The sequence below is a fragment of the Amblyomma mixtum genome, chromosome 10 (genome assembly GCF_055824585.1).
Source record: "Amblyomma mixtum isolate Tamu chromosome 10, ASM5582458v1, whole genome shotgun sequence".
NCBI classification, from domain to species: domain Eukaryota; kingdom Metazoa; phylum Arthropoda; class Arachnida; order Ixodida; family Ixodidae; genus Amblyomma; species Amblyomma mixtum.
The window spans coordinates 135,837,891-135,980,387 of NC_143021.1; the positions used below are offsets into that span (position 1 = coordinate 135,837,891).

At 47.6% G+C, this 142,497-nt stretch overlaps 1 protein-coding gene, 1 non-coding gene and 1 pseudogene across 3 annotated transcripts; 1 reads left to right on the plus strand and 2 right to left on the minus strand.

Moving 5' to 3' along the window:
* Window positions 1–42,989: 42,989 nt before the first annotated feature.
* Window positions 42,990–54,504, minus strand: LOC149327030 (uncharacterized). 2 transcript variants are annotated; one of them, XM_089562429.1, is made up of 3 exons: window positions 54,386–54,495; window positions 46,136–46,233; window positions 42,990–44,357 (listed from the first exon to the last, which is right to left on the minus strand). In XM_089562429.1, the coding sequence occupies exon 3, from the start codon at window positions 44,299–44,301 to the stop codon at window positions 43,348–43,350; it is 954 nt and encodes a 317-aa protein (XP_089418555.1). In that variant the 5' UTR covers window positions 44,302–44,357; window positions 46,136–46,233; window positions 54,386–54,495; the 3' UTR covers window positions 42,990–43,347. The 2 variants fall into 2 exon arrangements, with proteins under 2 accessions (XP_089418555.1, XP_089418554.1); XM_089562428.1 differs by lacking the exon at window positions 46,136–46,233 and having other exon boundaries at window positions 54,386–54,504.
* Window positions 47,155–105,509, minus strand: LOC149327031 (uncharacterized; annotated as a pseudogene).
* On the plus strand, window positions 67,622–67,697 carry TRNAG-UCC (transfer RNA glycine (anticodon UCC)). Its single transcript has one exon. It is a non-coding gene; the product is annotated as a tRNA-Gly (tRNA).
* Window positions 105,510–142,497: the final 36,988 nt, after the last annotated feature.

Consider the following 142,497-nt stretch of genomic DNA (forward strand, 5'->3'; position numbering starts at 1 on the left):
CAGTTTATTAATGCACCAACAGAATGTGAAGTGAACAATCGCGTAGCAGAATGCAGCACTCAGGCTTTCGCCTTTCACCACTTTAGCGCTAAAGTTCTTCGTAATTTTGTACTCCAGAATAGCTTCTGGGCAGGGCATTTCAACCCTATCCTTCGATGCGTCACTCCAACTGCTGGCGACACAAACGGAACCATGCCCTACTTGCGTAGAGGCGATGTTTACCACCCTATTGTCATGCCGCCTTCTTCTTCTTCTTCTTCATCCTCTTTAAGATAACATATCCAACTTCATCTTCATGTGAGTTGCTCCTCTCCATGGTCTCTGGTGCAGAAGCGTTGCTTGCACCTCCAAAGTCAATGTCCTACGATAAAAAAATACAACGCAATCATTTAGGGCCCCGCTCTGTCATCAACTACGAAATACTTTTGCTAAGTATACATACCATATCCACAACATCGTCGGACACTTCGGTCTCGTCGTCCGAGAGGTAAGCGTCCGTCGTCCGCAATAGCCGAAAAAAATTTCCTCAGCTGCAGAGATATTGGCCTTGCCGGAGTCTTTAGATGATTCTCGATGGCTGAGAGGAGATGAATGCAAGCAAAAATCAACATACAGCAAATGGCAAAGCAAAGTGACCTTCCCCGGCGATGCTAAAACAAGTATGGGTTAGGTCACCATGTGTCCATTTGTACACGCGGTTCTGATCAGCGGTAAAACTATTAGGTAAAATCGTCCGATATGAAACATTGACTGTTTTTCGTTCGAATAGAGGTTTCTGTACACGAAACAGGTGTTGTTTACCCTTAATATATAATGTACGTCACCGCAGAAAGGAACTTCGAACAGTACTCACCAGAGCTCTCGTAAAACGTTGCGGCCTCCATCTTGAAGCGTTGTTTCGGAGTAGCGTTCGCTGCTTCACATCAGATGGCGCTACATATCAGGTAGCGCGAATCATACCCATTTTGATGAGAAAAAGGGAGAAGAAAGTCGCGTCTCCATATGGAGACGACACCGTGACTGAAAGGGGTAGAGAGCAGGAAAAACGCTAAAATAGCGGTTGAAAGCGACGCCACGCACGAACAGCGCGGCATTGGTCGGTAGGGATCAAACTGCCAATGCAAGTCGCGTTTTCTTCCACTGAGTTGCCCGATCAGGTGCCCTTTAAGCAACCATGTTCACTTAAAACCAGTAAAGTACCAAGCAAACAAAAACAAAGAGGTATGAACTGATAATCATCATCAGTCTGACTATTACCATTGCAGGGCAAAGGCCTCTCCCATGTCTCTCCAATTAACCCTGTCCATTGCCAGTTGCGGCCATCGTATCCCCGTAAACTTCTTAATCTCATCCGCCCACCTCAGTGGATATGAATCCGCACAGATGAACTAGAAGGTTTTGTCTATTATTTTATTGGTGTTTAACGTCCCAAAGCTACTCAGGCTAAGAGGGACTCCGTAGTGAAGGTCTCCGGAAATTTCGACCACCTGGGGTTCTTTAACGTGCACTGACAACGCACAGTACACGGGCCTCTAGAATTTCGCCTCCATTGAAATTCAGCCGCCGCGGCCGGGATTGAACCCGCGTCTTCGCGTCAGCAGCCGAGCGGCGTAACCAATGAGCCACCGTGGCGGGTTGTAATAGAAGCACAAATTTTGAGACTGTTCATCAATCGGTTCTATTTTTCACCGCTAAATGGCGTCACAAGTCAAAACCACTCTTCTTAACCTTACCAGCACAACAATTTGCTTTATAAAACTTGCTCGCCGCACTCCCGCTACGCTTATGTTGAGCGGGCCAGCATAAGCGGAGGGGACCGTAAAACCGGCCAGCTAAAACTATCTTATCGCATCCTTCAAAGCGAACCACAGTGATAGGGGCTAGAATTTTGCGCGACCTTATAAAATTATGTGAACGATATATTGGTGACATTCTGCTGCCCATGTTTTAAGAAAGAACGCTTTATTCTTTTAGTTTCGCATCCTTATCATGGCGCAACCTTACCGTGCATCTGTGCTGATTACAGTTGACATAAGGCGCCTGGCCAATCGGATTGTGAGCAATAAACTACCTGTCCGGCTTTGCCAGAATAAAAGAAAAACGTGAGTAGCGGGTAACCAAAAATTGCGCTTCCACTTCTTGTATGGAGAGCCCGAATGGTTGAATAACTGCGCATGTTTCTTGAAAACTGGCGCCATGTCTCTCGATCGCTGCGCTTTTCATAGAGCTGCTAGTGAAAAAAAAAACTTATGATTGCAAGCTTTTCCTCTCCCGTGAAGCTCGCGCAATTCTTTAGCAGCTGCTTTGAACAGTAGGGCATATTTGCTTTTCTAATACCGCTCACCTGGCAAACGTACGCTGGAGACAGGCTATCAGCTTCTATGCTTGGTATAACACCCGTGCGCACCAAATGAAATTCATTCACGCAGGGAGAGCACGCTGAAAAGAAAAAGGTAAAAAGACTAGGTTTTCTGTGACTTCATAAGCTACGGTGCTGACAGTAATTCGTATGTCAACATCGCAAAAGTTTTTCGAGATGTGCGTGCGAGGGCTTTCACGTACATCAATCCTCAAGCACGCGGTAACTTCCAGCCTTACTAGGGAATCCACCAGAGCGTCATGAAGCCGCTTTCTTTTCAAAGACGTGTGCTTTATAGAACCGGCGTTACCACCCCCTCCTCCTGCACAACAACTGCTGCAGCACCACGTGTAGAACAGGGAAGGACCGAACAACGTGCAATGCTGGGACGATAAGCACTGGGTTCGCCTGCACTCCGCGCATATAGCACCTGTTTCGGGAGGTACACCTGAAAAAACTTGCCATGACATGATAAGAAATGCTAGTCGTTCGATTTATTAGGATCAGGGCCACTGTAGTGCGGTAGCACCTATAGTATTCGCCGTCTTTATCCGATGTGTTTTTTTTTTCCTCTTTCGTCAGATCATGGAAAGCAGTGGACCACGATCCCGCGAGAGAAAAGTTTGTAGCAGCTGTTTCTTACCGGCATTAACCCACGAGGCAAAAGCGTGCTGGATACCAAACAGGCTTCAAATTTAATTGAGGACAAGAGAGCTAGCAACCGGAAGAGGGCAGAGTGGGTCATAAAACAAACCGCGGTGAATGATAATCTAGCCAAAGTGAAGAAGAAGAAATGGGCTTGGTCAGGGCATGCAATGGGACGGCGAGATAACCCGTGGTCATTAGGGAACGGCGTGGATAGCAAGAGAAGGCAGGCGTAGCAGGGGACGGCAAAAAGTTACGAAGGCGAGTGAAATAAAGAAGTTTAAGGAGATACTGCGGCACCAGCTGCCAAAGGACAGGGTTAAATGCACAGGTATTGGAGAGGCCTTTGTCCTGCAGTGAACGTAGTCTAGTTGACAGTGATGATTTGTTTTTTGGCTTGTCTGTTTTTCAGGAGTCTGTCTTGTGTCAAGCTGCTAACCGTCCTTCCGAGTTATGGACCTCCCGCTAGGCGTGTATATGGCGGGTGTTTCAGCGCAGGCTTTAAAAAATTCAAAAATAGGCTTTTTGGTGTAAAAATATGGATTTGCGGCATATTATTATCAGATTTGGCGGACGCTACAAAACCGATGACTATTCTGACGTAGTAAGCTGGTTAACTAAGGATTAATAATTAACCTTATTAACTAGTAAAACTGGGCACCTAGTCGCAACTGTAGCCGGCCGTTTTGCAGACGGTCGTTGGTAATAGCCCTATCACAGTTTAGAATTTCGAAAACGCACGTACTTACTCTTGGCGCTGTCGCCCGTGAAAATTTGGCCTTTTTACCTGCACTGGAGGGGTTTCTTTGCATCCATGCTTTCGAAAGCGCGTGTATTTTTGCTCTGTGCAGCTAAATTGGCTCTCTTTCTCATTCAAAAACACCAGTGGAGTGCTGACACAATTGTCCTCTCTCTCAGCAATTTCAGAAGCGTCCGCCATCTCCCTCGCCACTTTGTTCACGTATTTGTGAACTATTGTGGTTCTTCCGAAGAAGAGCGGTAATATTTAAGAATGTAAGCTGTACTGAGTTACGAATGTGGGGGTTTAATCCTGGGCCTCTTGTGTTCTTGGATGATAGTTTTTTAGCTTGCGTTTTGCTTACATGTTCGTGGGAGAGTGGGCCCTGGTGCAACGTGATGCCGGTGCCAGAAAAAGCGTAACACTTCCTTTCTTCTTTCATTGCTGCACATGCGCGCAATAGGGTATTTATTTACTCTGCGCGCAGCATTAAAGTTTTGGCGAAGTCAGCGCTTTGTGGTGTTTCCATACTTGTCCCGGTTTGTCTTTGCGCTGTAGAGTTGTAAGCATAATTTTCCAACACGCCCAGTAAGTGGTGTTAAACTCGTTAGAGTATGCTGCAAAATACATATATTTACCCTAAAAACCGTTTTTAGGAAATTTTAATTAGTCCCTGAAACACCTTGGAATATATTCTAAAAAAATCAGCTGAGGATTAGCTCTAGTTAAACGAGCAAGTTGCGTAAGCAGCGTCGCGAGCGTGCGACTAGACGCTCGCAGCATTGTCTCTTGAGACAGGTCCAATCCCTGAAAAAATCGAAGTCCGGGTACTGGGGCTCTTTATACATCAAGACAGACGGTCAGAAACAACATTGGCCAAACTCCGTCAGGTGGGGGACCAGGTGGGCCGCTTATCCCGCCGGGTTTCTAACAAGCGCGGGGGGTTACGATGTAAGGACGCCTTGCGGCTGGCGCATGCATTTGTAACCAGTCGAATTCTATATTCGACTCCATACCTCCACCTGCGGAAGCAAGACGAGGATTCACTCGAAGTCATCCTCCGCAAAATTATTAAGCGGGCTCTGGACCTCCCCGTGACCACCTCCAACAAGCGCCTCCTGGGGCTGGGCATGGTGAACACATTTCGGGAGCTCCGGGAAGCTCACTTTACCAACCAATACAGACGTCTCTCGAAGACATCGTCGGGTCACCGCCTTCTTGCCCGACTACACATCCAACACACCACTCTCATGGAAGAGCGCGTACGTATTCCATCCCAGTGGAGATGCGCCCTCCACGTGCGCCCTCTTCCCGCGAACATGAACCGTGAGGACCATAATGGCCGGCGCCTGGCGCGGGCGGAAGCCCTGGCCCGCCACTATGGATCGAAACCCGGCGTATTCTACGTGGATGCCTCCGGCCCCCACCATGGGGGATGGTTCACGGCCGCAGTCGTCCACGAATCCAAAACAGTGAACGGCCTTACTTTCCGAGCCCGTGACATAACACACGCGGAGGAGGTCGCCATTGCTTTGGCTGCATCTCATTCCAATTCAAAAACAATTATTTCCGACTCGCGAGGGGCATGTCGGAACGTCGAGCAGGGCTGGGTACCGTATCTAGCCTACCGCATTCTCCAAAACAGCGTCTATACCGGGGACCCCGCTCACCGGCGTATCGTTTGGGCTCCTGCTCACATGGGCCTTGTGGGAAATGAGGCAGCTGACGCCGCCGCCCGCGCGCTCTCTCACCGGACATTCCCCTCCGACCCCGACGATCAGGAACTCGAATTCACTCCAGCTTATTCGTTTAAAGACATTTTTTTACTTTATCAATCTGGCCATAGTCTTTATCCCCGCCCGTGTAAAGGTCTCTCAAAGGCGGAGGAGCGGCTTCTGCTTCGCCTATATACAAATACTTTGCTGTGCCCGGCAGCTCTAAAACACTTTGACCCTTCTTTCTCTGGCAGCTGTCCGCACTGTGCGGAGAAGTCTTCGGACATCTACCACATGGTGTGGGCCTGCCCCTCCAACCCTGCTATCCCCCCTCACCCCAACCCAACCCGGGAGGACTGGGAGGCGACCCTGCTCGGCTGCTCTGACCTGCAGGCCCAACGGGCCTTGGTCGCGCGAGCCCGGGCAGCGGCCGACGCCACTGGGGTCCCGAACTAGGGACCTCCACCTAGTACTTGTGAGGGCTGGCCCCCTTTGGGTCAGCTCATACCTCACCTCCCGAAGTTTATCTGTAAATAAATGTTTTCCACCACCACCACCGGTCCTACCGCCCGGTGGAGCGCGGCATAAACGGTTGCTATGGCAACGTCTCGCGACGCTGCTTACGATGGCAGCACCGCCGCCGCCGCGTGCCTATTCACGCGCTCTTGACACTGCTCACGCAACTTGCCTGGTTTAACCATAGATAAACCTCAGCTAATTTTTCGTTTCTGTTCTTATTTTTATTCTTTTATATTTTTTATTTTATTTATGAAACCCATGCATTCACTATATGCGCCTTTATTAATGCTAATATCTTGAGCCTTCATGGCGGAGTGGTAGCGTCTCCGCTTCAAATGCCAAAGGCCGTGGTTCGAATCCCAGCCTCGACAGAGTTTCTTTATGTAGTGACGCCGATACGATGAAACGGTTGCTATGGCTACGGCGCTCCATCTGTTTGATCTCGCTGCGGCTAAAGGTATACCGTGACCACCACTGGGAGCTACGCGACGGCTCGAAACCTGGCGCAGTATTGCTTACGCAATAAATGAAGACGCAGATTTGAGCGAAAGACGAAGATGAACCTGCGCTTGAGCGGCATTGACATCGGCACGTGTTGCTGTACTTGGCCTGGCTTCTTTCCTTCTTCTTTACGACATTTATCTACCTAATACAGTAGATACCACTTTCCATTACCAACCCGGCATCTGCGAAATATACTCCTGTTTGTAAACCGTTGTTCGTCGGCTCGATAAATAAACTCAAATTATCACAAGGTGGCACTAGACTAAGCTTGCGGCACGAACGGAGCAGAGAAAAGTGCCAAATGCGACTCCCTCCCCGCTACGTGTACATGTGTGTGTGCAAGTCGAACATACATTTCTCTCGGCTCTTGGACAACTTTTGCAGAACCAAGCCGCTAGCAGAAGCCAACACGACTCGTATGTTTCACTGCCCACACCGACGAATAGTCGCCGCCACCGAAATAAGTGCTTCAAGGTAATAGTGCATCATTTAGCATTTACTTTGACTCGTTTACACACTACGATAACATTGCAATTAGAGCCGTTGCTGCTATCGCCTGCTTGGGAAACGCGCCGCGTACGCACGGCGCTTCTTGCTAATTGTATCTGGTTCTTCGGATGTCAACGATATTTCATTTTAAATCGCTTTGCCTGAAAATGCGTTTGGACACCACTTCTATTAATCAAAACAGCCAAACCTGTTGCCCACAGTCGACGCAGACGACTGCTGCCAGCTGCCGACCTTCAACACACATGCTCTGCACACCGGGTCACATCGACACTTTTCTATTACTGTAAGGGCGTCGTGCGGTGTGGCAGTCGTCGTTTTGAAGTCACTGTAGCCAAAACTACGCTCGAAGGCTATTTGCATGCGCTAAGAGCTCTGAATTCACTCTCCGCCATCGCACACACGAATCCTGCGGACTCGCTAGGCCTCGTCACAAAAGGGGCAAGGGGGCGGCGGCGTTCTGCCGTCCACCGAAATTTTTGAGAATCTGGCAAAAGTTCACCGAAGCTCACTCTTTACACTGCTACGATACGCGGTCGTTGGTCGTGCTGGCGTCGTTGTCGGTTCCAGCGTGACATACCAACCAGCCGACCGACCGCCGATCGACGTCGCATCGGCCTAGTGTGATCGGTTCCTACCGGAAAACTACCTTACTGTTATCGCTTTTGCGGCACTACTCACTCATATATGAGGGACGGCTGCTACTGCGATCGCCCGCGAGAGTACACGAGACAAGAGACCTCGCTGCCCGCATTGCACCAACGATAGCAGACGACGTTGCTCCGTGTATGTCCTAGTGACGACACGAGAGCATTCAATATGGCGGTCGCTGAGGTGGGAGGGGTTTCCTGGTCTCAATTTCAATCGCATTTTTTCAAATATACAGTACGCCCTGGGCACCCACATTTTGGAAATTGAATGAGAGGCGTAAAAAACTGCAATATGAAGAACGACCCTGTCGTGGCCCCCTTAAGTGCGCAGCCTGTTTGCTGTAACGATATTTATTTATTTATTCATTAAATAAAAAACGACTAATACAGACTGTTGCATTGTATACTCATATTTTATTGTCTTTTATATTGATTTTTCACTGGATGTTTTCTCTTGACCGATCCTTCTCCCTGTTTTAAACCAACTCATTTTTCGCAACATTAGGCAGCATAATTTCCCAGGGAGTTGTGCTAATTCTCATAAAGGGCCATAAAAATACTTAGTGTGCAAGCACCCAGCTTGGACTGGTCGTCTTATAAAGCGCTATTAACCAATGATGTTGCCAATAAGAGCTGGAGTTGAATGACTGATTTTTCTCATTTTTATGCTAACACATACTGAATTGGATTCAAGCGAATTCTTTTTATTTCTCGGAGACTCTTCATATCCTGTTACTGGCCAGTAAAACTTATGAACACGTGATGGTGCGCTTAAGTTCCGCACACTGCTTGTCATTCCTAGTAACACTAATAATTGAACTGCACTTCAGCGCATACATCTTAGCTGACACAGCTATTATGGTTATGTGCAGTCTGTGTGACGTACTAGCTGCTCGGTAATTCTGAATCAATGCATGCTCAAGAGCTGCAAGCCTCTCAGCGGTAATGTATAGTTGAAAGTTAATACACAGGAATCTTGGCGTTTTATTCACAATAAACTGTAATGCTTGCTAGTTCCTGCTCGCAAGTTGCCGTTGCAGTTTAGCGATCGTATCGTTACAAGAACAATACAAGGCAGCATCTTTGGTGACACTTTTGCTGAAATGTGCCGCTAGGGAAGTCTGCTATGAGGTGCGTTCTAAGGCAAATAGTTTTCGGACAGTTGAAACGATGTACACCCGGTGAGGTACAATACCTAATTTTAAATTGCCAAGTGTCCAGTCTGGTTTTTAGGGGTTCCCTTTTCTAGTGCACTATTCTGCTTACGAAACAACTAGAGAGGAGAAAACTAAGAAAGTGCTAAATTTAAACAGATTTCAGTTTCGTGGGGATTCATTCATAATAATATACGGCGAAATGAAAAGATGCCAAACAAGAAAAAAATTATGGCGCCAGGTGCTTAATACCGTCGTCACATCTCTTTGAACGCGTGCAGGGCCCAGTTGTATCACCTTCTTAAGAACGCTACCTCTCCCCCTGCCAAAGTGATTAACTGGTAGCGTCTACACGTGCCATCAATTACAAACCAGATGCAGAGTGATTCACACAGCTGTTGTAGGTTATCCACGGATCGACGCATGAGTGCACTGTTAATAACAGTGGCTGGACTTCTTACACCGAGCGCAGTGTTGTGAATTTTTTATAGTGCAGCTAACTGCATGACTTGCAAAACACTCGGAACCTTTCATTCTAGCAATGTAAATGTCTTGTCTGGAGGACTTTTGGCGCGTCAGGAGTGGTGGCAGCACGTGAGGGTTAAGGCGTGCAAAAACGTTTGCACGTTGCTTTTCTGTTGTGGTGTGGCCAACGGTAAGCCGCCACAACGGGACGTTGTGTTAATGATAGGCTCCGGGAACATCATAAGTCATGCTGCTTGTTCACCGCAGTCACCCGTTAGCGAAATCATAGCCAACAGAGCTTAATCGTGCGAGTTACAAAAAAGCACGACACACCATCAGATGAATCCAATCTCAGCTTTGCGTTACAAAGAGCATTGAGAAGCGGATTTCGCGAAGCGATTTACAACAGCTGCATTGCCTTCTCTGTTTATAAGCATCAATCCGCCATCCCTTTTGAACTCCTCTGACGTTTTCTACGCGGACCGCTGGATTTTGTCCCTTCTCTACCTGAATAAAAAATAATTTTTTGCGTGTGATTTGTACAGTTCCAGCACTATTGAGCACCCCACTCTGTTTATTCTCATACACCTATGCGTCAGTTGCGCCGCAATGTCCGCAATGTACTGCGGCGTGGATATTGAGGAGCGACTTGCAAAAAGTGTTGATCGAAAGAAAAAAAAACCTAGGGTGCCGCCATCCATATACCAAGAGAGCTGACAATAAGCAGCACCTGAGGAATCGGCTGATGGCGTCAGGGTCATCAACGGTCCACACATAAGCTTTGTCCCCGTAGTTCTGGGTCGATGTGTTTGCAGTGCGCTGTTCAATCACAGAGATTGTCCGTCATGACGGACAGGTCTTAATCATGCAGCTGGTTACACCGTCACCCTGCCATCGATGCCGTCAATGCCCAGTTCTTTGTACACATCTGCAATGCTCTCAAGAGTGTTGTAGCCACTAATGTCAAAACTTCCAAGTGCATACCATTTCAGTTTTTCTTATTCCAGTGTGCACTGTAAATAATCGATGCAGGGTAATGTAAACTAAGCTCGATTACCAAACATAACCGTGATCAGACGACCATCGCTTGTAGGGGCGCCTAGCCGTCATCGTGTGTGTCAGTACACTCAGGATGATTCCACTTAACAGCAAAGAGCCTCCGCGGTTGCTCAGTGGTTATGGCACTGAGTCACCCGAAAGGCGCGGGTTCAATCCCAGCCGCAGCGGTCGAATTTCGATGGAAGCGAAATTCTAGAGGCCCGTGTACTGTTCGATGTCAGTCCACGTTAATGAGCCCCAGGTGGTCGATCATTCCAGAGCTCTTCACTGCGGCGTCCCACATAGCCTGAGTGTCTTTGGGACGTTAAACCCCCAAGAACCATGAAGAGGAAAGATTTTTTTTTTAAACAGGAGACTCAAAATCGTTATCCTGTAAAGCGTACATTTACAATGCTTGTTTAGATAAACCTAGTTACTGTTCATTGAAGGAGAAGGCAATAATTGAGCCTAATGGTAGCCATCCTGTTTCCACCAAGATTGCCGCGGCCTGCTCATGGTTTGCAGCAAAAAATATTCCCTACGTAATTTACTCAGCAGCGGTAAGTCATGGACAAAATTATTCATGGCACATGTTCCCAGAAAAATATTAATTTCTGAGTTTGAAAGCTAGTGAGTTCAAACGACATGCTTCCAACAGATAGAGCACGCATTTCCAATAATTCCGCATCCCATACAGATTTCATCCATGACAGCACGTTATGCGGCGTTCACAGAGAATTTTGTGTCATCAGTACGTTGCTGCACAGCATAATTTTTTCTGAATTTTAGGAACCTTGGAATAAATATATCCATCAAAATATGCGGTGAATATCGAGCGGGTACAACAAAGCGAATGTCCATATTTATGCTTTCTTATTGCTTGACGTGCTTCCTTGTGCGACGCGCTTTCATGCATATGATGGTTTTATGTATACTTTTTTTAAATGAACCAATGGGATCCAAACAGCATTACGGTCAAAATCTTTGGCTCGTATATATGGTCGCCTTTGAGCTTATGCACAAGAAGACCACCAGACTTTCCGAGTGTACAAAAGCAACCGCATCGAATCAGCCAACCACACTATAACGATGGGAAAATGAGACCTATCGTCAAAAACCTGAAGACAGTAGATTACGCTTACCTGCACAATATACATTGGACTACTACTGCACTGGGTGTCATAATCCCTCAGTCAAAATGATTGCTTACTAACATGGTCCTGATAGTACGACGTGTTTTGAGCCTCTGACAGTGTCGCCAGTGCTCCTCGGAGTAGATCCTTGTATTTGACGTCGATGACCGAGAGGATCACGTTCAGCATGCGCTCGTAGGTAACTGCGGATGAAAGCGTAGTGCCGGAATAAAATCTCAGTGGAAAAAAATCGAGGGTTTCCTTCGTTCTTGACGGGAAGCTTGGTGTGGAGCAAGAAAACAATCATCACAGGTGCCTTATTCTGGCAATGAAATGCCCACATGAAGAATTGTCTCTGTAGCGAAAGTGCGTCATAGACTAATCACAGTACTGCACATTACTTTAGCTGCAAATTCAATCAATTCTAAACTTCTGCTTCCACCACACTGGTATGACGCGTTTTTGAAACTGCGGTGGTGTTCGCAATCTTTCTGGGCCCATGATTGAGTTTGAGTTTCTTTATTCTACCGCAGTAAGAATTCTTACAGGCTATAAACATGACGCGAGAAAAATGCACTTCAAAATGCCTATAATTGATGTCTGGGCTTTAGGAACAACAAAATGTCCTTCACAGATAGCTGTGTTTTGGCATGTCGGTAGAAAACAAGAAATTGTTCAACTGCTGCCAATTTCTGACCAGGTATAAACTCTGCTCACTAGCATACGACAGCATATTTCCACTCAAAGCGGTAAAAATGGTTGAAAGTCTCCAAGGGAAGAGAATTACGGTATTCTCTAACACTAAGGAAGAATGAGCGCTTTTGTACGATATTGCAAGCAGCACTTCCTTCCAACAGTATTTAGTAAGGAGCAGTGGTCAAGAAAATGCTCTTAGTACTGCAACAAATTGCGAAGTGCCGGTAGTGATGCTTATATCTGAGGCTTAAACTATAATGTTCGTTTTTGCATATCGTATGAATTGCCAGAACTGTGTCTACAAATGGCAAAAAGGAGAAAAAGTTAGTTTAGTTCCCATTGTGTATCATATTGTGTATTGTGTTTTATTTTTTTGAACATTCGTAACTCCTTTCTTGGCATAAGCTGACAGTATGGATAAATAAATAAAAAATGCTTTGTGCAGAAAAACATTAGCCTCATGATTGGAAGTTTACACGAGAATAAGGTACATCGTGTTATGCGTGATTCCTGAGGCTTGCAAGGTCTCAGCCTTGCGTATTGTATGGCCTGGACCTCTGTAACCTCAAACAAATTGCATTCTTTCGTTACGTTGCAAATAGTGGGAACATGCAAACACAAGCCATGGTTTTTTTTGGCCTGCTGTTCTTTGTTTTCCGCAGACGATGTGAACTTCGGGGCTGGTAGCGCCAGAGGGCATTCGCGAAAGCTTCTAGATTGATTAAAAATCCTCGTTTCCCAACAACATTCAGTAAGTTTAATTTCCAAAGTTATCAAACAATATGCAGCGAATTACGTCCAGAGAAGACTGCCGGTTCTGTCCATTTCACTCAGAATCTTTACAAAGAAGGATAATCGATTTACTCGTTTAATAACGGGAATGAACTAGAACTCTACCACGGATATGGTTGTTTAAAGTCGAGCTTCTTCGTATATCCTTGATCATGTCTTAAGCATCTGTAGCTTCGTGCCACTGAACCGCGGTGATGCAGAAGGGATGTATCGAAGAAATTTTATAAACATCAAAAGCGATACTTATTGTATTCTCCAGAACAAAACTGGCGTTTAAACCTCGAACTTAGCTCGCACTTCTCTGCTGCGCCAATTTTTGGCTGTGCTTGCTGCCGGGATACGGGAGGAGACGAGAATATTTCTTCGTAGGCTGTGTGTTTTTGTTGATTTCCATACGGGAGAAAGGCACCAATTAGCTGTCGCAGCAACAGCGCTGGTATTGGACCATTTTCTGCTTCTGACAGCCTATTTCTGCAAGCGTTGTCCTATTAAGGCGGAAGCCTTTAATGCCTCATCGTTGTAAGCAGCAGTTGTCGAGAGAAATGTCACGCTTTTCAGTTTGGTCGCAATGGTAGTGACGTCATAGTGCGCGAATTTCAAAGGAGGCCAATTGTACTTTGGATAGTAACCATGCAACCAATTAAAGGCATGGTATAGTGGTGCTTCAAGTAAGTGCGACTGAGTTTAGTTATTTGCTTACTTAACGAATTGGCCTAATTAACCTTTCTAGCGAAACCAGATAGATAAATAAAACAGAGTAGGAAATTGGTCGGGTTGGATAATCGAACCAGGGTCTCCGGAGTGCGAGACGAGCAAGCTAACCACAAAAGGGTGGAAATTTGGGCTGGTTGGTGCATGATCTTAGGAATAAAAAACAGCGCAAACGGGGACGAAGCGCTCTCTCGGGGACGAAGTGTCCCTCTCTCTGCTTCGTCCCCGTTTGCGCTGTTTTTTATTCCTAAGCTAACCACTCCGCCATGCCAGCTCGCTGGTTCGGAATGAAGAAAGGCGCGTCTAGTCAATACGGCGTCTTCCTTCCCTGCCATCTTCCTCCCTTCCCGTTACGGAGAGGTTCAGGTGTGCACCAAGATATGCGAGACACATGCATTTCCTTTCCTCAAAAGCTATTTTACGGACCAGCAAGGCGTAGAGCCGAACGGGCGATGGCGTTCTGTGGACTCAATGAGCTGGCTAACCAGCTTGCCTGCGAAACGGTACACCGGGCGCCGGGGTTCCCATGGACGAGCCCACCGAAGGAGCAGGCGGTCAGGGCTTACAGACACACTGTCGACGAATAGTACACGCAGCAAAAATTAGACTTAGTTGATTTACCGCCACCGCACCCATCTTTATCGATCCGTGAAGCTCGCATTCTTCGCCGAATACAGTTTCATCTCCTACGTACACCATCCAAACTTTATCTGTACCGGCACACTTCCACACCTCAGTGCCCAAACTGTCCACACATATATGCAGACATAGAGCACTGCCTTACACAATGCCACGTAGCCTTCCAGTCCCCCGCCTATCCTTTCCCGCCACCGCCACCGTGGCCCATCTGGTTTGCCTCCTGGAACCTGAACCTGCAACGCGCCCTCGTCACCTTGGCCCAGGACCTATTGAACGCCTAACATAAAGGCTGTTAATAAAAAGTGTCACACCACCACCACCATCCTGGCAGCGTTGTAAGACGCTGCCGCGTGCCGCTCGAAGCTGAACATCTTAACCACACTTCAGTGACAAAAACAGGAACACCACGCTTAAGGCTTTCGCCTCACCGCACTTTAAGTCAACAAAGTGCCCTCTTAGTTTTTTTTTTATTTTATGCGGACCACAGGCCCTCGTATAACTACTGCACTTATAATGACCTACGGCTGATTACGCATGAGTTGCCACCGTGAAATTAGATAACAGGGTGGCAGCGTTGTGTCTCCGCTGAAACGAACGGCGGCCGGGCCACAGGGATGCAGTGAGCGAGGGGGCGACATCACCCCCCCCCCCCCCTCCACCCCCCTAAAGCAGAAAACGTAGCGCTTCCCGCAAGCATGCAGACCTGGTTCCCGTTCACCGACCCCAAAAGATCATGGAAGGCAGAAATGAAGTCCTAAAAAGACTCCGCAAGCGCATGCACGTGTGCGCAGGCTAGCTCTCACTCTAAAGGACAGATGGCGCGGCTGGAAGACAGCGGATGTGTTGATAGCGCAACTAGAGCCGCGGCTGCTAGATCTAGAGGCCGTCACTACTGCCTCCAGTCAGTGGCCAACTAGCGGCGTCGATTTCAGATGTTTCAATACCAGTGCGTGGGTGTGCCTTACCGTTCCAGCCCTTCATGTCATGGCAAATGTAGAGGTGTAGAGAATACGCTTGGGCACCAATATGTTCAAAACATGCCTGCTTGTTGTGCGGAGCCACCACTGTCTTCTAAATGAGTGGGCAATTAAACAATTACGTCATAAATAAAACTTAACGTGACGTCACAGCAACGTTGTTTCTTCCAGGAGGATAAATTCCTGAATATCTCGAGGCTGACTGTGAGAGAAAGGACAAGGACAAAGCCAAAAGGCACCACGAGTGTAGACTACCTACGCTATTTTTAGGTAGTCTGCTCTTGTTGTGCCTTCTACATTCGTCTTCGCCTCTTGTGTTGCGTTGTATACAAGGTTTCAGACTACCAACACACTTAACTATTTCGCTTCATGTCCATAGTGTACATTAGGTATAGTTGGAGTTTTTTGATTGGTGGCTTTTCTCGGGCACCCTAATTTCCGAGCAGTGGGTTGTCACACCATGGTGTGAGTCTAGTTCAGCGCATATCAAAAATGTAACAGCACAAATTTCTATAAAAGTCGTAATTTATTAGTTGAAAATCATACCCCAAAAAAACGCGCCAGTGGCACAGCGTGAGATTGATGAATGAATGCACGAGACAATTTTAAAATTCGCATCCGCAGAAAACGAGCTACCAGCCTGTCGCGCACAAAGGGCATAAATAGAGCTGCACTTTGCCAGTGAAATTAGGCCTGCTTTTCCGAACGCATGATCGATAGACAATTGCGTCGATGCAAAGAAAAGTTATGCTAAAAAAATTAAACCCCCCGTAGCAGAAACACATGGGATGGCATTAGAGATGGAGGAAATGCGAATAGTCAGCTTGCCGTCATAGGAAATGTTCAAGCAGGCACTTCATAATGGAAGTTACCCAGCAACGTTTGAATAAAACAACTAAAACGTTTTCTCCTCTTGATTTCGACTAGGATGTCATTAACGCGCGTTTGTTCTCTCACCCACTCTGTCCGCTTCCGATCTCTTAACGTTACACCTATCATTTGTCTTTCCATGGCTCGCTGCGTTGTCCTTAAGCTGAACCCTCTTTGTTAGCCTCCACGTTTCTGACCCATAGGTGAGTACCGGTAAGATGTTGTATACTTTTCTCTTGAAGGATGTTGGCAAACTGCCATTCATCATCTGAGAGAACCTGCCTGACACGCTCTACCCAATTCTCATTGTTCTAGTTATTTCCATCTCATGATTCACCAGGCGCGGTGGCTCAGTGGTTACGGGTTTCGGCTGCTGCGCACTAGACTCGGGTTCGATCCCGGCCGCGCCGGCCCAATTTCGATGAAGGCGAAATTCCATAGGCCCGTGTACTGTTCGATGTCAACGCACGTTAAAGAACCCCATTTGGTCTAAATTTCCGGAGCCCTTCACTACGGCGTCCCTCATAGCCTGAGTCTTCGGGACGTTAAACCCCAATAAACCAATAAACCCAAACCCTCTCCTGATTCGGATCAGCGGTCAATACCTGGCCTAAGTAGACATATTCTCTTGCTACTTCCAGCACCTCGCTACAAACTGCTAACTGCTGTTCACTTACTAGACTGTCGAACATTTCTTTGGTTTTCAGCGTGGTAATTTTTAGCCCCACCGTTCTGCCCTGCCTGCTTAACTCATTGATCATGCTTTGCAGTTCATGTCCTGGGTTACTTAGCAAGGTAATGTCATCAGCGAATCGCAAATTACTCAGGTATTCTCCATTAACTCTTATCCCCAACTCTTCCCATTCCAGTCCCCGGAATACTTCCTGCAAACAAATGGTGAATAGCATTGGGGAGATCGTGTCTCCCTGCCTGACGCCTTTCCTTATTGGAATTTTAGTGCTGACTTTATGGAAAACTATAATAGCTGCGCAATCGTTACAAATATCTTCCAATATTTTCACATAACACTTTTCTACACCCTGATTCCGCAATTCCTGCGTGACAGCCGAGGTTTCCACTGAGTCAAATGCTTTCGTTTAATGAATGAAGGCTGTATGTAGGGTTAGTTACGTTCTCTACATTTGTCTATCGCCTGATGGGTAGCTTGACTATTCTATACACTGTACTTTTCTTTTAATACCGCCCAATATAGCAAGAGGTGCCTAATGCCAACGCAATTCTATCACGTTGTTTTCTAGCCGTTGCGCAGCGCATCCTTTCCCAACACGTGGCTAACCGGTTGCTAGCGAGGTTGCATGCAAATTCCTACCTTTGTTTCGAAAACTATGACCCTACGCTGAGGTTTCCAAGGGGTGGTGTATTCTTGGAAAGAGATGTGTTGTATTATAAAGTTATGGTAAACGGTTTCGCTGAAGGAGGCTTGAGGGCGCGGGCATTGAGTGGAGGGAGTAACAGGAAAGATGTTCAAAATAATGAGGACTGTTTGTTGGACGCAGCAAGTAACACGTGTTATGCTGACACAGCACTAATCATACAAAGCAGTTCGGGCACAAAATTTTTGTACTATATTGCATGCCTTCAACCTGCGGTCACTGCACTCTATGTGGACAATGTAGGGCAAAAATTTGTTATCCCGGCTTTGCGCGGGATATTAACTGCATGCCTCAAAATATAGCGATAACGTTCGTCACAGAAGCCTTCTCATGAATAACAAGGCCTACATATAATAACGGTTCCTTCTGCGATTCGTTATTTCTCTCGGTGCGTATTGTACCCACCACTTTTGAGATTAGCGCCGATCATTTGCTTGCAGAGTCACTCGCCCCCTGTTCTATCAACTAAGCGCAGATTATTTCCTTTCCATCTCTGAACAAGGTTCTGCAATATCTTAAAGCGCAGAATTCTGGCTAGCATAGCCGAAGGGCCCTGAGGTGCAAACCTTAGGAGCGGGTTGCCAGCAGAACTACTGTCGCCACTCTAGAGTGAAGACAATTTTGCGCAGGCTGCTTCAACAGCATAGAAATCAAAAGCGTTATCGATATAGATTCTTTATTTTCCCTAAGTAGGCATTTTCAATTATAACGAAAAAAGCTGTCTCAAATTGTCGATTTTCGAAACATTGCTGCTTAGTGATTTATATCGTAATTTTATTATACACAACTGTTTAAACTGCGGAAAGGTGAAAAGAAAGGCAATAAACCCAGAATGTAGCCTCTGACTCAAAGTGAACTTATAAACTGAGTTACTGTGTTTTTAATAAAAATCCTATTCCCTGCCATGGCTGTGCAACTCAAGGGGGTTAATGTTCGGAAACTGCTATAGCGCCAAATTTATTTCCGTTTAGGCCTCCCAATCATTGTTATGTTTTGCGAATGGCTATATGTTTCTCCAGGGCTACAGGCGGTTGCCCGTTTGCCAGCACGGTGCGTTGGTAAGCAAGGTTCCACTCGTTGCATCGCTCTTTGTCGCTGCTACGCACGTGGCGGCCACAGAAGCGTGTGCAGGCCTGCTTGTACAATACGGGAACCAGCTGCCGTTCTGTTTCCTGGTAGCGCGTTTATAACGCATACAAGAGTCACATGCAATGAATTCAGCATGATTTGCGACGCACGGCAAGCAGCCATCTAGAAGACATGTTCGATGCCATTCATGTCTGTACTTCCAAGTGGTATCCCATTTTAAAAAATGAGTATACCCAAGAAAACAGTAAAATAATATGTCGAAGTCGACGCAACCGCAGCCCGCGTTTCGTATGCGCAGCGCCCTTTGAATCCTGTAGTCATGGCTGCAAGCAGAAGGAAAACACAAGGTAGATAGCAGGCATTCATACGTCACCGTTGTCTCAAAGCTATACGCGTTGACGGAAATTAGATCGGAATGTAATGCACTTACGGCACACATGCGGCTGTGTTTTTTGCTAGTTTCATAAATTTTTCGCAAACGATGTTCAAGAAAAGAAATGAGCAGAATTACATTTCGTACGGCAAATACTGCAGTCATCGCAAAAGCTTTCAGAAATCGTGCTCGCTGCGTCCTACTGAGTGAGTAGTGTATTTGTTGTGAATACAAGGGGGGGTACTGCGCACAAAAAGACAAGGACAAGAAGATAACACAACAAGCGCAGACTCGCGACTTGTTGTGTTATCTTCTTGTCCTTGTCTTTTTGTGCGCAGTACCCCCCCTTGTATTCACCATGATTGACCGACTAGCCCAACAACGTACGCTCTTAAAAAGTGTATTTGTTTTTACCTTTCCAGCCAATGTGTTCTCGTCCAAACCGATAGGGAGGTATCTGTAATCTTATTTTGCAAATAAGGCATAAAGTGCAACAAAAGGTTCGGAACCTTTTGGCAGCAGCCGTAGCGCACACGGCACATCTATTCATTGTCGTCTGTCTACGCAGATTCTTCACCGGCCGCTGTCTTCCTGGCTGTAGCCTACATGGCGCCCATCTACCGGCTATCGTGCTGCATCGCGCCGTGTGTCAACTGCACGTGGTGATTACTCGACTGCGCTGCTATCTCCACCTGAGGAAACGAAAGATTTTCACCGCTGGGTGCCACTACCATCACCAGTCTTCGCTATAAGGTCGTTGACCCGGACGATAGCAACCTTTTGGAAGCAGCGGTAGCGCACACGGCACATCTCTTCATTGTCGCCTGCCTACGCAGGTTAGTCCATGCCCTGTAAAATTTGCTCTCGTTCTTAGTATGTTTTCTATTCTTCCGCTGCTGCCACGTAAAATTGAATTTTTGGTTCTCTGTGCTGCATTTTCTGCTTCTATGCCAGCGCACGATGTTCTGCGTGTAACGAGCCTATTAGCTCGGATGAACTGTCTCTGTCATGTGGCGAATGTATCCACTTTTTCCGTGTTGTAGCATGTGCCGGAATATCGTAAAAACAGAGCAAAAAGAAATCTGAATCCTCCAAATAAAAGTGGACTTGCTCTATCTGGAAAGATGATGGAAAAAATGCTGAAAGCACAGAAGGGAGACCGACAGCTGAAGAACTTGATGATATCAGGTCTATTCTAGCTGGTACAAGCCAAAAGTTGGACGAGTTGTTGCCGCTCAAAGAAACTACCAAGCATCGAACGGTCGGTGCAGCTCATTTCGAACAAGTACGACGAAATGTAGACGCGACTAGCCGCACAGGAAAAAGAATCGAAAGAAATACGGAAAAGGCTAGAACATGTTGAACAGAACACTCGCGCTTGCGACGATGCAACCAGAATACTTGAGGCAGGTTTGAACGACTTAGAGTGGAGAAACCGTAAGCTAAATCTACAAATTCAGGGTGTTGGTGTTTCTGAGAATGAAAATTTGCTTCTAAAAGTAAACTCTGTTGCCAGTTTGATTGAGGTTCCTGCACTTGATGAAGCAGACGTCGCCGCTATTCACCGCCTCACATGCAAACCTGGAAAAATATCAGGTATAATCGTTCGGTATATCAGGCAATCTCTCAGAGACCAATGGCTGAATAACCGATCTAAACTAAAAGAAGAGAAATCTAACCTGTTCATACAAGAAAACATGACCAGTCAAAGCCGGAAGCTGCTTCGAGAGGCTAAGGATAGTGCCAAACAACACGAGCGCAAGTACGTGTGGCAGAGGAACGGAAAAATCTTGCTGCGCAAAGCAGACAATGACTTTGTGGTAGTAGTGCGTCACAGGTCAGACCTTCCAACCTAAGCCTGCTCACTATAGACCGTGTCAAGATTAATGTTTCTTAAAAATTGCTAGTCACACTCATATTCTCCCACACGTGTTAAACACCCTTGTCTCAAGTCATCATGCTGTTTCACTGAAATGCCTTCACCAAAACGTACGCTCGCTGTACAGCAAAGAAACCAACATAAATGACTTCATCACTGGTTTTAATTTTTCGTTTGATGCAGTCATGCTTAGTGAAACTTGGTGCAGGGATAAGCGCGAGCTGCCCAATTTTCCGTCTTACCAGTCATATTGTGTGAATCGAAAAATCGTTGGGGTGGTTGTGTAATGTTGTAGTTAAGAGAACTTTTGAACTGCGAGTTGCTTTCGGACTTTTGTATCTGCTGTGATGATTTCGAAATTACAACAGCTTGCGTGAATCACTATACATTTTCTGTTTGCTACAGACCACCACATGGAAACCTTTCTAGCTTCTTTACCTTTTTATGAAAAGCTGTTGTCATTTACTTCGGAAACTGGTAATTACTTGGTGTCTGCCGGGGACTTCAATTTTGACATGTTGACCATCTTTGCACCTCAAAAGGTCATGCTAACCATTTCAACCTCAAACGGATTTGAAAATATCATCCGTGCGCCAACTAGGATCACAACAGAAAGGGAAAGACTGCTTGATCTGTTTATCACAAATGCCGATTCTACAAGCACTGCTAGTGGTGTAATACCATAGCACCTAAGTGACCACCTTCCAATATTTTTTGTGTTCAGAAGACATAATCTTATTGCAAACAAATTGCATCAGTACCTTTCACTCCAGACCATTACACAGACTAGTTTAGATAGTTTCAGAGCTGAGTTACAGCGTTGTGATATTAAGGAAATTCTGGAAACAGATTATGTAGAAATCGCGTACAGCATGCTTATTGATGAGATGTCTCGAATATATAAGCGCAATTTCCCAGAACAGTAGTTTAGACTGGGTAAAAAAATAAGAAGCCATGGATAACTCCCGAATTGTTAAAACAAATAAATTGTAAAAATGCACTCTACTACAAGTTTATTAAGACCAAGGATCCAAGCGTATTAAAGGAATATAAATCATTTAGAAACAGACCGAACAGAAAATTAAAAACGTATAGGAAATTGCATTTTCATGCCGAATTTGACAGCTGCTCGAATAAGCCTGATATTTTATGGCAGAAGCTAAATACCCTCTTGAATCGTCGCAGCTCATCTCCGTGTGTAGAAAAGCTACTTCTTGGTGGCAAAGAAATAAGGGGGAGTGCTCTAGCAAATACGTTTAGCGATTATTTTGTGGGCTACTCCAATTGTTGTGCATCGACTGATATTTCGACATTACTGCCGGATAGAAATTAATTTTCACTTTTTTTTCGCCCTTTTACGGAACTTGAGGTAAAGTCAGTTTTCCTTTCACTCAAAAATAGCTCTAGTTGCGACGTAGAAGGCATGCAGATCCAGCCAATCAAATATGGGCTCGATATTCTTTCTCCATATCTCACCTGTATCTTTAATATGCCTTTGGCGAGCGCTATCTTTCCGAGGAGGATGCAGGTTACAAGAGTTTCGGTCCTGTTTACGAAAGGTGACGTAAACGATTTAAAAATTTACAGGCCTATTTCCATTTTACTGGTTCTATCTAAGGGGTTAGAGATCTAAGGGGTTAGACTTATGCAAATGTCTAATTTTTTCGATGTGCATAATCTTATTTCATCTGCCCTGTTTGGATTTAGAAAACGCCGATCGGCGGAATTAGCACTACTTGAGCAAAAAGAGTTTATTCTGTCGCAGTTTGACAACAAGAATTTTGTGCTCGGCTTTTACATAGATTTCAATAAAACATTTGATTGCATCCATCATTCCATATTATTTAAAAAGCTTGAGACTTACGGCGTTTGCGGACAAAGTCAAAATCTCATAAAATGGTACCTAGATCATCGCCATCAATACGTACAAATAGAGAACTGCCGTTCAGATTTGAAACAAATCAACAGAGGTGTTTCTCAAGGCAGTATTCTTGGCCCGTTCCTTATTGTAGTCTATATAAATCACTTAGTTCATATTTACAGAGATGCAAAATACATTTTATACGCTGATGACGCTAGTATATTTTTTCTTCACCTGAACCTAGTAACCTTCAGAATAAAACCAACTCTGCTCTAAGATCTCTTCATAAATAGTCCGCAGGAAACTGTCTACCAACTTTTTTTTTATTCACATACCCTAAAGGCCCTTTGCAGGCATTACATAGGGGGGTTGAAAAACCCATAGTCAATGTAGTAAGCACATAAGAAAGTGAAATTTGAAATGTGAAAATGTGAAAAGCATAAACAAACGCGCTCAAATAAAGAGTGAACATATGTGGGTCAATGAAAGGATTGATAACGCACACACATATAGACCACAATGCAGGAGACAAAACTCAATTCTAGCAAAAGTGTAATAAGAATAACTAAGCACTTAACTAAGTTTGCTAACAAATGCTTCATAATTTTTTTCTGAAACGATTTCTGCAGGCAGCTTGTTCCAATGGTAAATGGCAAGGAACAATGGCGAATGGCGCATAAGTTTGGTGTGAGCGATGCTGGGTTGCACTTTAAAGCAGTGGTCTAATCGGGGAAAAATGCGATGTGCTGGTTTGATATGAGATTCTGTGAAGGGCGAAGGACTGTGATAAAGCCTGTGAAAGTGACTTATCAGGGTGACAAGTCTTCGCTTTTCAAGTGCGCTTAAATTTAGGGATGATTTAATATCGGTGATGCTGGAGTAGCGAGTGTATTTCCTTGTGATAAACATAGCTGCCTGATTTTGAAGTGATTGCAGTTTCTCGGAAAGGTATGCTTGATACGGGTTCCAGATGATACCGGCATATTCTAGCTGCGATCTTACTAAAGTTGTGTATGCCAAGAGTTTAGTGTCCTGATTTGCAAAGTACAAAGGACGCCTAATGAAACCGAGTGTTTTGGATGCTTTAGAGGTTAAGTAATCAATGTGTTTGTGCCATGTCAAGTCCGAAGAAATGTGGACACCCAGGTATTTGACTGCAGGAACTTTTTGGATGGCCACGTTACCAATAGAATAAAAGATGGGCTCAGTGACTCTAGCTGTCGTAAATGTTACAAGATTTGTTTTCGAAACATTTATTTCCATATGCCATTGTTTGCACCACTGAGCGATTTTGTCAAGATCCGATTGCAAAACATTAGTATCGAGAGGATCAAAGGATTAATAAAACGATGACAAAAGCCGTAATTTTCAGGCCGAAATCTAAGCAAATAGACAACAGTCTCATCAGCCTTCTTTACGAGAACAAAAAAATCGGAATAGAGAGTAGTGTTAAAATACTTGGAGTTTTCTTCACACAGAATATGCATTGGGATATGCACATTGAATGTGTTTCAGGGAAGCTATCTCGAGTTCTTGGTATGACGGCGTAACACAGAGCTATATTACCTTTCAATATAAAGCTTCTTATTTACAATACTATTTTCTTTTTCTTCTTTGCATTATTGTGTATTGGTGTGGGGTACCACGACACGTACAAATCTTGAAAGAATACATATACTGCAAAAAAATAAATTGTTCCAGCTCTTTTTAATGTACCGTATAATTCCCTTACTTCAGAGCTATTTTCGAAAGCAAACATAATACACCCATTTAATCTTTATAACCATAATTTAAGTCTGGCGTTCAAACGGGAGGTGAATGAAAATCTCAAGTTTTTTGATGAATTACCAGATCTCGATAAAAACACGCATTCCTACACCATCTGTTACACAGAACCCTAGAAGGTGGTCAGTGCGCGAGCAAATTTTTCTAGGCAAAAAGTGTCATACACACTGCCAACCCTTTTAAATTCATTCCAAAAATCAGGTATATATCTACATACGATTTCTGTACGAACCCTACGCAAACATTTCATTAACAATCCTTGCTTACAATAACAACTAAAAGTGTTATCTAGCCTTTTTGTTATGTTTACCTCTGGTGGCTATAGAGTGTGCGTGCATTAATTTTGAATGTTGTGCTTTCTGCGAGGTGTTTTTTTGTTGTTGTTGTATCGCTGCCTGCTGCATTGCAGGGAGGCTGCGGGCTTCAGTCAAGTCGCGTGTTGTCAAGCGGCTTTTATCCGCAGTTTCCCCCATCATTGATGGAAATAAACGTTATATTATTATTATTATTATTATTATTATTATTATTATTATTATTATTATTATTATTATTATTATTATTATTATTATTATTATTATTATTATTCAGTGTATTTTAGTCAGTGTATTATTAGTATTTTAGTCAGTGTCCGAGATATCATTCATCTTATCGAGGTTTTCGTTCTGACGGAAATAAACATTTCTGACAACTTGACACATCAGTTTCGTCTTCCTGGGTATCAAAAATTCTACGTTACGAGACCCAAAGGAAGAAGTGGTGGCATAGCGGTCTTTATCAAATCACGATGGTCATCCCTACCCGCTCAGATAGAATTTAAGACAGCTGAGTCACTTGCACTTGATCTGGAGCTATCCGGAATGACGATAACTCTAGTTGCTGTTTACAGGCCACCATCAGAGCATGCTTCATGCTTTTTAGAAGAGTTAAAGCAATATTTAGAGAGGTTACCATGTTCCAGTAATTTATGCCTAATAGGAAACTTCAATATCGACACTTTGAAAATAGACAAAGCCTTGGCGAATAATTATTTAAACATATTAGCTGAATATGGAGTGGAATCGGTAGTCCATGAGGCAACCAGAGAAGAACTTGTATGCTACAGAACTGTAGTGTCATGCATTGACCATGTGCTAGTCCGATCTCTCGGCGGTATGAGCGTGGACTCCGTGTTAATTACCGAAAAACTGGCAGACCACTACTTTGTTGGCTGTAAAATCTACTCTGCTCATGAGCCATGTTTGTGACCCGTTTGGAATACTTGTTTGGAAATAATCGACAGAGCTAAGCTTGACCGATTAATCTCACAACAAAATTGGAAAACGTTACACACAAGTTTATGTCCAGGTACGTCCTATAAGAGGTTCCTAGAAATATTTTCTGATATTCGTGACAAGTGTAAAAAAACAGTTTCTGTCAAAAAGCGCCATAACAGTCTGCACTGGTTGAATCGTAATATATTAAAGGTTATAAAAGAAAAAGAAGAACTTTGGAAGAAATGCAGACAATCGCCAAATAACTAGTCACTAAGGGATTTGTACAGAGCCACGAGAAATAAAGTCACGGCAATGCTGCGGGCTTCTAGACGGCAACATTATACACCCAATTTTCAGCTTCTAAGAATAATGCAAAGAAAACGTAGATGCTGGTAAATGAGCTGCGTGGTTGTCAATCGCACAGTTACATTGATAATATTAAAAAAGGATTCGGAGAGATATCGTCGGAAGTTGAGAACAGTCTAAATGACCACTTTTCGTTCGGGTCTCAAGCTATCAGTCATGAACGCTCCTGTTATCAGGCGCCAGCGAACCTTACTACTGACTCGGCCTACCTACCACCACTTGATAAGGAATCTTTAGTGCACATTGTGCGAGAGTGTCGGAAAAGACGCGCTGTTGGTGTGGATGGCATAACTGCGGACGATATGTGGCGGAATCTGCCGGTATTGACGGAACCGGTTCTTTTTATTTTGAACACTATTTTAGAGACGGGCCTGATGCCCGATGAAATGAAGCAAGCACGCATCATTCCCCTATACAAAAATGGAGATCCTTCGAACCCCGCAAATTATCGCCCGATATCTGTACTGCCTATACTATCTCAAATTCTAGAAAAATATGTTCTCGATGTTATGTACAGCTTTGTAGAAAAGCATAACTTGCTCACACCTTCTCAATACGTATTCATAGAAGGTAGCGGTACCAATGTGCTCTTCGAAAGCCTATCAGATTTTCTACATGAAACTTTTGAGCGAAACCAGATTGCATGTGCTCTCTTGTTGGATTTAGCCAAGGCCTTTGATTCTGTCAGTCGGGACATACTGTGCAGCAAGTTGTATAGCTATGGCTTCCGCGGCCAGTTTCATGATTTTTTGCGTAATTATCTCTCGCAGCGGTCGCAGTTAGTCTGTTTAGGAGAATTTAGAAGTACCATAAAATTCACTCAGACGGGTGTACCAGAAGAATCAGTGTTATCACCGTTACTATTTAACATTTATGTTAATGATTTTAGCTCGGTCATTCGATACAGTAAAATTTATCAGTATGCCGATGATACACTTATTATTGCTAGGCATATGAATTACAAGGACGCTGTGCCACTGCTTCAGTTAGACATAACTGAAACCATGGCATGGTTTCAAGAAAACAAGATAAATGTAAATCCAACCAAGACACAACTGGTATGTTTTCATAATCCGTTGCGAACTATCAGTACACAAATACCTGTTTACCTTCATTCCCTCAAATGCTCGTCCTGCGCATGCCCACCCGTTCAGTACACTGATTCAGTAAAATATCTGGGTGTCTATTTTGACTCCGACCTGGCTTGGAGCAAACACATGTCCTTTATTTGTATTAGACTTCGACAGATTGCTTGCATGTTGTACAGATTGCAATCGCTTGTTCCTTTACGTGTAAAAAATGATCCTACACTCCTTAGCATACTCTGTCATACGATATGGTATAGACTGTTTTTTCAATTGTTCTGTTTTGGAAAAATAAAATTAATGGCCTTCTCAAGAACATTCTTAAAAGTATTGCTTATAACACCAACCCCCTTGCACCTGGTATTACATTGTTTAAATATCTAAAACTTCCAGACTTTGACACCCTTTTTCTCTCCATCATTGTTCCCAAGTGCTTTTGGAATACTGACTTTCGTCAGCGACGCAGCATCGGTAAATCTTTACGTGCCGATATAGGTTTTGTGATACCTCCTATAAGAACACGTTACGGAAAAAGCCTTAGAAAATACTACATTCCCCTGACCCTTTAATGACCTTCCTGGGACAGTATTACAACAAACTACACGATCGGGAATCAAAAGAGCTTTAATAAAACTTCAAAAATAGGTGGTGCATAGTGCTTTTGGTGCGTATTTTATGATGTTTCGGAGCATCCGATACAGTTTTGTTCCTTTCTGTGTATGTGCGCAATGGCATTGCTCAGTGTGATGTGCTTTTCTTTTATTTTGTCTGACTGATTTATGCTAATACATTTCAAGTGTATTGAACTTAAAAAAAATATTTCTTTAATGTATTTATAAGATACAATTATGAGTTTTCAGTGCGTACTCCAATAGTATATTTGGCTGTCTGTTAATCCAAACAAGCGCATACTATTTGTTTTTGAATTCAGATTCTGCCCAGCTGCCAGGATCTGCCATACAAGCCATGTAGAGGCTTCGGCAGGCCCGGTAAGTTATCATGTGTATACTATGAGGACTAATAAAAATTATTATTATTATTATTGTTATTTTTATTATTATTATTATTATTAAAATCTGCTTACCTCGTTCTTCTGCTGTTTTGAACTTAAGTCGTCATTGTTCAGCTACCGGCTGTCAAGATCAGTATATAGTATATCGATAAATATATTGTGCACTCTGCCAATTCTTAAATAGCATTACCGGAGTCTCAGCAAAGGGCAGTGTAACAAGGCAGAGCGGTAAATAGGCCAAAACAGACGCTTGGGCGAGTTGGTAATCCATGATTGTAGACATCGCGCAAAAGATGGGGACGTGGGAAGAACACAAAGACGAGCGCCTCAAGGAGCAGCACAACAATTTAGTCGAAGCGGTCAAAGGGCATCGGGGCATTCACTGCAGGGATTGTATGATTTCACGCCACCCTTCTCCCAAACAACAGTGACGAGTAGACATCGCAATAAGCTCACACGCGAAATTTAGGAAGCCGCAGAAATCGCGAAGACTGAAGACGGATGTGTAAGTAGCGCTTCGTTGGCTTTAACTGCGAAGGAAATGAATTTTTTGGACGCATAATGACGCCGCTGTTGCTACCTCCGACAGTTGTAGCTTTTATCCGTTGATGTGATCACCGCTCGTTTTTGTGTTCTTCCCACGTCCTCATCTCTTTCGCGCTTTCTACAATCATTGTTAAAGGGGCTCATACCGGCATTAACTTTGCACGGATATGCGCACAATCGTCCGTTTCGCAGCCTCACTTCGCCACAAGGGGCTGTACGGTGGTTTAATCGACAGCTATGCGACTCTGTTAAATAACTGGACGGGTATACGAAGTGGTACGCGAAAGTTCAGGGAATTGGATCTTTGGCAGCAGTGACGCGACGCTGAAGGCAACACCTTATTCGTGTACGCTGCATCTTGTCCGCTAATCCATAGCACTTAGAATTACTTAGTTATTTTCCTTAGTTTTGTGCCCCGCTGTCACAGTGGCCTCTAGTTCTTTCATGCATGTAACAAGTGAAGGCGGGCTAGTTGGTGGTTGACAATGGAGTGCATATTGCAACCGCGCAAAACGACGAAGGACGAAGAGAGGAAAGCACAGGACAAGACGCGTCTTGTCCTGTGCTTTCCTCTCTTCGTCCTTCGTCGTTTTGCGCGGTTGCAATATGCTTTCATGCATGTTTGCTAAAAGTGAAGAGTGTGCTTCTGAAACAGGACTAAAGAAGTGGAAAGGTTACTTCAAAAAAGGAATCACACTGCAATGAAAAGGTCTAAAACGCGCTGGAGCGAAACATTAGACAGAAGGAAAGGTGACTATGTACAGAACTAGAGGAAATACAATACAGCATGAATGAAATAAGTTAGACTGTAATAATGTTAGCCTTTTTGGGAGCTATGCCACCATTGTGGGGACATGCACAAAGAATGTGCAAGATTGTGAAAAGTGAGTACTGGAGACGAGTTAATATTACCACGATTGGCTTAAAAAAATTCATAGGCATAGTTGGCGGATTACACAGGAAATACTTCATTTAAAGCGCCGCATAAAACGCCTTTCCCACAATATGTCGAAAGTCGGACACAGTACTCTGGCATCACTTTGCAGAGATTTAAGAAACAAAATAAAGATATGAAAATTTCAATCTTGTGATGTTAAACTGCCCAAATTTCCCGCTAATGACCCGCGAAAATGCTGGGCTAATCTAACAAAAAGGATGCAGTAAACAAACTCCCAATAAATTATGTGCACGCTGGGCGCATCTAATAGAAAGAAGAGAGAGAGAGAGAAAAGGACGGAAAGGCAGGGAGGTTAACTAGGCGATGCCCAGTTGGCTACCCTACACTTGGGGAGGGGAACAAAGGGGAAAAAAAAGGAAAGAGAGCGGCAAGGAAATGAGTCTTCTAAGTGACCAGCGGCCACTATGTCACAGGGACAGAGGGCGCGCACTGAAAACTTAAAGATTATAGGCGGGAATGCAACCCCGAGTCCCTTAGGAAATTCAGGAGCGCTTTCACCGCTTTCCGTTGTCTGGAAGGTTGTGTCCAAGGCCCCAGAACGTTAGACTCTGTTAAAGGACGCGAGTCCAAGCGGAGCAGAGAAGCAACTAGGCAATCGCGCTCTCGCTCAAAACGAGGGCAGTCACAGAGGAGGTGGCTAATCGTCTCGTCACAACCACACTGGCCACACGCAGGAGAGTCAGCCATTGAGATGAGATGGGAATAGGCGTTTGTGAAAGAAAAGATGCAGTAAACAAACTGGCAATAAATGATGTGGACGTTAGTGACAACCAGAAACTAGCGAAAACATTTATTAACTATTTCTATTTTATGTTTCTGATGGGTAATGGCCGAAAAACCGTTTTCATAACAAGCAATCTTCTTGTACCCGATCTTACTATAAGTGTAGCAGGCATTTTCTCCGCTCGTCTTCACCTGAATATAAACAAATCGTCTGGGCCAGATAATATTCCGATTACGTTTCTTTACAGATACGCGGAATGGTGCGCGAAATGCCTGTTCATTATTTTCAATGCTAGTCTGCGTAAAGTTGAGGCCCCTAGTGATTGGGAACTGGCTAAAGTTGTCCCAGTCCATAAATCCGGTAATAGGCTCCGCGTCAAAAATTACAGGCCAATAAGCGTGCTGTGCCCTTCATTCATAGAACGCTTCATTTCTAAGCACATATCACAACGTTCTGGAAGGAAAACAACCTTCTATCATGAGTACCAACGAGGTTTTCGCCATGGGTTATCGACTACGCCACAGTTATTACACACTACCAACGATTTCCTCTCAGCACTCAATACAGCCGGACAAAATGATGCCATTTTTCTGGATTTCGAAAAAGCGTTCGACCAAGTACTCCACTGTAAACTTTTACTTAAATTGAAACACATCTATAACATCTATAAATAAACAAATGCTGCAATGGCTTCATTCATATTTTATCACACCGGCAGCAGTACGTGCAGATCTCTGCTTCAAGTTCGTCGATCACTCCAGTGCTTTCAGGAATTCCGCAGGGTTCTGTCCTCGGGCCACATCTTTGTCTTATATATTTAAGTGACCTCAAGTTCGATTCTCCCGTGCAGGCTCGTTTTCTTGCAGACGGCTGTGCAATTTGTCACGCAATGCACTCGGAAAGCGACCACCTAATTATAGATACGTATTTAGGCGTTGTTAGTAATTTTCACAACAAGTGTAAAATGTCTTTAATGGTTAGTAAGTGCAAACAAATGACATAACCAGGGAAAAAGTTCCATTGTTGTACTCTTACAAAATTAACAGCGTCTCTTTTGAACGGATGGATGATTTTAGGTACCTTGGCTTAATGGTGAGTCCGTATCTAAGTTGGAGCCCGCACATTAAAAACATAACCTCAATGGCATCTAAAAGACTTTGGCTAATAAAATATCACCTAAAACAAGCTTCCACTAAAACAAATCTTGTGGCCTATACTTCCCTAGCACGTTCACTACTTGAATATTCTGACGTAGTATGGGACCCGAATACGAAAACGGATGCCAAAACTATAGATCGTGTCCAAAAAAGAGGACTACGTTTCATTTTCAACACCTACGGAAGACAGGTATCGATATCTGACCTTCTTAGTCATTCCGGTTTGCCCACCTTGGATTATCCTCACAAAATGCATCGCTTGAAATTGTTATTCGACATCGTCAATAATCATACTAGATTAGACTTTGTGTTTGTGCCGAGAATAAAGTCGGCGGAAACACAATAAAATAACTGAAGTGCCCACATGAAGAACCACTGCATACAAGCTGCCGCTCTTCCCAAGAATGATAGCCGATCAGAATGCGTTACCTCGCTCGCAAAGTGATCACCTTACCGTCAGCCGAAACATTTTTATCTGCAATCATCCCCAGCCGGTCAAGTTAGGATATTCGGTTCGATGCTGGAGTGTTGCACTTGTCGCGTTCTGTTTTGGATTTTTATGTACAGGGTTTGTCACTCGTCTATTATTTTAGTTGTTCCGCAGAAATTTTGCTGCCTTCCCGCAGGCCTTCTTTTTTTGTTGTTGTTTGCTATTGACAAAGCACTATGCAACTTCATCCCCACTCCTGCTTTGGCCACCAACAGGCGGCTGGCAGTATTGAATAAATAAATAAATGAAATAAATGTAAGCGATGGTTAGCAAATAAAGTAATGTACGAGTGCACCTTCGGGATACTCTGGCTCTCCCATGAAGTTTTTCGCACTTTCTTTGTTATACCTGATTACGTCCCACCCACCGGGTAGATGCATGCTGGAAACGACATCGCTCAATTCCTAGTCATTTTTATAGTTCTGATTGCCGTCGCGAATGGGTCAACTTTCGTTTTAAAAACCATGCTCTCCAAACTGCGGAGTTGGCAAATACGCGAATCGCACCCAAGGCGAGGCACAAACCCACCCAGAGTTAGAGGAAAGGGAGGCAGAATATGCCAAAAACAGTACTGCGCAAAACCTAGATGTTCCGGACACTTTCGGGCCTTCGATACTTACGGCACTTGCTGAAACCATTGCTACACAGAACCTTCACGCACCTCTTCCTTTAGTTGAGGACCGCGCGAAAGATTCTCATATAACAACCACAAAAACATAGAGGCGAAACCCTATGACACCATCAGAGCGTGGATCGTGCATTAAGATGCATCGCCGTAACAACTAAACTCATTTCACTCAATAATTCAGTCATGCAGTCAGTTGTGCTGCCCAAATGTGGTCAACGATTTTCGCCCCAGTAAAGTTCCAGGTTCTCCTCCTTCCTTGCACCAGGGGTGCCCCGCCAGAGACGGTTTATTCAACTGGAAGACTGAAGAATTATCTTCGCACCAGGGGTGCCCCGTCAGAGACGGTCTTGCGATGAGTTACGATGCAGAGATAAAGGGGATACTTGAAGTTTATGTACAGAAATTTACATTACATACAAGATTAGGCACTAGAGACATATCAAGCAGCAGAAAGACAAAACAACGAAAACGTGGAACTGGCTAACACTAGGGGAGGCCCCTAGTCGGCGTAGCCGAAGATGCATAGCACCTGATCTTAACTCAGAACCCTTTTTCCGGCTCCGGAGCCCGGTTTTAAAGACCTAAATGCCCGGCCCACATTTGGTAGCATAAAATCGTGTTACTCTCTTACTATGATTGGTTTATCAAAGGCATGGCCGGCCCTCCAGCTTCCGTAAGGTCAATCACCCTCGCCATCTCAAATTAAAAGCAAAAACAAACGCACACGCACAGTCGTGCCAGCACGTGCGAGGTAAAACATTCTCTCCCTATCAAAATAAAAGTAAAAACAAACACAAACACACACTCGTGTGAGCCCGTACCATCGGTTTCCCCGTTGACCCTCGACCTTGGTGTCGTCCCGGAATTAGGGATTATTAGGCTAAATGGGCAGTTACCGCTGCAACTGCAGCTGCGAGCTCGGAGACTTAGCATTCCCAAGGCTTACTAGCTATCCAGCGCCTCACCGACACCCGGTCAGTCGCGTCACCCGACTCAGGCCTTCGCTGTTCTCGGCTAGCCGCGCTGTCCTTGGCTATTCCTCATCTTCAATGCCCCCCCCCCCCCGGGTCAACGGCGCCCTGACACCGTTGCGTGCGGCAGTGCCTAACCTTCAGGAGGTCCGCCGACCTTTCGAACCAGACGTTCGTCGCGAGTTTGTGCCTCTTCTGGTTTCCGTTAAGACGAGGGTTTTAAGGTGAGGGGGGGGGGGGGGAGGGGTGTCGTCGTGTGGCGGCTCCTCAGCCCCATAGCTGTCACCGCTCTTCTGCCTAGCCGGCGCGAATCGGCCCCGCGGGGCGAGGGACACCCTTAACTTCGCGCGCGGCCGCGTTCCGAGAAAGGCGACACAAAGGTCGAGCGCACCCAGCCGCCCCCCCTCACGGGGGAAGGGGGGGGGGGTCATTGAAGATGGCAGTGGCGGGGTGCTGAGAAAGAATTAACGGTACTAATGACCCCGCACGCACTACCGATCCCTTACAGTCCCCATCTATGTGTGTCGTATTCTCACACGCGGACCAGTAAAAAAGGTTAGCTATAGGCCAGCGTCCATTAAATCTTCTCTTATCCATCGTTCACCACGCCTCATTCTTCGGCTCGCCGTCACGTTACAATATGAAGAACTATAATTATTAAATAGTGCTCTTCTTTTTTGGCATGTGTCAAACAGCGGCATAAAAAATTAATTTTTATTATATGTCTAAAACGCGTTTACGTGCCTTAGAATGGTTACACAATTTAGAATGGTTCTTCTTATTTCATGTCGGGATTTCACTTGTTTCACATAGAGGCTGACTATGGGAGACGTCTTGTATACACCGCATGAGAGGCGGAGGCTTGAGTTATGCACTGTATCTTAATCTTTTCAGCTGCGACGGTCTTGCTGAGCCGGGCACAATGCTCAGGAGCTTAAAGAACATTTTCGGTTTACTTTGTGAGCACGGAGGTCACTCACTCTTCCACACGCGGCTCCATGGGATTGTAGCGCGCTGCGACGCTGTAAAGCGGAGGCGCTAACATCGGCGCTCCCAGCCGGCAAAAGAAAGTAAAGTTGAACGGCGCGTGCTCGGTGCGCAAGCAAGGCACGGGCTGTTCGGTTGGAGAAGCCTGCCATGCTGGACCTCATGTTCTGGTGCTCCGCTGCGGCCCCATAAATTCTTAAAGGTGCAGTGAAGAGGAATATGAACTCGTCTTTTTGCCGCGGGAACTTAATCTACATGTTTCAAGCATTCTTAGAAATTTCAATTTATTTCCCTGTGTAGTCGGTTTCCCTTATCAAATGCAATTAACGTCCGCCTCCCGCCTTTCTTTTTAATTCTTCCCGTACGGTGGGCGGAGTCGACCAACGCGTGGAGTGCCTTTCACTCAGTCCCGTGGCGGCCTGCCGCTCTGCCATCCGCGGAGTAATACGTAGTAATCCGTAGTAGCAAATAGTCCACGCGCCTTTCTATTTGTGCGGGTTTATTTTGCGTCTATATTATCTGCGAATTGAACTACTTATTCACGGAAACCTAAAAAAACAAAATAAAGCGAAAGCAAAGCCTCCAGGGAGCTGGCTGAAATGCACTCCACGTGTTGGTCGACTCCGCCCACCGTACGGGGAGAATTCAAAAAATAAAGGCGGGAGCAGGACGTTAATTCGATTTAATTACGGAAATCGGCCACACAGGGCAATACGTCGCAGTTTCTAAGTATGCTCGGAACGTGTAGATCGACTTGCCGCGGCAAAAAGAGGAGTTCAGATTCCTCTTCACTGCTCCTTTAACAGTGTTGACCCGGACGTAATGAGGTGACCGACGCCTCCAACCTACCGCCCTCAGGCGCCCTTCCTCCTGAAGCTAACTTGCGCCCACGGGGCGTCGCAGCTATCCAGATCCACCTGTTGACATTGAAAAGGCTGCGGAGAGGAAGACGAGGACTAAAGAGGATAGTAAAAAAACAAGTGCCCAGGCAATCGCGAGATTGACGTCATTCCACGTGCAGTACAACAGACGCTGAAACAGTCAGAAAAGAAAAGAGCCGCCACTTCCCCACCGTTCATGCACTGCAAGTGCGTTCTGGCCCCCAAACCAGAGCAGACTTCCTCGTCCAAGTTCCCGGAAGAAGCCAGCACGAGCCTGGCATCATCACAGCGCTCCTACGCAAAGCAAGGCCCCGGCAGGCCTCCAGACATAACGCCCACTAGCACCCGTCTAGGCCTCGCTCTTCCGGCGCCCGTCAGAGGATTCCTCACCTCGCTGATAGTGGTGAAGCTGCGACGGGGAGCTGCTTCAATGCGATCGGTACCGCATCCCATTTTAATGCTTTTGAGTGCTACTCCGTCCGAACCAGCTGGAGGAAGACCTGCGAACGTTGCCCGGTACACCATGCACCGGACACGACGTACCTCACCGAAACCGACGAATTTCAAGCTCAGCCCTTACACCGTCAATCGAGGAAAACTCAGGAAGCTACATTTTCCCTGGGATCTTGCGTGACATCCGCTTGCCAGTCTCCAAGGATTAGACCCGACATCTACGGTTAGACCGAAAGTACAGCCGTTGTCAAAAGTAACCAGGCTGCACGTTTTTCTTAAGAGACGTATATTCAAGCTATTATGCGAGCCCTTAACCTCTATATCTCTCTATGGTAAGAAGAACCCCTCTTCTCACCTTCAAGGAACTTTTTGATCTTTAGGGAGTCGTGAGGGTTCTGTTATACAGCATGAGAAGCAAACCATGGAGCCTGGTTACTTTTGACAAATACTGTACCTATCGGTGCGGTCGCCAGCGGAGCCGTGCTCGCTGCTCGACCACGTGGCGCAGTCCGCTCGCAAGGTGTTGCCATCGAGATGCTTGTTCCGTCTGAAGTTCTGTGCACGACGCGTGGCCTCGGTGACCGCCATCTCCTTGTCGTGCCTAAAGGGGTACCCAGCCATCAGGAGACCCAACCAGGGCGCTCGTGACGGGAGATCCAAGTCGATGCCATAGAAAATTCAAGCACAAAGACGAAGAATGCGCTTATTCTGAGTTTTTCCACGCTTCCGTACGACATGACTGCAGTCGTTGCACCTGGAACAGTATGCCTGGAACAGTATGCCGAAAGCGACCGGCTGGTCGACAGTGGCGCTTCCTGAAGGCATCTGCTGGGACGTGCTGGCGCGTGCATCGCCCGAAGCGGACTTGCGTCCTGCATATAGTGCACAAACAACAGGATATGTTGAATCCACGCCCATGCCTTCCCCGAGGTCATGTTGGTAGCACGCCCATATCTTCCTGGCAAATGTGACGGTAGGTCTTTGGCGATAGGTAGTATAGGACTCACACTTCTTCTCAAAGTTCGGTGACCAAGAAGGATGCTGCCTTGAAGCGTTTGCCAGCTGCTCAACTATAGTCTTCCAGGCAAAACTTTGCTGTGTCCACTTTTTGCAAGCATTTGCTCAACGCAGATTGCACTGTATTGGTCGTAAAATCACTGAGTTTTTTCATTAAGCTTTCATTTTCTGCGCGAAGTTTTCGAATTGATTTATTTTTCCTAAAAAGCTGCATCCTCAACCGCTTTAGTTCTCTTACATCTGAATGTTTACGGGGGACAATATCATCCCTTGTATGAGTGGCACATTCAACTATTGAAGTAGCTGGGCGATGATTTTCAAATTCCTGATGATTAGCCTGAAGAACGCAAATCAGTATTTGGCTGTTTACAGCAGGTAAGAGCAGATGGCTGCTTTCTTCATGGCCCTCGGTTATTTTCGAATTTTTCTCTCTAATGCAGTTTATTCGACTGAAAGCATCATTTTTTTGAGGAACTGCGCAAGATGGTTGCTTCCGCCCCACGCCCCAACTTTCGCCGTTTTTTTGCTATCTGCGGCTGCATATAGCTTGGGTATAAAGGAAAAATACTGGGACAGCCGTCCGCTTAAGACGCCCGATCTTTACAGATTCAGAACGGTAGTCATTGCTCGAGAAGTGCAACGAGCAGACGACACTACTCGCGCACATATCAGCCGGAGTAAAATCTTTCCTCGCTATAGCTTTCAGCCATCGTGCCGGCGAGTTTCATCAAATGGCAATTCGTGGAAGCTTAAGCCAAGCATTTTTTTGTGCTGAATTTGCAGCATGGCACGCAGCAATGTGCCATCTGCCTGAAAATACAAGAAATTATTCATGACTCCAAAGTCCCTGATTACCAAAATAATGTTTTGTCTGAATCGAAGTGATTTGAACAACGCGATAATACATAACACATGAGTGAAAGTAGCAGAGCCCTTCAGAAACGGCACTTGAGGACTGGGAAGCCTAGTCTCAACACCACTCATGTTCGCTTGCAGGTACGAAATGTAAAAAAAAGAAAAGCCATGCGTGGAAGGGCCTCGAGTATATAATTTGTCCAGTACGAGGCTAGACAAAATGCACCTCAAAAGAAAGACCCAGAAGACGGTCAGGGGCCACGTTTAAAGGTAGGCTCTGAAACAGTATTTTTTTTTTCAAGGGAAAAGAAAAAGAGAGATAAAAAAAAGGAAAGCGAGCTAGGGGCAACGTTTAGGCACAGCGGCAGTGCACCCGCCAGAGAAGATATTTCAAGACACGTGCAATGCGGCACATGAAGTCACCGGCTGCGGTGGCTCAGTGGTAAGGCGCTCGTCTACCGAGCCGGAGTACCCGGGTTCGAAGCCGACCGCGGCGGCCGCGTTTCGATGGAGGCGGAACGCAAAAGGCGCCCGTGTGCTGTGCCATGTCAGTGCACGTTAAAGATCCCCAGGTGGTCGAAATTATTCCGAAGCCCTCCACTACGGCACCTCTTTCTCTTTCTCTTTCACTCCCACCTTCCTCCCTTCCGTTACGGCGCGGTTTAGGTGTCCGCCGAGATATGTGAGACAGATACTGCGCCATTTCCTTTCCTCAAAAACCAATTTCCCAAATGTAGTCATGCATCAACGAAGCCTTAGCTGCGTCTCGATCGTATTATGGTACAAAAAAACAACGTGAACTCCGTAAACCTGATTTAAGGATGTACAGCGACGAACCTTGATTTTCTTGCGGTTTCCTCTGGCTGCAAACACATTTTAGAGCGAAGCTGACGTCTGATTGTACACGTGCACCTTCCGATGTATGCCCTTCTCCAAGCCATGCCGCCAAGCCGTCGGCAGGAGTGGGAACTTTTCCCATTACGCCTTCAGAATGGGGTGCGCGCTAGATGGGATGGCCGGATGTCATAATATATAGTTCAACATTCTCGTTAAATTATGCCGATACTTAGCACCCGCTCGTGCTGTCGCCACCGTCATTAGTGCTCCATCGGAGAGGAAAATGTTTGCTTAATATCAAGCACTAGGTGCACCTCTAGCATGCAGTTCCAGTTGCAATGCGGACTTAATCCTTCCTGCCGGCCACAAAGCACCCACAAAAAAAGGCTTTGTTGTCACCTGCATGGTGGTCCGCCATTTGCGTCAACAAATTATTGTTGTGAGTTCAACTGAGTCGCAGGGCCAATAGGAAACAAACTTCGCGATCTGGCGCATATTTACGCGCATTTTAGTCTATCTGGTGGATAAAAACATATTTCCGCTTAATTTATCAAAGCTTTAATAAATACTAGCACAGAAGGAAGCTTTCACGAATATTGGGGCCCGTAGTCGCGTCTATTTTATCGGAAGCTCTCGGCGCGTGTGACATTGTCGCGTAGCCCATTGGCCAAGTGCCATAGAATGTAATAAAACCATGTATATCTTGCTGTGATTCAGGCAGCTACCAACAGCAGAAAGGTACCACTGTCAGCCCTTTACCCCGCGATCTTTTTGACATGCGTGCGCAAAATAACAACTTAAATTGGCAGCGGTCATGCTTACATTCCTGTGCACGGAATGTGTTGAATGGGAACAAAAGCAAGCGCACGCATGGATGGTGAAGACGTGCTGCTCATCGAGGACACGCGCCTCGCCTGCAGGACCTTCAGTCTGCAGCTGGTCGATCCGCTTGCACATCGCTGCACCATCCAGTTAAACCAATAAATATACCTTCTTATTCCAAAATTATTGCCGATGCTAGCGCACGTTAAAGTCGGCAACAAACGACACCCCAGCACAGAAATCTGCTAAGTACCGTTTCCAGTCGGCACCCTAACCTGGTTGACTACTGTCGTATATAATCTTAGCGGGCAACAATTCGCGTCAGATAACCGCAGTACAGTTTGGTAGAGGGAAAATGACTGTAGTGATGCACAGCACACACCTACATACGTTAGGTGATGGAGCGCTTCAATGACGGAAGCAAAGGACTCGTAAAGACGTCTCCTACACCAGGCGCTGGCGTGACCTGCAGTCCACCGCGCCGCTCTTGTCGGCAGATGGCGACTGGTGTCGAGAGTTGAAGCGCGCTCGCGGCCTTCGTGCGAGGGTAAAAGAATCTTGTCCTAATCTTTTATCCTCGCACACAGACTGCAGCCGCGCTGCTACTCTCGACACCAGGCACCATCTCTCGGCGTGGGCTGCGGAGCTGCCATCCAGGGGACTGTGAGTGTTAATTTCTGCGTGCCGTTTGACCGGGTCGTTAATGAGTGGTTCGTGTGAGTAGCAACGATGTACAACAACAAATGGCCGGGGAAGCACTGCGCCGTCGTTGGCTGAGAGAACAACCGACGTAAACGCAAGCATCTGATGCATGAAAACTGCGCCGCGCATCATTGCAAGAGATGTGCGTGTATGTGCAGCGTGTACTTGTTGCAAAGATTTCCAGCTGTGCCTGAGAAGTGTGGGGAATGGAAATCGCCCTTAACTGCCCTTAACTGCAAGAACATCATGGCCAAGAAACTTTGCATGTATAAGTGTGCTCTCACTTGTGGCAGGGGACACTTCCTCATAGACACCGTGCCGCTGATGCCGTTGCGCGTTTTTTTCGTTAATTACAGGTCACGTTCGGTTGAAGCGATATGACATGTGCATTTGTAAATATGTGTTACAACATTTTCGAATATGCATTCAATAAATCTCCTTCCTCCTTACCCTCTGATGCAGGTTCTAAGGCGTCCTTCGGAGAAGGGACTGCAGCTCGTTCTTCCGGAGAGTAAGCTCTCTCCCTTACACTCAGTGCAGATATCTCAGAGGCCTATACAGGTGGTATTGGACCCAGGTTTCCTCGGCAGCCAGCTGCCGCACTTTCACTGGGTGCACACTGTGAAGAGCTCGATAGAGGCAGGACAGTTTGGGAATCCTCCATTAAGCCTCCGCCCTTAACAAGAGTTTTTGAGAAGGGAGAATTTCGAAGCAATCTTCGGAGTCTGCTTACTGTTTCGTCTTCGCTCAGTGAAACCAGTGAAACTGTTGACAAGGAAATGGAAACATGTAGTTTATGATCAGAATTAATGAACTTGCCTTCGGTGAGCACTGACACGGACGAGCAGGACGGAGAAATTGGAGATGTTGAGCCGTATTTGGTGACCATTACTTCCCCTTCTAATTCACACGGTGAGGTAGCAACCAAGATGGCGTCACAGATCTGCTCACGGAACCTTCACAGTGACCAAGCACTGTTTAAAGTGGACTGTAAATGTCTTTTCCCTCTGTTCTGCGCTTAGCTGTTGTACTGAGTTGCCCGACAATGAAGGAGTCAGCGGCCCCGGATCTGACCGGTGTGAGTTGAAATTCGGTGTATGCTAAGAAGCTGCGTTTCAAGAATTAATACAATTGGCTCTTTATCTTTAGTTGTTGCAGCCGGCACAGCAGCTTGTGCATCAGCACCCTCAGGAAGGCCAGGTGACGTACGCGCGCCTGCAGTACGCGGCCGCGGATGCATTGGATGCTGTTTTCTGAGAACTAATTTCTCGGGTTCATGTCCATCAGATCTAAAAGGTACTCTAGCACCTGTACGTTCGTGGCGTCGGGCGTCTTGCCGATTCTTCTTCTCGAGCACATGCCCTGGAATCATCTGAATCAGCTGCTGCAGTCGATTTAGCATCTTGTAAATAAACATCTTGGAATTCGTAACCTACTTCACATGCGCCTAGAGTAGGTGCCAACATGAACTCTTGAAGAATAATTGCTGTTGTCGTCCCGCAAAGGTCGTCTTTAAAACCAGAGATTACGTTACCAACGCCCTTGATTTCGTCCACTACAGCATCTAGCTGTTCGGCTTCTCTATCAATGTCACAAGCATTATCACTTTTCTGTTCAAAGACCTCAGAATCCAATTTATTGAAAATGTTCTCATCAGATACTAGAAAGTAGCGCACACAGGTCTGGAGTAGTAGGTGTTGGAGATCCCGGTGGGTTTGCTCCATCAGTATATGTATTGCACTGATTTTCATCAACGGCCTCTCTGGCTTCTTACGTGTCAGTGACGTGGAAGACTTCCCACAGGTCTCCCGTGTCGGCAGTAGGGGCCAAATATTGAAACTGGAATAACTCGCCTTGCTCCTTGCAGATATCATGCACGACAGAGGAACTCAAGGTTGCAGCGCGCTTAATTTTTCCCTGAGCAGAAACTGAAGGTTGTGCTATTCTGGCCGCCTGAGACATATTTGACGCGGCTTACAAAAAGCTCCGAATCCATTTAATTTGAAAAATATTCCATATTTACAGACCTCAGTAAGCGCACTCGCACCTGTACTCGGGGGCGACAGATGTCTACGAGATCTTGCTTCACGCAGAAATGTATCGTCTTCAGCGTCATGAGCTGCCGCAGCCGGTGAAGTGTATTGCGCGTTAGAATCCTAAGAGACGCCAATGAGTGCACGCGCATTTGTGCCAAGTGACAACTTGGACTCAGAGGTGACTGTTGTCTTCGGGTAAATGTCATTCTAGGCCACGGAGCTCAAGAGTGAACCATGGTTTTTTTTTCATTTTCCATAAAAAGTAGAGGTTCAGCAGTATTGTGAAAGCCACAAATATTTTAAGGGTGGTAAATAAAAGCGCAAATTCTATTTCAGCAAATTGATTGTCATAGCTGCTGGTATCCGGAAAAGATACTGATTGGTTTGTTGTCTCCCAGGTGACTGCTTTCTTTCATCTGGTTAGCGTGGCACGTCGCACACTTCCGATTTATGTCAAAGGCTACCTTCGTTACGGTCGTGCGAACGGCTGCGAAGAATGCCTTCTACAGGCGCACGCACTTTCGCACCTCTACCGTAAGTGCCCAGGTCGGACATCCCTAGGCTATGCTTGGCATTTCGACTACCAGACCATGTGGTGGCACCTGATAGCAGCATCGCAGTGTTTTGAGCGAGTTGGTTGCTCATAGTGGCTGGAAATTTTTCACACAACAATTATGGACAAGAAAAATGTCACAAACAGGCGCACAGACAAACAAATAGAAAAGTGTCCGATTTATTAGAAATATAATTTATCACCGCTGCGTTTCGAGTGGGTTCGTTGCTCATAGCGCTAAAAATTTCGCGCAGACAACAAACAATAATAAGAACGGAGAGACACACAGGCGCGAAGATAAGCACATGAAAAAGGCCCGATTCATTAACGATGTAGTACAGCATCGCTGCGTTTTGGCGGTGTTTGTCACTCATAGTGGCTGGAAATGTTGCACACAAAACAAACATGGGCAAGATAGGGGACACACACACAGGCGCAAGGATAGACACATGGAAAATGGCCCGATGCATTCGATATGTACTTGAGCAGCGGCTGGCCTGGAAGAGTTTGGGCGTTAAAGTCAAATGCCTGGGCTGGCATGCTGCACGCTAGGAATGGTAAATTGGGCATCTGTTGCGAGACTGTTCGCTTCAACAACGAAACAAGCTTCATCGTCACTGCTATCAATTGTTATCGGGGATGCATCATAAACCTGGGGCGTCCGCGGTTCCTCACTACAATTTCGAACGCCGAGTGCATCTTTTATATCACCAGTGCCGTTATTAGGCCGACCAGAAACTCCATACTCAGTGTCCTGGTGAGAGCGCTCATTTACCTCCTCTTGGCACTGGCTGTTGCCTGCACGGGTCACACCATTTCTGTCGCGTGAAGCCCCAGCTGAACGATCTGATATTTTCACAGAAACCAAATGGCTGCACCTCTCAGGATCACTCCTGAATTCCAAACAGTCTGGCCAAAACAGGGTTCGATCCTCCGAGTTGCGGAAATGAGAAACAACGCACCCGGGCTCCTGCAGGGTTTGCGGTGCGCTCGTTTCAAAGGAAATGCCATAAAAAGAACTGCTGTCACAGAATGAATTCTCTTCGGGGTTGTCTATAATCTGCTGCGGACAGCGCGCCGGAGATGTTGAGGGCGTCCTTCTTGCAGAAAATTCATCAAATATAGAAATAAATGTCTTGTCGCCGCTTTCTACTGCCGCCTCAGGCTCGTCGCTATTGCTAGACTGAGCATTTCCACTGGCCACTCCGAGCCCCTGCAAGCGTTGCGGTACGATGTCTTCAAATTCAAGGCCATAAAAATAACTTCTCTCACAGGATGCATCCTCTTCTGGGCTGTTTATATTTTGCGGCGGAGTCGGTGCAGCAGAAGGCGAGGTCTTCCGCCTTGCAGAATATCCATCTAGGCTAGCTAGTAATGTCTCGTGGTCGCTTTCTGCTGCCACCCCAGGGGCTTCGCTGTTGCAAGACTGAGCACTTCCACGGGCCACTCTCCGGTATTGTACAACACGGGTCATGTTTGAGGTTTCCGAGCTAGGCGTGTTCGGAGTCTTCAAGTGCTGTCGCTCTCCGCCTGTCGAAACGAAAGTAAACAAAAACAAGCAAGTTCTTGTTAGCACAAAAACTCTAAGGACACTAAATCTGCTTACGTGGAGGAATGCAAAATCATGTTTTTGGGAAAGGAAAGATTTTTGAGGAAAGGGTGCAGTAGCTCTAAAATTTCGACATCGCGATGGAGACCTTACCCGCGCCTTAAAGCATGCAACTGAAGGTACTTAAGTCCGCTCTGAACCCCTGTTGAAAGCTAGAATCCAACGTCACACCTCGACATGTCGGTGGACACCTAAACCGCACAGTAAGAAAAAAAATGTCTCGGAAAGCATGCAATTGATGGTGCTTAAATCATTCGACGGAACATCTGTCGCAAGCTAGCCTCCAGATTGATTAAAATATTGAACCTATATACAAAGAGAAACGCAAAGATACCACCCGGAATGCTGTATGACGAATGCTTCGTCAAACTTTCGGTGAATGTATTCGGGAATACTGCCACCCCATTGAGGTCAACCAGTGATGACATCACCTGGATTTCTTCTGCCGCTAGGTAGAATACAGCTGACATATCTTTTTCTCCTGAGGGATGCTGCCAAATTTGCATTCATGATCTTAGAGAACCAGCCTAACCCGCTCAGCCCCTTTCTTATCCTACTTAGTCAATTCTCATGGTCCGGATGTGCGGTCACTACCTGCCTTAAGTAGACGGACCGACGCTTTCTGCCGTCTCCAGGCCAACCGCCGTGCTCGGGAAGACTGGGATGGCAACTGCCACTCCATCCGGTCTGTCCGGCAGTGGGCAACAGCCTGGCGCTTTCTGCGGTCCCTGCTTCAGGTCGGCACCAACCGGAGCGCGGAGCGGCCATCGACTGAGGAGTGCATTATCGGGCACTGGCGGAGCAGCTGGCCGACCACTTCTCCAAGGCAGCCAAACCGGGCCGTAGCCTCTCGCTGCCCCCCTCCCCCCATACCCAGACAACACAATGCTGCCCTCCCGTGCCTCCACGCTCTGTATGTGCGACCACGCTGTGCAACGAACCGATCACCAACAACGAGCTCTACAGGACCCTCAACCGGTCCAAAAAGAAGAGCGCTCCTGTGGCAGACGGGCTCACGTTGCAGATGTTTCGGAACCTGGATGCCCCAGAAAAAAACATTCGCTGTGGCTTAGCTTGGTTAAGCCCGGTATTTGCGAAAGCAATATCCGTACCTATGCCATGGTGCAGCTGGTAGTTTAGCTGGTGGTGGTGCTTATGGTTAGACTTGTGGTGATGCATCGGTTATACAATCCAATCCTATCCAATCCAATCCATTCCAATACAAACCAATCCAATCCCATCCAATACAATCCACTCCAATCCAATCCACTTCAATCCAAGCCAATGCAATGTAATGCTATCCAAGGCAATTCAATCCAAACCAATCCAATCCAATGCAATTCAATGCAATCCCCCACAATCCAATCTACTCCAATCCAATGCAATCCAATCCAATCCAATTCAATACAATCCAATGCAATCCAATGTAATGTAATCCAAACCAATGCAATCCAATCCAATCCAATCCATTTCAATCAAATCTAATCTAATCCAATCCAATCCAATCCAATCTAATTCAATCTAATCCAATATCATGCAATCAAGGTGAAATGAAGGTCAATGGTGGTCACCGCCGCGGCACGATGGTGGTCACCGGCCGCGGCACGGCAAAAGCGTGAAAGTACAAGTAGTATTGCTTTCGCAATAAAAGCTCGCCTGCTGGTCGTGTTCAACGACATCTGGACAGGTGGCACCTTACCGACGTGTTGTATCACAGCCTCATGGCCCTCATGCTCAAGCCCAGATAGCCATCCAGGGAGCTCTCTTGCTACGGACCATCTCGCTGACCTCCGCCGCCTGTAAGACAACAGAGTGGGTGGCCCTCTAGCGGCTGACCTGGATCGCAGAGGTCGCCAGTTTCCTCCCCGAGAACCAGACAGGGTTTTGGAGGCATCAATGCACAGCATACTCTATCGCGGATGTGAAGGCCTCCCGCTCGGAGACGAAGCATCATGGAGACGTCCTCTTGGACGCCCAGTCGGCATTCGATTGTCTGCTTTACAGCATCATCGACACGGAACTGGACGAGCCGGGGGTGACGGGAAACCTACGACGCTTCATTACCTCCTTTTTATTCGATGCTTTTTTGCAGGTACGGGTAGGGGCCACCATAGCACTTTCCACCTCATCACCTCCGGGGTACCTCAAGGGATCGGTCCTCAGCCCCTTGCTGTTCAACCTGGTCATGGCAGGCCTCCCCATCTCCATCCAGCAAGGTAACTGCCACAAGGTTCTCTGCTCTGTATGCGCGGACGATGTGGTTCTCTGGGTTCGAGAACGGAGGAGGAAGATCACCTCAGCTAGACAGCTGCTCCAGCGTGCTCTCAGTGGGATGCAGAAGTTCCTGGTGACCAAGGGGCTGTCAATCTCAGCCACCAAGTGCAAGGCCCTGTTCGTCAATCTGAGGGGAGCACGAGCCACGGCTCAGATTGCTACAGTCAACATCAATTGGACTGACCTCCCTTGGAAATCCTAGGGGAAGTTCCTCGGCCTCACTACCGACCATTGGCTCACCTGGATCCCTGCTGGCAAGGCCCTCCTGGCCAACTGGATTGTGTTGACCGAGCAGCGCAACGCCTCCTCGCCCGATACAACGGCTGCACCCCACCTGGGCCATCCGACTGTTTCAGGCAACGCCCACATCAGCCATCCAGCATGTATTGCCTCTTGTCCCCCTCCGGCCTACCCGCCCTAATCACGTGACTCTCCCGCAGTAGATCAATTCATCGCCCACAGTGATCGCAGGCACTGGCCATCCTGGCAGATGCGGGCGTCCATGCGCTGTGCTCCCTGCTGCTCCAAAGAGGCCTGATGCACATGGACCCGCTCTCCCACGTTCCAGACGGTGGGGCCCTCCGTTAGCGTCTGCAAAGCAACCCCAACTCCAGGATGGGGAAGCTGTCTACATCCCATGTGGAGACACTTGGCACTCCCTCGGGGCGCCCGATCCTCCCTTCCCTGCTGAATATCCTGGGCCTTGATGGAGTGACCAAACGCCGCTCGCCTCCTACCGCACTCCGCTATAGCACCGCAATCTTCCCGAATGAGTGCAAATGTTCAACCCTCTTCTAAACCGACAGCTCGGTTCACCGCTGTGCACGGGGCAGTGACTCTGACGGTGCCCCACTCGGAGCAGACCCGGACATGCAGGCTCTCCTTCTCGGGCAGCTCCACAGAAGGTTATAGACCTTCCTGGCCCCGTTATTGACCTGTGTGATTCTCGACGAGCCCTCGAGCTCCTGAGCAAGCCCAACATCTCCCAGACCTCGACCCGCGTCCTTCGTTCCCAGCTTCACGCCCTTGATGTCGCCAGACGTCTCTCCACTGGCTACCTGCCCATGCCGGCTATCAAGGCTACAAGGATGCCGACACTTTTGTGCAGAGCAGCCCACAGCAACAGGCTGTCTGTGACTACGAAATAACCGCCACGACTTTACCCGTCCGCTACTCGAGCAGGTGGTTAAGCCACCCCGACAGGTGCATCGCTGCATACCGGCCCTTCCACCGACTTTCCGACAAGATCCCTCGCCGGGAACGAGCCCTTCTGCTGCGACTCTGCATCGGCTGCTCCTGGACGCCAAAGAGCAAGTTCGTCTTGGGCCTGACACCCTCCCCTGCTTGCGCATCGTGCGGTGATGCAGGCACTTTGGGACACTTCCTGTGTGCATGCCCAACATTTGATCTGCACCGTCGCCGTCTCTAGCAGGTTACCGGGCTTTCGGACTGTCAGCCGACACGGAGGACCAGCTCCTGTTCCCGGCTCGAACCCACCTCCCCGTCCACCTCGTCCTATTGGTATACCTCGAGGAGACCGGCATCAACGCCCAGCTCTAGGCCTACGCCCCCCCCCCCCCCTCCCCGCCTGGATCTGTGCCCCCCTAGACCTGCGGCCCCCTAGAGCTGTGAATCCTAGGACCTGGACCATGACAGCAGCAAGCAGCAACGAAGTCGACGCTGGCTGCACCCCCCTCTCAACAACCCCTCCACATCTCCTTTCCCCCTCCCCTAGATGACAAGAGGGATCCTACAACCGAGGGTAGCATAACCCGCGTCCAGTATACTCTCCCAAGAATACCCCTAAATAACCGCCACCACCACAACGTCGGACTTCAAGCAGTGCAGAAAGTTGGGCGAGTTGGTAATACATTTTAAACTTAGCAAAGTGCAATTTAAAGACACGGATATAAAAGAAGAAGCACAGAGGACAAACGCTTGTGTCCTGTGTGCTTCTTCTATCTCCCTGTCTTTTATTTGCGCTTTTCTAAGTTTAACACAATGTCGGGCAGCCACGAATGTGGCATGTGACGCCGGATCTGGAATTCCGAGTAGGTGTTGTATCGGTCTGTCCTTTCGGTGTCTCGACTCCCTCTCCCTGGTCGCCACGCTAGCTCTTTACTCTTCCTCTCACAACGCTCCTCTCTTTCCCGATCAGCTGACCGTACTCTTCCTCTCCTTCCCTGCTCCTCTCCGACTACTCCGCCCAGATATTGCCATTTTCTCTTCCTCTTCCTCCACCCCAAATCACCGCTTCTCTCCACATCTCAGTTGTGAGGCTTAAGCAGGAGTGCGCCAACGCCAAACATTTTTAGAGCGCAGCTCTTTGGCGTCCGTTCCTGGGTTTCGCGTCGTCGTCGTCGTCGGCGTCGGCCTCGTAACCAGCTCCGCCCCCAATGTCATGCTTTTCAATTGGTCGAAATGCTCGTGACGTCACAGTGCGCGAATTTCAAATGGGGCCAATTGTACTTTGGCTAGTAACCATGCAACCAATCAAAGGGATCGTATAGTGATGCTGCAACTAAGTTGGACTGAGTTTAGTTAATTGCTTAATTAATCAATTAGCCTAATTAATATAGAGGAGAATGAAGAGGTCAGAAGAAAAGAAAAGAAAGACGCGCGCCGCAGCGACAACAGCGTCCGCGGAAGGAGACGCTGCTGAAAAAAAAAACAGATAAGTACGAAGCCGCGTTCCCACCACCACCACGCACTTGACCACTCAGTAAGTGTTGTTGTTGTTGTTGTAACTGAGAGAAGGATGAAAAAAATTACCGACGATTACGTTACTTCCTAATGCGAAATTTGAGCGCAGCAAATAAGCTGTTTCACCTTTTCGATAGATTGAGGCAAAGAAATCGAGCAACACATGTATGCGCTATCACAGAGTTTTTTTTTTATTTTTCACACGTATTCCTTTAACAAAGATTCCACTAACAGTTCTTGACAGTCATGAAGGAAGCTTTGTGGTCGGAGAAATAGACTGATATATGTTCGACTTGGTACACCAATGCTTGATTCTCAAAGACGAGATCTATACAAGTGCCTCGCGAGGTTGTCACAGCCGTGGGACGCGTTACGAGCGAGAGGAACGGGATGTTCTCCCGCATAAGTGTTAGGAAATTGCTGTTTGTCTTTATGTCAACATTAAAGTCCCCCGCTACTAACATCGGTGTGGATCGATGGACGGTTAATGCGAGTTGCAGGAAGTGCACGACGTCTTTCGTGAGTGCGGTAGGGGCGAAGTAGGCAGCTACTACCAGCAAGCCGTTGGGCAACTTTGCGGCGCACAGTTCGCCAAGTTCATGTGACGTGCCAAACATTTCGACTGGTATTGCAGAGAGACCTGTGCGCAAGTAGATAGCGACTCCCGCCGCTCTGTTGTGGTCTCTGCGAGCACCACAGCAGTATAGGAAATCTATGATTTCGAGAGGCTCTTCGGGATCCATCCAGGTTTCAGCAAAGCAAAGTACAGAGGAATGGCGCAGAATGTGATCGTGGTGTACGTCCTTGGCATGTGCGGCAAGGGAGCGTACGTTAAGAATGTGGTTGTGAATGATGAATCAAGTGCTGCCAACGAATGACGCGTCCATTGGCTGTCTGCGTGTGTTACTGATGTGTGGTTAACATGTTAAGCTTCGCCTGTAAGAGTGGAACGCGACAGCGTCTTGCAACGCTGCCAGGGAGTCCACAGAACGCCATCGCCAATTCGGCTGTACGCCTTGCTGGACGGTAAATTTATTTTTTGAGGAAAGGAAATGTATCTCTCTCGCATATCTGGGTGGACACCTGCACATCGCCGTAAGGGAAAGGGGGAAGATGGGAGTGAACGAAGACGCCGTATTAGCTAGACGCGCCTTTATTCATTCCAAACCATTCAGCTGGCATTACGGAGTGGCTAGCGTGCTCGTATCGCACTCCGGAGACCCTGGTTCGATTCCCCAACTCGACCAATTTCGTTCTCGGTTTTATTGATTTATGCGGTCTAACTAGAAAGGTTAATTAGGCTATTTCATATTTATATTATTGTATTTCTATCCATCGTGTTCTGTCATTAACCTGTCAATTGTTGGAACTGTCTAGGATGTTCGACACAACGTATATGAAACGAGCAACGTCTTACTGAGTGGGGAAGTGCTGGTGGTGGAGGGAACGCGGCTTCGTACTTATCTGTTTTTTCCCAGCAGCGTCTCCTTCCGCGGACGCTGTTGTCGCTCCGGCGCGCGTCTTTCTTTTCTTTTCTTCTGACATCTTCATTCTCCTCTATATTAATTAGGCTAATTGATTAATTAAGCAATTAACTAAACTCAGTCCAACTTAGTTGCAGCATCACTATACGATCCCTTTGATTGGTTGCATGGTTACTAGCCAAAGTACAATTGGCCCCATTTGAAATTCGCGCACTGTGACGTCACGAGCATTTCGACCAATTGAAAAGCGTGACATTGGGGGCGGAGCTGGTTACGAGGCCGACGCCGACGCCGACGCCGACGCGAAACCCAGGAACGGACGCCAAAGAGCTGCGCTCTAAAAGAAATTGCACGGGCCTGCTACTGGCTCTAGCCAAGCCACCACCGCTGCCAACGTGCAGATAGAGGAGAGGTAAGAGATCAGAGGAAAGAGAAAAGGCAAGAAAAGACGCGCGTCGCAGCAACAACTGCGTCCGCCGGAGCGGACGCTCCTGAAAAATTCAGGGGGCACTTTGACTGTCTAAAGTGGGTAGAGGCGGAAGCGTTCTCCGCACCACCTTCGCTGTTTCTGTGGCACTGGTGGCGTCACATATTTGAGTACTAATTACTAAGTGATGACAAACCACTAATTAATGGTTAATTACTGATTAATGCCTGAATACTAATTAACTACTAATTAATGACGCTTAAGCTTCGCCTCTAGGAGTGGAACGCGACAGCGCGTTGTAGCGCTGCCAGGGAGTCCACGGAACGCCACCACCCGTTCGGCGCGATGCCTTGCCCTTTGAACGCAACGCTTTTTGAGGAAAGGAAAGGGCGCAGTAATTCTCTGTCATCTCGGTGGACACCTGAACCGCACCGTAGAGAAAGGGAGGAAGTGGGAGTGAAAGAAGATAAAGAGGAGCCGTAATGAAGAAAATGAAAATTGTATTTGAGGAAAGGAAATTACGCAGTAACTGTCTCACATATCTCGGTGGACACCCGTCAAAATCCAGGGGGGCACTTTTTTGACCTAAAGTGTGGTCACTGATGTGTGGTTAAGATGTTAAGCTTCGCCCCTAAGAGTGGAACGCGACAGCGTCTTGCAACGCTGCCAAGGAGTCCATAGAACGCCATCGCCCATTCTGTTGTACGCCTCACTCGTCGGTAAATTGGTTTTTGAGGAAAGGAAATGTATCTGCCTCTCATATCTCGGTGGACATCTAAACCTCGCCGGAAGGGAAGGGAGGAGGATGGCAGTATGTGAAGACAACGTATTCACTAGACGCGCCTTTGTTCATTCCAAACCATCGAGCTGGCATGGCGGAGTGGATAGCGTGCTCGTCTCTCACGCCGAAGACCGGGGTTCGAATCCTGAGCTCGACCAATTTCTTAATCGCTTTTATTTATTTATATGGCCTGACTAGTAAAGCTAATTAGGCTAATTGGGTAATTAAGCAATTAACTAAGCTCAGACCAACTTACTTAAAGCATCACTATACGATCCCTTCAATTGGTTGTATGGTTACTAGCCAAAGTGCAATTGGCCCGTTTGAAATTCGCGCACTGTGACGTCACGACCGTTTCCACCAATTGAAAAGCGTGACATTTTCTGTCGACAACTGCTGCTTACAACGATGAGACATTAAAGGCTTCCGCCTTAAAAAGTCAGATAAGCGGCCGAAGCCGCGCTCGCCAAAGCGAGATCAGATCCACTCAGTAAGACGTTGCTCGTTTGACGTTGCTCGTTTCATATACGTTGTGTCGAACATCCTAGACAGTTCCAACAATTGACAGGTTAATGACAGAACACGATGGATAGAAATGCAATAATGTAAATATGAAATAGCCTAATTAACCTTTCTAGTTACACCGCATAAATCTATACAACCGAGAACGAAATTGGTCGAGTTGGGGAATCGAACCAGGGTCTCCGGAGTGCGATACGAGCACGCTAGCCACTCCGTAATGCCAGCTGAATGGTTTGGAATGAACAAAGGCGCGTCTAGCTAATACGGCGTCTTCGTCCACTCCCATCTTCACCCTTCCCCTTACGGCGAGGTGCAGGTGTCCACCCAGATATGCGAGAGAGATACATTTCCTTTCCTCAAAAAATAAATTTACCGTCCAGCAAGGCGTACAGCCGAATTGGCGATGGCGTTCTGTGGACCCCCTGGCAGCGTTGCAAGACGCTGTCGCGTTCCACTCTTACAGGCGAAGCTTAACATGTTAACCACACATCAGTAACACACGCAGACAGCCAATGGACGCGTCATTCGCTGGCAGCACTTGATTCATCATTCACAACCACATTCTTAACGTACGCTCCCTTGCCGCACATGCCAAGGACGTACACCACGATCACATTCTGCGCCATTCCTCTGTACTTTGCTTTGCTGAAACCTGGATGGATCCCGAAGAGCCTCTCGAAATCATAGATTTCCTATACTCCTGTGGTGCTCGCAGAGACCACAACAGAGCGGCGGGAGTCGCTATCTACTTGCGCACAGGTCTCTCTGCAATACCAGTCGAAATGTTTGGCACGTCACATGAACTTGGCGAACTGTGCGCCGCAAAGTTGCCCAACGGCTTGCTGGTAGTAGCTGCCTACTTCGCCCCTACCGCACTCACGAAAGACGTCGTGCACTTCCTGCAACTCGCATTAACCGTCCATCCATCCACACCGATGTTAGTAGTGGGGGACTTTAATGTTGACATAAAGACAAACAGCAATTTTCTAACATTTATGCGGGACAAGATCCCGTTCCTCTCGCTCGTAACGCGTCCCACGGCTGTGACAACCTCGCGAGGCACTTGTATAGATCTCGTTTTTGAGAATCAAGCATTGGTGTACCAAGTCGAACATATATCAGTCTATTTCTCCGACCACAAAGCTTCATTCATGACTGTCAAGAACTGTTAGTGGAATCTTTATTAAAGGAATACGTGTGAAAAATAGAAAAAAACTCTGTGATAGCGCATACATGTGTTGCTCGATTTCTTTGCCTCAATCTATCGAAAAGGTGAAACAGCTTTTTGCTGCGCTCAAATTTCGCATTAGGAAGTAACGTAATCGTCGGTAACTTTTTTCAGCCAGCGTCCGCTTCGGCGGACGCGGTTTTTGCTGCGACGCGCGTCTTTTCTTTTCTTTTCCTCTTTCCTCTGATGTTTTAACTCTCTCCTCTATCTGCACGTGGCAGCGGCGTTGGCTCGGCTGGAGCCGGTTGGAATGCCCGTGCACTTTCCTTTTCATCCTTCTCTCAGTCGCAAAAACAGCAACATCTGTCCGAAATTGCGGCAGTCGGCTTGCTGTGTGCCTCCTACGGCTGCTTTATGTAAACAACGCTAACTGGGCAGGCATACTACGGCAAAGAACTTCAACAAACGTGTGGCTTTTGCTATGTTCCCTAGGGAATGCTATTACGGAAATGAATGAATCTGGAAGCTCCTCTAGCTCTCGTTCTCAAACATTTATACTCGGAATGGCGATAAAGAGTTGGTTTACTCACCAAAACGGGCGCAGGCGTACTAATTCTCGCGTCTTCGTATCTCTTCGGTGGCTCCCGGGAGCTCCACGACGACTGCCTTTCAGTGAACGTTCGCAGAGTCACGTTGATGATGATGATGATAATGATGTCCTCGGGCTGAATGGCACATACCCACGGCGGGGGATTGGCCAGGGTGCATAGCCAATCCCCCGCCGTGGGTATGTGCCATTCAGCCCGAGGACATCATCATCATCACGTTCAAATCGCCAAGGTCATCATCTTCTTCCTTCAGTGAGTGGACTTGTTCCAACTAGTGGACTCGTCTTCAAAAGCGTGGCGGATACACAATAAGAACAAAGAAGCGATCGAAAAACGGGTAAAAAGTCCTAAACGAATTTTTGGTGGGGTTGGGCTCACCAAATACTACCAAGACTCAATAAGTCACTTTCTAGGTGACGCTGCACCGTGGCGCCACCAGTGTTGGTTAGTTCGGCGGCGTTGGTTGGGCCGCCCGTTTTAAAATGCCCATTTCACGTCTGTCTGCTTCTCTGTCATTGGTCACTCAGAAATACTCGCGGATTTCAAAAGTCTGTAGAAAGTGACCCCGCCATCGGGTAGTTGACGACCAGAACCCACCATTGGCTGGCATTGGCTGCGATATGCAGCCACTGGTGAGCAACATCGCCGTTAGCTGTGAGAGCTGTGTCCCCAGCAGGCGAGCGGACCTGCCCGCTGGCATGACTGCGATGTGCAGCCAACGCTGAGGTCCGGTCGCTTCTACCCAGTGGCCGGGTAGCTTTCCACGGACGCTTGAAAGCCGCTGTTATATAGTTACCAATAACGGAGGACCAGACTGACGTGAAATGGTCGTCTTAAGATGGTCAGCTTCTGGAATACGCCCCAGGTGCATCCTTTGCGTACACGTTCAACCTGAATCCCCTCACACTTCGTAAAGTAATGCCAGCCTTTGAATAATTGCGCCCCGCACACACCTTTCTGTCTACTCTCACCCACGCTGGGTGCGGCCGTCAGGCGCCTAAACGTGCACCTCGCCAGGCATGCGTTGCACGCTATTTTTGGTGCATAAATAGACGTTTCTGCATCAAAATGAGAGGGGGAAGCGGAGGAAGGGAGGCGATGTGTCACTACTTTGCCAAATTATAGGGGCATTTTTTCAACCCATCGTTGAGCGGTGGCGTCGGTGTATATGCTGTACCAGGCGAGCCACCTATTTTTAGACAAAGGTTAAAAATATCTCTAGGCAAGATAGGTGAAGAAAATACAACCAATTTTATCTTGCTACTAAAGTGTTCTTGAACTTCATTCAACCGAATAATCGTAAGTTTTCAGCTGCAGTGTTCCCGGCGAGAATTCTGGTGCTAAAACATAGAGCGTCCGAAAAACGGACCTCTAATTCTTCACTTTGTGTATGTTATACGATTAAAAGCCTTATTTATTTTTCGTGCTGTGTGCTCTAGGTGAGTTTTGCTTGCGTTAAAAAAAGTACGTGAACACCCGCGAACATGCGTTCGCGTGTCACGACAGCAGCGCTCTCAAACGCAGAATTCCTGAACGTGGCCCCGTTCGAAGATGCCGCGAATGTGACTGGGCAAAAACAATGAAGTGAGCGCTGGCGGCAATGTTGAAAGTCACCTGTGACTTGGCGGCGTTCAGTGCGGAAAAAAATTGGCGGGGGCTTAGCTTTGGTTAAGCCTGGTAGGTTGCGAAAGCGCGCAGCGCCTCCAACTGAAGGAACGCAGAGCGCCGCGTCTACAGGTCACGCGTGGCTACCGGCTTTTTGAGGAAAGGAAATGGCGCAGTAATTTTCTGTCATCTCGGTGGACACCCTAACCGAACCGTAAAGGAAGGGAGGAACGCACCACCCGTTCGGCGGGATGCCTTGTTGTTGCGACTGAAAGAAAAAATTACCGACGATTACGTTACTTCCTAATGCGAAATTTGAGTGCAGCAAATAAGCTGTTTCAACTTTTCGATAGATTGAGGCAAAGAAATCGAGCAACACATGTATGCGCTATCACAGAATTTTTTTTTTAGCAGACGGAGGACTTCCATCGGTCGTCTCGCTCATGGCTCAGAAAGAACTGGCAGATAATTTAGCAGTGGCGAACGGCAGCGGCAATTTCGGCTCGGACGGTGCACATATACAGATCCGCCGCCACCGATCTGGCTCTCTGATTGCCACCGCACAGGGCGAACGGCAGCGGCAATTTCGGCTCGGGCGGTGCACACAGATCCGCCGCCACCGATCTGGCTCTCTGATTGCCACCGCACAGGGGTTGCATTGGAGGAGGAGCGAAGAAGGGAATTAAGTTCGAGCCGGCGCTTTGACAACCGGAGACTAGCAGGAAGAGGGGGGAGGGGGGCGGCGTGTACACCCAGCGGCAAACGATGGGGGCAGAAGCGCGCGCAGCAAGCGGACAACACGATAAAGGGAGGAGGGAAGCGATAGCAGCGACTGACTGATGCCGCTGACGCCGATAGTGAGTCAACCCCAGCTGCGGATGAAAGGGGGGCGGAGCTGGTTACGAGGCCGACGCCGACGACGACGCGAAACCCAGGAACGGACGCCAAAGAGCTGCGCTCTAAAAAACTTGTAGAACGCCGCCGGGCTCTGCGGCATAGGCGCGTTGCTTAGGCAACCGCTCTTGCCTTTTTCTTTCTTCATCTGCCTCCTCGGCACGGCGCCGGCGTCTGCGCACAGCACGTCGCTCCAGCGACGCCTTGTGAAACTCCTCAGACGTGACTAAGCGGAGCGCGCCTGCGGCGCCCAATGTATCCTCTCCTAGCGAGCGCCCTCACGCGGCGGGCCGAGGAGGCCGTCACGTGGTAGCCGCCGCGCCGAGCGAAGGAACGACTACGGCCGAAGAGACGAATTGGGGCACCTGCTCTCCTCTGGTCGTGAGGTCACACAGTCACGTGGTCGTGCCACGTGACAGCGAAGGAACGACCTCCGCCGACGGGAGAAAAGTACTAGCAATATTGCTTTCGCAATAAAACAACAGGAGTGCTAGTTCCCAGTTCCAGTCAGCAGGTAGCGTTCAGGGTCTGACTTCTCACATATGGCGTCTTTTAATTGCGACGAAAGGCCTTCAGTATGAAACTGGCGCTTTTTCTCCGGCCCGGTAGACGGAACGCCCGACCAAATGCCTAAATTTATTCAAAGCGCAGCTTCCAACTAGATTTCGAAGAAAAGGGATCGCCTTTCCTAGTTTCCAGCCGGAAGGAATGCCAGCCTGTTTGACAGTATAGTTTACCTGGTCTAATAAGGAGGCAGGAGGTTCCTCAAATAGAATCTTGCGCACTTTCGAAGGGATGCCATCGGGGCCGGGGAAGCAGACGCAACGTCAGTACAGCTTTACTAAGCACGGATAGATTAACGAGAGAGTCGTTATTGATTGGCGTCACTGGAGCGAACACCATTGCTCTCAGTTGCAGTAGAGCCGCGAAGTGCTTTTGCAATACATTGACAATTGATTAAACCCTCTTGATAGCTTCCCTTTGTGTCAAAACTAATGAGAGTAAATTTCGACAGGCCGTGAGCTTTCTCCCAAGGCCTTACAAAACCGAATAGCACACGTCGGTTTCCCGAATTTTAAAGGTAATCGGGATGATTATATCACATTTATCTTTCTCACCGGAAATTGCGCGTTTAAAGTGGCTGCGATGAGCTGATAGTAATTCTAGTTTTTTGGCATTGCTTGTGGAGAAGCTTGAAAACAACTAGAATTATTCCTTTTCGATGGCCGCTACACACAGGGCGACTTTTACGGCATTCCTCTATAGCCAGGGATATGCAAGATGGTTGGTGCTGCTCGGAGATATTTGGAAATGACGCAAGGGCACAGCGGAAAGTCTTCTGAAATCGGTCTTAAATCACATGTGACCGCAACTAAGAAGTCCTAAGAATGAAACCACAGTGTATCAAATACTTCAAGCTCTATGTTTACTACAAGTGCCGCAATTAACAGTCCACCAATTCCAGGACAGGCTATTAGATGTGACACAGATTGAGTCTCACAATTGTTAGGGACAAGTCCCGAGACCTGTTGTTTGTGTTTCGCCATGCACAGGGAGCACAAAACAGACACAAAACTATGAACTGCAAAGGCATTTAGTATTCGCTTCAGTGTATCACTGCCCTCTTCTCAGCCGCAAGTTTTGCACTTAGATTGTGCTAGCTGAACTTAAAAATGAAGCATCAGAAGGCCGTCCAGGCGTCGCTATGTAAGGCCCCAGCCCGCCTAGTGTCCGCGGTTTGAAGAACGAGTCTATTAAAACCCAGTGCAGGGCGAGACACCACGGAAACGCGTATTTTACGGCCCTGTATGACCTCAGGGGCGGAGCTGTCCGAGTTTTGGTTTAGGACGGAGCTTCCCGCCTGCATAACAGGTTTTTCTTGAAACTCCGCACAACTTCTTTTTATTCCTTTCAAAAACTGCTGAATTTGGATTGTTTTGATGGATCTCATTGGAGGTCCAGTCACTTCTGGCTGTCCGTGTCTTTATTTCAGGGCCACTATGCTCCGTTTCATACATCAGGTGCAACGCTGTCAAAGCTAGCGCTCTTTTTTGCGCAGCCTGCATCCGTGACAGAAAATAGTGCGTTGCCTGTGGTGAGCGAAAAATAACAAATGCATTGCCGACAGGCTTCGTGGATAATACATTTGTCATCAGCGTGACAAAAAACGATGTTATTGCGAGCGAATCAGTCGAGATCTGTGATTTTGTATTTTGCGTTTGTCGTCTTTTTCCATTTCACGTTTTCGCTGTCCCCGCTGGCCGCCGTGTTTACTCTTTCCGTCCGCCTCCCTTTCACTTTTGAGAAAATGGCGTCCAGCTGAGCGGCCGCGGCGAGCTCTCCTGTACGCATTTTCCCGAAGTTTCGTGCACGCCAAGCAAGTAATTGCGAATGTGTTCGGCCGCACCAAGATCCGTTTTCTGGAGAAGTCTGTTCGGGAAGTACTGTGTGCTCTGAGCGAGGACAACGGAGTATCTCCCCGTAGCGTTGCCAAAATCAAGCCGGAGCGTCTGTGCGGGCTTGTGGCGTCTCCGAATAAAAGATCTCGCTACGTGAAGATTTCAAGCTCACGAATAGTTAAGAATGACAGCTTCACAGTCCATGCCATCCGTCTGAAAGTGCACAGTATGTACGCGAAGAGGGAAGTCCCAACACTGGGCAGTGTGCTAAAGGCTGGCATTGAGGACGACGACCTGCCGAACTTCAAGAAAACAACGTTTTGGAGGTTGATGAAGGACATCGGATTCACATTTCATAAAAGAAAACGGAATCTTGCACAGATAGAGCGAAGTGACATCATTGCCTGGCGTCGCAGATACCTGCGGGCGATCAAGGAATTCCGAGGACAGGGCAAGTACATGTCGTTCCGTGCTTATTTTCTTACGCAGCACGTTTACACTGGCTTCAAATAGAGCTTGATGTTAGCTTTGCAACCTCGTAGTCGGAACAGTGAGTGTTGCTTCAGGATAACACGTTTAGAAGAAATCGCCCTAACCACGTTGCTCTTGCCGACCTTTTGCGTAGTGGTGATGTTTCACGACCAGTTTTGCGCTACGTTTCGGTGGGGCACGTGTCTGCATGGGTCAGATTAAATCGCTAAATCCCAATTGGTGCGCCAAGCAAAACCAGCAAAACTGCCAAAAATGCAGCACTGCAATGGGTAGTGCCATCTCGTCGTCGCCGTAGGAACGAATGGACATCCACTGTACACTGCCAGTTGCTCCGGTGGTGCGAGTTACTGGCGCTACTGCTGCGAACGTTGTCAATTTTTGTTCGCAGTCGTCGCGAGGGAAGAGATTTCAAACGTTGCCGAATTAGTCAAGTGCCCCATGCAAACATACAGTGAATATAAACTGGCTACCAAATGCCGCATGGGCGTGAAATATAAGCCCGAACAAGGGAGCAATCAAGCTGAGATAATTCTTTTTCTCGAGTGTCCTTGAGCGGCTGTTTGTGAGACAGGGGTTAGCAGTGCGTTTGTTGCAGTGCATTGCCTACTTACATGCTGCAACGTGTTTGTTTACTTACAAGCATTGACTCGTGTACTCGGTTGTTTTGCATTTACAGGTGCATCGTCTACCTAGATGAAACCTGGGTCAACGCAGGGCACACAAAAGAATACGTCTGGCAGGACAAGACTGTAAAGTCATCTCAGGATGCCTTCCTGAAAGGTTTAACAACAAGTTTGGCTGCGCCTTCGAACAAATGGGCCCGTTTGATTCTTTTACATGGTGGGAGCCAACAGGATTCGTTGAAGACACTGCTGACTTCTTCAGAGCAAAAAAGGAAAACCACGCTGACTACCACTCTGAGATGGATGGCAACTACTTTGAGAAGTGGTTCACCGACAAGTTTTTGCCAAACATTCTGGCCAATAGCATTGTCGTCATGGGCAATGTTACATATTGTAGCGTGCAACGCCAAAAAGAACACCCGCGCAGAGACGAAAAACCTGCGGCGGTCACCCAGTGGTTCGAGCGCGCGCGAGAGAGCCAACTAACTTCTTCCTCTTCTAGCGCATGCACTACTTCTGTCTCTTCTTCGAATACATGTATCACTGCCCCCCTCTTCTGCAGCATCGACACGATGCGGCTAGGAGAGAAAAGTCAGCGAAAGGGTAGAACACAGCTGCAGTGGACCGCAGTTCAGTCAGGTAGCCGGTCGTGGTAAGGCTTCATGCGAACAACGTGTACGACTTCAGTTCGGTGCGACCGGCGCGATGAACAAGCTGTCGGGGCGGGAGCAACTGCATAAGTCACATCACTGATGCGGCGCACTACTTCGTAAGGGCCGAAGTATCGGCGCAGCAGCTTTTCAGAGAGCCCGCGGCGACGAACAGGTATCCAAATCCACACAAGGTCGCCGGAAGCATAACTGACGAAACGGCGTCCACAGTTGTACTTAGTGGCGGCAGCCTCCTGTTGACGGTGGATGCGCAGGCGGGCCAGTTGACGCGCTTCCTCAGCACGCTGAACGAAGGTATCTACGTCGATGTCACGTCAGAGTCGCAGTAAGGGTCGACGGGCAACATAGCATCCAACGGAGTGGTCACCTGGCGACCGAAGACAAGCTGAAAGGGGTTGTTTCCTGCAGGGCGGTGTTGTACGCAAACGTTACGTACGGCAGAATGGCGTCCCAAGTTCGATGCTCGACGTCAACGTACATTGATAGCATGTCGGCTAGTGTGCGGTTGAGTCGCTCTACCAACCCGTTTGTCTGCGGGTGATACGCCGTAGCACGTCGGTGGCTCGTGTGCGTCAGAGTCATCACGGACTGGGTTAAGCGGGCCGTGAAAGCAGTTCCCCGGTCAGTAACAACAACGGCGGGTGCTCCATGACGCAAGACAATGTTGTGGACGAAGAACTGCGCCAATTCAGCAGCAGTGCCTTTGGCAAGAGACGTGGTCTCAGCGTACCGTGTGAGGTAGTCAGTCGCAACGACTATCCAACGCTTTCCAGACGAAGACTTCGGAAATGGGCCAAGGAGGTCCATGCCCACTTGATGGAAAGGGGTCTTCGGTGGATCGACGGGGTGAAGAAATCCAGCCGGTTTCAATGGAGGAGTCTTCCGACGTTGGCATTCACGGCATGTTTTGACGTAGGCCCGCACCGATGGGAGTAACCTGGGCCAATAATACTTTTGTCTAATCCGCGCGAGTGTACGGCTGACTCCAAGGTGGCCGGCGGATGGTGCATCATGACAGGCACTCAAGATCTCAGACCGCAGCTGTGATGGTACGACAAGTAGGAACACTTCTTCGCTGTCGGCAAAGTTGCGCTTGTAGAGAACACCAGACCGTAAAGTGAAGGTGTGAAGCCCTCGAAGAAAAACACGCGGAATGGGAGCTTCACTGCCTTCGAGGTAATCGATGAGCGGCGCCAACTCCGTGTCCGCCCTCTGAAGCTGCGCCATTTGGGTGGTACTAACATAGCCCAGGAAAGGAAAATCATCGGTGGTTTCTTCGGTATTGATTGGGATAGGCGCGCGCGACAGACAATCCGCATCCTGATGCTTGCGGCCAGACTTGTAAACTACTGTCAAGTCGTATTCTTGCAAGCGTAAGCTCCATCTAGCCAAGCGTCCTGAGGGGTCTTTGAGGCTCGCCAGCCAGCATAAGGAGTGGTGGTCGCTTACCACACGGAAGGGGCGTCCGTAGAGGTACGGTCGGAACTTGCAGATGGCCCATATCACTGCAAGACATTCTTTCTCCGTCGTAGAATAATTGGTCTCGGAGCGCGTAAGTGTCCGACTAGCATAACTGATGACCCGTTCTGCACCGTCTTGCCACTGGATCAGTACTGCACCAAGGCCAACATTGCTGGCGTCAGTGTGGATGTCCGTGGCAGCATGCTCGTCGAAATGGCCGAGTATCGGAGTGCTTTGCAGACGGCTGCGAAGCTCGACAAATGCAGCCTCTTCGTCGGTCCCCCACAGGAAGGGCGTGTCGTCACGGGTCAGTGCGTTCAGTGGTTCCGCGATTTTCGAGAAATCTTGAATAAAGCGCCTATAATAGGAGCACAGGCCTAAAAACCGGCGAACGGCCTTCTTGTCAGTTGGGCGTGGAAAACCTGAGACGGCAGCAGTCTTGTCAGGGTCCGGGCGAACACCTTGTGCGCTGACAACGTGACCAAGAAAGCGATGTTCCTCAAAGCCAAAATGGCATTTCTCGGCTTTGATGATGAGTTGCGCGGATTTGAGCGCTTGTAGCACAATGCGCAACCGCTCCAAGTGTTGGTCAAAGGTGGGCGAAAATATAACGACATCGTCCAGGTACACCAGGCAGGACTGCCATTTCAAGCCGGAGAGGACAGTGTCCATCATGCGTTGGAAAGTAGCCGGTGCTGAGCACAGACCAAATGGGAGCACTTTAAACTCATAGAGGCCGTCAGGCGTCACGAAAGCCGTCTTCTCCCGGTCTCTCTCGTCCACTTCGATTTGCCAGTACCCGCTTTTAAGATCCAATGACGAGAAGTATCTGGCGTTCCGCAATCGGTCGAGCGCGTCATCTATCCTGGGCAGCGGGTAAACGTCCTTTTTGGTCACGCTGTTAAGTTTCCTGTAGTCCACGCAGAAACGCAGAGTATTGTCCTTCTTTTTGACAAGAACCACAGGCGATGCCCACGGACTGGTGGACGGCTGAATGACATCGTCTGCAAGCATCTCGGCAACCTGATTCTGAATGGCTTCTCTCTCCACCGGGGAAACACGATATGGGCGCTGGCAGACGGGTCGCGTAGTCTCGTCAGTGATGATACGATGCTTGGCGAGTGGAGTTCGGCCGACCTTCGAGCACGTAGCGAAACAGTCCGCAAATTCTGCCAAGAGGGCCGACAGAAGATCCCTCTGAACCGACGGCAAGGCAGGATTTATTCTGACTGACTGAAGAACGTGATGTGGGCCAGCATACTCCGGAGAGGGTCCTCTCACGGTGCACAAACCTGGAACCTCAGCAACGTCGTGGAGGAAGGCAATAGCCATGCCTTTGGCCAGGTGCTGATATTCGTTGGCAAAGTTAGTCAGGAGGACGTGGGTGCGGCCGTCACGTAGTTGGACGAGACCTCTTGCAACGGCAAGTCCCCGCTTAAGCAGCAGTGGACTATGGCTGTCCGCTAGGCCCTCGTAGTCATGAAAGAGGTCGTTCTGCACGAGCACCAGAACACTGCACCGCGGCGGCACCGTGACGTCGTTCTCGACAATGCGCAGAGCGTTGCTGCAGGGATCGCGGGAGTCAAAGCGCGCCACGGCCTGTTTGGTCGAGAACGTGACACGTGCCTCCTGAAAGTCAATCACAGCGCCGTTCGACTGCAGGAAGTCGATCCCCAGAATCAAGTCTCTGGAACACTCGGGGAGTACGACAAATTCACCAACGTACGTAAAACCACTAATCCCAACTCTAGCCGTGCACTTGCCCACAGGGGAAATTAGGTGGCCACCAGCGGTGCGAATGTGGGTCCCCGTCCACGGTGTCAGAACCTTCTTAAGTTCTCCAGCGAAGGCACGGCTCATAACAGAGTAATCAGCACCGGTATCGAGCAGCGCGGTAATGTCAGTGCCATCAATTGTCACACGCAAATCGGATGCAGCGTATCTGATACTGTCGCTGCCTATCTCTGTCCGGGTATCGTCGGCTCGAGGGTTCCGCGATGGAGGATCTTGACACGTCCCGACGTCAGCGGCCTTGCCTCCAGAGGTCGCTGGTGTTAGTTTTCCCGACGCGGACTCGGCGAGCGACGGCCAGCAGAGCTACTCTGGCGGCCAGGGCTGGAAGAGCGATAACGGAGAGGCGAAGGGGAACGGGACTCGCGCCTTCCAGAGTAGGCAGGGTTCTGGCGTGCCCAGAGATGCTGTGCAATCTCATGCGGTCGTTCGCCGTTCTGAGGGCAGGGTGCGTCGGGATGGAAACCGCGAAGGCCCACTTGGCGGTACGGACAGGCGCGGTAGAGGTGACCAGGCTCCCCACAGTGGTAGCAGAGAGGACTGCGGTACGGTGTACGCCACAAATCCGACTTGCGAGGGCGTGGCCCAGCTGTAGCAGATGCGGTTGCAGAATACGTGGCGATGTTACTCACGGAGGTCGACGGGGTCACACCGTAGCCAGGCACGCTTGCGTGACATGTGCCGATGTTGCTCACGCCAGGCGTTGGGGCAATGGGACCGTAGCCTGTCGTGCGACGTACAACAGATGCGTACGTGGGTCGGTCATCGAACCGGGATGGCGCTTCGGGGACAGGAGGTGCCTGCGCAGCCTGTCGTACCTCGTCCCTGACAACTTCGGACAGCGCTGCCAGCGGCGCAGGTGCAACCTGAGGCAGATGGATCCGTTGCAGTTCCTCCCGGACAACGGAGCGAATTAGTTCACGCAAGGTGTCTGCACTGCCGCCGAGACACGACGAAAAGCCTTCGGGCACCATGCAGTTGATGTCCCAGTTGTACTGGCGGGCCCGTTGTTGCAGCGTCGTCTCCATCGTGGTCGCCTCGGTTAGAAATTCCGCCACCGTGCGGGGTGGGCTGCGCACGAGGCCCGCGAACAGCTCCTGCTTAACCCCACGCATGAGATGGCGCAGCTTCTTCTCCTCTGTCATGTTGGGGTCGGCGCGCTTGAAAAGACGGGCCATGTCTTCGGTGTACATGCGCACGCTTTCGTTCGTGCGCTGATTTCGGGAGGCAGCGCAGCTTCAGCCTTCTCCCGGCGGTCAGCGTTGGGGAACGTAGCCAGGAGACTCCGGCCAAACGTCTCCCAGGTGGGAAGTGTAGCCTCGTGGTTTTCAAACCACGTCCGAGCAGACTCTTCCAGGGCAAAGTAGACGTTATTCAGCTTGCGCTCGTCGCACCAGCAGTTGTAGCGTGCGACCCGCTCGAACGTCTCCAGCCAGTCCTCAGCGTCTTCGAACACGTCACCGTGAAAAGATGGCGGTGTTCGCGGTGGGTGGCAAAGGATCGGCGCCAGGGGCCTGGTGTCAGCGGCCATGGCAGTTGGACTCGACGGTAGAGGCTGGATCGGCGGCTGGGTCCTGGTGTCAGTGGCCATGTCAGTTGGACTCGGCGGTCGAGGCTGCGTCGTCCTTGTTGGCGGGGGAAGGGGCCCAAATTCAGGCGACTCTCCGCAGAGATGGCGGCTGGGTCGCTGGTGAACCGGTGTGAGGTCCGTAGTGACGCTGTACGGAGTTTGCAGGTCGGGAAGCGTACCCCGCACCTCCACCAAACTGTAGCGTGCAACGCCAAAAAGAACACCCGCGCAGAGACGAAAAACCTGCGGCGGTCACCCAGTGGTTCGAGCGCGCGCGAGAGAGCCAACTAACTTCTTCCTTTTCTAGCGCATGCACTACTTCTGTCTCTTCTTCGAATACATGTATCAATATCATAGTGTGGCTCTTGAAAAAGCACCACTGGTTGTTTCCAGAATAAACAGTTTCTCACAAACACTGCAGGGTCAGCATTTTTTATTGTCCTGTCTCATTTATTGTTTGCTCTTTCGAAATATTTTTACCTAGCGTTGTACAACTTTTTCTGCATTCTTACTTGACGCTCCCACAGCTTGGAACTCTTTTACCTGACTGCATGAAAATCCTGCCTGACCAGCATCTGCTCTTCTAGGAGAGTAGGGAAATCGAGACAAGCTTTCTTGCCTCTGTATTGCCTTCATGTACATTTGCGCACGACAACGAATCTGACTCTTGAGGCAGTACTATTTTCTCTCACTGTGTGAATCAGCACTACGTTCTAAATTTAACACTTAACACGGGAAAACAGGCCATATCGAGGTGGTGTGTGTAAGAATAATTTGACCCGAAAGTTACAGACGGCCACTTGTTATTCGGGCCACGGCGGAGCACTCAGCACTGTGCTAATTAATTAAACCCGACGAATGAACGTCATATTTCGCAGAAGCCTCGCTTGCATCTAAAAAGTATAGTCACAATGCTGCAGAATCGGGAAGAAAACCGCTACTGGTGACCAAAACCCGGTGCGAGCTCATTGACAACGAATTTCGGACGGCTCACATTAACGCGGTATGCATCAAATGAACAGATGCGTGCAGTTCATTTCAGAACACGCCATAATACTCAAGCGATTCTGAACAAAACGAGTTTTCTCATTCAAGTCACGCGATATTCAACTTGCGATGAAAAAAAAAATGTGCGAAAAAAAAAGTTTCACCACCGGGGATTTGAACCCACGCACCCCCACTGCCTGGCGACTCCCCGGAGCAACGCGTTAGACCACACGGCCACAAAACAACGCGGAGTGATACACTTCTCTTTATTTTTTTCTGTGGACTACTTCCGTAGCCTTCACAGCGTTGCACATGATGTATGAAACGGAGTATAAGAAGTTCAGGTTCGTGATCTTGATTTGGCAGTGGAAGAGCGTTTTTCAGACCTCAGAACTGACGTAACATCCCAGCAACGCAGTGAGCATTTCGAAAACTTGCAGATCAATGGAGGGAAAATCGAAGCTTGGGATCTTTAAGAAGAGCCATGCGTGGCACCGCATTCGTCTGACTTCAGCCGGCTGTACGCACGGTATTCTGTGGCTCCGTCTGGACGCCGGCATAGAAGCATTCTCTTCCGCAAGACCTGTTTTAAGCCCACTGCCCGGCGGCTGAGGCTGACCTCCTCCCTTCTCCCCGTATGGCTCCTGCCCAAGAAAATACCGTGTCACCCCCGAACAGAAGTACGCCGGCGACGAACGCCCCCCTCGTCGTTAAAGGCAAAACAAAAGTTCGTCGGTGGTATAGTGGTTAGCACAGCTGCCTTCCAAGCAGTTGACCCGGGTTCGATTCCCGGCCGACTCAGTTTTTTCCTGTTGCGCTTGTGTTTCGGTCTAGCTGCCCAAAAGTTTCTTTTCCTTTTCAATCCTATGCTTTTCCTATGACATGTTTCCAATGATCCATTCATAGATACGATCTAAACGTTTGTAAACTCCGGCATTTTATTTGATCGCTAAAATTGCTGCTAGTACACTCAGCCTTAGTTAATACTCTGTCGCGCCACTGCACATACAAACGCGCCTAACAAAGCGAGGAGCTGAATTTACTGTTTTCTTTCAGGACAACTATGAGTTAGTGTTGCCTTTCTTGAAGTCGGCTCTCTCATAGGTTGCTTTGCGCTGCGATCATGCAGTGTTAGGAAGTGTAGTTCAAACCTCCCGCTGCTCTATCACTTGAAGCATGCTCGTCAGATGGGGCTTCCATGCGCCATTTTTTTTTTTTTTGCTGTTACCACTAAACGGGCCACGCGTTAGAAACTGGGCTCGCATATATATGAAGTGTCCGCGTTTTGTGGCAATCAGACTGACTTTGCGCACGGATTGAAGTTAACTTCTAATCCACAGCTCGAGGAGATGGCAGTTTAACACCCTGGATGTTTCTCTGCGTGTAATGCCCCGGCCAACGTAACGCAACGGTTGCAGGTTGCAGCTATAACTTTTCAAAGTTCCCGCTACTATTTTGACACCACACGTCCTCGAGCAATCAGCGATATTTATCACGAATCGTTGCAGACATTTCTGCGATGTGACTTTTCTTGCTATCGTATTTATACACCGCAGATTCTACATGTTAATACACATCGCAATTGTACACAGCGCACAGTGCAGTTGATTTCATCAATGGCAAAGTGTAAGTCTGAATACTACTTCTGGCAATGTTTTTATATGGCACAAGACTAACAACCAATCAATTCGCTGCATTTCTAGTCTTCTTTCATTGAATGAAATATTTAAAAAATCCGCAAAAATTTGCACCCCATTGCTGCCGCGGTAACTCCATGGCGTAAGGCACCCACATCTGCGAGTACAGCAGAGAGCACAAAGAAAACTACTCATTACACAAAGATGAAAAAGCACTGGGCAGCATCGAAGAATGCTCTCTACTAACACTACAGATAGTGACAACACGCACAAACAACCACTAACAATTTCTGCAGCGGCTCTTATTGGGTCCTTCCTTCTCTTGCATCCTGCGGAAAAGACGATGAGAAACATTTTACCGTTCTCTGCTTACGCAGCCCCACATTCGTGTTATGTATTTTAGAAAGGAGTCAGTGAGCTGCAGGTTTACATTCAAAAAAGGAAGCTGTCTCTTTCAAGCTATTTATCAACTTTTGTGGCCCAAGCATTTTTTAGAGCCCGCAACTTTTCATGCTGGCCTACAGGTAAACAGTTATCACACAGTGATGAGGTTCACACGACTCAGCCTCAAACCTATCAGGAGTATAAGGCTATCAGAATATAAAGAAGGCCTAAATGCCAGCTTGGTCACCATAAGTAAACACCAGAGAACAGCACGCATTATTCATTATCAAAGCATAAAGCTCTAATATGTTTATAAACATCCTAACAAGAAAAATATCATTGTCTATTAACCAGTTCTGAAGTAGCAGGACTTTCAGTCGCCGATAATCAAAATACCCACTCGCTAGTAACGAAGACAAGTTAAAAACGAGAGAGCAACACAATGACATCAGATGGAGAACAGCGAATAGCCAATGAACTCTAACTGTAGCGAATGTTGCAAAGCTCATTGTAATTGCCCCAATGCCACTACTGATCACCGCTTATCAACGGTGAAAACATTGCGAAGAGCATGACCTGCATAACGAGGACTGTTTTATTCATGATAAAAGTGAGCGACGGTTTGCAACTACTGTGGAACTGCTCACGAACACACAAGGGTAAATCAGAGGTACTGTCCTGTGATGCGAGAAGCCATCTTATGTTTAATGGCAAAACACTCCCAAAATTCTGCAAGTGGCACAGTAAGCGGAAAACTCCAACAGCCAAAAGAATACAAAATTTTTTTTACAGCGTCTACATTCCAGAAAGTGATAAATACGCGCGTTCGCCTCATTGCAATAGGTTGCTGCATATCATCAACACGCATGCTGGCGACTATGAAAATAAACTCGGCTGTAAGAGTTTTACGTTTCGTGAAACTGCGAATGTATGGTTGCGCTCTCAAAAACGTATAGTATTTTTAGCAGTTTTCGGTACACGCATCAGTAATGTAGTGTTTTGGACAAAAATACCGGTAAGGAATGCCGTTGGGGTCCATCTTGTAAAAGAGCTAATTTTGCGCATGCGCACTGCATTTCGTTACACCTGCCACACTTCACAGATGCCTCATAACTGCTCAACCAGCTCAACAATTCCCTTTCGTAATCAGGAACTGTTGTACCTGGGAGAAGAAAAGTGCTCACTACGGTCACAAACGAAACACAAAGATGAGAAGTAGAATGGCACGGAAGACTAAGGAGTCCTCGTAAACATGAAAAATAACAATGCGAAAATAATCTGAAGGTCTCCTCTTCAGGTAGGTCCAAGGACGTGATCGGAACTTTGAAATGCTGCGGTTGAATTTCTCCCGATATCGGGCCAGGTGAACTCTGTGGCAAGCCGATGCTGTGGGCCGCACTTGAACGCTCGCCGGAAACGCTGCACCGCTGGAAGAGCGACGTTGCAGATGGCAATCTGGGAGGAGGAAAGGCGAGAGAATAACACAGGGGTTCGTCATAGATATCAAGAACATATCATGAATATGTTATGTGATGCCGCCACTCTGCCAAAATAAGGGATTGTGGATCCGTCAAGCTGTCCAAGGACAGCTTTTTTTCTACAATCCCCCCATCTGTATTTGATGGAAAATAAAGATTTCATTTCATTTCAAAATGTCCACTAAGTACATCTTTCTGAACAACGGTTACCAACCAAAACCAATTTTTAATTTTTACGAAAGGACGCGGGGAAAATCTTGGTCCCGTTTCGGCGAATGCAGAGCGAGCGCTGAAGGCATCCCCGTGCTGTGCGCAGTGCGCTTTAGAGAATGCAAGGTGGTGGAAATTATTCTGCTGCCCTCCGCTACAACGCAACTTTCTCTTCCAATTTCTTACGCTCCTTTTCCTCGCTCCTATTTTTTCAGCGCATTAACACTTAGGCTGACATGAAATTTCCGATCTCTCCGTAAACAAAGCCTGTTATTTTGGGTGGCGTGACCATTATGAAGTCACCAAAATTGTATAACCCAGAGTGAGAGCAGTCGGAGAACAGAACAAATTTTGAAATTACCTGATTGGTCATTTGAGAGATGACGTCATCAGGGTCACCTGACCTCAAAGGAAGCAGATAGCTTCGACAAATTTCAATGTTTGAATGATTTGTCGAGAGATCTCATGACCTTGCGACGTCGGCACAACCTGGCCAGCATGGCACGTCGTAGCCTGCCCACGGCTTTGTGAACTACCGATGCCCTGTATCATATGCAAATGGAATCAATTCAAATACAGTCAGTGTAGTTGCCACCTGCCCACCCTGGCGTTTCCCATGAGCCTTACCGCAGCTCGGGGAAAGAAATGCTGCGCGACACGAGAACTGCGAGTTTAGGTGCTTCAAAGGCCACCTGCCGGGGAAGTGGGGGAGCTATGAAGGCCTGCACCACTGCGCCAGTAGTGTTATAAGGACCGCGGATTCACAGCGATCTATGAATGCGATTGAGATAGTTGCTACATCAGTAACACCACCTGATCGCCGCTACGCGAATCATAGTGCGCCGCAAACTTTCAAAATTTGCAAATGAACGCACCCGCGAAAGTACCAAGAAACCGCCAAATATTTCAGAATATTTTAAAACTGCGCGAACAAAAACAAGGACCGAGCAAGAACACAGTAACACACACAAGCGCAGTGTGTTCTTGCTCGGTCCTTGTTTTTGTTCGCGCAGTTTTAAACGATTCAGACCACCAGAAGATACTTTTGAACTATATTTCGAAGGCCAGCCCAGAAGATAGATTAAGGTGAATCAGCGTGAATTAGTTGCTGCATTATGGTGGAGTCGTTAATCAGATTAATGCAATCCCAGATGGTAACTTATGAAAGGTAAGGGAATGATCTAAGAAAGGTGTGACTCATGCATACCATATAAGGACCAAGAAACCGGTTCCTACAGGTTTTAGGCGGGGGAAATCGAGATAACATTAGACACTCCTTTTAAGCATCAGAGCAGGCAATCTAAATGCTCTCGCATTTGCTTTATAACAATGCGGTTAAGACGCCTCACTTAATTCACGGCGCGCATAGTCTCCATCGAGAGCTTCATAGATGTCATGCGTCAGTTGAAGCACTGCACACGAACTCATAGAGGTCCACAGAGAAGCAGAATACACTCGCCTAGCAACCGACCCCAAATTACCACGAATCGCCCGCCTCGTACACACACAGCTGCTGGTAAAACTCCTCCATCGGAAAAACCATGCCACCGTTCACTCTGCCCGCCGCATAGCCCATGCAAAGCTCTCCACAAACGCTGCAGTTCGGAAGTCGACGTCTTATGGTTAAAGCAGCCGGCACAAATGAATACTCGGCAAAGGCAGTCGCTAGAACTAGTTACTCAACCCATTGCCACTCTTCACGGAACACCCACACCACGTATCGTTCGCTCGGCACGGCTCATAGCCCGTGCAAAAGCTCTCCACAAATACTGCAGGTTCTAAGTGAACGCCGTATTGGTGGACGCAGCCTGCACAAGCGAAGACTCGGCAGTGGCAGTCGCTAGAACTACACACTCCAACCCATCGCCACAATTCACGGAACATCCACTGCACCCATCGCTCGACCCGCCTTAGCCCGTGCAAAAGCGCCCCCCAAATACTACAGTTCGGAAGCCGACGCAGTACAGGTGGATGTAGCCTGCTTAAGCGAAGACGCGGCACTTACAGTCATTAACTGCACACTCCAACCCATCGCCACTTTCCGCCTTCATGCCTCCACCACGGAATCCTCCGGAGAAGCAGCACTAGCGCTTGTGCTTACACTAATGCCTGGTGTGTCCTTACCGATTCAAAATCTCCACTCTTTACATTTTGCACGAGAGCGCGTCCGTGAGATCGCATTCCGCAGCCTTAATCTCGCCCCTTTAATGTATCCGCCCCCATGTGGAGCTGATATGGGTGCCTGCTCACTCTGGGAACCAAGGCAACAAAGCGGCCAATGACCACGCCCGAGGTCTTAACCGGGAGGGGGAGATGAAGACAGTTATGTAACCACAGGGAAAGGTGTTGGGGATCATGACCAGAAGGGTCAAGTCCTTACAACAACCAGGTGGGATGCCTATTCAGGCACCCCATTGGTGGTTTCCGCAGCCCGGGCGCGCTGTGTTAAGGCCCTTTAGGCCTCGAGGGCACAGCGGCTGTGCAGGCGCCTCCCAGTCCTCTCAGATGTGGTTTGGGATGGCGGATAGTGATTGGCTCTGCTGGAAGGCCCACACTATGGGGTAGGTCTCAGACAACTCCCCACAGTGGGAGCACCGCCCGTCGAATTGGGGATCGAAATGCTTCAGAGATGCCAGGCACAGCATCGTGTAAACGAGCAGGCGCAGGAGTTCCCGCTCGTTGGCCTTCCTGAACCCTTTGCACGGGCTGGGAAGATTTTGGTGCGTGCATTGATAATAATCGCATATTAATTTAAAAGTGTAAACTAGATTTAAATCGGAGTCCTGGTCAGCATCGGGTCCCTTGGGCATTCTCCGGAGGGAGAGAGCACGGGTGGCGCCTACTGCCTTTTTTCAGTGCAAGCCTTGGTGACCTGGAGCCCAAACGAGAGATCGGTGCGCGGGATCCGACCCTCGGCAACAATTTTAGCAGATGCGATAAACCAGACGAGTAGCCTACACTTGCTCGACGTTTCAACCAGCCCCTCACTATCCGGTGATTATGTATTTGGAGGAGGAGTCAGAGGCTACCAGGGCGATGGCAACCACTTCTACGTCAATTGCTGACTGGGCCTTGAAAGTAAGGGCATTTACTGTTCTGCCCCCGTTGAATATCGCTGTCGTGTGCCGTCCCCTGGGCTCTGGGACCGAGGCGTCCATGTAGAATACTCCTGGTTTGCTCCCAAAGCGACGGTCTAAGGCTTCCGACCACGCCAGGTGCCTGCCCATGTGGTCCTTTTTGGACATGTTGGTGGGGAGGGGTAGCACGTGGAGGGCGCGTCTCCAGTGTACAGGAAGGCAACACCTCTCCTCTTTGAATTAGGTGGGCTGGATGTAATGTCGGGCTAGATGGCGGCGATCGGACCCTGTCTTTGTGAGACGAGTGTATTGGTTGTTTAGGTGGGATTCCTGAAACTCCGTAAAAGTGTTCACCACCCCCAGTTCCATTAGCTGGCTGGTAGAGGTAGAGACCGCGAGGGCCAGCGCTCGTTTCATGATTTTGTTTTCGCATGCGGATGTAGGAAGTCGAATACAAGATTCGACTGGTCACGAATGTCTTCGTCAGCCGCAAGGTGTCTTTGCATCGAAACCCATCGCGCTTGTTGGAAACCCGGTGGACCATGCGGGAAGCCTGGTCCCTCACCTGCGGGAGCTTGGCGAGTGTTGTGTCGCAGCGTCGTTGGTTGTGCGTGAAGAGTCCGACTACTCTAATTCATTTGGATACGTGAACGAGGCAGCTTTGCAAGGAGAGATGGCGAATTAAAAATCGGGCTCTTCTTGGGAGTGCTAGCATTCCTTCAGCGAGCTGACTGAGGCAGATCGCGCCGAGCGCCAGCGATATCCCCCATCCCATTAATTCCTTGACAATTACCACGAAATATTATGGCACCACCTTCAGACCTTCACCCTTCCCTCCTCCTCTTTGCTCTTCCGCATCCAGGCGGGGGCATACACCTCATCCCTTACCCAGTGCACCTACCTCCACACTACACTTACAAACACTAACCCGCATTTGAAGTTTATTTTACCGCAAAGCAAAAATTGATGCATGAGACGTGGTAGGGAAGGTAGGAAAAAAGCTACACATTAGTAGCTTGGCTAGCCCCACCTCCCAATAACTGACAGCGGACGCTTTGACAAAGGTAGGTAGCACAGATGAAGGCAACAAATATCCCGACTGCGAAGTTAGGTTGCAAACAATAGACATCAAATGCAAACAAATCGATTACATAAGAAATTGGAATTAACAGAGAAGTATTGGCAAGCATTATACAAAAAGTGAATGCAAGTGAAGTTTAAAAAGTGAGCGTAATTTCCTGATTGTGAGGTGGTATTTATTTAAAATCTGTGGAATGCTAAACTGAACCATCTGAAATCCATAATTTGTGCGAGATCTTTGAAAATTTCACAGTTCTGTGTGCCGCATTAAGCGCAAATATATGTTACTTTTCAAATTTCCCAATGTTGTGAGGGTATGTGTGCCTTTACGTATTTCCGATTTAAATGTTGACCGTAGCTTAAAGTCATACAGGTTCTGTAATTTCACGATATTGAGTTTAGTGAATAATGGAGATGAGTGAGCATCACAAGGCTGGTATGAAATCACTTGCAGAGCTTTTTTCAATTATTATTTCTTTATACATTGCCTTCATGCTTCCATTTCCCCAGACAAAATGGCAGTAGCGCAAATGTGATTCAAACAGGGCTACATATATTAGACGGTTTTGGTGGATCGGGAGAAAAAACATACACTTCATTAGCATACCTAAAGCCTTCCACAATTTAGTGCGTAGGTAGTCAGTGTGATGGTCCCAAAGCATAAATTTATTAAATATCATTCCCAGGGATTTAGCATCAGGAGAAGTTTCAATACCAGAGTCATTTATGTGCAGCATCTTATCAAAGGTACGTGGGACAGTTTTTGGACGGAATAAGACAACTTTTATTTTAGAACAATTTATTATAAATGAATTAAAGAGTGACCATGCACTAAGTTTACTCAGAATAATGTTTCAACGCTTTATTATGTCATTAGCGTCTGTTCCTGTTAAAAAGATTCTTGTGTCATCTGCATACATAATATAATTCGCGGAGTTTTTAATGTTTGGAAGATCTTTTATATATATATATAATGAAGAAGAGCAGCCCCAGGGTACTGCCTTGGGGAACGCCACATTTAATATCGCGGACAGTTGATTATTCTCGGTCAACGCAAACGGATTGATACCTTCCTCATAAATAGCTCCTTAACAAATCAGCTGTTATACCTCGAATTTCATAACAAAAGAGTTTTTCTAACATATTAGTGTGATTTATTAGGAAAGGCTTTAGAGAAATCGATAAAAACACCTAGAGTTAGCAGCTTATTCTCAATGATGCGTAGTATTAATTCCTTTTGGTGTAACATAGCTACCTCCGTTGATAAACCAGCTCTGAAGCCATACTCAGCTCAATTAGTAAGGGAATGCCTATCGAGGAAAGTGAGCAGCCTGGAGTGAATGATTTTTTTCCAACGGTTTCCAAAAAGACGGCAAAATAGATATAGGCCTATAGTTATCTAAATTATTTTTGTCACCGCTTTTGAACAAGACTATTACTTTTGCTATCTTCATTTTTCTCTGAATGCCCTGCGGACTCTCCTCCGTGGGCCCTGGAGCCTGCGACCCGTCGGGAAAAGTGGGAGGTCCTACTGCGCTCTGTGGACCCGGCCATGCAGCAGATCGCCACCGGCCGGGTCGCCCACGTTATGAAGCACCATGAACTCATAACGTATAGAACAGTGGGGTCTTGCGGGGACATCCGTGTCCCAAATCCTTTTTGTCAATAAAGTTATCTCGCTCTCTCCATCGAGAAGTCTTAAAATTTCCTTTTCCCACAACCCTTATTTTGGCAAGGTAGTGGTGGTGAAAAACATTTGTTTGATATTATTTGCATGTGTGAGAAAAGAGGGTGCAAGCCTTAAAGGCCAGCCCCTTAGAAAAGGCTAGGAGATGTCCCAGGTCCGACACACCTGTGCTTCCTTGGGCCCCAGCCATGAGAACGCATTGGCTCTATAAGGTAGAGCAGCCGAACAGGGCAGCCTCGCAGCTTTCTCGGGTAGGTGAAGGGAAAGGGGGTTGGCGGGATCAGAGGAGCAAGCCCACATCATATAGTACGCTTGCGAAGAGGCGCACCCGCAGTGCGGGCCTTCTCCGTTAAAAGCCGGACTGAAATAGTATACTAATTTCGGGCACAGTACTGTATTGGCGTATAAACGCGTCAACGCTTCTGAGTTTTGGTTAGCCCTTTTTCGAGGGGTGAAGAAGGCTGTGTCGGGTTTTGTACAAGTTAGCAATTTCTTTGTATGTAAGGACCTGATGGCGTTCTGGTTCCTCAAGCGGCGGGGGCGGAGGCCATGCCAGACGGTTAAACGCGCGGGCTGAGGCATAGAAGGACTCGCTCCCCTCTAGTCCCGCATGTGCTGGGGCCCAGATGACAAGTGTGTCCGGTCAAACCCGGTACTGGCATCCGTGGAGGATTATCTCGCCGCGCTGAGAAATGCACCCTTATTCTGAATTTCTACAAGCTCCCTGCTGGAGTCAGTGATGATATAACCCTTTAGTCTGGTTCTGCAGTGGCCAGCGCTATGGCGACTTCTGCCTGTGTGATGTTTGAGGCGCGGAAAGTGATTCCCTGGATGTATGTGTTTTGGTGGATGACCGCGGCCGTGTACCGACCCCGTGGTGTAGGCCCGTACCATCTGTGTGGAAGCTTCCGTAACGAGAGCCATAGCGTTCGTTGAGGGCCGCAACACGTGCGGTCCGACGTCCCTGGTGAGGCTCCTTTGTCATGTTTTGTGGCAGTGGTCGAACTTTGAGCGCGTAGCGCCGGTCCGCTCAACTTCGGTTCGCTCCTCTGTTTGAGTATTGTAATCAATGAGCAGGCGATCTAGAAGGCATTTGCCTGCGGACGTTTTTAAGCCTTTGATTACACGTCGTCATGACCCAATTGTAGTGACCACAAAGAGCGAGGTAATTGCTGCGGCTTCTTTTGTGCCACTTTACGCAGCAATCGCTCTTAAATACTCTGTTCTTCTGTAGTGCTGGATGTTGTCACACGGACACCCAAGCGTCCGCTTGGGTTTCGCGCTGATAGAAGCTGTCTGATTAATGGCCAGTGATAAAAAGCCTAGAAGGACAAACTGAACAAACAGACGATGAAGCCGGTAGGTTCTTATAGGCCCGCTTTCCTTACGTCTTTGCTGCCTTCTCCATGAAATGTAGTAATGAGAAGCCCCGTTCCTACATTTTCGAAAAGATTTGCATCGTCTGTGCCTCAAGCGCTATCCACTACCACACTCATGGAAGCATAAACTTCTCCATATGTAACACGCAGAAATCGGAACGCATGTCCTTCGGATTTGCAGGTTCTGAAAGTTTGCGTTTATACAACTTCTGTGCTTGAGTCACGTTCCTAGTTTTCAGTGTCGAACATGGCGTCGCCAGGGGAAACCTTTTCTGACAGTTATATAAAAAGGTCAGGGAGATAATAAAGGCCCTATAAAATGTGGACCTAAAGGTATATTTTTGTTGTGTATAGGCGAGTATATATCGACATGGAGAACACGCAGCTTTGCCTCTGTCAAAACATCCAACACGGCATTCTATAAACCCGTAAGTCTTGTGGCATACAAAGTGTTCTGCACACAGTAAATACAGCGGGTGCTGCTGATAGCCCTCAGCGACTATAAAAAACGCTATTCTCCTGGGACGCGAAGAAGTAGGGAATGTCCCAGAACCAGAACGACAACCCAAGCCGTTCACCGTCGGTCTATAAAAAAGCGTCTGTTAGACGGTCCACCGAAAGACGCTAAGATGTTCACTGGCGTCAAGTGAAAGTGGGCGCACAGTTTTTTAATGGGATAGCTTTTAGGTTGCAGTCTGACCAAAAATTTCCCTGCTGTCTGACATCCCCGATTGTTCGGTACAAGTAACAGGACCTTGTGACGTCACACAGCCTGCCCAACGTGCAGGTGGCAACCTGAGAATGAGAACATCGGAACCAACTGAAATGCACTGTGTATCGGTGGGTGGGTATCACATGTGGACTAAAGTAATTAATGCCAACAGTATCGCAGCCGCAATACGCCGCAATAAGCATCGGTCCTAACGATGCTCATTTCATTAATAGGCGCCAACCACGCGAGCAAACTACTGTTTGGAAGGAGTAAACTAGAATAAATGAGAACAGTCAAACATTAGGATTTAGAGAATGGTTCAGAATCCTACGAAGCCCTAGCAAATGGCTAGCGTAAGTCGTGTAGAATCGTTTTATTTTGTTAGAATGCCCGGGATCATTTATATATATATCCGTGGAAGAGCATACGTAAATTTGGAAAAAAAATTTAGTGCGGCAACCTACGTACAGTGTAAATAACATTTTGAGATTTAGAATATAGCGACAAATGATGGTGTCAGGCTGACAGACGCAACACAGCTGGAATAACAGAAATTCCTCTGGAACCTCCGCATAATACTCGGTGTCGCCCTATTGACTTTGGGGGCCAAGAGGAGCTGTTTTTTATGGCGGCTAAGTTGAGCGGTAGGCATAAAATACTAGACATGAAGAAAACCACATTTTCAAGCTTAGCATGTATAGTTACCGAATGACGATGAACAATAGGACAACGGAAAAGTGTATGGAGGGGACATCAGCTGATTGCATGTAATAAAAAATTATGAATATCGTAGATCAAAACTGCAGGTAAAATATGAATTGGGTGGAGAGCATATTGAGGACAAATGGCTGTCACGCGGAAGAGTTGAAGATCACATCTACACCTACATCTACATCACACCTACAGCATCACATGTACAGCACGACAATGACGATGCGGGTTGGCGTTGCTTATCCCCTACAAATTTCGCTTTAATGTTTAACGAACACTAGGGTCCGCAATGTGACCTCAGCGAAGACGTGAATACTAGGCACAAACCTTCTTCCGAAGCTCGGGGCCTGCCGCTCCATAGTGAGAGGAGCACAACAGGTAGAAGAACAGCTGGTCGAGCGGGAAACCCCAGAAGAACTTCTTCCCGTCCTTCGAGAGGCCAGCGTCGCCGCCAGCGCCGGCGTTGGTCTGAAGGTCGGGCACGTTGCTAGCGGTGAGCGCCGCGTAGCTAGCCAGGTACCCCTCGTGGAACTTCTGGGGACTGGCGTCCGGCAACAGGCCGCTAGCGTTCAACGCTGTCTTTAAGCGCAGTGTGTCCACGTACAGACGCAACGCACCTGAATCGATGGTTTTAGGCGGGTATGGCTGGACACGCAGCGGGAAAAAAATTTCGAGCAACACTAGTTACATTGGCAACAAATCAAGGGGATTCATTCATTCATTCATTCATTCATTCTTATTTTCTCCCAAACATATGGGATCGCAATGGATCACATGCGGCGTAACCTACTTCAATGTTTATGAAGACATTTTGTGAGAACTGGGAGGCGCGAAACGACATTAACTCCAATCTTCAGGGTCATCTGTAGTAACCCATGAAGGAAACGTCACGGGAGATTGCACTATGAATGAATCACGTAACTGAGGACATATTAGACTTCTAATGAATGAACTTAGCCGAGCCGATTAAACGACCATGCTCCTTGTTTAAAACCTGTTGGTTTATGAGATTTAAAAAGCAATTTTATATGGCTTGCTACGCTTCTGCCGTTTCTCTGTTCAAGTAGGATGCTGGAAATTGCTGGGATGCTTAGAATTCTAAAGCATTGTCTTTTCGTGAGGTCTGTTGAGAAGTTCATTAAATTTTCCTTCATTTCTTATTGCACACAGCCTGATTAATATGCAGTCGTAAGGAAACGCATACACTGGGTTCTCCTTTATTCGCCAAGAATTATTATGGTTTTGTGGCCCATGGCTTTCCCCCTCGCCTATCAATCACAATGTCCTTGACTCAATTGTCCGCACCATCAGAAGAGTATTTATTCTGCTTTTCTGTAGGCGCCACTATCTCATGGTCGACTGATGATGTCATGTGAGAAAGTGGTGACGTCAGTGAGGGGTTTTGGTTTGGTTTGGTTTATTGGAGTTTAACGTCCCAAAGCAACTCAGGCTATGAGTGACGCCGGACAACAGATGCTGGTCCACTCTACCAAGTTTCGTTCCTGATGAGAAATGCTACGCTTTCGTATTAATAACATCTCTGCTCGGATTTCGGTGTCAGAAGATCCCCCGAAATTTTCTGAGCGCTGCATCCCCCACCCTTCTTTTCGGTCTTTTTTCGCCGATGTTATTTACGGAGCGTATCGATATATTAATATGTAAAAACCAGCATAACAGGAGTGGCCGCGGAGGCATTTCAATGGTTGTGGCGCTCTGCTGGTGACCCGAAAGACGCAGGTTGGATCCTGGCCACGGCGGTCGAATTTCGACGGAGGCGAAATTCCAGAGGCCCGTGTACTGTGCGATGTCAGCGCACTTTTCCGCGTCACCGCTCGCCACGTAGAAGAGACATTAAATCGACGCTGTCTACGTAACCATAACGGGTATGCATGATTACGCACGTTGAAGGCAGGCACATTAACTCTTTTAGTTCAGCATATGCGAAGAGACACACAACAATAAGCTCAGCCTAGTGGCGCCATCTACTTTCATGGACGGGAAATATTACTATAAACAAACCGGCGCTCCTCTTAAGCCTAGTAGCGGGCAAAAGCGGGCAACATCTTCACTGTAAATAAGAAATAAAGCGAAGTTATCACTTAATTGTTTTCTCATAGGTGAGGTGAGATCAAGCGAAATATCGGTGCCGCATTTCTGGCCAATGAACGCACAGAAAAAAGGCAGCAGCAGCGACGAATCTAGTCCGAAGTGAGGGGTCCTGCTTCGAAGGGCGCCGCCATGTTTGTCGCCGTGCTAATTTCCGCCCTAGTCAGCGTCAAAGGCGGCCGAATCTGCTTCGCTCGAAGGATTTTTGACAAGTGTGAACGGGCCATTAGCTCTGCCGCGTTAATAAATTATACAAATGTGTTGGTGCAAGGTGGAGCTGTATTTTAGCTTCTCCGCGCGCTAGAGAGGAACACCATCTACAGACCGGCATATGTACCAATTATAAGCACTCAATGATGAATTTTTGCCTCTGTATAAGACATTATTTCCCAGTTTACGCAAAAAGACCAGAAAGGGACCGCAATGATTAAACTCGCCAGCCCCAAAATAATATTTCCATCCATGTCCGCGGATTCTTGGCCGCGCTGAAGTGCCATCCTGCATGCAGGTTTCGTTCCTTCATAACCTGCAGCGCCTCGCAGGGCTAATGGCAACCGAGTTTCCGAGCTAGGTGGTTCCAAGCGTTTCTCCTCGCAATCTCGTGTATGGCTACGTTTTTCACACCGTAAAACAGCGCGCTTACACGGGACGAAGAAAGAAGACACGCACACACACAGCGCTGAACTAACAACTGCATGATTTATTGCATTGCTCGCAATAAATACCGGAAAGGAAAACAAAAAACAACCAAAGGAAGGCGGGGAGATATGCTCCTGTCGCATCATGTCGTCAAAGGTTATTCAAGATATTTAATCTCTTTTCTTGTCAGTGCCATCGATGGAGTGCTAACGCATGACGCGCCTTTCCTGTCTATGATGAATGCTTCATATAGTTCACGTTTGTGCTGATGATTGTACCGCCTCAAAATCTGGCTTCGTCCAAGGTTAGGTGTGCAATGACAGGCAGATACGTGTTTTGCCAGCGTGCTGCCGTATCCCGTGCGGATGTTAGTGGCGTGCTCTCGTAGACGGTCGTTTATGCAGCGTCCACTTTGGCCCACATAAGATGCGCCGCATGACAGCGGTATCTCGTAGATTATCTCCGTGTCACAGTTGGTGAACATTTTTTCATGTTTCTTACTGCACCGCGCTGGTTTTGGGGCATCTTCATTCACCATTCTGCAAAGCATATTTAGCTTTCTGGGTGCGGTTAGGACCAAGTTCACTCCAGCACGCCCTACTATCTTCTTCAACGAGTGGCTGATCCCGTGCAGATACGGCATAACAGCCATCTTCTCTCTTTCTTTGCGTGGCCTCATCGGGAGGCTAGATAGGCGGAGATCCTTCAGGAGCTTGAAGCCGATCCCTGAAATGAGGGCATCCGGGAAACCCGCTTCGCGTAGACGTTTCAGCTGAGATTCCATGCTAGCTTGCTGTCGGTGATGGCACGATCTTTTGAGGGCATTGTTCAAGGCGCCCAAAGCTATTGCTCATTTGACAAGCTTCGTATGCGCGGACGAGTAAGGCAGAAGGCATTTCTTAGACCTCGGAGCATAGACATAGCTAGACATAGCTATGACATAGACATAGCTAGACATAGCGGAGCATAGACATAGCTAGACATAGACATAGCTAGACATAGCTAGACATAGCTCCGAGGTCTAGACATAGCTAGACCTCGGAGCATAGCTAGACCTCGGAGTGAGGACCATCTGTGTTGGTGCTATGCTCCGAGGTCTAAGAAATGCCTTCTGCCTTACTCGTCCGCGCATACGAAGCTTGTCAAACGAGCAATAGTTTTGGGCGCCTTGAACAATGCCCTCAAAAGATCGTGCCATCACCGACAGCAAGCTAGCATGGAATCTCAGCTGAAACGTCTACGCGAAGCGGGTTTCCCGGATGCCCTCATTTCAGGGATCGGCTTCAAGCTCCTGAAGAATCTCCGCCTATCTAGCCTCCCGATGAGGCTATGCAAAGAAAGAGAGAAGATGGCTGTTATGCCGTATCTGCACGGGATCAGCCACTCGTTGAAGAAGATAGTAGGGCGTGCTGGAGTGAACTTGGTCCTAACCGCACCCAGAAAGCTCAATATGCTTTGCAGAATGGTGAATGAAGATGCCCCAAAACCAGCGCGGTGCAGTAAGAAACATGAAAAAATGTTCACCAACTGTGACACGGAGATAATCTACGAGATACCGCTGTCATGCGGCGCATCTTATGTGGGCCAAAGTGGACGCTGCATAAACGACCGTCTACGAGAGCACGCCACTAACATCGGCACGGGATACGGCAGCACGCTGGCAAAACACGTATCTGCCTGTCATTGCACACCTAACCTTGGACGAAGCCAGATTTTGAGGCGGTACAATCATCAGCACAAACGTGAACTATATGAAGCATTCATCATAGACAGGAAAGGCGCGTCATGCGTTAGCACTCCATCGATGGCACTGACAAGAAAAGAGAATAAATATCTTGAATAACCTTTGACGACATGATGCGACAGGAGGATATCTCCCCGCCTTCCTTTGGTTGTTTTTTTGTTTTCCTTTCCGGTATTTATTGCGAGCAATGCAATAAACCATGCAGTTCTTAGTTCAGCGCTGTGTGTGTGCGTGTCTTCTTTCTTCGTCCCGTGTAAGCGCGCTGTTTTACGGTGTGATCATGTACCAACTGGCCCGGCAACTATCCTTAATGATACGTGTTTATACTAGCTAGAACGTGAGATTGCACTGAAATCCATATTCGCGGGGTGCGCGCACATGCCCACGCGTTCTATTTAAAAATTCTATTCTTTTTTATTTGAGATCCATCTGAACTCTGCAATGATCCTGAAGTGCTTTATCCTGATGTGATATTCTTCGTCCACGGCGACCACTACCCCGTGATGTCTTTATAACCTACATGCATTGCTACGTATTTCGTCGCGGCGCAGAAAAAGCAGCAGCCTAATGAGTTCGTTTGGTGAAAACAAGAATGATGACCTTAAGTGCACCTTTTATTTAAGAGACACAAGCGCTCCCTAGCTCCCTTCCGCTCCCCTCCCCCCTCCCCGATCTCTTCTACAGTGACGGAATTGCAAACAGACCCATGAAGCTTCAGGACTGAAGTGTGTGCGTTTGCGGGGCAAAGGGGTGTGAGTGGAAGTTGTGAGAAGCAGACATGGGCACCTCGTCCTGACCTCATGAGAGCTTCACTCATTAAACTGAGGGGGAAGCAGGGCTGTCGAAGAAAAAGCTTTGACGGCGAGGAGGAAGATGCCGGAGATAGTGAGGTCAGGGTGAGGAAGGAAAAAAATGCACAGGTGTGCCACAGTGTTTCTGCCTGTGCTGGACGTTGTTTTTTTCCCGTACAGGGCGCATCTGAATTCCAAAACACGCAGGAACGCGAGGATGACTACGGCAGGAAAACAAGGGAACTAGGCAAGGTAAGTTGCTGGGCGTTGTGTTGTGTCGCTGCCTGTGTCCTTCCTCTTGTCCCGTTCGTTGCGCTGTAGTCATGGAAGAAAGGGAACTAGAACGGTAGTGTACCTAAAGGCAAGTATACGAAACGCCTTCTCAGGATGGTGCAAGATGTCCTCTAGCGGCTCCTACGCAGCTGAGAGCAGACGCAGTTGACTACACTTAGTGACAAGGCACGACTAAGCAACATCGGAACATATCACTAATAAGGTAAAAAATGAATCGAATATTAAGACCGCTCATTGTGAGGGTAAGGGAGGTAGGAGAAAATGAGAGTGATAGCTAGGGAGGACCAGCAAATTTTAGGATTTGTGGGTGATGGAAACAGGGGACCACAGAATTTTGCAAAATTAGGGTGAGGCAAGGTCACTGAGTCAAAGATCAGTGTTAGAAAGAAAAGGTAAAACTAGGGCATTTGCCCACCCTGGAGTAAACTGCCAATAACACAGCGCGCAGGTTAAGTCTTTCTGAACGCTAATCGTGGCCGGTTCGATGAAAAATACAGCCCGCTGTGTTTTCCGGTCCTCCCCTACCGGTTCTCGCTGCACCTGCTATTTCGATTTCGGCTCCTTTTCTTGACTGTCAACCGTCCGTTTTATTTCCGTTTAAGCCTACACCACGTTTTCCTCCCGTTTTGGTTGTTTTTATAGCCGATAAAACCACTACCATTTCTTTCAAGTGGTGCAATGTGTTAGTGCGCGCTTCACCTGCCATTACGTCCAGAGTCGAGTTTGGTCATTACGGGGGAATCTGTCACGGAAGTACCAGAATTTAAACATGCGTAATGCCTTGTTTAATTAAACGCGCGAATGCTTCTCAGGTTCTTTAATATATTTTGCAAATTATGCATTTTGCCGCATTCTGTTCGTCCTGCACGTGTACACGGGCACGTAGTATTGGTCATTCATATTTCCTCCTGTCTGCTATCCTGATATAAAAAAGGCTATACGCGAAGCTTTTTACCAGGCCCACAAGAATGTTTTATTTCCAGTGGATTTTAAGCCAGTGCGACATGACATGACAGGGGTGAGGTAATTAGTGTAGAAAAAAACAGTGTCCACCAGTGCCTCATACATTCGCTAGCAACGCCTATAAACGGAGGCCCGACCGTCGCCTACTTGGCCCGATCCTTCGGGTGCAAAGCGCCTCCGACCACTTCCGAAACCCCAAGCCGTTTACCACACCCCGTTTCGCTCGCCACTCGCCTGCTCTTGCGCCACAGCCTCCGAGAATTTCTGTCGCTAGTGCTTAATTGAAGTTAGGTATTGGCGTACTCATACTGTGTAAGTATGCGTATATAGCTCTTTTAGTAAACTTTGCCTCGTACTCCTTGAATGAATGTAGAGAGTTGAATTCGTCTGCATGTATTGCAAATAGCGTAATATTTTTTTATGTCTTAAATCGCGGCTCTGTCTTGTTCCCAACGCTGAGCATAAATTGGCCAACCGTGGACGTGAAACACCGCCCTATATTGCCTCGGTTCGTGCAGGCGCCTCGTTTTTTTCCGGAAGAGTGACAAAGTTGTGCATTTTGTTCAGGCAGTGCAGCAGCGCCTAGGAGAATTATGTCGGAAAATATAAAAGCCAAATAAGAAAAGGTGCACAATGATGCTGGCGAAAACAAGAACATAAATCAGACTAAAAAATTTCGACCATTTGGAAAAACGAAAGGAAAAACGTTTAACAAGAGCGATAAAAAACAATGAAAATAAAAACTGAAACCTTAGCATTATTAGACTAAAATAGTTGCCTTTCGTGGAGAGCGACATTTAAATTAGAATTTCTGTATTCTAAGTGAAGTTGATACCGCTTTGCCTAATAGCATAAGAACACTAGAAATAAAATGTTCCCCTAAAAATGCGTCTACAAATATATTTCTATACATTTAAAATGTCCGCTGCAAGAGCAATAGACGAAATTCAGCCATGCTACACAATTCTCTGCTGTCAGCAGAAAGTGAGCTGCCCCTCGAAGATACATAATTAATGTGCATCCTAACATATAAAGGAAGCGAACTAGTGTTTTTACACGAATTATACCATTTTTTGTCGCCCCAGTTTGATTAAAGAGGTTCCAAATAACGGAGCCATGGTTTAGCAGCCGTAATCAACCACCAGGTGTTAGCTCTTTTAGGAGTGGATCATAATGGATTATAAGCGCTGCGGTCGAATTTCGATGGAGGCGAAATATTAGGGGCCCGTGTACTGTGCGATGTATTATAGGGAACCCCAGGTGGTCGAAATCTCCGCAGCGCTTCACTACGGCGGCCCTCACAGACTGAGACGCCTTAGGACGTTAAGCACTACAAGCGCAAAAAACACGGACAGAGAAAGAGACTTGGACACCACGAGCACTTAGTTCCAACTGAAGATTTATTGACCCACAAGCACAAATATATACACCTTGCTTCTTTACAGTTTTCGACATTTAAAAATTAATTTTTGCAATCACTTCCTTGTTATGAATTCTGGTAACCAAGGCGGTCTCTTCGGCATTTTAATATCATTGAACCGTGTTGGCATATTTGAAACCATACCTTTAAATCAAATATTGATCAAACTGAGAGCTTAAAATTCTTACCGCGTGGTTATAGCCCTTAGATATTGTAAAAAAGTGCGAAAAAATCGCGACCAAACTAACAAACCCTGGATCAAAAGGGTTAAAGCAGCAAAAGTTGTCATTACTTATTTAGTATGCTAATTAGATGTTTAACATATAAGTAAAAAAACACCGGATGCCCATTCATTTAGCTCCTAAGCATACACCTCGGCGCATTAGCAAAAACGTTTTGCTCTCGACCTAAAGTACTCCCAGGAAAAAGACAAAGCTTATTGCTGGCGAATGCCAGCCATCTTGGAATTGCAGTCACCCGCGATCGTCACCTTGCTGAGACAGTGGAACAAGAACCCTGCAGCCTTTCCCTTCGATTTGGTGGAGTGCTGAGGGATCTTCTAGAGCAGGATATCTCGGATGAGGCGCCTGCTGAAAGCTGCCCTGTACTTCTCCAAGGGCTCAAGGTAGATGTTCTCGCTGCTGTCCCAACCTTTGCACACGTGCCTGCGTATACAGAGTTACCCGGCTTGATGGCAAATATTTCTTCCTTCTACCCGTGTACTGTGCGATGTCAGTGTGCGTTAAAGAACACCAGGTGGTCGAAATTTCCGGAGCCCTCCACTACGGCGTCTCTCATAGCCTTAGTCGCTTTGGGACCTTAAACCACATAAACCAACCAAACCAGCCATTTCTTCCTTTTAGTGGGGTACGTGGGTAGCTCTTTTGTCGCTTTCAGTAATGAACGACGTCCGCTGCAGGAGAGTTGGCTACACACAGTGTTGACATGCGTAGGACGCGCCATTTGTGATATGGTGTCTGGCATTTCGTGTGACCAAGGTGCACATGGGCGACTACACTCTAAGAACTGCTACTCCTGCATTAAGAGTAAAAGAGCCTCGCTACTCCTGCAGGTCTCAATCTACTCTCTCTACAAACGAGAAAGAGTGAAAGGTCCTGTTCACTCCTCTTGACAAAAGAGTAAAATGGCATTTCCACTCCTGCATACCCCAAGGGAGTTCAGTGCTTGTTTTACTCCTCCGCCAAAGGAATTAACAAACAAATGATAACGTTCATGCGGCTCCACAGGCTGCACAATAAATATCATTGCTCATCGTAGCAAGCAACTCGTATTATTTTCTTATGCCGCAAAGAATAATCTACAGCGAGTACGCGTTGTTCATTTTGCTAAGAGCGCTCGCCGTGCATTCCTTCAAACTTGCGTTTAACTGTATTTTCGCGGAAGCACTTACTATATACGTATACGTGAACTACGTATACATGCGTATACGTGAACTACGTGAACTAAGGGACTCGCTACTGCAAACGGGCATTGAATGCCCATTCACACTTGCAAGTAGCAAAGGGCATGCGACCAGCAGTCGCTTGCGACCAGGCAGCAGCTCCACGACACCGTTCCTCACACCTACAAGGGTGACCTGCGGGTCGCCTGCTCGTTTGATTCTCACGTGAAATGAGGTCTCGGAAATGACGTCAGTCACGCGCTTTGGCCCAGGCTCCTGCGCCCTCGCACTCGGTCTTTTAAAGTGGTCTGGTTCCTCGTTATTAGCAGTGTGCTGCTACAACCTGAGCGAAGAGGAGAATATCGTGGCAGTTTTGATGTGCGCCACGGCCATACAATCGTAAGGGCGCGCTAGCTTCTCGGGGCCGGCCTGCCAGCCTGGATGCCGGCTGCCGGCGTCAGAAAAATGCACTGGTATTGTTTGTTCACGACCAAAGCTCTGGGATAGAGTATCATTAGCCAATGTCGAGTTGTTGGTAGAAGCGATAACAGCCATACAAATTACCTCCCATAGCCGCTTTGCTGCTGCTCTGGAGTTCGCCTGGGTCGCGGAAGCCGAGCATATATTTATTTCCCTATGACACGGGGTTCAGAGTAAAACGGTGCCGAGGCTAGCACCTAAGTGCTGGCCAGTTTCGAAGCGCATTCAGCTACAGCATCTATGTGAAATCGGCTAGGTTTAGCGACGACAAGGGCAGCCAGCGAGCAGCGCACAGTTCGTCGCCCGGCGCGACCGCGGGCGGCGTCGTTGCCGGAAGCTCGGCTCGCTCAATGATTCGCTCCGTAGCTTGCGAATCGCGCACGCAAGGCTGGAAAATCGAGCAGCGACTGGCCTGCGATTGAGCGAGCCTTTATGCCCACGTTTGCAGCACAGGTGAACAAATTTAACACACTGTATGCATGGAATATCGGCTGCGTTGCGGCGATTCTTAAGCTCGTCCTCGACGCCATCATCACCGTTCGGGTGGACCCGAGCATATCTTTATTTCACTACGAGACATAGTTCACAATAAAACGTACTTCCAATGCAAAGAGTAGCACCTCAGCGCTAGCCAGTTTCGAAGCGCTCTCAGCTCTGGCATCGAAGTGAAACCTCCTAGGCTTAGCTACGAATACGGCAGTCAGGGAGCAGACCGAAGCTCGTCGCGCGGCGCGCTCGCGAGCAGCGTCATTGCTGAAAGCTCGGCCAGGGAGCAGGCCGAAGCTCGTCGCGCGGCGCGCTCGTCATTGCTGAAAACTCGGCTCGCTCACAGATTGGCTCAGAAACTTGCGAATTGTACTCGCAAGGCTGGCAAATTGAGCAGCTAGCGGCTGGCCTGCGACTGAGCGCACGTTCGCAGTACAGGTGAACAACAATTAGCGCACGAATGCTTGGGATACCGGCTGCGTTGCGGCCACGTTAAGGCGATTCTTAAGCTCGTCCTTGACGCCATCGTCACCGTACGTGACACACAGGCTGAGAACTTGAATTCGAGTACGTGCTAAAGTAAGCTGCTCGTATTTCTCGGAACAATCTGAACTCGAAAAGACAGTTGCTTCTGTCGGCTTCCATGCATGTGGGCTCTTGCTAGTGAAAGTACACTCGAACAGGATGCGGCGAGTGCGGGCCGCTGTTACATATAAGCTAAAGTGTGAAGCAAGTATCGTCGTAGTTCCGTAACGCAGTTGATATCACAGTAATCCGCTTGTACGGGTCACATTTATGCTCTGTTTCATGTAGATCTCCGTCGAGCATGCCAGTGTCGCGTAGAGTAATGCATCGCAGCTGCTCTTTGTCCTACCGCTCGCGTCGAACATATCCTTGATATGGACCAGTTTGCGATACGGTGCGTTTCTTTGCCTTTTTTGTCGCATTTAAGGGATTTTCGCTGCCGTCAATCGAAATTGCATTCCGTCAACAGCGTCATCTGCGCCGTCGTCTGCTAGGACACCCGGGGATGGGATCACAGGATCGCAGCTTCTACAAACGACATGTCAGCAAAAGTATCTAAAAGCGCTTTGGTATTCGCATTTAATAAAGAAATAAAATGAAAAAATATAATTTGTTTTTGTTGCTAACACAATTCAAATATTAGTAATAAAAAAGCGCATTTGTAGGTTTTTTCAACGAAGCAAAACTGCAGCCGTCGTCAGACTCGTCACGTTTTGTGTTATTTGGGTTTTCGTAGCATTGTTTGAGTCGTATGAGTGCTCGTGCGGTGGACGTGTATGAAGAACACAAGTGTGTTTTGGAAACCAACGACGAGAATTACGCCCTGTCAACACTGGTGATTTTGAACGGGTAAAGCCGTGAAGAAAGGTAGCGCTACGACTTCTTGTCATCTGGAGAGGCAACGAAGAAGAATGTGCGGTTTTGCTAAGCCTTGATGAGCCGTCTGAACGGTGAGTCCCGTGAACGTTTCTTTACTTCTGATCTCTATTCGCACGCGTTATTAGTGTGCGCCTATATAGGGATGGCAGTGCAGGCAGTCTGCGTGCGGTTGCCTCAGCTATAATGCGTTAAGGCCTATTCACACGACGATCCGTTCGCCCGCGGCCCGCGCACTACGTATTCATGCGTCACCACATTGAGAGGCGCGCTGTCGGCCGCGGCAGCGGGCGAACGGACCGTCGTGTGAATCGGCCTTTACCAGAAAAGAACGGGCGTATAGGCCGCATGGCAACTGTTGCTCCATAGTCTCTATCTGCGTTTAGTACTCGGGTGCCGCGGTGAATAAAAATGCCACCAGTTATCGCAACAGAGTTATGCGGTCGCTTGCTAGCGCTGCGAAAAACAACAGACAAAGTTTACTACATTCCAATAGCATAAATTTGTGCTACGTAGGAGAGGATGATGAGCGTGCAGTGCCACGTTAGAGAGCGCTCTTGCTAGGCCAGCTGCGGACAGACAAGGGAACTGACAACGGTCGAGTTGCCTCGCGGCTGGTGCCCGTCGGATTATTTGTGCTACTTAGAAGATGATGATGAGCGGCAGTGCCGCGCGACAGAGCACTCGCGCTAGGCCAGCTGCCAACAGACAGTGCTCAGTGTGTGTACTCGTCGGATTAGTGCTTACGCCTTAATATTTGTCATACAATTTTTTCGGGGACAATGATCGCGTGTAAAAGGCTGGGGCATATCCCTTGCCTAGTCATTTGTAAATTTTTATCTGTGCTTCCCCATGGAACAGAATTTGACACAGTATTATGTCAAAGTTAGATCGTTCTTGCGTCTGCCCTGAGGTGTAGGTGTCGATGCTTCCTCGCCTTCAGATTTTGAGAACTGTTTGGGATGCAACTGCGCACTTATTTAGGATTTCAAGCTTTTTGCTATATCCCTCGTTTGTGCGGCCCGCTTTCAAGTTGTTCGCTATATCGGTGATGGTTTGTTATCGATTTTCACTTTCTCTTATTTATTCTTGGTTGACTGCCACCAGCTGTGCTGCCGGCGATTCTCCGCGCTCGGAACTATTCCCAGGCACGAGACCCTACCCACAGACCTCCCTGCACCACACTCACCAGTTTTCTTCGATATTTTTTTCCCTTGCTCTTACTTGCATTGCCACTAGGCAGTTTTTATTTCTGTGCAGATTTGTTAAATGCAATACCAATTTTCGTTTCATGCTGTGATGTGAGATATCGTGCTTCTTGCTAATGAATGCATGCCTTTTCCATCCTCTCGTCATTTGTGCAAAGCAGACGGGTCTACTGGTCGCTACGTTCAATTTAAAAATACCTTCGGTGCTGCAGCAAAGCACCCTAGTAGTAAGAATTAAATCCTGTGCATGCTATATTCGAATAGTTACGCTCTTTTCATCATGCATAAAAATAGTGGCATTCCAGCCTGCTCAACTTTCTATGCAGTTGTGACAGTCATGTAAATCTACTGAAAAAATGTATATTGGTGCATCACATACAATCTGTTCATTTCTTTTGTCATGGGCCATCTCATTGCTTTTTGTGTTCCTATGTTAACACCTTATTCTAATTTATGAAGCAGTAGACAATTTCTTCTCTTGTCATTCATGACATTGTTACGGCCACTGACAACAGTTGCTCTGACATATTTATTTGCAGTTGCCAGCTGCCAGTATCTACTGGGCCATTCGTGCTTCCAGCTTTTGGCTGTGCTATCTCTCCTCAGCTGTTTGTGGTAGGTATTGTTTTCCAGTGATGCATACATTACCTGCCTATTTAGAAAAATTTCGTAGACATAGGCTCACAGCCGGGTTTAGAAATGCACGCAGAGCTCTACGTGCACTTAGCAGCAGTACCTCCCTCTATAATCACATGAATCTGATCCTGAATTACATGAATGTAATTGAATGATCTGTATGAAATAGTCGCTCATGAAGCTTTTGACTGCTGCTGTTAACATAATGGAGTTTACACTGCTTCAGGTGCAGTGACTATTTCACACATGTTGCCTCTTATGCATATGTGCCCTCTGAAAGGGCGAACATATTCCTTTATCCCTTTAAAATCATTGTGTTCTATCATGATGCTTTACCGGTATTTCTGGTGTATAGACCAAAATGTCACTCAGTATTGTAACATGAAGCGGGAACTCAGTTTGTCCAATGTTTTAGAGGTAACATTAAGTGGGAACTGAGTTTGTCCAATGTTTTAGGGGTCCTAAAACATTGGACCGACACAGTTCCCACTCGAGTTATTGATCACTTCGCTCTCGCCCTACCATAAGCTTACCGTCCAGGTTGGACAAATTGGTAGAGCGACTGCTCCAGTGAAGTGGTGGTTCTGAGTTCGAACACCGGACCAGGACGAATCTTTCTTTAACTACGAAGTTTCTGTGAAAGCTGTATAGCTTTCCTTTGTAGCCATTTGGCTGTGCTCGAGTGGATGTCAATGAGTAATTACTCCTTATTACAGATCTTTTGTCAACGCCAAACTGATTCAGTAGCAACAAATAGTAGAAGCGTAAAAGCATGCTGCTCCCAAAAATTCGTTAAGCATGTTATAAAATGTATGCTGTATTGTTTTAACTGCTGCAAAGAAATAACGGTGATGTTAGATGCCCATCCCCTATTAGGTAAACATAGCTCGCAATTAACACAGTGGATAGAAAAGAAATATGGACTTCAACCCTCACGACGACCCTCACCCCAGTAAAACAAAAAGTGCCAGTGTTGCCATACTTGAGAGCTTTGCTCTTTAAAAGTGCAGTAGACTGCCACTCAAAGTTGCCAAAAAAATGCGTCTCGTTTTCTGCATGTGCATTCCACAGTGCTGGTGCCATTTTCACTGGCCATTGACATTCAGTCGCATGATGTGCACCCCGCTCCTCGAGTTGATTTTGTTTGTCTTGTGAACCTGCCGTCAAAATCAGTGCAGGATAATGCTTCCCCAGTTGATCTGCAGTTAACCTTGTCCTTTGCCAGCTGCTGTCACCCTTTCTCCACAGAGAAGGGCGGTGGGAGTCGTCCAAGCCAGGTGGAGTTGAAATATTTGACTAGTAGTGGACAGGGATCCTGCGGTTTGTTGAGGACACAGGCAAATTGGAGACTTATGGAAGAATTGTTTTACCAGCCAAAAAAGACGTATACACAAGAGAGAACCGCACAGGACAAGGGCTGGTAAAAGCCGTAGTCCTCTGTGGTTCTCTCTTGTGTATGCGCGTTTCTTGGCGGGTAAAAAAATTCCTCCGTAAGCCTCCAATTTGCCGGTGTCCTCCACAGATTGGAGGATCCCTGTCTGTTACTAGTCAAATTTCACTACTCCACCTGGATTGGACTCCCACTGTCCTTCTCAAACTTTTGAAATCCTGTTGCCCTAGCAGATCATCAGCTGTCGGTTGTATTACTTTCGCTTCAGTGAAATTTGAGATGTAGCGGGCAGGGATCCTAGAATTTGTGGAGTACACAGGCAAACTGGAGACTTATAGAAGAATTTTTTTACCAGCCAAGGAAGACGCATACACAAGATTCGTTGTCTGTGTTTCACAACTGAAAGTTCTAAATGCGTGCAAAAGTGTATCGTGCATTCGCACGTATTTTTAAAACTCAATTTTTGTAGCGTTAGGTTTTCGGAATTGGAGCTGTAGCATTGCCGCCACAGAATCCCGCTCGTTAACAAAGCGCACACTTATTTGCTAGGTATATATTCGGTATACCGCAACCAGTACACTTCACTGTTTGGAAGGTTCTGTCGCGAAATTTCTGATTGTGCAAGGTAGCTTTTCTTTTAAATTCAAGCGCTCTCTATTTGCTTTTTCCTGTGCATATTCATCGGTCGTTGCAATTCGGAAGCGTTGGGGCTGCAAGACGTGCATACGGAAGCTACGTTTGTGCACAAAGCTCCTGAATTTTTGAAAGCGCAGCTCTGACAGTTCTCGTTGTCATAAATAAGTACAAAGCAGCCTAATCTTTTTGGACACACCATTTCATGCTCTTAGCTGTTGCTGAGAAACAGGCTGCCTTTTTTTTCTGTTTTTGGTGCGAAACATTCCTAACAACTTCTTTCTTTCTCCATGCACAGATAGCCTATGCATACACGGGCAGCTTGATTGCAATATTTAGGGCAATATTTATAACAGGTGCAGTGAGCCTTGGTGCATGTGGACAGAAATTAAGCTAGGGTGGGGTGGGGTATTTTCGCTCAGGGTAATGTTATGCGGAGGGTTTGGCGTATTGAAACCGAGTCTTTCTGAGCTCTTATTAGACATCCCAGCACCAGGACAGTAGTTGAGGCTTTTCTTCTTTGTTGTCTAGTCAATGGTTTCCATCACATAAAATAGCCTTAATTCTAGCTATCCCGTGGCCGTCTAACAGAACGATGCAGATATACTGAAGTGATCAGTGTTGCATAAAAGTAGTGAGAACATTGCAAATGCAAGACAACTTCATTGGTTTGCAGTGCACTATTGTGGCAGTCATAGAGAATTACACATTACATTTGCAAATCTAAATTGTGCATAATAGTATGGACTGGCACGTAATGTGCGAAGTAATCACAGTTATCTCGTTCATGCCAAATGCTAGTGTCAAACATTGTCAGTATTGCATATTTATAAAGAGCAGACATGCTGCGCCTAACTTGTCGTTGGATAGATTTTATTACTATGAAAGCAAAAAGTTTACACATGGCTGTCGTGTTCTTGCGTGGGAAGTAGTATTACCTTAAATGAGTATAAACACCAAATTTTTGGTTATGTGTGTTCTTTGTAGCGACGTGCTGGGCATTCGTATACATAGAATTGTTGCATAGTATTCGTCTCCAATCGCTAAATAATTACAACCAGATTTCTTTTCTTCCCTGTTTCAATAGCATAGCAATCGCTATGACATCAATGTTCAGTATAGGTTATGGAAGGCACAAAAAAGCTACAATATCGCTACTTCATCGTTTTAATTAGTTACAATGCTAAAGCCAGCCTGCCTTAAGAGTCGGAATCACAATGAATGACGAAGCCGCAATTATATTGCAGTTTTCCTCATGCCTCCCCTGGCTTATACTGACCTTTGATGCCATTGCCATTGCTAAGTTTTTAAAAGTGAAGCAGGAGAGAGAAGATATTTAATTACAAATTATTTAGCAGTCATAGGCGAATACTGTGTGGTTATCCGTGCATAGTAATGCCTTATGCATCATTAAAAACAAAAAAAAATGTGCAACTGAAATTTGCTCGGCGGCTGACCCAAAAGACGCGGGTTCGATCCCGGCCGCGGCGGCTGGAATTTCTTTGGAGGAGAAATTCTAGAGGCCCGTGTACTGTGCGATGTCAGTGCACGTTAAAGAACCCCAGGTGGTCGAAATTTCCGGAGCCCTTCACTACGGCGTCTCTCATGGCCTGGGTCGCTTTGGGACGTTAAACCCCATAAACCAACCGAAACCAAACTGAAATTAGTTGTCTGCCTCTTTGAAATGAAAAATTTTGAATTTTTCCTTCACTATTTTAGAGCATGAAATTCAGTTAATGGTATCTGAGAAACAGGAATTGCAACAGCCATTTCTCTTCAGCAAGAAAACTGTCATTGGTTTAAGTGTTTTCCCGATTCAAGGTTACCCTATATTTTAAACTGCACAATGTATTATGTGACAATAAACCGTCAAGCACAATAGGTGTGGTTTTAGAAATGGCTGGAAGTGATAAGGGAATACATTTACTTAGAGCAGGTAGTGACCGCTGATCCGGATCATGAAGGGTAATAGCTAGAGGAATATGAATGGGGTGGAGTGGATATGGCAGGTTCTCTCAGATCATGAATGGCAGTTTTTCAATACCCCTCAAGAGAAAAGTATACAACAGCTGTATCCTACCGGTATTCACCTATGGGGCAGAAACGTGGAGGCCAACGAAGAGGGTTCAGCTTAAATTAAGGACAACGCAACGAGCTATGGAAATAAAAATGATAGGCGTAACGTTAAGAGATCGGAAGCGGGCGGAGTGGGTGAGGGAACAAACGCGGGTTGAGGACATCCTAGTCGAAATCAGGAGAAAAAAGGGTGCTTGGGCAGGGCATGTAAGACGAAGGCAAGATAATCGCTGGTCCTTAAGGGTAACGGAGTGGATTCCAAGAGAAGGCAAGCGTAGCAGGAAGCAGCAAAAAGTTCCATGGGCGGAGGTTTGCAGGAACACGGTGGACATAGCTGGCGAAGGACAGGGTTAATTGGAGAACATGGGAGAGGCCTTTGCCTTGCAGTGGGCGTAGTCAGGCTGATCATGATACTTGCAGAAGAGCTTGCTCATGTTAAAATTTTCATTTGGTAAATATGTGCTTGTTTTACATGCACACAGCTTTTGAAAGGACTAGCATAGTGATAATTGTATTGGGCTTCATAAAATTGTAGCTCTGAATGAAGGTTTGCAATGAAAGGTGTCTGCACTTGGTCACAATATAGGTACACACTAGTGGCGACATGACACACACGATCAGTACATTCTAGTTGTATTCTTTCTTTTTTTTTCATGGGGTTATATGCAGGATAGTAGGAAAAGGGCATTGGAATTGACTCTTACTTGCATTATTTTCATTCATGTTTGCAGGCACCCGGAGAAATGCACGCATAGCCAAAGCTCCTTCACTCAGCCGAGCAAGCTACGGCATCATCCAGCATCTTAGTTTCTTTTGAGCGCTTACAGCTCACTGCGGTGGATTTGGTAGATGGGTTTACTTTGCTTTTGGCAGTGTTCTTGGCATTTAATGTCAAGTACACCCCAAAAACAAAGCGGGCTTGTCTGCTGCTTGAGACACTAATGGGGCTTGATCCTAGCGAGCGCCTCCCGAGCGTGTTTTGGGCACCAACAGCAATCACAGCAATGACTTGAGAAATAAAAGTTATCAGTCTTGTACATTTGTGTCATTATTTCTTGAACCATTGTTATTCCCAACGTAGACAGAGCACCATACTAATGTGCAAACTGTAGTGTAGCCATAAAGTAGTTGCATGAGCAAAAATTATTCTACTCAAAGATTATAATCCCTTTTGCTCATTACTCTTTTGTAGATGTAGCGCACGTGGATCCTGCAAAACATATGACCAACTTGCTCTGAAGAATATGTGAAATAAGAAAATTAGTAGGATACATTGAAAACACGTGAAACTCCTTTTGAAGGAGTAAAATAAGATCTGGGCTGATACTCCTTGAAGGAGTATAGTCACTCTAACAAACGGAGTCCTGGAACTCTACCTGAAAGAGTAGTAGGATGCTGTTTCAATGTGGTAGCTTTACTCCCTCGGAGGAGTGCCTGTACTCTATTGCAGGAGTAGTACAGTACTCCTTGAGTAGATGATGGATCACTCTTTGTCCAGAGGGAGTAATTTTATTCTCCTCAAAAAGCGTTGCGTTCAAAGGGCAACGCATCGCGCCGAACGGGTGGTGGCGTTCCTTGGACTCCGTGGTGGTGGTGGTGAAGAGCATTTATTTAGCTATTTACAGAGAGGTGCTCGGGGAGAGGCCCCTAATGGGTCTCACCCCTTACAATACTAGGCGGAGTCTCTCATTCCAGGATCCCGTTGGTCGAGACCGCTACACAAGTCCGCCGAACCAGTGCCTGTTGGGCCGATAGTTCCTGGCAGCTGAGCAGGGCCGCCTCCCAGTCCTCTCGGGTAGGGGAAGGGGTGAGTGGGGGGAGAGAAGGATTTTTTCTGCATGCCCAAACCATGTGGAAGGTGTCGGCCGCCTCCCCACAGAATGAGCAGCGGCCGTCAAAAGAAGGATTAAAGTGTTTGAGAACCGCCGGGCACAGCAGGGTGTTTGTAAAGAGACTGAGGAGAATTCCTTCGCCAGCTTTACCCAGTCCTTTCATAGGAACTGGGTAACGCCGGTGTTCGGCACGATAGCACTCAGTAATTTCTTTAAAAGAAAGGAGAGGGCTGTGATCTGGGTTACGCTCCTCCCAAAGGACGCCTGGTGCCCGGTGAGTGAGTGCGCTGGCTGCCTCATGGGCGGCTTCGTTACCTTGCATGCCTTGGTGGCCGAGGACCCATATGATTGAGCGATGAGTTGGATCGCCGTCGCGAGTACTGCGGTGTATAATTTGGTGAGCGAGTTGAGTGATCCAACCGAGCTCAAAGTTACGATAGGCTCCACGAGAGTCTGTGAGGATGAATTTAGAGTCGGGATGGGAGGCTGCAAGGGCGATCGCCACCTCCTCCGCATGCGTTGAGTTGGGCACTCTTAACCAGGGGTCTTCCACCTGTTTTCCCTCGTGTATGACTGCAGCCGTGTACCATTCCCCCCTGGAGCGGTAGGGGCCTGCAATGTCGACGTAGAAGACGTGTTTCTTTGAGCCATAGTGGCGGTGCAGGGCATTCGCCCGCGCCTGGCGCCGGCCATTATGGTCCTCCTTGTTCATCTTATTCGGAAGGGTTCGAACATAGAGGGCGCTTCCCCACAGTTCTGGCACTCGAACCCGTTCCATGGTATGATGATCATGTCTGATATGTAACCGGTCCAAGAGGCGGCGACCGGACACGGTCTGGGCGAGACGCGTGTATTGGTTAACGAGATGCGCCTCGCGGAGTTCTCGATAGGTGTTCACCACTCCCAACGCGAGGAGTCGCGCGTTGGAAGTGGATATCGGGAGGTCGAGGGCTCTCTTGAAAATTTTGCGGAGTACAATCTCCAAGTGATCTTCGTCATGTTTCCGTAAGCGGAGGTAAGCAGTCGAGTACAGCACTCGACTAGTTACGAAGGCATGCGCAAGCCGCATCGCATCCTTACTTCGCAACCCTCCTCGCTTGTTGGAAACGCGGCGAACCATTCGGCCCACCTGGTCGCCGACTTTGCGGAGTTTGGCAAGAGTTGTGTCTGCCTTACGATGTTGATTAATGAAGAGACCGAGTATTCGTAGCTCCTTCGCTTCACGGATGGGACCGCTTGCGAGAGAAAGCTGAACGGAGATATTGCATTTCGGAGAAGATCGAATATGCACAAATTCAGACTTGGACGGGGAGCACTGGAGGCCGCAGTACGTGGCATAGTGGTCAACTATGCTCGCCGCTGCTTGCAGGCATTCCTCCATCTCTCCTATGTTTCCCGTAGTGGCCCAGATGGTGATGTCATCGGCGTACAGCGCATGGTGAACACCGCCGACAGCCGCCAGCTGTGCCGGGAGATACATCATAGCAATGTTAAAGAGAAGCGGGGACAACACAGCGCCTTGTGGTGTGCCCCGCGTTCCCATCTCAAACGGGCCGTGCTCGGTCTCTTGAATACGTATATAGGCCAAGTGGTCTGTTAAGAAATCTTTGATGTAATTGAATCTACGAGGACCACAGTTGGTCTCGCTAAGGTGCTTTAGTATAACGCCGTGTTTAACGTTGTCAAACGCACCCTTGAGATCGAGTGCTAGGACTATTTTATCATTGTGTGGGTGTTCTAGGGCTCGAGAACCTTGTGATGAAGCTGCAAAAGGATGTCTTGTGCGGACTTGCTGGGTCCGAAACCGAACATGGTGTCGGCAAAGGAGTTCTTGCTCTCGAGATATTATGAGAGGTGGTCACGGACCATCGTTGCCATCAGTTTTCCTACGCATGAAGTGAGGGAGATGCGCCTGAGGTTGTCTGTGTTTACCGGTTTCCCCGCCTTTGGGATAAAGGTTATATCAATGATGTCTTCCAATCCGGTGGAAACGAAGTGTCCCCGGTCCAAATGACGTTAATATATTCGAGTAGGGTTTCGTATGCCTGATCAGGAAGGTTCGCCAATAATATGACTGTGACCTTATCCCTCCCGGGCGCCGTCCCCCTGCACATTTTGGCAAGAACCGCGCGAAGGTTGTGAAGCTGGAAAAGTTGATCCAGTTCCAGATTATCGCAGCCTGCATACGAATAATCCTGCCCGCGCAGGTCTTGATCCTGATTGAGGTATTGTGAGCGCAAGGTGTTCGCTAGCTGTTTCGTGTTTCCTTGGAAGTTGTGTATAGCGCGACTGATGTGTTTGTGCGTCTCCGAGCGTGTTTGTGTGGGGTCTATGAGACTCCTGAAGAGCCGCCAAGTGTTGCGGCCGGACGTCTGTCTTGCTGCGCTGTTGCATCGATCTACCCAGTTAGTGTCTGCGAGCTGGGCAGCATACTCGGCAGCTTGCTGGGTGAGGTCAGAGATGTGAGCGCGGAGTTTACGGTTGTGTTTCTGCCGCCGCCATCGCTTATTGAGGCTGCGGCGAGCTTCCCAGAGGTGCAATAGGTGGTTATCCACGTCAGGTGCACGCTCCGTAAGCTTGATATGCTTTTCGTGTGAACGGAGTGTTTGCATGAGTCCGTGTACCCAAGTGTAGTAGTTTTGTTCCATAAGAGAAGTTTCTGGGAGGGCCTGGCGGAAAGCGTTCCAGTCGGGAAGTTTGGCTTGCGCAAGGGGGCGATGTAAGGGCCGGGTGTGAATGACAGTGTTCAGTATGCAGTGGTCGCTACCGACGTTGTCCTCGGTGTTGATCCACTCTGCGTGTTGGATGTGTTTCACGAGGGTAAGGTCGGGGCAGGTGTCCCGAGAGACGGAGTTCCCTACACGTGTTGGGTGAACCGGGTCGGTTAGAAGAATGATGCCCAGCGTAGATATAAGTTACGCCAACTTACGACCACGCGTGTCTTCCTTACAATAACCCCACATGAGACAGGGCGCGTTAAAATCGCCCACTATCATGAGGGGGTCGCGACCCGCGATCCTTAACGCTGCGCTAAAGATGTTAGAAAAATTGATGTTTTAGAGTTTCGGGGGGCAGTAGATATTAAGTATGTGTGCGGGGCTATCTGTTCGCCGCAGGGGGAGGACAGAGACCATCACGTACGAATATTCCAGATTTAGGTCGACATTAACCTCCTGCGCTGCGTAACCCTTATGGACTAGGATACAGGTGAACGGGTCTCATTGGAAAGTGTTATAGCCCGTAAGATTAACCGCATCCCCGGTTTCTTGCAACGCAAGGACTGCGGCGGGGTGTTCGAGGTTGTCAATGTACGCCCTTAAGTGGGCGCGTTTGCTCCTGTTTTTAAACCCCGACAATTCCATTGCATAAGGGAAAAAGCTTGCTGTCTTTGCGGGGGGCGGCGCCCTTTAGGGTGTTGGTTTGGAGGGGACGCAGCCATGTTGATATGAAGGGAGACTGCCTTGGAGAGCCGGCACAGGTACCGTCACCTGCGGCTGGATCGGTTCCGGCTCTTCCGAGAGTTCGGTTAGATCGATGGGGCGGTTGAATATTGATGGGCGGTTTGTGTCTTTGAGGGGCCCCATTCAGCGTAGAAGCCTGGGGTTTGACTCCAGCCACGTCTTAATATTGGCCGTCACGGTGGCCGTAACCGTGGCCGTGACTTACTTGAACAGGTTTTCTTGAATTTAACCGAAATTTGACATCTGAGTCGCTAATGCGGCAAGGGCGTTCTCGAGGGCGGTGAAACGCGCGTCAGAGCTAGATGGTGTCGGGTCCACCGGCACTTGTTGCATCGGTTCCGGAGCTACCTGGGCAATAGACGGGGAGGACCGAACCGTTTCTAGCGCATGAATTTTGGCCTGGAGTTGAGCATTTTGAGCCCGGAGAGTCTCGAGCTCACGGCGGACGTCCGCAACCTCAGAGTTAAGGGGGGGAGGAGGAGGAAGGGTTGGTGAGGAAGAATGTAGGGGAAAGCGAGGGGGGGGGGGGGGCGGAGGAGGCCCGTCTCGGCTGCCTACCTTTGGCTGTGGTGTCTTCTTTGGTGTACTAAGCAGACGGCCCTCGAGAGGCGGAAAATCCCCGTTCTGGAATACGGGTGCGCCTGGATCACGTGACGACTTTTGGCTTGTTGATGGAGGAGACTTGGAGGCACGCCCGGGCAACGCGCCCGCCGGTGGCGCTGGTCCGGATGTGTCTTGCACCAGCTTGTTGCCAGGCGGGGGAGCTTTTGGAGTGGTGTCAGTTCCCGGGGGCACTGCACACTGACGTTGCTTTCGTTGACCGGTTGGGTTTCCCGGTGGTTGCAGCCGCCAGAATTTTGCTTTGCTGTCTTGGGAGCCCGTAAGGTGGCCGCCACCAAGGACGATACAGGAAGGAGTGCACTCGTGTGTCTCCAAGTTGCCGTCTTCGAGGACTGCGACCGTTTGGCCGCAGTGTCCGCAGCGATTGCGTTGAGGATCCGGGCATAAGTCCACACGGTGGCCGATGGTGCCGCATCGGAAACACGAGGGAATAGTCCGCTTGTATTCGCGTACCAAGGTCGCCACACTGTTGTAGTGCACGTAACGTGGCACTTTACGCCCCACGAAGGTGAGCAGGGCAATCGTCGACTTCCCCAGCTTGCGGATGAAGGCTATCTTTCCTCCGCGCCCCTTGACTTTCGATTTCACGGTGGTACAAGTTTCCTGCTCATGGACGGTAATGATCCCCCTGCAGACTTCACCGTTGACTTTGGCGTGACCGACCATAAGGATGGAGCCTTTGGAAGCTTTCAGAGTAAATTCACGAGCGAGCGCGTTCGCCGCATTCACGTCTTGAGTGGTGGCGATAACGATATTCTGGTCCCAGGTGGGCCAGATACTAAGAGTGTCCACCGAGGAGGCATTAGCATAGGTGGAAAGCAAAGCACCAAGCTCACCGTTCTGCAGAACCGTCTTCAGGGAGACCGTCATTCTGGGCTTGATGGCGATCGTGAAGCCTTCTTTGCGGAGTCGAGGCATAGCGGTAGGCCGCCATTTCGTCGATCCCGCTGTTTGCGAAAGCTGATGGTTAGAACTTGAAGTATTTGGATGCACAGAAGCAGGGGCACTCACGGAGGGTCCGTTCACTGCCGAGGTGTTCAGACGCTGCTGACGTTTGCGAAGTGCCACCAACGAGAAGAGGCCTTCATCCACGATCTCCTGCGTCGGAGTGGAGGTTTCAGGAGAAGACGGGGCTTCTGCGACGACTTCTGTCCATGCCATCGTCTCGGGATCGTACCCGCGGCGAGCGGAGACCGCCATGGCGTCCGCGGAGAACGCTGAAGACCGGCTGCTTCGCTTCAGGCCTAGCTAGGGCTCCCATGAGATGATGACATAAATGGACCTAAAAGGCCCAAAAATTGGCCCACCCGGTCGAGAGCGATTTCTTCGGGTGCTGGGTGATGTTAAAGGTCGAGTAGAAGCAAAAGTTTCGCGGTTGCAGGGAATTTTTCGGTAATCCGGACGAAAATTGCCGGAGCCGAAATGAGGCGCGTCCGCTCGAGACGCGGCCGGCGATCGCTCTCCTCATGAGCGGCAGACAGGGGACAGAGTACAAGACTCTGCTGTTAACCTAGGCCTGGCAGAGGCGAAGCGTATCTCTACTTCGCAGTTTTCCGCGCTTATTTGAGGCGCGGTGGATCATCCGTCCAAACAGGCCGCCGGTTGTCGTCAGTTTGGCTGTAGTTGAAATAATTTTGAGGCGATTATGAGCGTACAGGACGAGGATTCAGCATTCCTCGGCCTCACGAATGGTTCCCCATGAGAGGGCCCGGAAGATGCATGTCTTGTTTTCTAGGTTGGTTTTTATGTGGACAAACTTGGATATAGCTCACGCGCATTGGAGCCCACACGCCGACGCATATGAGTCGATAACAGAGGCGGCCTGTTTGAGAGAGGCCTCCATTTCTCCCAGGTTCCCCTGTGTGCTCGCTATTAAAATGTCACCGGCATACAGCACATGTTCGATGACTGGCATCCGAGCTAGCTCTCTCGGAGGACATATCATGGTGATTTTAAAAAGGAAGCTGCGAGAGGACCGCGCCTTGTGGTGTGCCTGTCGAGCCCATAAGGTGGGGACCGTATTCGTCTTCCCCATTGCGCGGAAGGGCCTGGAGAAGAAATCTCGTACGTGGGAAAAGACCCTGCCTCCGCATTTGGCGGGTCTTAACTAGATCCTACCGCGCTGAGGAGATTGCTCACAGTAAGGCGGGAGGTTGTGGTAAACTCACATGGTTACGCTGCCTAGTTGGCAGGTGTGCCACCTGTTTTTCGTTCACAACGCTGCCGCCACCAGCGGCTAAAACGCGAGATGTTCTGCACAGCGGGAACCTGGAAGCTGTCCCGTTAACAAAGAGGGTTAACGTTCACCCATAGAAGTCGTCGCACGGGTGCACGCTGCTGTCCAGGGAGCGTCTGAGATCTTCGTCCAGGGTTAGGCAGCCGTCCCGACAAGTTTTAAGGCGACTGAGAAGTACGACGGACGTGACTACCAGCGTCGCCGATGCGGCTGCGGCCAGGCTGACCACGAACGAGGCGTAGCGATGCCAGCGACCCGCGTGCGAGGCATCCTCTGGAGGCGAGGACTCGCGTTCAGCTTCCCCTCTGAGTGCCGGGTCCCGCCCCTGCTGGTGTCGCTCGAAGTACTCCACCCCGGGCCGCTCTCTCTTGGGCCAGCTGTAAGTCTCTTGCCGCTCGTTGAGGGCGTGCCGGTAGACCAGTAGGGTTATGGGCTGCATGGGAGCCAATAAATGTTTAGCTTCTTTTCAACTAAGGGCGGGGGAAGCACAGTAGGAAACCGCGAAGCGTTGTTGTTGTTGTTGTTGTTGTTGCCTTGGTGGCATGGCACATACCCACGACGGGGGATTGGCCAGGGTTCAGTGAGGAGAGCCCAATGAAGGCAAATTGGTGCCAAGCTAATGGATTACCTTTTGGTGCCAGGCTAATGATTAACTTTGGGTACGTATTGCGAGGAATTAAATATGGAATTTAAAAAAATTACGGGAAGAAATGAATGAAAAAAAACAACCGGCATAAAGATTAGAGAATTGAATACCAGAAAAAATTCTGAATGATTTTGCAATGCGGACATTTTGGGTACCATTAGCAAGGGAACCTGCCGGTAGCAATTATGTAATTGTGGAGGAAATCGCAAACTTGATGCAATGCGAAACCTCTGGCGCTAGCACCGAAGGAGAGAAGAAGCGGAACCGACAAAGTGAGTCCCATTCGAGAAATTGGAATTTCGAGATACGTCCTTCTCTGAAGTGCAAACCTCCGGCAATAGAGTAGGAAATGCTCCAGTGTTTCCACCTCTCCACAAGTCGCACAAAGGTTTGAGGGACTGAACCCGCATCTGCATAAATAAAGATTTAAGCGGGGAATTCTGCACCGCAGGAGTGTCATTCCAACCTCACACTGCCGGGATTTACAAGCACGTACCTTCCATGGGTACGTGAGATGGTGGTAGTCAATTGTAGACAGCAAGGGATCGTTGCACATAGTGGTAATATGTTGATAGCGCTGAAAGCGAGACATTCCCAAAAGGATCATATTAGGGACGTTACAGGCGACCGGTGCATTGAGAGCAGATTTTGCTTAAAAGTCTGCTGCATCGTTTTGAGAAATACCGCAGTGACCTGGGATCCAGACGAAGCGCACCGCTTTCACCCATCCAGGAATGAAATACTTCAATGAGCGGCTCAATAGATCGTCCCGTTTAGAATCCAGCGCCAACAACACAGAGAGGCAATCTGACAGGAAGATCACCTGGGAGCAGGGTGTCGAACCGGAACCGAACCCGAACCCGAAACCGGAACCGAACCCGAATTTTCGCCCGGAACCGGAACCGAACCGAACCCATAATTTTTTCGCCATCTTGGAACTGAACCCGAACCGGAACGATTCAAAGGAACCGCTCCGAACCGGTTCGGGACCCGGTTCAGCCCCACTTTTTTTTTTGCATTTCGGCATACTTCTTGTTTCCGGACAAAGTGAGATGATCTAGCGCATAGATTTAGCGCAACATTTACTTTTGTAGCCGCTCATTGTCTCAGACAGCAGGTTCTAAATAAAACCCCTCATGTTGTAGGGCAACAAAGAAAAAAATGGCTCAATGGCTGCGGAGCTCTGCTGCTGATTTCAAAAATACAAAAACCAGTGTGCTCTGTCGCATGCCGCAAATCCTCAGCTGATCTCCGTTAATCTGGAGCCCTCCACTACACCGTATATCCTATAGCCTCAATGTCTACTGGACACGTTAAACCCGCGATACTACTACTAGTATTACCAAAGGAAGGGTGTATAAATTGGTGCAGCTTCTTTTTTTTTAGAACATTCTTGTTTGCACGTGACGGAAATAAGCAACGAAACGCGGGTTCTTGGCAATGGTGTAGATAATCTAATAAGCAAAAAATTAAATACCGGATAATCAGAAGGGCAATGAGGAAATATATGCGCTCGCTGGGATGCGATAGTGATTACGCCCAGAAAGATGCTACTGCGATTAAATGTAACGGCGATGAAGTGATTTCATTACGCCCATTCGCTGAAATCGTTCTGCTTCTGAGAAAAAATTGCTGCCAGTCGCCAGCGCGCGGCTCCATCCGCTGTTATCGCAGTGCTCGACCTTGAATTCTCTGTCTGGCGACTCATATCTACTTCTTGCTGTCATACTTCCGGTTCTTAGTGTCTGACATGACAGGCTTATGATTCTTGGTGTTTTTTTCGCGTACAACGCTTGGGCGACTCGATACTTTGAGCCTTGACAACAATCTGCCTCGGCTATATCGCGTACAGGTGGGTGATGGGGGGTGGGGAGATGGGTGAAAGTTTTTTAAGGTGCATTTTTACCAGTGAATGCCCGGATGTGCGCCAACCGGAGTGTGCATCAAGGATGGAGGCTGCACGCACGCACCCCCCCCCCCCGCACACACAGACATAGTGCGGTTATTTTGGGAAAGCAAGCTATACTATAAACGCAGTAAAAAGAACAACTATAAGAGTACTCATACTCTATTCTCTCACTCCGAGTGCGATTTGTACCCATGGCGGCGCAACAGAAAACTCTCTTTACAGATGCCTTAGGCTACTCGGCTGTCTTCGGGGCTTCTTTTTATGGTTGTTGCATGGAATATTTGGAACCTCTCTGATCCTCCTCATGCCTTACTTGACAGCGTCGAATACAGCGATCTCGGCATAAGGCCTCATGAACTCCCTTTCTCCGCCCGCACATGAAAATTCCAGACGGTGCACACGTCAAGAAAAGGGAACCAGTCAGGAGGTCGAACTTGCGCAGCGTATTCCTCCTGCGCTAAAGTGCACTGTTGTCTGAACAGGAACCTCGTTGAACGCGGCGGTTCTGCGTGTTCATCCATCATGCGTGTTTTCCACACGCTAAGCGGTCCTATCAACAAGAAGAGTTCGCATGGAGTTCCGGAGTTTTTCATCGCAGATAAATGTTTTAAAGAAATGTATGATGTCCATGGGTTTTTTAAGATACTGCTTAAGTATGTCCCAAAACAACACAGCATTACGACAAAAATATCAAATTATTTCTCAAATTATCTCTCGTTGCTCGCACAGGAAGAAATGCACTGACCACGGCACAAACTTCCCTTTGGCCCGAAGGTTCATCCTAACATGCAGGGTCCATGTCTGAAGCGTGGAAAAGGTTTTTGTGACCGATTGAAATTACAGTCGAGCCCACTTATAACGAACCTGACGGTCACGCGGCTTCCGTTCGTTATATCTGATGTTCGTAGCAAGTGGATTCTTCGTACAACAGCCAAAAATACTAAGGCCGCTAAAAGTGGCGTTTATTATAAAACTGCGTTATGCGTGCCTACTTGTGCAAAGCAGAGCCTGTCGCTGCTCTTTCCAGGCTATCTAGGGCGGTCATTTAATCGTCGTCGAGACCTTGCTGCCAACTATCAAATTTAGGGACGGGTATAACTAATCATGGATGAAGTGTGCATAGCAACTGGTGGCAGGTCGGTCACATAAATGATTCCTGGCAGTAGGGAGAGCTCGCACTTGGTGTTCAACGTCTCCGTCAGAGCAGGTGCTTCTGCGATTTTGTGGTCCGCAGGAATGTAGTTATCCGAGGAAACATCTGGTCGGCTATGGATCAACGATGCGTTGCCAGAAATCTGCATACGTGTGTTTCGAGCTTCTTCTGTCGTTCCTGGGCTGATGCAGCGACGAAGTAGCGCAGCGCTTGTGGAGCAGAATGCATCCGTTGCACTGTCCGCTGTATGACAATGCGTGCATATGTTAGCGGCGCAAAAGATGGAGACGACTGGGCAGGCTATGCTTACCACGTGACCGGCATGGCCAGCAAGGATTTCAAAAGTATCAAATCGCTGCTGTTAGTTGATCTTCGACCATGGTCAGTAGCTTCGTTCTCGACGATGCCCCCGTCTCACGCGCACCGCGCTTCTTCCATTCGGGATGCCTTGCCGAGCCGGCGAACGCGTAGGCAATGATTGCCCTCGTAGGCCATCGACGCGGTTTTCCTCGCGAGCATGTCCAGAAAAGACAGGCGAGCACTTAGTCGCCTATTAAGCATAGATGCCAGAAAGAGGCCGTTTGTAGTTTTGAAAATAAATGCCTGAAACAAGTTGGTGGACAAATGGCGCACGCCAGATTAACCACTTTTTATCACTCTATCAAGGGCGCAAAAAATTTTGTTAACTCAAAGGTTCCCTTTGATAGCGCCCCATGAAAAGTCGCATTTGCCAGTTTGGTTTGTTTGTTTTGGTTTATTGGATTTTAACGTCCCAAAGCAACTCAGGCTATGAGAGACGCCGTAGTGAAGGGCTGCGGAATTTTCGACCACGTGGGGTCCTTTAACGAGCACTGACATCGCACAGTGTATACTGTGCGATGTCAGTGCTCGTCTAAAGGCTTGTATAAGCCTTTAGAATTTCGCCTTCATCGAAATTCGTTCGCCGCGGCTGGGATCGAACCCACGTCTTTCGGGTCAGCAGCCGAGCGCCGTAACCACTGAGCCACCACGTCGGGGCTGTTGACAATTCGTGTCCGTGCAAAAACGAAGCGTTCTCAACCCATCCAAGCGCGCGTTTTTCATGATACTATTTTTATCAGAAGAGAGGAGGTTGACATCATCATAATAAGACAATATCGTAATTTCTTACTGTACTGTAGTGAGAAGCCACGATTAGCTGTGTTTTTGAAGATACTGAGCTATAGGGGTTCGGGATACATAACGGGAGTCACAAAGGCGATGTCGAATAGGTGATTTAAATAAAATATGTTTCGTAAGTTCTGGATGTTAGGGAGAACCTGTGCTCCCACGAGGCTCTCGTTGGGCGGCAGATGGGCGGTCGAGGGATTCTCGCACATTTTCTTACCATTTAGTAAAGGAGGGGGGACTGGCAAGTCGGTTTTGAGGCTACGGAAAGGTGTCCGTCTGTAGGTAGGTACCGATACATGGCAGTTTCGTTTCTCAGTGGTGCGCGGGAACGTAGAGGGCGCGTGCGGCGGCAGTCTTGGGGCCCCGTAAGTACACTGTGCACGAGAAAGTCCCAACTGACTCCAGCTTCAAGGGAGGCCTATTAATCGCGCGACGGGGTCTCCCGAACTGCTCAATCAGGAGGGTCTTGTAGATGCAAAATCCACCGGCTTTTCGCCTTACACCCCACAAGGTGGATTACAGCGTACACATAGCCGATTTTCATTAATTTCGAGTTCATTTCATTTTACGGCTCTTGCCACAAATTCGTCTTTGCTGCGGACAATAAGTAAAATGGGTAAAGTGAGAACACCTCGCATTAAACAATTTTTTCATGCTTAAGTCACGCAGTAAACACGACAAAATGAAGACGGGAGATGACACGAGCGCTGACTAACAGCTGGTTATTTTATTCTAGGAAAAGTATATAAAGGCGTTGGACGCAGGGAACAACCCCAAAAACAGAAGAACAAAAGTTGAAATTTAAAAACCATACTACGCATGCACATCACAGTCGAGTCATGACGTCTTTTTCAACGAAATTCGAAGACTACCTTCCATAGTAGACGGCACTCCCCTATCTCCTGGACCTCACACAACTGCCAAGAAAGCCTTACTCCTTGTCTGCCAAACTGATAGATGGTGAAGCAACACACTCATCTACTTCCTTCCTGATCACATAGGCCTCGACCAACTCCCTACATATGCAAAAATGGTTATTAAACACGACACTTGTCTTATCTACTGGGGGAAGCAATCGTTGCACTCGCTGCAATGCTAAGCCAAGTTGTACGACACCGCTACTTTTTTCACCCATCAGTGATGTTCGAACAAATGCTCATTGCTTCCCCACTTAGAAAGACAAGTCTCCTGTTTATTCACTCAGATAGAATTTGTAGAGAGATGGTGGAGGCCTTTATGATCAGGAAGAAAGCAGATGGGCGTGCTGCTTCACCATCCATCAGTTTGGTAGAGAAGGAGTCAGGCTTTCCTGGCAACTGCGTGAGGTCCAGGAGATAGCGGAGTGCTGTCTACTATGGAATATAGTCTTCATATTTCGTTGAAAAAGATGTAATGACTCGACTATGATGTGCATGCGCAGTACGGTTTTTTAGTTTTAATCTTTGTTCTTCTGTTTTCTGGATTGTTCACTGTGTCCTGCGCCTTCATACACTTTTCCGAGAATGTAATAACCAGTTGTTAGTCAGCGTCTGTGTCGCCTCCAGTCTTCCTTTTGTCCTGTTTACTGCGCTGCTTAAGCATGAACTCTTACCAACTATCACAGTTTTATGTTCTCGTAAACAAATCTTTGCATTTTTTATTTTGTATATCGATGTGCCAGAAAAATGAAAACGCATAGCAGGGTTGACTGAAACTCATCTGCGTTTTAATTTTTTTTTGTCCTGAACCCGTTTGAACCCGTTTGAACCGGTTCGGGACAGTCCGAACCGGTTCGAACCGGAACGGAATGGCCCTTTGGAGCCGAACCCGGAACTGAACCCGAAAGGCGTGAACCCGAACCCGAACCGAACCCGAAAAAATGCCGGTTCGACACCCTGCCTGGGAGACACTGGGGGGAATCTTTAAAGCAGCCAGCCCAAGAGCCATAAACTCCGCTAGAAATATGGGAGTGTAATCCGGGACTCGAAGTGAATAACTCCAAGAGAGATCCTCAGAAAAAATGCCAACGGCTGCGTTCTGGCCAGCCCCGGACGCATCTGTAGCAATCACACTGTGGTGGGGGAAAGAGTCAAGGTGTTCTGAGAGGAGACTAAGTAGGGTCCTGGACGGCAGATGCTTTGCATTAGGTGGGAAAATATAATCAAAAGCAATATCCGGAGGGGACGTTACAGAACCTACTCTACACACAGAACTGAGATCTATACCAATGACCGTTAAAAGGTTTTGAGTAAAAATGACCTGAGGGAGGCGAAACCTTGGCCAATGATGACTAAAAAAGAGAGCCGGGTGGGAAACAAAAATAGGTGTAGCCACACCAGAAGCAGACTCAAATGCCCGTAAGAAAGTCCTGACAGTTAATAGCTGAAAACGAGAGTTAAGGTCGGGAATACGAGCCTCCAGGTACAGAACTGCGGTGGAAACTGACTGAGGGAGGCCAAGGCAGAGGCGCAGGGCACGCCTTTCTAACAGCAGCAACGGACAGAGCTTGTATTTGGCGGACCCAGAAAAGAGTATGCAGCCAAATTCCAAAATGGGTCTGACATAGGCTTTGTAAAGGAGTAGGAGTGTGTCCCGACGCATGCCAAATCTCCTATTGCTTATTCGAAGTAGCCGACCCAGCGCACGCTCTCCTTTCTCAACGTTACTCTTGATGTGGGGCCGCCAGTCCATACTAGCATCATAAATTACGCCTAGATAGCGCAAGGATTCCACCTGCGGTATACTGTCCGTGCGATATTGTAACGATATATATAAAGGCATGTTAGATTGAAAAACTAACTCACTGCTTTTATGCACATTTAACACCAGATTAATGTTATTAAGCCAAACCTCGAGAGCACTGAGGTAAGCCTGAAGACAACGATACAGGGCATGGATCTCGGTTGCCGAGGCAAAGAAGGCAATGTCATCTGCATAAACGTAAACTGCAACGTCAGGGTGGATGGGAATGTCACACATCAGAATATTGAAAAGAAGTGGCGAAAGCACAGAACCTTGTGGCACACCTCTGGTCTGGGCGTAGGTGTCTGAACTGAAGGAGCCGTCAGTGCAAAAAAACTGCCGTCCTGCTAAAAATTCACGGATCCACGCATAAACGTAGTACGGCGGGTGTAGTGTTGACAATTTCGTGAGAAGGATAGAATGTTCAACACTGTCGTATGCTTTAGCAATGTCAAGCGTCATTAACGCTGGGACTTCGTTTTTGCGCATAGCAAGGCGGATTCTGCTCTCTAAATCAACATGGGCAGACCATATTGAGCATCCGCGGCGAAAGCCAATCTGGGCTGGACACAATGCATTAATTTCTGAAACATGCTTTGACAGGCGCCTGTGCACAATTCTTTCCACGAGCTTTACCAGATTGGATGTTAGATCTATCGGCCGAATGTTATCAAGATGGAATCCTTTTTTTGAATCTTTTAAGAGTAATACTATTTTCGCCACCTTCCAGGAGTGCGGCAGCCATGCAGCTTGCAATGAAGCGTTGACCAGATCGAGAAGGTCCTGAGTGAATTCTTCAGCTAAGATTTTCAACATACCGACCGTAACACCGTCTAAACCCGGAGCCGAAGATTGCATCGTAGAAACTACAGTTAGTAGTTCTGATTTATCAACCGCCACATAGTCTGAGCTGGGGAAGGGGTCGAACAGGGGCACTCTGCGCTGCTCCTGAAAGCGTAACGCGAGCCCTTGTGCGATTCGCTCTAACTCATCTTTCGCCTCATGTGGAGACAGTACAGCCGAGCTTGTTAACTGCATTGATGAGGAGTGGATATTCCGTTCCATAAAACGGTACTGAGCCTTCCTATTGTTTGGGGCTGACAAATAGGTATTCAAATTTTGATTGTAGTCATCCTTTGCCTTTGCTATTGTTCTCTTAAACGAAGCCGAGAAAAATTTATAGTTGATCCAATTAGCAGGGCTCTGATTATGCGAAAGGCTCTTCCATGCTGCTTTCCTACGGCGGAAGGCTGTCTCACACGCAGCGTTCCACCATGGGGATGGTGATTTATTGCTAACACCCGACCGCACAATGAACTGTGAACTCTCTGTAGCCTTCAAAACAGAATGAAACACTCGCTGAGCCCTGTCGTTTCCGTTGGAACAAACATCAGATGAAAGGGAAGCGCGCAAAGACGATTTGTAGGCTGCAAGATTAACTAACTTTCGGGCAGAACCCTGCCCATGGAGTGAGCGCACCAAGATGGTGAAAATAATTTGCAAGTGGTCACTAGACGTACCACTGTCAACTGTGTACCATGCCCCTATACCTACCCCACCTGCTGCCAAAGACAAATCGAGAACTGAACTCGAATTTCCACGGATGAAGGTTATGGCCCGAGAATTGCAGCAGCGCACATTATTTGCCGACATCCATGTCCATAACATCTGACCATGAGAGTCAGTGTAGGTATCCCAGACAACGTGATGTGAATTAAAGTCTCCAGCAATAATGACCCTATTATAGTTGCCAAGCAAGCTGTCCAGGTGGTCTGTTCTGTTTACTCCTGCTGGATAATATACCTTAGCAACTGTGACAGGAGCACAGTGCGGCAAAATAAGATCAACAGCTAAGAGCTCGCAGTCGGGAAGCATAACCTTTTTTATTAATTGATGCGCGGTGACACAGTTTTGAAGAAATCAGGGTCACTAACCCACCGCCCCTACCATGTATGCGGTCCGCTCGAAAAACACGAAACCTATTTAATGAAAATGATTTTACAGATGAGAGCCACGTTTCTTGTAAGAGCACTAAATCTGGATTATGAGAAGATAAAAGACGTTTTATATCTGTAAGAGAAGAAGCAAGAGATCGGCAATTCCATTGTAGAACCTTTACACCAGCCATGATAACTAGTCGAGAATAGAGGCTGAAACAGCCTCCTTTAGCATATCAGACTTCGAGGAGACTTTAGCAGGCCCTTTTCTAGTCTTGAACTGGGGAACGGAGGTCTTAGAGGGAGAGGTGGAAGCACGACGCTTCTGTGTAGGGCAGGTCATTTCCACATCAGTAGTACAGACACTGCTGCGAGGAAGACTAACTGGGACGCTATCGAGAGGTGCAACGGGAGTCGGTATATTGGAAGATGATGGTCCAATCGAACTTTCAGCACACGGTTGAAGTGAAGTTGCCACTGGCGGCACAGCAGGTGGGGGATGACAAACTGCCTGACTCGCAGCAATCTCAGACAAAGCCTGAGTAAAGCTGCTGAGCATACGCTCTACCACAGTTGACAGTGCTTTTTCGACGCTTGACACAATCTTTGCAGACAGCGTGGCTTCAAGGTCGGGAGTAGAGGAACGCACAAGGCTGGCGTAAGAGTGATTTCTGCGGTTAAGGAGCGCATGAGCGTCTGCTCGGGAACATCTATTTTGCTCAATTAATTCCAATAAACTCTGCTCCTGTGACCGTTTTTCGCAAGCGGCATCATCAGCACTGTGGGCGTTACTGCACAAGCAACAGACGGGTTCACCAGCAGTGCAGCTGTCGGAAGAGTGACCTTCACCACACACCCGGCATCTAGTCGCCGACTTGCAGGCTTTACCACTATGTCCAAATCGCCAACAGTTTGTGCATTGCAGAGGACGAGGTTGCAACGGGTCCACGCGATATACAATGGGCCATATTTTCAGCTCAGAGGGGCAGGTGCGACCAGCAAAAGTTCTAATTACCGACTCTGTAGCAACACGCACTCCTGCGACCTCGCGCGAGCAGCGGTATACAGAAATAACCCCAGCTCCTGCGTCCTGGAATTCCTCCAGAATTTCTTGTACGGATGATGACGGGTCCACTCCACGGACAATACCCTTGGTGCACGCAAGCTGTTCCGGAATGAAGGCCTTAACCGGAACTGCAGTAAAAGTACGACACCGGAGCAGATCCGACACACACTCAATGTTTGCCGACTTGCAAAGAATACCACGCCTCCCGAAAGGTCGCACTTCAGAGATGTCGAGATAGTGATTTGACAGACTCTTCAGTTCGTGCTGGATAGCTTTGGAATTCTTCATTTTTAGTACTCCATCACCTAACGGTACAAGCGCCACCGGAATTGCATCTACACCATTCCTCCCAAATGAAGTCAGAGGCAAGCTTTCGACCGGCAGACTGGCGAACCAGGCTGCCGAGCCCCCACCCGGGGAGGTGAAAGCCATGCCTACAGCCGGCGCAAAGGCAACCTCACATTACTCAAATCTACAGTGCTACCCTGAATCCTGACCAAAAAACCCCCGAATGTGGAACGGCCTCACCAAACAGAAACGCCCGGCACCACCAGGAACCAAAGCAGATAGGCAGGCAGTCCGAGGTACCGCAGCTCGCAGCTTTGGGTGGGTCACACGGGATCAAGTACGCACGCTTCGTGGAAAATTTCATTCGATGTGTCTTTTTTGTGCTTGCCTGAATTGAGAGAAAACAATAATGCCTTTATATTCAGATGCATAAGTCGAGACGACGCAGGGCCCTCACGGACGAGGAGATCCAGGAGATATTTTTTTGCGCGAAGCGTTCTGCGGCCAGGCATGTTCTTCTTACTCTTCTTCTGCAGATGCCAGCTCGCTGCAGGTGCCATAAGTGCACGAGATTTCAATTTCATACTAAGTCCAGAGTACAACATGGCGAAAAAGACAACTTATTACAGACACACATAAAAAATGTGTGCAGAATTGCATGATGCGATGCGACAAATTAGGGCTAACTGTATTGGTTGAACATTTCGCTTTTACGTTAACCTTTTGGTGCCCAGCCTTGCTCTGGAGCAAGTCAAAAATCTTTTTTTTTTCTGTGGGACATCGCGCGATTTTGGTATAGCAGTGCCATCTAGCACAACTATCAAGATGCGTTTGCTTGTATAGTTAAAAACCAGAGGGCAGCACTCATCCAGTCTTCACAACAGCAGCTAACTTTTTCGACTCCGAGGAGCAAAGCGCACTTTGCTACACAACGTGAGATACTTTGTTTCTTATCAGCAACTAGACTTTCTTTGTAAACTTCATAGTATGTGAAGCTCATCAGTTGTGAGACGGGAAACACTTGTGCGCAATGAAATCGATAAATTGTTTACAGCCTCGTGGCGCACGGCGCGCAAACTATTATGTTGCTCAGGAGCAACAACGGCCACTTGTGGGTGACATGTGAGTGCGCCAAGCTCTCGCAATTTACAAACTGCTCACAGAGTGGAAAATTTCATTCCATGTGTCTTTTTTGTGCTTGCCTGAATTGAGAGAAAACAATAATGCCTTTATATTCAGATGCATAAGTCGAGACGACGGAGGGCCCTCACGGACGAGGAGATCCAGGAGATATTTTTTTGCCTGTTGGCAAGTGTCCGATATAGACGTCGACAGCGAACCCGACGATGCAGACTATGACACGAGGGATCAAGATTATTATCTTGATAATTGCCCTTCAGAATTTATCACTAACCTTCGGAGAGACAATGCACCAGAACTCGAAAACAACGGAGCGCAAAGCGCACCCCCTAAGGTTCTCTCAAGCACCTGTCAAAAATCTATGGCCGCTATGAAACGAAAAAAAAGAGAAGCCAACGCTGAATTGGCCACGCAAAGACCTGCAACTCATGGATGCTTCATGGAAAAGTGAGCTGCCCTCCCCCCCGATGTGCTCACTCCTTACGAGTACTTTTCAGCATTCTGACGCCCGAATGGTGGATGCTTTGTGCTACTAAACGAATTCGTTCTCTACGCAAAAGAATGGTCCTTTCATTGGCGTCACATTTTAGCAGATGCGGAAGTATTTATCAATACCTGTGTTATTAGGAACAGTACGCATGCCCCACTTCCGCATGGTTTGGCAGAACGGAACCTGTTTTGCTGCGGTGGCTGACTTGATGTCAAGAAATCACTTCGAGGCCATCCACCAGTGTTTGCACATGAACGACAACTTTCAAGCGAAACCGAGAGATGTACAGGGCTACGATCGTCTGTACAAGGTGCACAACGTTGTATACCTTCTAAAACGAAATATGAAAAGTGTGGTACGAGATGAGCGCCAGAGAATTGATGACCATATCATCCCCTTCATGGGGAGATCCCCTGTGAAACGATACACGAAATTAAAACCCAACAATTCGAATACAAAGTCTTCACGCGCGTAAGTTCCTCTCGAATTATTCCCGACTCCCGTATTTATGAAGGCAAAAGCACAACAAATGAACATGGATTTGGCATATCTGGAGATGTCGTAAATGACTTAGTGCACGCCCTGAAACCGCATGTCAACGACAAACTATAATTTTATAATTCGTTCAGCCGTCTGCGGCTTGTGGAGGAGTTGAAATCGAGAGGGTTTCAAAGTGTTGGGACAGTGCGAGCTCACCGGTGAGAGAAATGCCCTCTTACCGCCGAAACAACACTGAAGAGCCAAGGCAGATCATCCGTTGATTTTCGGGCAGACGCCAAATCAAAGACTGAAGTCAAGCACAATGCGGCAGTCGATTCGAACGACATCACTTGGAAGGCGTTCGAAACTCCCGTGTAGCAGGGGTATTACTTGGCACGGATCGTGATGTTTTTTGTCGTTAACATTTGTTCATATGTGGAAATAAATCTGAAAATTGACTCGGAGTAATTAAATTTGCGAAAAATTTGTATTTTGTAGGTATTTTCGTGAAATAAAAAAGAATTTCTTAAAGGTGCTCCACATCCCTCGCCACTGCCATCATTTCCAGTTTGCACTCCTTTTTGCCGCGGGGCAGCGCGCTCCGAAAGTGTCATTCGTTCAAGAGAAGTGCACTTCGTAGTGTCCCTGTGTGACAAGGCACTTGGCTCATTATGCGAAAACCCCGAAGTAGCCAGAAAGCCGGGACAGGCCAGAACTGCCTAGACTGGAAGGCACGGTGTGGCAGAGACGCTGCACGCGAGTGGTGTCATCATCATCAGTGCGACTTTCCCCTTCCGAGAAGGGCAAGACGACCTCCGTGATGAATGGAAACAGGTTTAGGGGCGCCCCACCGCATTCTTGGGGTCGTTATGCAATAACCCTCACTCGTATAACAAAGCAGACCAGGCTCAAGATGGGAGCGGTTGGCCCCTCTGCTACAGGCACTGAGCGAGATGCCACTGTACCGCCTGACTTGATGTGGTATATGTAAAAAATTGCGTGTCGCCTCCGCGAGATACGCTAAGAAATACGATGTGCCACTGTCGTATTCATGTAAGCGCGGCTAGATATTACACAAAAGGGCAGTCCCCGCCGCCGCCGACCTTCAGCTTTCGGTGAATGAGGATCCGTTGCTATGGAGCCTCATCAGCCAAGTTGAATCGCTCGCGTCAACATCGACAGGCGAGACAGCAAAGTGTGGCCGGAAGCGCCATTTCACTGCCGATGAAATACGCGACCAACGCAACGCAGCGAAACGAGCTGCTGAAGCGAAAGAACGTTCAGCCCCGATGTTCCCAGCAACAACTCAGCGAAAAGCAGTCCTCTCGCAGTTACACATCATAAGAATTACTTAGGTGCCCCTATAATTTTTTGTGTGTGTTTGTATGTCGTGTTTTTTTTTGTTATACCGCTCATTTGCGGAGAAAGGTCTATGGGCACACGGTTTGCTCTTCAAGACGCGAGGATTGTTACCCATTAAATGTCTCTCCAATGGCGCACTCGGCTATGCATTATGCTAGTTTTATTTGTGTGCATCTTTTTTATAAGATAAATATTTTTCGTTCCACCAAATAGGAAGAGATGAAGGCCCAATGAACGAAATCTCTTGTGGGAAGTGCCTGACGACGTGGACTGGTGGAACGAAAAGCTGAAAAATAGAATCAGCGCAAGAACTACTTTCGGAACTCCTTGAGGGAGCGCACGGAGCTACCGGTGATCCAGATTGCACCGACCACGAAGGTACCCTGAGAACACGACCAAAATTTCAGTCCAAGTTTTAAGTACCAACTCCACGGGCCCTTCCTGGGCGTACGCCAGAACCAATGTGGGAATGTGCACTGCAGGAGACGCCAGCGAACCTCGGCGAGGCGCCGATATATGTCCGTGCTAGATATCAGCGCACGGGCGCCCGCGTACGCGTCGGAAGCCGGGTCCGGTTTGCAACAATTGGAGGACCGCGGGAGTTTCGGTGACTCTTTTCTTCATGGCTTGAGCCTCTTTCAGGTTCCCCGAACCTTTCTTCGCGGTTTAATTTGTCCTTTCAGCGCCCCCAACCCCTTTTCTTCACGGCTTGAAATTATTTCCCTCGACTCGAGAGGGGTAACGAGCCAGCACCAGAGACATGGAGATGCATGGCTCTTTTCGACGCCAGTTCCGACGTACGCCAAGAGCGCCGACGCTGAGCGCGTGCGCCCAGGATGTGTCGTTGGGGCTTTACACTTTTTCAAGAAAGCTTTACACTTTTGCAATCCACTTCTCAGCTTACCCAAACGCAAACACTGGACGAAATTCTGAGACCTGCCTCATGCTTCGTGGAAACGAAATAGGGAGGAAGTGAGTGCATGGTATGACTCGCAACAACGCAAGGCGTCGCCACGCTCCTTCAAGAGCCCCTTCTCCTCCCTCCTGCAACCGGTTGCCCCCCCGCACCACGTAACAATTGTGGCGTAGAATGCCCAAGACTCGTTCCTTCCTTTCTCACTCGCATCCAGAGCCGCCTCTGTGTGCTGCGCATTTCCATAACTGCTGAGGTAGGAACCAAAAAAGAAAACGTCCACTTCGAATAGACCTCTCCCGGCAGGCGTCATCGGCGCACGTGTCTCTGGTGTGGCGAGCAAATCATGGGGCTTCTGACCGGGAAGGGCAGCAGGTGCTACTCATACCCTCTTCATACCAAGGCGTCTCTAATCGGGAGAAGAAAGGCGCGGGGAAAATGAACGACACATACAAAACCAGTTTAGAAGCAAAAGTGGGCGATTTTTCCCACAGTGACTTGTCCCTTTGACGTCATGCTCTTTGCCCAGGAGAGTTTCTTTTTTTTATTGCCCATCCTAACATATGTTTCCAGTTTTCATTCTTTAAAGATTCTTAACATAGTATTTGTATTGGCTTGGGCAAGACTGTTAAGTGGTACCTTTTCTTCCCCTTCGACATCCTTTGACCTGGCTTTTCGCGATCAATTTTTTATTCGTTTTCATTGCATTTTGGGCAGGAAGATGAATCGTAAAAGCAAGCTGTGAGCGATAACGCAACTAATCTCCAACACTGGTAATACAGAATAATTTATTTTTTTAAAAATGATTACAGCTCAGCTTCAAGGGTACAGATGCAAACGTTCCTCAAAGGAGACCCTCAAGCCAATGCCGTCAGCCGACTGACATGACTTCGCGGCTAATCCTGTTCATCTGCGGTTAAGCCTTTTGCACCTTCCAGCCCCTGCGTTGTAACTGTTGGAGGTGCGGTGGGATTAACCGCGGCACCATGGCAATCGGCTGCTGCCATTCGCTAGAGGGTCTGCTTTGACGGGCATTTGCCGCTTAATTCTTGAGCTCTATCCGACTGTATGCAATCTCCCGACAGGCAGCGTAGCGAAATGCTACAGCCGCTATATATACCATTTATATCTGCCATTTGTAAACTACATTCTTGCAGAGGCCCATTAAGAGCGCTTTTTCGAAGGACAGAAGTCGACAAAATTAAATTCACCACTTTCTTCGCAACAATTAAACAAAGTTGGTGGTATCTCGTGGTACAAGAGAACTTTGGTGACTCAAAAGCGCAGCCTCATTTCTGCAGTGACACCCCACAGATAGGATCCTGGCTATACGTCATGCATGCATATGAAAGAAGTTTGAATGAAAGAGCACCAAAAAGAAGTCGCCTATAGTTCTTTAAAAAATGTACGAATGGTTATAATGCGTGAAATTGTTCATTGATATTAATATGTTTTCGAGGTGATGGAACGAAAACTCTATATTAAAATCGGTTGACAAAAAAAGGTTCTGAACAAAGGTTAAAACCCCAAGTCCAAACCCCAGTCACCTTATTCCGACAATGCTACAAATCACTACTTTATAAGCAGATGGAAGCGACAGTTGACCTTTTAACCGGAGGCCATTTGCTTCTAGACTTATAATTCTCTATTACTTCCGACGACATGTAATAAGCTGTACAGGTACAGAACGTCTCCGAGTAAAGCTCCATCAAACTTCTTACACCAGCATTATGAGAATAAACTCAAACACTTCCAACCGACATCACTTTCTGATGCCTGCCGTTTGGTTGCCGCTACGCTCTTCCAAAGTAACATGAATATCCAACTTCAAACTAGCTAGCTCTCATGCCCTATTCTACCATAATCACAGACGCAAATAAACTTTTTGAATAATAGCACAGGGCTGACAACTCGCGAAGCATTATGAACACCCACAAATACTTTTTGTATCTACGTTAATTTTCACCCTAGTAACTTTCTTTGTTTAAAACTCCGGTTCATACACTAGGTTCGAACTCTCGCACGTGTTCTTTTCTATAAGGCATACGTCTCCTGACAAAAAGATGATCATCAAAATGGACGGAAATTCATCGCTTCGAACTATTTCTGCAGCGCAACTAGCAACCAGGCGCCATCTTTCATATGTTCGGCATTACCAGGTTTCAGATATAAAGGCCTCGGGAAGCTTCTGGATCAAAGCTATGAGAGGTCGACGCACACCATTTTAGACAGCATATGTTGGGGTACCTAAAACCCCGGGTCATTTTCGATATCTACCTGTGTTACAGCGCTATACAGTTTTAAAGTTCGAAAAATGGGCAAAATGTGGCCCTCTCCGATAGGCCGCATCGTATAATATTCAAACGCGCTGGGCAGCTTGTGTATTAACAGCACAAAACTGAAACTTTGGCACAATCCTTATCTAAGTCTACACTATACAAATCCCCGGGGCATTTTTGTGCGTGCTTTTGTTCACGTTTTATGATATTTTTGTACCCCTTCCCATTCAGTTACGCGCCGTGTCGCCGCCACTGCCGACAGATGGCGCAGGTAGTACATGTTTTGGAAAGCTGGGCATGTGACGCCCGAACCCGGTAGTACAACCTGCCACTTCGAGTGCTGTCTGCAAGCTCCTAAGTATTAAAGCTGCAAGCGGGGATAACCTTTGGGATCTAATACGTGAAATTGCTCGGGAAGAACTGCGCCGACTGCTGGCATCACAAACCAGAAGCCTTAGATCGCGTCACTCCAATGTAACGTGTACTTGGCTCCCGTCACCGCCGACACAAAGGGAAGCTGAAGCCAAGACTTCTGTCGTCGCAGTGCACAGTCCTGTGCTCAACGCGACCTCCCCCCACCCCTCCCTTCGTCTCAAAGCCTTCAATGGGCACCAAGAACTACGCCTCCTAGCTACCGCACACCCCTTTTACGAGCGACGAAACGACTGTAGGAAATGCAACGAGTAGAGGACTCCCTAGATATGCTCACTCTGCTCCCACTGCTCTTATGCCGGACATATACTTCGTCACGGGCTCTACAAACAGATCGCCCTCCGTGGTTTTGCCATCGACGTCCCACGAATGCTCTACTGCCAGAGACCGCGGCAAATGGACGACTACCTATGGAGAGCGTAGTACTTACCGTCCAGCCATCTGTCTCCTCATAGTCACCGTCCACCACATTTTTTGATCACAGGGTCGCACCTACGCCGTGGCTGTTACAGGATTGTGTCCCAGCCCCCGCAGGGGAAACTGTGGAGGTGAGGTTGCTTCCCTAGGAAACCACTCCCTAGGAAACCACTTCCCTAGGAAACCACTTCAGCCTTCAGCAACCACACCGCATGAAGACGCCGCACCCACTAATGCGATGCTGAATAAAAACAGGAGCTCAACAACGATGCTATCTGACTTCAGAAAGACGCCGTCAGCCAGAGAAGCATCGACAAAACGCTCCACAAAAGATTCACATACCGGGACAAGACGCCTAGGAACCACGAAGGTCATGCTAATATGCTAGCGGGATGATGTACTGCGAGACTGACCGTCAAAGAAAATACATATCATTCGGTCTTCGCAGTGCTACTGCATTGTTTCCGCGAAGTGACCATGGGCATAGATTTCTTTAATAAGTATGAGATCACCATTAACCTGCGATCCAAGCTCATCACACTTTCGACAGACAAGGCCATTCCTTCGATGAAAGCTCTGGAGCGTCACGTTGGCTTGGGCGTCCTGTATGAGAGAGAGCGCCTCCCTGCCCGCTCAAGCGTCTTCATCGCCACAGGTGCCATGTAAGCCAAGTAATTCGACGCTGTCATCTAGCAGAACACAGAGTTGCTTCTGGACCGAGGGATAGGGATCGAAAGAGGCATCGCTCATTTCTGCAATGGCCAAGCTGAAGTCATGCTGATGAACTTCAGCGAAGGATCCGTTACGTCAACAAAGGACGCAATATAATGAAAATAATGAAATTAGACTAAATATAACATGTTCACGACGCCTTCGACCTTTCCGATGGAGCTCCAGCAGGCTCCCCTCAGAAAGGTCACGAGCCTGTTTTCGCCGCGAACTGAGCCCTGCACAGAAACAAACAAAATGAGACGCTCGGACTGCTTCAAAGTTACAGCGAGTTATTCTTGTCACCACCCAAAGTACGACAAACGCCGATTGCCAAACATGCATTGTAACCAGGTAGCACACCCGGCCTCTCCGCCAAAGCCCCTGCCATTTGTCGCCGTGAGCTTAGGAAGCCATCCGGGACCGATCGGGAGAAATACTTCGCGACGAAGTCATACAGCTAGTCCCCCTTTTGAAGAAGGAAGGTAATACCAGGTTTTCTGTCGATTACCACTGATTAAACAGTGTTGGTCAACACAGTGTGACGAAAAATATGTCTACCCCCTTGCCCCCCTCCACGATACACTGGACCGCCTGTGCGATGCCAGATACTCCTCACTCATTGACTTAAAAATCGGGTATTGTCAGATCGAGGTCAATGAAAGCGACCGTGAGAAGGCTGCTTTCATAATGCTCGACAGCCTCTACGGATTCAAGGTAATTCCACTCGGATTTCGTGCTGCTCCAGCAACGTTCGTTGTTGGACAGAGTATGGGCATGCCTCAAGTGGCAAATTTGTCTCGTGTAGTTAGATGACGTGGTATTCTTCTCATCGACCTTTTACGATCGTCTTAAAGGGCTGCGAACTGTGTTAGAGGCAATGAAGACACCAAGGCTGACCTTGAAGCCAGAACAGTGCCAGTTTGCTTACGAGAAGCTGCTGTTTCTAGGGCAGACCGTAAGCAACAAGGAAATACAACTTGCCCCGAAGAAAACCGCCGTTTCCACAGCCAACTGATAAGAAAGCTGTGCGGCGATTCACGAGGCTTTGCTCGTATTACGGACGATTTGTAAAGAACATTTCTTGCATCGCCGGGCCCTTGACGCAGGTAACGAGGTTAGATGTGCCATTTTAATTGGAAGCTGGGTAACATCAAGCTTTCCATGAACTTAAGCGTTGTTCGCTGTAGCCGGCATTGCATAGACTCAGCTCGAACACTCATCAGCTCGAGCACTTTTGCTCAGCAGCAGCGCTTTGATCCCCAGCCCCAACACTTTTCCGAGTACTATCGAATTTATCAAAGCTATCAAATTTAATAAATAAGCGCAAGGTAACCGTCATAAGAAAGTTGAATATGGAGACAATCGAGCACGCTCCAATGAACGGAGGGAGCCTAAAAGTTGGGAAGAGCAAACTAGGCATGAGTAAAAACCACCTCTATGCGTCAAGAGACAAAGAGGGCAATGCGATTAGCAATATGGATGAAATAGTTAAAATGGCAGAATAGTTCACAACTCTGTACAGTACCTAGCGCAGTCAGACAGGATATGAGGGATGGCAGAGTGCAGGGCTCCGGAATTTCGACCGTCTGAAGTTCTTTAACCAGGAATTAAAGAAACCAGTAGGAGCAATACAAAGGGGGGAAATAGTTTGTGGGGATCAGGTAACACAAGATTTTTTGAAGGACCGAGGGGAGATTGTGCTAGAAAATCTCCAAACCCTGTATACGCACTGCATTGCGACCTCGAGCGCACCAGAAGCTTAACATTATCTTAATTCATAAGAAAGGTGACGTCAGTGACTTGACAAAATTACAGACCGATCACCTTAATCTCTGTTGCGTGTCAAAGTATTTACTAAGGCAATCGCTAATTAAGTCCGCACAACCATAGACTTCAATCTTCCAAATGATCAGGCAGGCTTTCGTAAAGGATACTCCGCAACAGACCATAATCACGCTATCAGTTATATGATAAAGAAATGCGCAGGATATAACCAACCGTTGTATATAGCCGTAGTTGACTACGAGAAAACATTTGACTTAATAAAAACTTTAGCTGTCATGCAGGCATTGTGGAACCTGGGTGTAGAACAGTGTTATGCAAAAGTATTGAAAGGTATCATTATCAACAGCACAGCTACCACTGTCCTCCATAAAGTCAGCAATAAAATTACGAAAAATAAAGGTGTCAGGCAGGGAGACACGCTCTGGCCAACACTATTCACCGCCTGTTTATTGGGTGTATTCCGAAGCCCGAATTGGCAACAGTTGGGGATAAGAGTTAATGAAGAATATCTATGTAATCTGCAATTCAACGCCCGTTTACAGAAGGTGATCCGACGCCTGGATTAGGAACAGTTTGGGGTAAGAGTAAGGGCAGAATACTTTATTAACCTGCGAATCGCAAATGACATTGCCTTGCTAATTAAGTCACAACATGAACTGCAAAGCACGATCAATGTGTTAGACAGGCAGAGCAGAAAGGTGTGCCAAAAAGAAATTGCCGACGATTACGTTATTTCCTAATGCAAAATATACGCGCTGCTCATCAGCTGTTCCAGCTTTTCGATGTACTGAGGCAAAGAATTCGACGGCGGCGACGATGAGCTTCTGCTTCGGCGGCACGCACTTCTGGATACTGGCGGCGACGGCGCTGTGCCTCTACCATTTCAGCTCGTTTATCAGCAGCCGCAGACGAAGGTAGGACTTCCACCGGTTGCCTCGCTCTTGGCTCAGAAAGAACTGGTAGAGAATAAACTGTTTATATAAGCAGGCTGTTCGCAGTGGTGAACAGCGGCGGTCATGCCTTTCGGCTCGGTCGGTGCACATATCGAGATCCGCCGATCCGGAAATGATGAAATGATGTCTGTTCTGTATCGGCCAGCCGGTCTGATGAGATTGTACCGGAAATGACGTGTGCCTGACCGGCATGCAGCGTTATCTATAAAAGTACGCTGCTGCCTCGAATAAAGAGCTTTTTGCATTGCTGCCACAGAAGCGTCTGTCTGTTGTTTAGAACAGAACAATGTCCAGTGTCTTAGCTCAGGCAGACAGATGTAGAGAAGCTGGTTTGCCGTATTCAGTCATCGTGTCGAGTGCTGCAAAGTCCTCCGTGCGCTGAAATCGTTTGCAAACACCTCAGGGCTGGAAAAGGGTTCGGAAGAAGGAAGAAAGGTAGTGGTTATGTCATATGTTCACACGCTGTCGCACCGGAGTTTTCTTGAAAGGTAGAATACTTTCTTGTACTGCACGTTCATCGTACATTTGGTCGCCTTGTATCGCGGAAGCAATTTCTCAGTCTACATCTGCGTCGTGCTTTTATGTCTTTTGTTTGTGCATTTTATTCACTGCTGAATCAGTACTTCACGCCCCCAGTGACCAGCCACACACACAAGAGATAACGCTTACGCGGGCTAGAGCATGTATTTACGACCTGAAGTGAATAAAATATATTATTATGCGATAAGTGTGATTCTCATTGCTTTCCTCCCTGTAGCCCGCGTTTCAATGGAGGCGAAACCCAAAAAGGCGCCCTTGTGCTGCGCGATGTAAGTGCACGTTACAGATCCCCAGGTGATCGAAATAATTCTGGATACCTCCACTACGGCACCTCTTTCTCTCTTTATTTTTTACTCCCTGCTTTATCCCTTCCGCTACGGCGTGGTTCGGTTGTCCACCGACATATTTGAGAAGTAACTGCGCCATTTCCTTTCCTCACAACCAATAATCCATTTAATATCTACAGTGAGGTGATTGGGTAGGGCCCTATTGGCCCCTTCTCCTCACAATAATATGCGGAGCCCTATTCTGGGGCTCCATTGGCAAGCAACGCTGCCCGTGTTCGTTGAACCAAGGCTTTTTTGGCCTTGAGGTCTTGACAACCGAGCAAAGCTGCCGCCCAGTTCTCTCTGGCGGGGTTGGCGAGCGGAAAGGTGAGCTTGGCTGGCACGCACAAACCATGTGGAAGGTGGAACGGTAATATTGCGGTAGCACTGCGATGGTCACAAGATAGGTATGTACGTTGACGGTCACTCGCGCAGAGCAACGCCCCTATGGTGTAATAATCTGACCTCCAGCGGTGCGGACTGATGGGCCGTCTCAAGCAGTCATGACATTCCTCAGCTGCGCAATGTTCCAACCATCACCAAATAAATGGCTCCTGTGTCGACTCATGCGGGGACTTCACGCCCGTCCATAGCTGGTTTCAAGTCAGATGTCCTGGCTCTTCCGTTGTACGTCATTCTCGGTGCTCGGTTACAACTTCATCGAGTTTGTGGATGGTGGCTTTCGCGTGTCCGCGGGGCTTGTCTTGGTGGTGGCGTCGTTCTCAAGTTGGTTCTCGCCGTGGTCGAGCTTGTATTTCTACCAGGCGTCGGCGTAGTGGACGCGGTGTCTTCATGCGAAGTGGTCTGTGGAGATACTTCGTCGCATCGTTGGGAAGCAACCTGACCTCCACAGGTTGCTTTGTTTAGATTCCCTAAAAGAGCTTGGAAGCCTTCCACGGGCATTCGCTGCGTAGCTGCGGCGTGACGATGTAAACCGTGCAGCTGACGACGATGGCGTTCGAGGACGATTGGATACGTAATATTTATGGCGTAGGTAGTTGAGAATCGCGCCAGGTCATTGGCCGGGGTGAGGTGCCGGTTGCATCGCATGCGAAGCCTGCAAGGGCCATTCTTTGGTACGGAAGACGCCATGGTGGCTAAGTTCTTATGGTGCACGGCTGCTGGCGCAAAAGACGCGGGTTAGATCCAGGCAGCGGGGCTTAATTTTCGATGGAGGCGAAATGCTAGATGTGCGTGTACAGTGTGATGTCAGCGCATGCTAATTAACCGGAGGTGGTCAAAATATTTGGGGCACTCCAGGACGGCGTTCGTCCCAGCCCTCTTACAATAGCCCTACAAAACTAAACTAAAACCGTTCTTAGTATGGGCAGTGACGTATTATATGCGTGGATTCACCGCAGCAGAAGCGGTGAGGTCGGCCTGGTCAACTGCACTTGAAATGTCAGACGTGGCTGGCTGAAGCATGGGTGGGCGGGTGGTTGGCCGTGGACGTGAAGGTGATGCGTAGGGCACGAGGCTGGGACCAAAATTACGCCTTTCGCTGCGCAGCGTGCCATAGTGTCACAGCATAATAAATAAGTGCCATAGCATGAGGCACTTATTTTGGAATCTTTGTTTGTATTCAACTTAACGAACCTGTCCATATGCGACGCAACCTGAAGCGGCAAAGAAGACAGCAGCAGGTGGTGAAGCTCCTCCCGCACGTTCTCGCGTATGATGTCCCGTAAACTGTAATTGGTGGTCATTGAAGTATCTGCTTGGCTCGTGGAGGATGCTGCTTGCATTTGCTCATAGTCCCGACATCCGTTGTAGAAGGTTTTCGAGCTATCGTACGAGCACGGATAAGAACCTTTATAAGTTGTTCTCTGATGCCCCTCATCAAGAACACATCTTATTTTATATGTTGTTAAGGTCTGGGCGTCCAAATAGCTGGCACAACACTTCTATGTACGTAACGTCTGTTTCATCTGGCTGTTGGATACGGGACAGAAGAAGCAGCTGCGCCCTTTCTTTGCAGAATATGGCCGTAAAAGTCTCCAGGAACTCCTGTTAGAATCATATCCGCGTCGCCAAGGAGTTTCGTAGTCGTGTACTATGTCCAGGCTGAGCCTTTTAGATAGAAGAAGACGTGTCCCCCTTTCGTCCGACCATCGTCATGATCAGCCTGACTACGCTAGCTGCAGAGCAAAGACCCTCCCATATCTCTTCAATTAACCCTGTCTTTTCCAACTGCGGTCTCAGTATCCCCACAAACTCCTTAATCTTATCCGCCCACCTAACATTCTTCCACCACTTACTGCGCTTGCCTTCCCTTTGCAATCCAGTCCGTTGCCCTTAAAAACCTGCGGTAATCTTGCCTGCGCTTTACATGCCCTGCCCACACCCATATCTTCCACTTGATTCCGAATAGCATATTATCAACCCCCATTTGTTTTGCTCATCCACTCTGCCGCCTTCCCTTCTGTTAACGTTACTCCTATAATTTTTCTTTCCATTGCTTGCTGCGTTGTCCTCAACGTAAGCTGAACCCTTTTCGATAGCGTGTACGTTTCTTTCCCATAGGTTAGTACTAGTAATAGCTCTTGTATATTTTTTTCTTGAGGGATGTTGGTGAATTGCCGTTCATGATCGGTGAGAGCCTGCCATATGTTCTACATGACATTCTTATCTTCTAGTTATTTCTCGCTCACGTTCCCAATCAGCGGCCACTACGTGCCCTAAGTAGACTTAATATCTCACCACTTCCAGCATCGCGCTACCAATTGTGAACTGCTGTTCTCTTGCGAGGCTGTTGACCATTGCTTCGATTTTCTGCATAATATTTTAAAGCCTATCGATTTGCTAGGTATGGCGATACCAACTTTTGAATCCGACCAAGCGTTAAAGTTTGTCCAGCCATTTTTCGGGATCGTCACCCAGTGGACCCTTGAATAATAGCGACAATCAGGGCTGGTGCAAAATTAAAGAGGCTAGTATAGTATTCGTTTACGTAAGCGGTGTTGAGTGCTTCTGTGCTCGCTTGCGGTCCCGAAGTCGTCCGTATTTACGCGAACGCATCTGGAGACAACCTGATTCGCATTTCGTATTCGCTTCAGACAGCTTCTGAGGCTTTTCCGGATTCCCCTGGTTCTGAATAGCTCAGGTTGCTTCGACGGGTGTGGGGTGGTGAAGGTGACGACAACATTCGTTAGTAGATCTACCAGATATGAATAAGGGGCGATGGGAGTCCGGCTGTGAGCAAGGTAGCGGGCTGTGAGGAAGGTAGCGAAAGCTGCTTCCAATCATAAACTGTTTATGGGCTGACCTAACTTCTCAAAGAACTGAATGACTCTGCGGGCGCCCTAGCAAGAAGCATGCACGGAAGTCGGCGATCAGAATGGCAGCAGTTTTCAGCCGCACTGATATAAAGCTGACAACGAACTTTCGAGATACGATAGTCAAGCTAATCATAAGTGTCGCGCAACGTAGCATTGGTTTCGCCTTGGTGCTACAGTCGTGCCTGTCTTGCAAAGCGTGTTTGGTGCGTGTAATGCATCACAGGAAAGCGATAAAGCCGCCTGCCGGCAGCTTTGAGGAATGAAGAAAGAATCATTGTAATACTTTTTGTCACCATGAAATAATTTCATAATATAATGGCGACTACTTTCAGGGCAGCAATTACTTATGGCGTAGTGACCGGATCTTTCCCATACTGAAGGGACATATCTCAGTTGTTTATGAGAATAACAAATCTCAGATTTCGTTTTTTTCAGGCTTTATGATCAGTGAATTGGATTCAGGGCACTGATGAAGAAAGTGCGAAATTTTTTTATCTTGTTTACGATTTCCCTCAAGTCCAGATGACAAGAATGGAATGCGGTCATCTGCAAATGCCAGATCTGGAATATTCCATGAGCTTTAGATGTCATCAGCAAAATTCAGGATAACATGGGGTTTTAAAACGTAATCCAGCTGAAAGGCAGAATTGATATGAGTGAAATACGATAAATCATTGTATACTTGTCCTTGTTGGACGCGAGAGCTAAGGTAGGTTGTCATAATCTGAAGAGCCTTTCTGAGAAAATCTTACTGCTAGAGTTTTGCAAGCATTGTTTTTTGGCTGATGTGAACGAGCGCTTGACGTGAGCGAACGACTATGCGAGACGCTTCTGCTCAGGGTACTCTAAAATTGATTCTCTTTGGGTTAGAAATCCATTTTCTGTCGACAACTTGTTCCTAAATCCAAGGTGACAAAGCTTTAGTAGGTTATTTCGATCCGCAAAACTTCACATTTGCCGGTTTGCCGGTTGCCGGCTTTCAAAGCACTTCTAGAAACTGGGCAGAACAGATACTGGGTGGCAGTCTGATAGATGTTCATACTATCAGCCCTTATGAACAGTGATTCGAGGAAACAAAGTAATGCTTTCAACTTTAGCACATTACACATACTGAAAGTTTTCATTAAAAAAAAACAAGTGTAAGCTATGTTCCGTTTCCTGCTACTTCTGAAAGCAGAAAAAACTTTTAATTTCGCTGGAATCCGTTGATATCACGAATAGAGCGTAGAGACTCCAATGACAAGGCACTTCACATCCCTTGGGTCATGTTGCAATCTTCAGAGACCCAAAGTAATCAATGCATTTATATGCTGATATTCTACCACTCAGTGGTTTGTTATTATCCAATATATCAAGCATGCCGCTAGACACATCTTATTAAGACACGTCTTGAAACGTCATCGACAGATCATGTTTGGATTTTGCTGGTTTAAAAAGGTAATTTTTTGTATAGTGATTTGAAGTTATTCCTCTGCTATCCACACTTTAAGGACTTTGCAAGGCTTTTTAAAAAATTACCGACGATTACGTTACTTCCTAATGCGAAATTTGAGCGCAGCAAATAAGCTGTTTCACCTTTTCGATAGATTGAGGCAAAGAAATCGAGCAACACATGTATGCGCTATCACAGAATTTTTTTTTTATTTTTCGCAGGAAGAGGGGGGAGGGGGGCGGCGTGTACACCCAGCGGCAAACGATGGGGGCAGAAGCGCGCGCAGCAAGCGGACAACACGATAAAGGGAGGAGGGAAGAGATAGCAGCGACTGACTGATGACGCTGACGCCGATAGTGGGTCAACCCCAGCTGCGGAGTTGGTTTCAGGGACAACGCCGCCGATGCCGACACAAACAATATGATACCCTCGCTTCCGCAGCGCTAAGAACCAGGTCTAGCCGTGGGAAGGTGGTCACGTATTCGTCGACGTGCCGGGGCCTACGTGAAATAACCGGCGCGTCGGTAACTGAAGAGCACCCTATCTGCCACACAAGAACGGGGGGGGGGGGGGGACCCTTTCCTCCTCTTTCTGCATGGCGGCGACGGTGTTCTATGCTGTCACGTTATCTTGACTCTCTAGTGGCGTCAGCGGCATCCAGCGGTATCAGTCGGTCGCTGCTAGCGCTGGGGGGATGAAAGGGGGGCGGGGCTGGTTACGAGGCCGACGACAACGCCGACGACGACGCGAAACCCAGGAACGGACGCCAAAGAGCTGCGCTCTAAAACTTCAAGAAGTGATATTTTATTGCGAAAGCACTAATTCGTGGGGTCTAACCGGCTCACCTGGCTTGTGTGAAGCTTGTCGCGATTCGGTTTCGAACACTCGGAGGCGCGAATAGATCAGCTTCGCTGCCCACTTTACGAGGAGACTATGACATCACCACAGCCAATTGCGCCTCGTGTTAAACTGCAACACGCTCTCGCGCTGTGCATTACTTATTGTCTTCTTCATCAACTTCCATCTGCAGAGGTAACAGATCAGTTAAACTTAACCACAATCAGAGCTTAGACGGAGTCTGATACCGTTGTCAGGCGTCCCGACGAACCAGCAAATCAAAAGGGTAACCCAAAGAGGCTAAACGCATGCTTTCGCGCTTCTACTCTGCTTAGCTTTGTTAAAAGCCTACCACTTTTTGATATTAACATAATTAAATCAATGAATGAAGGAGTATTTATAAGTGTCTTCTGCATTACTTAACCAAAGCCTAACATTCCAGCCAACGATCGTTCATACACCTATATAGCACCGCAACAAACACACGTTGCTTTTTTAAGGGATGAGTGAAGCTATAAACTTGAATATGGCAGGTGATTATGTATCTAGTCCTTAATGACTCCTTAATTATCAGGGTTAATTTGACAGCAAAAAAATAAGACATCAATTGCTGCCACTGCCGGCACTCGTGCCCGTTTATTTATGATATTGGTCATCATCTAAATCTTCTCTCTACAGTCGGTCCCGCGTGTACGAGCAGATGAGGTAAAAAGTCTCCGTTAGAAACGCTACCTAAAGCTAGATTACGCCTGTTTTCCCTGACCCATTCGAGAGATTTATCAAGAGAGAAAACGAAGTTCAAAACAGTGCTTTAAGGAAGCCGGTAGATAACGAAGAATGGATTCTTGCGGCTTCGGAACGCCTCAGTTTTATAGTTGTAGTCGGCAGACAAGGGAAAGGAAAAGAGCGCCTGATTTCGACATACATGAGGGTACTCAGCAGTCACCAAAATCAAATAGCATACAGGAATGGTTCCTTTTGTAATTTTCGACGAAAGCCAATCACGAATGCGGCATTTGAACGGGTTTTCCTAAGGACATGAAGCCGTCGCCCCGTTTATCAGTGCAGTTCTGCACAGTTATATTGCTGCGAGAGGGGTTCATTGCTTCGGTACTGCTTTTACACCAAGTTTTGGCAATCTTTATACTGTGGAAACGAAATTTATTTGTGCAGAAATGTTTTCCCACTCCTCACATTTCGTACGCGAAATTTGCACATAAAATAGAAGAAGGACGCAAGTTTTTGTTTTCTGAGCACCTCCCTGCTTGGAGGGAGCCTAACCGACTCTGCAGGCTTTCTAAATAAAAGTTGTTCTCTCTCTCTCTCTCTCTCTGAGCACCTGCCGCTTATACCTAAGAGGGCAAGAAGAATTTAACATTTTTTCACATCGATTTTCGGATAGGGATGGGTATTCGCGGCAACTTGACATCAAGGCTGTCTTATCTATGGTTGCTATGCAAGTGACACCAACAAGTCTCGATGAATCAGTTTTCTTCGACACAACTTGCCCATTTTGCGTTGTGGCTAATTTTCACGTCTGGTGCATATCCAATACTTGATGTACGTCCAGCAATTTCTTCAGTATTGGACACAAGTGTACCTTCAAAATAACAGGATGCGAACAACTATAGCCAACATTTTCTGCTGCAAGTTTTTCTCCTTGTTTTCACCAGCACGGTGTCATGCTTTGTTCGAGTTCTGAACTGCGCAACTACATTCGTGCTAGTCTTGTTCTTCTTGAACACGTAGCATCATGAACACCACCTTAATTTCAGCGTTTTTGTTCCAGGAATACTGTGGCAGAACTGCAAGCAGTTGCTCCAGATGAGAACGTCGCTTCTTCAGTGCATCACATCTGGATTATATTGCAGTGTTGTGACATTCTTAGTGCCTTATTTGGCTCCTCGGAAAAAAGTTTAGATTTCAAGCAAATAACATAACTTCTTGGCGCAGTGCTTATTCCTTTTAGTTAGTTTTCGAGAATATTTACATAATCACGTTCTACTGCAACGAGCTGTTCTAGGCTGCATAGAAATACCGTCCCCATTCAGTGCCTCTGCTTCGCAGCAATGGCGGCCGTATGAGCACTGGCTTACTCTTTATCTTACATACTTGCAAGTTAGTGTGGATTCTTCCTGCGGGGGAATTGCTGCTCATTGTCGCTGTCGTGCGTAATTCACTGGAACGCAACTTACGCGTCACTGTAGTCTCTTTCCGAAATTATTTTCTCAGTCAGTGTCGAGGTTTTTCGATTTTTACAGACATAGGAAATTGACTATATAACTGGCACGTTTAGGAAAGAAAGCAACACAATGTCAGAGTGGCTGCGGTGATAGTTACAAAACGCAACAAGTTCCGCTTAACACAAATGCTGTACGCTAATCTCCAAACATACAAGATACTCGTAAGGCTCTGCTCAGAGTGCCGCCATTGCTGCCAAGAGGGACCAAGCAACGACTTTCTTTTTATGCAGCCGAGAATCCGCTCGTAGCGCTGGCTAAACAGGCTAGAGCGCAACCGCAGGTGGTACAATCGGCGTAGACAGCTTTGTAAGCTGAGGCGCTTCTAAGTAGCTGCACAACCTTAGGTAAGACGCTCTCCAACGAGACGATGTGCCACAAATGTAGAAGATACCAAGTTAGACCATGCTTTCAGCAACATCAGTTCAGCCTGAATGAAGCCTACAGGTTTATTTTTGCCCTTGTTGAGGACTTTGATAAAAAAAATGACCTTCTATCGTTAATTCGCAGGTTTACGATGAAGTCGAATGCCGAGGTAACCACTTCACTAGTAATCGCCATTTACACAAGGGTGGTGAAAATATTTTTGGATGCTTTTTCTCCAAAAAACCTACTGACATTTTATGAATGTTGGCAAAGGGTAAATAAAGGTGCTCAATGAGTGTTAATGATAATGTTTCTACTGGAATATTTTGTATCATAGAAAGTACCCAACAGCATGCAACTATCAGTCTGCAGATTTTTTGTGGCAATAACTGCTTCAGTCTTGCCTATTCCGATCAGTAGCGAGAATGTGTCTGTATTTAGGTGGATCGCTGGGAATACAATTATGAAATGAAATTTTATTTTTCAGTGCTTTATATTGTTAATGGCCGCATTGACAAATATTTAGGAAGACGGCTTAACAAAGCCCGTAAACAATTTTGGCAGTAGCGTCATTTCATACAAACTGCAATGAATAAAAAATAGAACGAATGCAAACGACAAATGCAAGCAATAAAATATATGCACTCGGTTCATGAACACAATTTTCCTACAAAGTAGCAAAGGATGTTATTGAATATAAAACTACTCTACGAACATAAGTAAATACTACATCTGAAATTGCCTGGGGGCGATTTTATCTGCTTCTTTGAGCGAGAAGCCATAACTTATATAAGCACAATAGCAGGCTAATGAATACTTCGAGAGCACCTTATTTATTTGTGTCTACATTTGCCACAACACAAAGTACAGGTATGGGACATAGCATATGTGTCGGCTTAGTACATTTAAATGGGCGAACCTGAAGGCGACACTGAATGCTTATCACCAAGAACAACCTAAACCCCAGACATAATCTGCGCCATCTGTAGCGAACACTGCAGAATCAACCTGATTCTTATGAATCACAGCCAGCAGTTCATCAGGCACGCGCAAGATAAAGTTATTCCCATGACGAACAGAAAGAAGGCAGCGATACGACGTAAGCAAGCATGAATCCAGTTAAAACTAATAACAAAGTTTGGTTTCGTGATTTTATAGGATTTTACTTTCCAAACAGACTGAAACCATTAGGGCCACCGTAGTGGATGGCTCCGGGTAATTTCGACCACCTGGAGTTGTTTAACATGAAATGACACGGCACAGTACACTCCAGCATTTTGCCTCCATCGAAATACGACTCCCGTGGGCAGGATCGAAACGAGCCTTTCGGGTCAGCACTCGAGCACCATAACTAGTGAGCCACCGCAGCGGCTAAAAGTGCCATGAGCATAAAAAAGTATTCTTACGTGATATGGAAACTCTTTGTAATCAAACGTTGGGTGTTTGTGTGGCCGTCCTGGAAGGCATCGTCAGAAATAAAATGCTGTAAATTGAGCTGATATCTTCAGCATAGACTCGATAATGCGCACCTTGCATAAGGTCAGCTTTGTCTTCTACAAACTCGAGAAAGCTTCCGGATCATTTTGTCAATATGATCACTTGGAGTACGAATCACTAGAAAGAAGCACCATGAGGAATAGTTTCATTCACGATGAGATCTAATGCCTTCGAAGTAAGACATAGATTATGCGTTTTCATCACCTGCTATCCGATGTACCTCAACCTCTACGTGCTGCTGGCGTTGTGGCCTCCGGTATGCTTCATCCAGAAGCCATGCAGCGACGCGGTAGACCATGACGAACTGGCCGGGCGGGAAGTCCGGCGCCGGCGCGGAGTCGTCGCTCAACTCGCCTCGGAGAACAGCGTGCACTCGCCGCCGCAGCACTGAGTCCAATGAGTGGAAAGCAACAAGAGGTCGTCCATGCCAAAGGACCACGTACACGATATTCAGCTGCAAGGACGAGCCTTCCTGGTATTCCGCCAGCAGACAGGCATGGACGGCGAATGTATCGACAGCCCAAGCGAGTACCGTGTTATAGGGGCCGATTCGCAGAGCAGACGCCAAGCGCTCCAACCGTGCGACGCAGTCGCCGAGCGTCGGTGCTGCGCGGAGGCGGTACAACTTCCACGTCCATAAATGCAGCAGCGGCAGCAGCCAGCCATCAATATACGCTACGCAACGCAGGAACTCTTCATAGGGTTGGATTAAGAAGATATCTTCGCATATCGTCACTGGGATCCTTTGCACGGACGCCTCTTGAAGGAATATTGATGCTGCTCAGAACCCACCGTTGCACTGGTGTCAGGGTGTTGAGCGCCATATGTAGCCTCATTAACAAGTTGGCCGCCATTGTGAGTGACAGCTCGTCCTGCACCTTGCGAAATGTTTAGAGATGGCAGTCCTGTTCCAGCTTCAGCGAATCGCGGGTAGATTTCATCAATGCCGGAAAAGACGCTGTCCGGTCGATCGGATGATGACCGCTTGCCGCGCAGGCTGCTTGAAAGTGGTCCTGTGAGCGTTTTTTTTTTTTTTACGGGCAGGTTTTTAATGTAAATTCATGAGTCAGCATCGGTGCTTTCGCCGGGTCTGTGATACTGCTTACTACTGCGCTCGCACGCTCATGACAACACCTATTTCAACGCAGGAATGCGAGAAATAAAGCCTGCTTTATCAGACGATATCTTGACGTGTCATGCCGATTTCAGGCTCGAAACATGACTGCTTCGTAGACAATATTGCAATATTAGAAGGCAAAAATCCTATGCAAGGTATAATAGCAGGAACTAATTGAGTATTTAAGAAACTTCCTCGACCGCATGCTGCCGGGAACCGACACATGGCTTGGCCTATGGCACCTGCATATTTCTGTACATGTGTCCCAGTTACAGTTCATACGGCAGTGTTAAGTTCGGATTTGAATTCTGTTCTCGGCAAAAAGAGAAAAACAGCACTGTTATTTACCTTCAGAGCACGTACGTCCCCTTCTTGTGGTTTTCGCACCTTATGAACCAGAGCTGTGCCTAGATGCTTATCAGATGCATCTAAAAGAAACGCTGGTGAAGATGCAAAATTAAAGGTTTTTATATTTTTTTAGCTCTATGGTACGTTGAGCGTCAAAGCACTTGTTCATTGCCGATACATTAGCTGATGTACACTGAATATTCTTTCTCCAACTTTTTTAAACATCTTGGTGTCGATAACGGTGCCGAAAGTACTTCGGATCCTTTAATCAGTGATTGCAATGGCAAAGCGATGTGGTCTAGCGGCATGGATCTCCACATAAAGCCATCAACGTAATCGCAGCTCTCGTGTGGAAGCCCATGTGTGTCGTTTAGTGTTATAGGTATTGCGAAGGGTAAGGCCGTTACCTACACGTGATGGGCGGCACTGGCGTGAGCTGTGACTTTCGATGACCAGACAAAAGGCGGTAGCGCGCACCTTGCGTATCCAACGCTTGCTTGTATTTTGAGCGTAATTCGGGATATCCCGTCAATATTTGCTGCGGCTGGTTGAGCCACAAGGCTGAAGAGACATCGCGGCAAAGGCGTCCACAACTTTATCACTGTGGCGAAAGCGATGGGCAGCGCCCGGGGAGCGGGATCATTTCGGGAGCGGGATTGGCTGTGCGTCTAGTATTTCCTGTCTGCATCTAAGTGCGATAGTTCGTGTCTCTTAATCCACAAGGTTGATCGTTAGTCGCTCAGCAAACAGTAGCAGAGTCATCGGCTGCCAATGGTTCCCGTTTTTTCGAGCTCTTATTATGAGAAGTTTAGACGCACTATTCCATGTGCGTGTGATCGTAAACTGAACGGAGGGGACGATTTCAAGATGCCAATAACCCAGACTATATTCCAGGCGCTCTTCGTGCTAAAAAAAACAGACACACAAAACTGATGCTGCCAGTCGCCTTTGGCGGTCACAGCGAGCCACTAAGCGCGACGTTTGAAGCAGCACTGTTGTGCGTACGCACGACGCACGTACGACGCATATTTTGTGTTATTTTGAATTTCGTTAGCTTGAATAAGTGTCTTATCAACAGGGATCTTAGAAAACATTCTGCATCTCGGCAAAGTGACGCAGTGTTATTTCTGAGACTCCTTGAATTTTTCATTTATGGTGGATCAGGACCTGGCGAAAAGAGGAAATATCACAATAAAAACCACTTTTATGCAGCAGAATGAGGAGCGCTCATGTGTGTAAATTTTAAAATTAGCAGAATCAAAATTACTTTGCTGGGCAGAGAAAAGGAAAATTTCATTGGAAGCTTGAGCAAACCGTCTCTATGTGTGTGGTTGCAGCTCTGCCAAAGCCAAGAGAGCTGTTAGGATTCTTGAGGATAATTCCTTTAAAGAGAGACCTGAACTCCTATTTATTTATTTATTTACAATACCCCTAAGGGCCCTCGCGCGAGGGTATTCCATAGGGGGGGCAATACAAGCATAAAAATATGGCACAGGCATTTGAACAAAATACCCGTAATAATGAATTAAAACTAGTAATGCACACAAATAACACAACAAACAACGCAGAATAAAATAGTAAAAGCACATAATACAACAAAAATACCAAATCTGTTAGTACATGGTTTGCTTTAACGATTGCTGAAATGATTGTATGTTAACCTCAGTAGCTATGTGTGATGGCAAGTTATTCCAATCTATTATAGTGCGAGGAATGAATGATTTCGCGTAGAGCGATGAACGGCATGTGATGCGTTTTATTTTGTTATCGTGGTCGCGGCGAGGAAAGACTGCAGGGTGTGGCAAAAAGAAGTCGTCGTGGAGGGTGGGATGGTGATAAAGTTTGTGAAGTAAGGTTAGGCGAGCAAAATGGCGTCGACATGATAGCGGTTCCAACTCGGCACGTTGTTTTAATGCTGTGACACTGGTGAAGCGTGAATAATCTGAAAAGATGAAGCGAACAGCACGGTTTTGCAGGGATTCAAGGTTGTTAATGATGTAAGCTTGTTGAGGGTCCCATATGACAGAAGCATACTCAACTTTCGGGCGGATTAGCGTGATGTAAGCAAGTTTTTTTTAAGTGTGAAGGCGCGTGTTTGAGATTACGCTTAAGAAGGCCGAGTGCGCGATTTGCTGATGCTAACATTGTGTTAATATGGAAATGCCAAGTTAGGTCAGACTGAAAGTGAACTCCTAGGTACTTGTAAGTTGTTGTAAGTTCAACTCTATCGTTATTGAGGAAGTAGGCTGTAGCAATTCGAGTGGAACGGTTAGTAAAGGACATTAACTTTGTTTTAGATGCATTTAGAGACATTAGCCAGGAGGAACACCAAGTCATTACAGCGTCAAGATCAGTTTGAAGTGAACGGCGGTCGGTTTCATTAGTAATATTACGATATATTACACAATCATCCGCGAATAACTTAATTTGAGATGATACACACTTGGGTAGATCGTTAATAAAAATTAAAAAAAGCAGAGGGCCAAGTACACTTCCCTGGGGGACTCCAGATGTTACGGGGACAGAAGACGAGTTAAAGCCGTTGACAGAGGTGAATTGTTTTCTGTTATCGAGGAATTGTTTTATGCATGAAATAACGTTGGGATGGAGATTTAAGTTTGTCAATTTGGTTAGGAGCCTGTGATGGGGAACGCGATCAAAAGCTTTAGAATAGTCTAAAAATACTGCGTCAACCTGTAAGCCAGCGTCTACTGCGGAAAATGTGTCGTTAGTGAATCCAGCGAGTTGTGTGTCACATGAATAACCCCTGCGAAAACCGTGCTGGTATTTGAAAATGATATCGTGCTCCTCTAGATAATTAATTACTTGAGTATGAATTATTTGTTCCAGGAGTTTACAGATGTTGCTGGTTAATGAGATAGGGCGATAGTTAAGTGGAATGGTGTGGTCTCCGGATTTGAAAATGGGTATTACTTTCGCTGTACGCCAGTCGTCAGGAATTGTACCAGATGATAATGATTGTGAAAAAAGTGATGTCAATACTTGATAGAGGTTTAGAGAGGCATTCTTTAGTATTTTGTTATTAAATCCAAGGTGGTCAGAGCTAGTAGTAACTTTGAGGTTATTTAAAAGGGCAAGAATGCCTGATTCACTAATGATAATTTCTGGCATGGAAGTGACGGAAGATGGCTGTAACGTGGGTGAGGAAGTGGTGTCTTCATGGGTGAACACTGAGACGAATGCGTCGTTAAGAAGCTGTGCACACTCAGTTTCAGTTACTGGATCACCGTCAGGATTAGTTAGTACGATTTCGGGGTGGGAACTCGGATTGATGACGCGCCAGAATCTATGAGAGTTATTGGTTAACATGGTGGACAGGTCGTGACTGAAGAAATGATTACGAGTTGTTTTAAGCAGTGACTGACATTCGTGATCGCAATGCCTGTACTTTGTCCATGATGATGGAAGACCTGTTTTGACTGCTTGGCGGTACAAGCGTTTTTTCTTATTATTAAGACGACGAAGGCGATTTGTGAACCATGGTGCATTTTTATGATATCTGATGGTGATGACTGGCACAAACTTGTCAACAAGATTAGTCAATGTGTCTTTAAGTGATTTCCAATTTGTTTCGACTGAGCGAGATGAAGAGTG

Bases quoted from the DNA above. Each gene is read 5' to 3' on its own strand.
- LOC149327030 (XM_089562428.1), bottom strand. From the start codon at position 44,301: ATGACCCGTGTTGTACAATACCGGAGAGTGGCCCGTGGAAGTGCTCAG.